Source organism: Apodemus sylvaticus, chromosome 8 (assembly GCF_947179515.1).
Source record: "Apodemus sylvaticus chromosome 8, mApoSyl1.1, whole genome shotgun sequence".
NCBI lineage: Eukaryota > Metazoa > Chordata > Mammalia > Rodentia > Muridae > Apodemus > Apodemus sylvaticus.
Window position 1 is genome coordinate 80,239,050 of NC_067479.1, and position 144,179 is coordinate 80,383,228.

The 144,179-nt window shown below is 41.9% G+C and overlaps 1 protein-coding gene across 24 annotated transcripts; it reads right to left on the minus strand.

Annotated features, from left to right (window-relative positions):
• Positions 1 to 24,449: 24,449 nt before the first annotated feature.
• Ktn1 (kinectin 1) lies at positions 24,450 to 110,036 on the minus strand. 24 transcript variants are annotated; one of them, XM_052191648.1, is made up of 43 exons: positions 109,946 to 110,036; positions 99,030 to 99,582; positions 95,471 to 95,608; positions 93,729 to 93,905; positions 90,699 to 90,829; positions 87,988 to 88,104; positions 86,077 to 86,217; positions 80,812 to 80,918; positions 79,464 to 79,596; positions 78,161 to 78,248; positions 73,710 to 73,876; positions 72,463 to 72,531; positions 71,266 to 71,303; positions 70,172 to 70,262; positions 69,714 to 69,782; positions 69,189 to 69,226; positions 68,978 to 69,059; positions 68,038 to 68,106; positions 61,434 to 61,468; positions 60,737 to 60,827; positions 60,147 to 60,215; positions 58,878 to 58,915; positions 57,935 to 58,025; positions 57,730 to 57,798; positions 56,433 to 56,470; positions 55,739 to 55,829; positions 55,006 to 55,043; positions 53,221 to 53,311; positions 51,367 to 51,426; positions 49,684 to 49,718; positions 47,483 to 47,573; positions 44,981 to 45,067; positions 41,714 to 41,803; positions 37,671 to 37,751; positions 36,809 to 36,898; positions 36,586 to 36,678; positions 35,394 to 35,465; positions 35,099 to 35,182; positions 34,850 to 34,933; positions 31,231 to 31,314; positions 27,714 to 27,809; positions 26,756 to 26,871; positions 24,450 to 24,910 (listed from the first exon to the last, which is right to left on the minus strand). In XM_052191648.1, exons 2-42 carry the CDS (start codon positions 99,550 to 99,552, stop codon positions 26,767 to 26,769), a joined length of 3,981 nt encoding a protein of 1,326 aa, XP_052047608.1. In that variant the 5' UTR covers positions 99,553 to 99,582; positions 109,946 to 110,036; the 3' UTR covers positions 24,450 to 24,910; positions 26,756 to 26,766. The 24 variants fall into 24 exon arrangements, with proteins under 24 accessions (XP_052047608.1, XP_052047609.1, XP_052047607.1 ...); XM_052191649.1 differs by having other exon boundaries at positions 93,729 to 93,899; positions 109,896 to 110,033; XM_052191647.1 differs by having other exon boundaries at positions 109,896 to 110,032.
• Between the last annotated feature and the right edge of the window lie 34,143 nt (positions 110,037 to 144,179).

The following is a 144,179-nucleotide window of genomic DNA, read 5'->3' on the forward strand; positions in this document are numbered from 1 at the left end:
CCTAAGGTCAGATTCTTAACGTGATTAACAACCACTGTTCCAGGAGGCGTCTGAGAGTTGGAGGGAATCTACTTGTATCCAGTGTGCCCTAGGACAGAGAAGCAGCTGGTGGACAGAAACGTCTCGAGCATCCTTTGTGAAGGAATTTTCCTTCTCAGCACTGACCCTTAGTACTCCGTCAACACCCGGGCTCTCCTGGGCACCTTGGCAGACTAACAGAGCCCTTTTTCATTAACCTACCTGGAAAAAGAAGAGAAATATTGGAAATAAGCAAGGGAGAAAACAGAACATACAAGCTAGAACAACGTCAAGATTGGGAGACATAGAAGATGCTGTCTTGTTCCTTGCTTTCTGAGACTTACCCAGCCTCCTCTGAAGGGATGCCCTGGCCTGACTATTAAAAGTACATGAAGAGTGGAGCAAAGCTGGAGACAGGGCCTAAGGAGATGCTGTGTCTGCATTTAGAAGGCCTGTGGGGGCCATCAACCCATAGTCCTGCTGTCTACCAAGACGGAGAAGCCAGACCGGGCTGAGTAATCTGTAGTTAATTCTGGACGCAGCTCCCAACAAAACAGCAGGCAGACACCCTGGCACCAAAGATATGACCAAGAAAATGTTGAAGACATGTCTCTGTTTACAAGTCTGTGGTTCCCAAAGAACCCTTTAATAAAAAGTCTTCGATTCCATTGCATCAGTGTGCTTTAACCTTGGTTGTCCCTAGAAATAAAGATGTGGCTTTCTTATGTTCATCCATTATGCAAAGAAGTGGGACTCAAGATGGAGGAAGGAGATTCTCAACCCAAAAGAATCTAGACTCCGCATGGGACCATTCTGTCCACAAGGCTCCCAAATCTATCCTGCATCCTTTAGAGACCAGATAAGGGTATGTAGCCAAGCAACCCAGAGAGAGAAATTGGCATGAGAGTTGGCAGTAGCTGGAAAAAGAGACCCAGAGCTTGGGCAGTGGGGCCTTAGGCCTGAGCCTGATTCTGAGAAGCCTGTCCATGTGGAAACTGAGGTTTAAATCTCAAACATCCTGGGACTTCATCCCGTTTACCTCCTGTTGTTCTATTAAGTTCCTCTCAGACTAGGGCTCCTTTGGAGACACTACAGAGGTAATTGCTTCAGGAGATGCTCCAAGCTCTCTCAGTACAGAGGGCCTGGTTCCCACAGAACTCCCATGATCTCCAAGCTAACTGTTTGAGGTTTGTTTTGTTTTGTTTTTTTCAGGTGAATTGTGTACTGTGGGTCACTTTCTCTAATCAAAGATCTTTTGCATTTTTCTCTGATCATCGAAGACCTGTTCCAACCAAGCCTAAGGGACTAAAGTCATGGACTAATCCTCCTTCTTCCCCAAATCAAGCCACTTCTTTCATACAATTGCAAAGACCTGGAGTGCAGACTCCAGACCTTTGTTACAACGGCTCTTCTTCATGTTTTCACTACAACATCTGCAGAAGAACTTAGGGACATTTTCTAAACTCCAAAAGCATGCACTGGGTTTTCAAGATTCATGAGCTCATAAAATCTTAGGTTATGTCATTGTTGTTCACAAGCCAATTGAGCGGGATCCAAAGCATACACCTCTAGTAAGCCCATGGCTTTCACTATGAGACTTCTCCATAACCAAGGGTCAGTAGATGGCCAACTGACTAACTAAGGAAGGGGCAGTGTCATTACTCTTGGCGGTCCCCTAACCCAGTAGGTAGGCTCAAAGTTCTGATTTGTATTTCTGCCTGTTGACAAAAGTACTCAGCTGCCTGGAACTCATCTGTGAAGGATCTTGCAGGGATTTGGCAGTCACATCAGAGCAGAGGAACGCATTCAGAGTGATTAGAACGGAAAGTTTTGGCCATAACTGTCCAATACACCAATCCACAGCAGGGATTTGAGATCCTGGGGGACTGAGTCACCATTTAGCATATTAGGATGGAAAAACACAAAGCTCGCCCAAAGGGATTTGGATCTTGTTGACACAATGCCTTGTGAAGACTGAGGGCACGCCTTCCAGTGTGCAGACGAAGGAGGAAAAGTGAGGCTACCAAACCAGCACTGGGTAAGCAATGAACGAAAGATAGCCAGTTTTTTTTCTGGTTTTCTGCTGCTGGATTCTCCATCACACACAAACTTGCTGTGAAGATACTGATAATAAGAGCTAAGGGGACCCTGCTTCCTAGCCTGATCCAGGAACGAGCCATCTTCTCTTAAAGCTGAAAGGTATAGGGCAGAAGTCATGAGCGAGAACTCAGGTAAAACTTTACTCTGGATACTAAAGCCCATGCCAGGGACTCCTACTCTGGATTCCTCAATCACATCCAGGAACTAATGCTTAGGAGCATCCTAACACGCGAGGGAAAGAAAGGGAAGAAGACGGGTAGTCAGGAAAGGTAAGGAGTGAGTACATCTTGATGCCTCACTGTGCTGTCTGTTACCCAAAAAGTCACAAGCAGACAGATGCAGCCTTATTCTTGGTGAATACACTGGTTTAGTGACACAAGTCATCTCTGGCCAGACTGTGGAGAAGGAAAACTTATGTTAAGACTGCCCTCCAAGAGAAGACTCGAGAGAGGATTCATTTACCCATCTTCAGTCTCACTGGCCAATTTCTGAGTTGCATCAAATGTCCCATTACCCTATAGGAGCCAGGATGTAGCAGACTAATGACAGGGTCATTGACAGAAGGGAAACCATTTCCCCTCTGTCCCAGACAGCTTTTGCTAACATAGCGTCTTCAACTTTTAGCCTATCACTGGGATGGACAGTGTCTGGAGTAGGGAGCAAAATCTCCTGTGTGTGACTCTCTAAGTAAGTGATGGTTGCTTTCATGTTGCTGAGATAAACACCAGCTTAGAGGACAAGGGGATTTACTTCAGCTTCCAATCCCAAGCAATAGTCCATTACTGAGGGACACTGGACCCAGAGCTCATGGCGGGAACCTGGAGCAGAAACCACGGTCTTTGCCCTCAGATGATTATCTGTCAACTCAGACTCCTGGGCACAGAGGCTGGATCATGAGGTGAGAAAAAATGGAAAAAGGCCCACTGTAAACCTCTGTCCCTATCCCAGCAGAAATCCTGGCAAACAGGGTGAAAGTGAAGGGCGAGTCTCACAATCCTGAGAAAACAAACAATATAAGGTAAAGAGAGACAAGTACATTCGGGTGTCGTCTTCCTCAGGGACACAGTGCCTGCTCATTGGTTTAGGGCCAGACACCCAACAAAATACAGTGGCTATTCTAGGATTCCTCATTCGCAGCCTGAGGGGGTTTGAATAGGAATGGTCCCCACAGACTTGTGTGTTTGAATGCTTGGCCATAGAGAGTGGCACTATTCAGAGGTGTGGTCTTGTTGAAGAATTGTGTCACTGTGGGGCAGGGCTTTAGGGTCTAAGAAGCTTGAGTCTGGCCAGTTTGTCTCAGTCTCCTCCTCCTGCGGCCTGCAGATCATGATGCAGAATTCTCAGCTCCCTTTTTGGTGCCACGTCTGCCTGTATGCCACCACACACCCCATCCATGATGACAACAGACCAAACCTCTGAAACTGTAATCCAGACCCAGTTAACTACTTTCCTTTGTAACAGTTGCCATGGTCATGGGGTGTCTTCACAGCAATGAGACCCTAACTAAGGCACAGCCTCCGGCTCAGACTGCCAGATTGTGCTGTCCATACTTCACTCTTCGGAGTCTAAACCTCACCCAGGCTTGTCAAATGGGAACAAATGCAAGTGTACACACACACACACACACACACACACACGCATGCATGCGTGTGCGCCTTCCCCACCCTCACCACGGGCCTCACTCTGCCTTTCCGGGAAACAGGACCTTGAGGTATAACGTCTTTGCCCCAAGATGGATCCAAGGCTTTCCTGGAGTCTTCTGGCTTTCTCACAGTCACCCGTGACTCCATCACTCGAGGCCAGCCTGCTCTTGGGAAACTTGAAGGAGACTGTGGTCTCGGGGTGTGCTGTAGGGCATGAAAACACAGGTTCTCCCTCTTGGGGTTCACTCAGACTTATCTGCGTTTTCTATCAGTATCATCCAAACCTGGAACTTAGCTCTCTGACCCTGTGATCTTTCCTCTAAAATAGCTTCGACATCAAAGCACAAGTTTATACTTTATAGGAAAGATACATCTTATGTAATCATCCATTTTTTCTAATTCTGTTAGTAATGAAGTGAGCCTTCGACTCCTTCAGGGACATTGAGTGTGGGAACTCAAAGAATAATAGTGTGCACCTAGGCACCCTCCCTGTCCACACTGCGTTCATAGAACCTGCCTGTGCTAGATAAACTTCTGCAGTGGGTGGAAAGCTGGGAAGAGCAAAGAAAGGGAAGTCTGTGCTTTGTAAATTAGTAAGCTTTCAGACTCCTCAGGATGTTAAAAATGAGTCAACCCATACCAACTATAACAGAAGGCTGTCTCTCTGGGGAAGAGGGGTAACCTGAGACACCCTGCCCACAGCCAGTGCTCCAGTGCTCTCTCTCATTTCCTAGTGTTGCTTGCCCTAACACAGATGCAGATGAGGCTGCCCTTGGGTTACCAGTGCTACAATGAAATACCGTGACCAAAGCAAGGTGCTTACGAAAGAGTTCATTTGACTTTTACAACATTTCACACAGGAGTTCCTTATTAAAGGAAGTTGAGACAAGAACTCAAACGGGATTGAAACCTGGCAGTAGGAGCTGATGTAGAGGCAGTGGAGGGGTGCTGCTTACTAGCTTGCTTCCCATGGTTCACACAATCTTCTTTCTTATAGAACCCAGGACCAGCAGCCTAAGGATGGCACCACTCACAATGAGCTGGGCCCTCCCTGAATCAATCGCTAATTTCAAAAATGCCCCTGCTTCTCCCCAAACAACTGTTCTAGTTAGGCCTATTCATCTATTTTACAGAGTCTAAAGTCACCTAAGAGGAACATCTCTAGGTTTAAGTCCGTTTGACACAGCAGCATCTGAAAGGGGGGACCTCAGTTGAGAAAATACACCAGCTGCAGGGCATTTTTTAAAATTCTCTCTTTTTACCATATAAAGAGAAATAGACAGGGAAATTCATCTTCATGGATACAATAAGCAGGCCATCTACAAACAGGCTAGACTTAAGCATGCCTACCCAAGCCTCAGGCCTCTCATATTGCACAAGGTAGGAAACACATTCCTGGTGTGTCTGTCTGTCTACAGAATCGGGCTGACAGTGTTCTGATAGACCAGTGGAGGAAATGAACAGTGTTTTACCTGCAGGGGGACGGAGTACTCTGAAGCTATGATAAATCATGACTCAGAGCTAACTAGCCACTGACTGGTTAGTATCACTACCCTGGTTAGTAACATGTGGCCTGGCATTCTTTCCACCATGCAGAATGGAAGAAAACATGGAATTCTAGAATAATGGAAAGAGAAGGGGGCATCGAGATAGGAAGAAAAACGGGGGTGGGGTGTGTGTGTGTGTGTGTGTGTGTGTGTGTGTGTGTGTGAAATGACCTAGAAATACTCAGACTAGTACACAAAGTATCCAAACAGGCCAGCCTCCAGAGACCCAACCCCAACCCCCCATCCCTCCACACAATACCCTCATCCCCTGTGAGTCACCACATGGGAGTTGGCAACAATGTTGCAGGCTCAGATGGGAATGGAATGGGTGGGAGAGAGCTAGGCACCTCAGGGAAAACAGAAATGGCCACAGGGAGACAGTCCCATGGAGAAAGGGACAAGAAGTCAGAGAATAAAGAAAAAGGTTGTGCCAGGCGGTGGTGGCGCATGCCTTTAATCCTAGCACCTAGGAGGCAGAGGCAAGTGGATTTCTGAGTTCGAGGCCAGCCTGGTCTACAAAGTGAGTTCCAAGACAGCCGGGACTATAGAGAGAAACCCTGTCTCAAAAAGCAAAAACAAAAACAAAAACAAAAAAAAAAAGAAAGAAAGAAAGAAAGAAAAAGGTTTCTTGTTGATTAAGTGACAGAGGAAGGTGTGTGTGTGTGTGTGTGTGTGTGTGTGTGTGTGTGTCCCCAAAGCTCAAACGTTAATAAAGAGGACTGCTAGCCCTGAAAACAAGCCTCTACTTACCTATGTTAAATTCTCAAGCATCCTTTTAAGAGAAATATAGCCCTTCCTTTCAAGTTTGCTTATATGAACTGTTACCTCCCCCTAGTGACAGAACTGGTGAATGTGTGAGAAGAGTTGGACGTTAAAGGACCGGGTGATGGATGGCATGGTGATGGAGAGGATGGGACGCTGATCATGACTGTGGTGGTGGTGGTGGGAAGACTTCCTTTTGCTTCTGTGGTGCGGGCTCTCTGTGGTGCGGGGGGGTCCCTCAGAGTGCTTTTGCAGGTAACCTCGTGCACTGGACAGCTCTGGGGAGCAGCGTCTCCCCGTCGCTTCTCTCATCTGGCACTGCTTTAGGCTCAGGCTTCTTCAGCCTTTTGCTATTAAAAGCCAGCATTATCATCTAGAAATTTATACCTGAGAACTGTGTGATCGGGTTACAAGAAAAGAAAATCACAAACATGGAGCTGGAGGGACAATTCAAACACTAAGAGGACATTCTGCCTTACAGAGAGCCCAGTTTGGTTCCTACCACCCACATCAAATGGCTGCTCCAATTCCAAGGGATCTGTGCCCTCTTCTGACCTCCAAGGACTATGGTATACATACATACATTCAGACACACACACACACACAATTGTTTTTCATTTTAAATTGCAAGCAAAACTTTACAATGTTTGTTCATATGTGTTGGTTTGTGTGCTGTGTGTTCTGGCTACTTTTAGTGTGTGTGGGTGCGGGTGGGTGCATGTGGGAGTCAGAGGTGGACATCAGATATCTGTCCCTTCTTAGTCAATCTCCACCTTCTTTTGTTTGTGTGACTGTTGTTATTTTATATGCATGGGTGCTTTACCTGTATGTGTATCTGCAACTTGTGAAGTTCTGGTGTCTTTGAAAGACAGAAAAAAACAGTTACAGATAGTTGTGGGTGCTGGGAATTGAACCCCAATCCTCTGAAAGAGTAGCCAGTGCTCTGAACCAGAGCCAGCTCTCCAGCTCCTCCCCCTTTATTTTTCTTTTTTTTTAATATTTTTATTTTCTATATTCTTTGTTTATATTCCAAATGATTTCCCCTTTCCTGGATCCCGCCTCCCCATATGTCCCATAAACCTTCTTCTCTCCATCCCTTCTCCAATCACCTCCCTCCTTTTTCTCTGTCCCTATATTCCCTTCCCATGCTAGATCAATCCTGTCCAGGATCAGGACCCTCTCCATACTTCTTCATGGGAGTCATTTGTTATGCGATTTGTGCCTTGGGTATTCAGGGCTTCTGGGCTAATTAATATCCACTTATCAGAGATTGCATTCCATGTGTATTCTTTTGTGACTGGGTTACCTCACTTAGGATGATATTTTCCAGATCAAACCATTTGCCTAAAAATTGTGTGAATTCATTGTTTCTAATTGCTGAGTAGTATTCCATTGTGTAAATATACCACATTTTCTGTATCCATTCCTCCTTTGAGGGGCATCTGGGTTCTTTCCAGCTTCTGGCTATTATAAATAAGGCTGCTATGAACATAATGGAGCATGTGTCTTTATTGCATGCTAGGGAATCCTTTGGGTATATGCCCAGGAGAGGTATAGCAGGGTCCTCTTGAAGTCTCATGTCCAGTTTTCTGAGGAACCTCCAGACTGATTTCCACAGTGGTGGAAATCTTACAGCCCCACCAGCAATGGAGGAGTGTTTCTCTTTCTCCACATCCTCGCCAACACCTGCTGTCTCCTGAGTTTTTTACCTTAGCCATTCTGACTGGTGTAAGGTGAAATCTCAGGGTTGTTTTGATCTGCATTTCCCTAATGACTAATGGTGTTGAGCACTTCTTAAGGTGCCTCTCAGCCATCCGAATTTCTTCAGGTGAAAATTCTTTGTTAAGATCTGTACCCCATTTTTAATAGGGTTATTTGGTTCCCTGGGGTCTAACTTCATGAGTTCTTTGTATATACTGGATATTAGCCCTCTATCAGATGTGGGGTTGGTGAATATCCTTTCCCAATTTAATGGTTGCCATTTTGTCCTTTTAACAGTGTCCTTTGCCTTACAGAAACTTTGTAATTTTATGAGGTCCCATTTGTCAATTCTTGATCTTAAAGCATAAGCTATTGGTGATCTGTTAAGGAACTTTTCCCCTGTGCCCATGTCTTCAAGGGTCTTCCCCAGTTTCTTTTCTATTAATTTCAGTGTGTCTGGTTTTACATGGAGGTCCTTGATCCACTTGGAGTGAAGTTTAGTACATGGAGATAAGAATGGATCAATTCGCATTCTTCTGCATGCTGACCTCCAATTGGTACAGTACCATTTGTTGAAAAGGCTATCTTTTTTCCACTGGATGTTTTTGGTTCCTTTGTCGAAGATCAAGTGACCATAGGTGTGTGGATTCATTTCTGATCTTCAGTTCTATTCCATTGGTCCACTTCTCTGTCACTGTGCCAATACCATGCAGTTTTTAACACTATTGCTCTGTAGTATTGCTTGAAGTCAGGGATACTGATTCCCCCAGAATTTCTTTTGTTGTTGAGAATAGTTTTAGCTATCCTGGGTTTCTTGTTATTCCAGATGAATTTGAGAATTGCTTTTTCTAACTCTGTGAAGAACTGAGTTGGGATTTTGATGGGGATTGCATTGAATCTGTAGATCGCTTTTGGCAAGATGGCCATTTTAACTACATTAATCCTGCCAATCCACAAGCATGGCAGATTTTTCCATTTTCTGAGGTCTTCTTCAATTTCCTTCTTCAGAGACCTGAAGTTCTTGTCATATAGATCTTTCACTTGTTTGGTTAGAGTCACACCAAGATACTTTATATTGTTTGTGGCTATTTTGAAGGGTGTCATTTCCCTAACTTCTTTCTCAGCCTGCTTATCCTTTGAGTATAGGAAGGCAACTGATTTGCTTGAGTTGATTTTATAACCAGCCACTTTGCTGAAGTTGTTTATCAGCTGTAGGAGTTCTCTGGTGGAGGTTTTCGGGTCACTTAAGTAGACTATCATGTCATCTGCAAATAGTGATAATTTGAGTTCTTCCTTGCCAATTTGTATCCCCTTGACCTCCTTATGTTGTCTAATTGCTCTAGCTAGAACTTCAAGTACTATATTGAAGAGATATGGAGAGAGAGATCAGCCTTGTCTAGTCTCTGATTTTAGTGGGATTGCTTCAAGTTTCTCTCCATTTAATTTGATGTTGGCTACTGGTTTGCTGTATATTGCTTTAACAATGTTTAGGTATGGGCCTTGAATTCCTGTTCTTTCCAATACTTTTAGCATGAAAGGATGCTGGATTTTGTCAAATGCTTTTTCTGCATCTAATGAGATGATCATATGGTTTTTTTCTTTGAGTTTGTTTATGTAGTGGATAGCATTGATGGATTTCCTTATATTGAACCATCCCTGCATTCCTGCGATGAAGCCTACTTGATCATGGTGGATGATCGTTTTGATGTGTTCTTGGATTCGGTTGGCAAGAATTTTATTGAGTATTTTTGCATCAATATTCATAAGAGAAATTGGCCTGAAGTTCTCTTTCTTTGTTGGATCTTTGTGTGGTTTTGGCATCAGCGTAATTGTGGCTTCATAGAACGAGTTGGGTAGAGTTCCTTCTGTTTCTATTTTGTGGAATAGTTTGAGAGTATTGGTGTTAGGTCTTCTATGAAGGTCTGATAGAACTCTGCACTGAAGCCATCTGGTCCCGTGATTTTTTTGGTTGGGAGACTTTCTATGACCCTTTTTATTTCTTCAGTTGTTATGGGACTGTTTAGTTGATCTATTTGATCCTGATTTAGTTTTGGTGTTGGATATCTGTCTAGGAAACTGTCCATTTCCTCCAGATTCTCCAGTTGTGTGGAGTATAGGCTTTTGTAGTAGGATCTAATGGTTTTTTTGAATTTCCTCAGTTTCTGTTGTTATATCTCCCTTTTCATTTCTAAGTTTGTTAATCTGGATACTGTCTCTGTGCCCTTTGGTTAGTCTGGCTAAGGGTTTATCTATCTTGTTGATTTTCTCAAAGAACTAGCTCCTGGTTTTGTTGATTCTTTGTATGGTTCTCTTTGTTTCTACTTGATTGATTTCAGCCCTGAGTTTGATGATTTCCTGTCTTCTACTCCTCTTGGCTGAAATAGCTTCTTTTTGTTCCAGGGCTTTCAGGTGTGTCATTAAGCTGGTAGTATATGCTCTCTCCATTTTCTTTTTGGAGGCACTCAGGGCTATGAGTTTTCCTCTTAGCACTGCTTTCATTGTGTCCCATAGATTTGGGTATGTTGTGTCTTCATTTTCATTGTGTTCTAAAAAGTCTTTAATTTCTTTCTTTATTTCTTCCTTGACCAAGGTATCATTGAGTAGAATACTGTTCAGTTTCCACGTATATGTGGGTTTTCTGTTGTTTTTGTTGCTATTGAAGACAACTTTTCCTCCATAGTGATCTGATAGGAGGCATGGGCTTAGTTCAATCTTCTTATATTTGTTGAGGTCTCTCTTGTGACCAATTATATGGTCGATTTTGGAGAAGGTACCATGAGGTGCTGAGAAAAGGGTATATTCTTTTGCTTTAGGATAGAATGTTCTATATATATCTGTTAAATCTAATTGGTCCAAAGCTTCAATTAGTTTCATTGTGTCCCTGTTTAGTTTCTGTTTTCCTGATCGGTCCATTGAGGAAAGTGCAGTGTTGAAGTCACCCACAATTATTGTGTTAGGTGCAATGTGTGCTTTGAGCTTTAATAAAGTTTCTTTTACGAAAGAGGGTGCCCTTGCATTTGGAGCATAGATGTTCAGGGTTGAGAGTTCTTCTTGTTGTATTTTTCCTTTGACCAGCAAGAAGTGTCCCTCAGAGTCTCTTTTGATGACTTTGGGTTGAAAGTCAATTTTATCTGATTTATTTTTCAAAACAGATCCTCTCGCTGAATCTGAATCTGAATCTTATCACTTCACCTAGGCTGGCTGGTGAGTTGTATGGATGAGAATGAGAATGGCTTCATGGGCTTATGTATTTGAATACTTGGTACTCGGTTGGTAGAACTATTTGGAAAGCAGTTTGGAAAGAACTGCTTGTTAGGAGGTGTGGCCTTGTTGAAGGTGAGCCACTGGGGGGGCAGCCTTTAAGAAATGAGAGCTCTCTCTCCCCCCCTTTCTTTCTCTCCTTCTTCCCCCCACCTCTCCCTCTCTCTCTGCCTTGTGCTTGTCAATTAAGATGTGAGCCCTCGCTACAACTCTGCCCTGCCTACCTGCCTACTGCCATGTTTCTCCACAGTGATGTTTATGAACCTTCTGCAATAGTGGGATCCAGACTAATGCTTTCTTTTATAAGTTTCTTTGGTCATGATATCTTATCACAGCAAGAGAGAAGTAATTAAGACAGAAGTTGGTACCAGGGAGTGGGCTATTGCCTCGAGAGGCCCAACCATACTGTTTTGGAGAGAAATGTAGAAGACTTAGGACAAAGAAAGCAGCAGAATGCTATAAACTGGTTTTACTGGTCATCCTAGAAGGAGCTTATATAAAAGTGCTAAAAGCAATGTGGACCACAGAGACCAGCTCAGGAGGTCTCAGAGGGAACCAATAGCAGCAGTTGTGATGGAAACCATTCTTGGGATATTTTCCCAAAGACCTAGCTGCTTTTTGCCCTTGTCCTATGAATCTGCCTGAGATTAAATTTTGTAGAAGTAGAAGTTTTGGATTAATGTCACTGGCAGAAGAGACTTCAAGGAAGCCTGACTTTGCCCATATCACATGGTCATTATCATAACAATAGCAAAGTAAGAAAGACAGCCAGGTATCAGATGAGTGTCGAGGATTTGTCCCTCCTCATCCCCCAGCACTAGAGTTAGAGGAATGTACTAAATTGCCTAGAAGTTTTTACAGGAATGCTTGGGATTCAAACTCAGGTCCTCATCCTGCATGGCAGACACTAAGTTATACCCCAGTCCTCCCAGAATGTTTTAAGTGTGTTTATAATTTTGTCTTGGACTAATTTCATATCTGCTTCAGCTGTATTTAGCCTATAAGCCCACAAGTTAGATATGCTAGCTACACCCTACCAGTCAAAATGGGAGAAGGGAAACCACCCTAGAGTTTGAAAACCCATCTGGTTCCTGAAGCCCGGAGCTTCTGTAAGAATGTGAGTCCATCTCCATCCATACAAAATGGGATTGAGATGGCACATCATAGAGATGACTGGAACTAGCAGCAGTCTGAGGGACATTGTGAGGGAAGAACACTAAGATGCAATGGTGGCCGCAGCACTGATCACTTCCTTCCTTGGAGGCCTGTCAACGGCTTCTGAACCTACTGGGAAGCAACTCTTTCCAGACAGACAGAAAAACTGTCACCAGAACCACTAATGCCCCTCCCTTCTTGTCATTCCCTTACTTTCCTGTTATTTTTGCCTCTTTAGCCTGCTTTCTGGTGGTGCACTTCTGAAGGAGAGCCTTGGCATTCCAGGAAGTTGAAAGTGGATGCCTCTTCCTGGTGCTCTCCTGGAACCTAAAAGTTTGTCTACTCATCCAGGAAACCCAGAGAGCCAGACACAAGCAGAGGGGATTTTTAACCAGACTGTGTTTGGGACAGCAGTGCTCATTTAGATAACGGTGAAAATATGGTTTTAAGCGTGATGTACTAGGCTCAGGGTTCCCAAGTGGCCCTGGCACCTGAGGTGAGGTCTGCAGAGATGATCTTGGTGTTCTTCAGTTCTGTTTACCTTGGGTTGGGCTCCCGGGGCAGGCTGGAAGCACTGCTGGATCTGGGACTCAGAAGTGGACTTAAGGAAGGGGGCACTTGACTCTTCAATCAGCCTTCCAATCACTAAGCAAGCTTTTGCGACCCATGCTTCATGAACCAGAGCACACATGCATACACAGAGGCAGGGCCAGGGCAGGGGGAGATTTCAGAGCAACTGCAGGCGTGTGAGAACTGCCTGGGAATGGTGGGAAGTAATTTCTAGAGTTAGCCTCCAAAAATAGCTCCAGCCCTGGGACTAAACAGACATGAGAATGAAGCACAGGTAAGTCCTTCCTGAGCGAAGGCCTTTAACCCAGCCAGCAGCCTCTGAAGCAGGTACTGACCTATCTCTGCTTTCTGGCGGCAGCAGCAGCCCTATCTCTTTGAGGTCTCACAAGATAACAAAAAGGGAAAGCAGAAAGGACAATGAGTAACAGGAGCCACTCTACAACCTCACATCCCCTTACTGAAGAAAGCCTAGCCTTTGCTGCCTCTGTGAAAACTTGACTTCTTTTAACAGCACACTAGGAAGGTCCTTTCCATGTTAGCATAGGATGGAAACAGAAGCCGTGTGTAAGGCAGCTGTATGCAGCTTGCCGGGGATCCCATTTTTACCTAAGAGGCAAACAGCAGACTAAACCTGGGGTCTCAGATCTCCTTGGTCAATCTAGACACTCAACCCTGGATCTGCAGTTATAAACTGAGGGTAACCCCACTCAGGAAGGAACCTGAGGGGTGAACTTGATAGAACCAGAACCTGGTGACAATAGCACCTTTCCTACCATGGGATGGAGCTGAGGACACGTGGGTGCCCTGCTGCCCAGCTTAACTGCTTGGCTTGTCATGTAGTGATCTTGGGGGAAGTCATGAATCTCTCTTAAGCCTGTGGCTTTTCATTTGTACAGTGGGATAGAAAGGGGATCCACTTCCTTAGTGTTGACGGTAAAATGAGATGACGGAGCCAACACAGCAGTTGGAACATAGCAGCCATTCAATGAACATTCACTACCATGGCTAGTATTTGCTCAATGACAGCTATCTGACGTGGAAACCTAAGAGTTCTTTGGAGAATCAGATCTGCCAAATGGCTTTTGCTGGGGCAAACATGAAGGAGTGTTTTCTTGAAGTGGACACAGGTGAAAGGATGTTCTGTTAACGCAGACCCATGAAGGAACTTCTCAATGAAGCACATTCGGGTGAAAGGTCGTGTGACTAAAACACATGAAAGGAGACATGATGAGGGTTCTCTGCTAACCACATGCAAACATTGGTCCACCTGCATTGCACAGCTGAGCTCTGTTTGTGGTGACTCTGTAAAGAGTAACGTCAAAAAACTGCTGGTGGTGTGCTGGTGGCTTCTTGCTGCTTCCACAGACTTGGGCTGATTGACACAGTGATATCAGCTGATACAAACTCAAAGTTTTACTGAAACAGACTCACGTGCTGAGGCGAGGCCCATATAGGACATAGGATGTTTAAAGGGGGTATAAAGAGAACTCAACAGTCTGTGACAGGGGCTAGCTTGTACAGCCAGCTTTACAACGCTTCTTGGTCTGCGCTGATCTCCAGATAGTCGAGCAAGGCACGGCAAAGAACTTCTCCTGGCATCCCTGGTGGTACTGGTCCCTCCTGCTGACTCGCGCCAACTCAGCTGAGGCCTGGCTTTCTCTGCTAGGTCATGCCCACCGCTGCTGCTATCCCAACACGACAAAGTGGACTGCTGCTATATCTGTGAAGTGGATCAAGCTGCCACTGCTGACCTGTAAACTAAACTGCTGATTTCCTGACACTGCAGATAGGATTTGATCCAAAGAACAATTTCTGAACAGATCCACTTCCCCCGTATCCTAATAACCTTTCTTTTCCACTACCTCTGGTGGGCAGTGGGCTAGAAGGAAAGTTAAAACATTTAAGAACAGTTATTTAAAATGGAGTTTAAAAGAATTAAAGTTACAGCTACATGCTTTGTAATGGGGTTGACTGTCCTTGCTATGACCCGAGACGAGCTTTGATGTCACCCTTCACCTTTGCGTCATGCAGCTTCTGTCCTGTACAAGGTGTCTCCCCTTCTCCTTCTTCACCCCTGAGCTGAGAAGGAAAAGCAACCAGACTGATCACCAGTCACCAGTGTAGTGGATGATGCATCGCAGGGGCTCTGAGGGAAGTCTGGCTCTGGCGACTTTACACTCTATATACAGGAATGTGCACTCCCCTGTTCACCAAAGCATGGCCACTTTGACTTATCCTTTGCTCGAATCATTGGGTCCATAGTGCAAGGAATACACAATGTGTGTCTGCATTCTGAAGAACACAGCTCTTGCCTGCTTTACCGCAGCTATTTATGTGTATGCCGTATTCGGCAGGGCATATTATACATTCTATTCCATATGCACATGTCTATATGAATTGGCTGATAGATCCTAAGTCCTGTGGGGCAAGGCAGCAACCAATGCTTCAATTTCAAGAAGGCAGGAAAATGGCCAGTGTCCTCATCTGCCACCAGGTGGTGGGAGTCCCGACTCAGGAAGCCATCCATTCCAGTTTTCTACTGAATGTTGAACCACTCTCACTAGAGTAGGATGTTAGTGAAAAGCGCTTACGGACTTGCCTTACCTGGACACATCCTCAGCGGCACCCAGAAGACTATGTGGACACCAAATATTTTCTCCTCACCTGCAGCAGGCTTTGCTGCTCTCTCCCCTTCCGCTCAGGACAGCCCTGAGGATCTGCTCCCTCTGATGAGCAGGACACTTCTAGACTGACTCTAAGCTAAGAAAGTCCTTCCATAAGGCTCAAGCACACACTGCCCAGAGGGACGTCTGTGCAGGAAGTGGCCACTGCGGTCATGCACATGGGATCCTGCTCCGACCTCCTCCTGGCTGGTATACCCTGGCATCAATCATCCTTAGAAAGGAGCAGCATAATCTGTCCTCCCCTCAAAGGAGAAACCAAGGCTGAGGTAAACACTTGACCCTCTGAGGACCTGAGTAAAGGGGAGTTTTGTCACTGTTCCCAGGACCACTGTAAATGGACGCTGATGTCAGTATCTAAGAGTGGCCTCCCCTCTACTGTGCCACCCACCTGGCCCTGCAGCACCCTCTGCTATCCTGTGGCTAGTGGCCCTCCATCACAACTCTTGCTACCCAGCTGTTGGGCTTCATTAATTGTGGAAATGTACTAGGCACAACCCTCTTGAGACATCTACTGTGCCCCCTGAATAGTGTGCAATTGTTCATATTAAAAATGAATGAACCTGAGTCTTCTTTTCCTACCCCAAGCCTCCTGGGACACATTGAAAACTATAATCAGAGCAGTCTAAGCAGTTGGCACAAGCCCTGACTAAAGGCAGGCTGCCTCTAATCCTGTTTCTCTTAAGCATATTAAAAGACCTCCAGTCTCACTTTAAATCATTTTCTTTCTGTCCAGGTATGGAGAGGGATATTGAATATCCTCTGGCCCATTCCATCCAACTGGACTTCCCTTCTGAGAATTTTCATCCTCTTCTCCACAACCTCCACACTTCCTGTGTGTGTGTGTGTGTGTGTGTGGTGGGAGACCTGCTACCCCACACTGAACCCCTGCTCATTCTAGGCAGGCACACGATAAGCCTTCTCTACAGAGCACTCTCCCGCTGTTCACTTCTGCAGAGGAGACAGAGGAACTCCCACTGCTCAAGAGCCTGCCTGTGGCATAAATTAGCAGATGCCTAACCCTACCTCATTTTGAGGATCTGCCAGCTTTCTCTAGCTTCTCTCCTCTATCTGCCTCATCCACCTCTTGCTTCTCGCACCAGAGGCTGGTTCCCTGAATTCTCAATTGCTCCTGCCTTCTAGATGACTCCTCACGGCGCCTTCTCCTCACTCCCCCTACATCACCATAGTCACTCACTAACAGCATTACCAGGTTGCTAGCATGTTCTTACATCCCAGCACAGTAGTGGACTTTGTGGGTTATCGAAATGAGTTGATCGCCCTTGAAAGGTGCTTACAGAACTAGGAAAGTTTGATGGGCAAACAAAAGCAATAGCACTGGTGCAAGGCTGTGTACACTGAGAGATGGACTGGAAGAACTTTTTAGTGTGCACACAGGGTTGAAGGGAGCTGGAAATCACTGGTGGTTTAAACAAAATCAATGGTGTTTCATTTGATTTTTAAATCTTTTGTTTGTATACCGTAATGTCTGGAAGGGAGAAGTTCCTAAGATGGAACATTTTCAATAGCTGCAAAGCTTATTCCTCCTACCGACTTTGGCCCTGTTTTTCATGGGCACGCGACAGCTGCTGCATCTCCAGTGGCCCTTCTTTCTTCAAAGCCCTCACACTGGCACGTCCTGCTGTCACTTTTTTTTTTTTAAGTTTAGTTTTTCGAGACAGGGTTTCTCTGTGTAGTCCTGGCTCTCACTCTGTAGACCAGGCTGGCGTCGAACTCAGAAATCCGCCTGCCTCTGCCTTCCAAGTGCTGGGATTACAGGCGTGCGCCACCACACCCGGCTTGCTATCACTTTTTTTAACTAGCTCTGACCCCTGCTTCCTACATTTAAAGCATTCTTTGTGATTTCATTGCTCACCCCCGGAGAATCCAGAATAATCTATCAGTCATCTTAGTCCTGACTACAACTTTACCTCCTCCTCAACGTTTCATGGGTTTCAGGGATTAGAAGATGCACATTTCTGGGGCCATTATTCCATCTGCTATACGGAAAAGCAGGAAACACACTCCTACCTCTGGGCTGGCCAGGTTAGGTGAGGAAGTTTACCAGCAGGCTCCCACCAACCCCTGGAGTATCTTCCTGGGGCTGGGAGCTGAGACTCAGCCCTGGTGAGCAGCAGAGTCTGCACCCACACATGCTGCTGACTGCTGTCCCCCAGGAGCAAGTAGGTGCTCCACCAGAGAAGGTGCTCCCAGGCCACATCCCTCCTACACATCCGGCTGACACAGAGTGGTGCTGCAGCCTTGGAGAAAGCTTTAGATGACCCCGCCCTACCTTTGAGCAAACAATGGAAAGCAAGCTAACATGTTTAAGGCATGTGGGGCCCAGCTCCCAGACAGAGGCATAAGAACTGGTAAAGGTGAGTGAGCTTAGACCCTGGATATCTCAAGAGACTTGAAAACAACAGGAGTCAATTAATTTCCTGTCTGCCTCTGTACCTGCTCTGTATCACATAGCCACCACACCCAACGGAGAGGACCACTAGGCACCCAGTCCCATAGCATAACACCTGGTAGGCTCCCCATGCTAATACGGTATTTCAGCACCCCAAGCCTTCAGCCAATGACTTCCTGAGTATTCCTTCCCAACAAGAGGTCTATAATCCCTGGCCCACCCCAAATAAAGCGTATGCATTTACACCTACCACCAACTAAAGCAATGTAAACAAGCATGGATAGCCTAAAACTTCTGAAAAAGGCTTTCTCTCAACCTCCTCTAGTACTGGGCCCTCACTCCCAATCAGACTAGATCCTGGCTCCCAAATGCCCTCAGGGTTCCTGACTCCTCCTCCCAGAGGTACACTGGCTACACCCAGGTACCCAGGGAGAAGACCAGTAACCACAGCATTTGTCCCAGACAGTAGTACTGTTTCCTGTTCTGGTCCAGCATCTGATGCCCCAGTGGGAGGCACAGGCTGTATAGACTCTCCATTCTGGATTTTGCCCGCCCTTCTCCTAGCGGTGTGCTGGCATGGTCTAGGCACCCACGGCCCCCCAGCAGAGAGGGACACCACAGCACAACAAACATGCAACAAAACTAGCACCGAAGGGCCTGGCATTTGGGGAGCAAGCACAGATGCTACATGAGGCTGCTGAGCTCGCTGCTCTGAATTCTCAAAACAATTCTGGAGTAGTCACTCCAGAGCTGGAGGCGTTAACAGTGTGCAGCTGATGGAGCCGCCATGTGTGGATGTGCCATCTGCTGTTCTAAGACTCCAAGCCATACCCAACCAGGCCTGAAAACTCCGAGCACTGGGGATTGGGTTCTAGGGAGCACAGAGGCCACACTTGTGAATAGCACCTAATTCACCAAGGACTTTGAGACACCTTCCCCTAGCATTTAAAGAGTCTAAGGCAGTGGTTCTCAACCTTCCTGATGATGTTATCCTTTAATAAAGTTTCTCATGTTATAGTGACCCCCGACCATAAAATTAATTTCATTGCTATTTCACAACTGTATTTTTGCTACTGTTATGAATCGTAATGTAAAAATTACGATTTTTACCATGCAAACCTTGTGGACAGGTTGTGTGAGGGGTTGCGACCCACAGGTCGAGAACCACTGGCTAAGGCATCAAATTACACTTGATCTCACTCATCCTAGACCCTATTCCACGTGCACCCACTTAGGCCAACCACTAATTTACGATCACAGGGAAGGAAATGCATTCATTTTATTCTGGTGCATGACAGTCTGAACCTCAAACCCTGACGCTCACCTTACAAACCAGCCCAGGTTCCCCCGAATGCCTTGGCCTTCAGTCCTTTGACCAGCGCCACACAGATGGAAACAGATAAACATGATCCCTGGCAGCTGAGTTAATCAAGTGTCTTGGCTGCATACTCAGCATCTGGCAAACGGTCAGGCTCAAAGGTACTGAAAACCTGGGACAGTCAGCTCTACCATGGGGCTGGTTTCCGTTGTGGGCAAGGAGGTGATGTTGGAATCTGAAGTAGAGAAAGGTCCTCAGGAAAGGGGGCAGGAAAGGCATGGACTTAGGAGGCAAGAATACCTGGGGAAATCCTAGTGGTCCAGGATAGAACCTAAGGTACAGACGCCATCTTTCACAACAATGCACTAAAAGACCTGGGGCGCCACAAAAACGCAGTTGCATCTGAGCCCCTCTCCAAACAAAGCGATCAGGCCACTCCAAGCTCTATCTCCCTAGAAACCTTTAACTCTCCTTTTGTGGTCCAACAAAGCCTGCAGTATTCTGAAACTAGAGGTTATGATGTAAAGCAGCAGTGGGCCCATGCACTGCTGTCTTACAGCATCATACCCACCCTAGGTCCTTGCTTTGCTCCGCCCACTGCTGTCTTACAGCATCATACCCACCCTAGGTCCTTGCTTTGCTCCGCCCACTGCTGTCTTACATCATAGCCACCCTAGGTCCTTGCTTTGCTCCGCCCACTGCTCTCTTACAGCATCATACCCACCCTAGGTCCTTGCTTTGCTCTGCCCACTGCTCTCTTACAGCATCACTCCCACCCTAGGTCCTTGCTTTGCTCCGCCCACTGCTCTTACCTGCCCTAGACCCTTGCCTAGCCCCTTTGCTACTTGCATGTACTTCAATTCTATCAATGAAACATTTAGAATCTGGAAACTGGTCTAGACAGAGACCCGGAGTAACATTACTAACTTCACTCCCGACTCAGAATCCTGCTCAGCCAACCCCATCCCCACCCCCTGGCCCCCAGCAAGATAAAGATTCTTATCTTTTACCCAGAGTTTACAAAGGCACTAGAACACAATTGAAACGCCCTGAAGAGCAACTCTGCTGGTCCATTAGACCCTAGTGCTGGGGTTGTACATACTTAATCAGACACAAGTCACATATCAATGTTCTAGCTTTCTCTGTAATAACCCAGCCTGGGAGGAGAGAAGCTCAACTGAGGAAACACGTTTGTCCAGATTGTCCAGTGAGCAAGTCCGTGGCATGTCTTCTCAACTATTAACAGATGTGGGGGCCCAGTCCACCGCGGCCAGTGCCTCCTCTGGGCAGGCAGTCACTCCTGTAGGGAGTGTTTATCCACGGATCCTGCCTCTGCTCCTGTTGAGTTCACACCCTGAACACCCTCGCTGATGGGCTGTGCTTAAGGTATGTAGTCAAATCCACACACAGAGGCTGTGATAGGGTGTGGAGCCTCTACACTCCACAAGTTGCCTTTGGTAATGGTGGTTATCACAGCAACAGAAAGCAAATTCAAATGTTCATCCCCAGAGTGGGTAAGCCAATTAAAATATATAGAATACACAGAAATGTAAGAACTATTTTTTATTACTGGGTCAAAGAAGCCAGACAGAAATACCTGCTATATGACTGCATTTACTTAAAATTGAGAACGTTCAAAGTGACCTGAGAGAAAGCACATCAAGAGCTGCCAGGGAATGCAGAAGAAGGGGACACAGGAACCTTTGTGGGTAAAGGTTTTGCTCTTTACCTCGGCTGTAGTGGTTTCAGAGGTACACAAAAAAATGTACCCAGCCGTGTACACATAATACAGACAGCTGTTTAACAATAAACGCTCAGGTCTCCAGTGTACTCCCACTACACTGAGGAGCCATCCAAATACAGTATGTGATGGTGCGAAACAGGGGCTTCCTGTTACTTTCTGTGGAGCATGAAAGAACTACACAGATCATCCAACGGTCCCTAACAGGACTGGGCATGCACACTCTCTACAAGGGCTAGTTCCATCCCGAGGCGTTTATCCACTGCCAAATAAAGTAGATGGCAAAGTAACTTACACACATTCTCAAAGCACACCACACACACTGCTAAGAGGATGTGCATAGTTATCTGCTTAGGGGACAACATGGAAGTGATGTTCAACTTCCCTCTCAGGTGGCGGCATTAAGCCAGGCAAACATGTTAATAACTAATGACAACAGAAAGCTGTGTTGCCTCTCATTTCCTAAAGGCTTGAACTATTGTTTTAATATACTGAAAGACAACAAATTTCTACATGTCTAAGTTTGTAACAAAGTAATCCACAGGAAAACCTACAGTCTAAAATGAATTTATTAAAAACAAATTTTATACAAATATTATCAAAGAACAATTAAAATTATAAAAATATAAAACAAGATGCATATTTTTAAAAGTGTGGATAGTTGCCAGGTGTCATTAAAACTAATGGAAAGAAACATTGTGCAAAAACAGGAACTCTCTAATTTTGGTCTCAGAATTCCTTTAGCTCTAAAAGATTTTATTATTTCTATCAATATTCAATGTACAAAATTAAAACCAAGAAAAGACTGCATTGAAACTTCTTTCATACAAGATTATGCTTTCCCTTCCCGGACCCTCCCCATCTCAACCCCAGCCCAAGTCCAAGGCCTCTAAAACAAACAAACTAAACCAAAATACAGTCAAACGGACTCAAACAAAGCAAAGTAAGACAGAAATTCTGTAAACTACCTTGGGTTCACCTCACACTGGTCAACTTCTCCTGGGCACGGAGCCTGCGGTGGCTTAGACACCCAGAGAGGCGCCATTGGAGAAAGGTTTCCTTTGCCTGCGGTTTTCAAGTGCAGGTAGCTTCTGGGTAAGGGGTAAGAGTGGGTGTCACTTCTCCCTAGCAGTGCCAGGGCCCCACCTGACTTGAACTTGTGGTGCTGCCAGTCCCTGATGTGTCTGTTGTATGTCCCTGGAGCCACACAGATGACAACACAGTAAACCGGCAGATGGTATCTTATGAAAGTAGTTCCAACCTTCAGCATCTCTAGAAATCAAGGGTCAGGAGGATGCCGTGTGGGCTGTGTGTCATACACATCTAGTCACCAGAGGCAGACGGCCCCTGAGAAATACCAAGAGAAAGAAAGACAAAGTAATAACAGCAACAAATACCTTTTCTATTAACCATCTATTTTTCTCTAGCTACAGCTTCATACACATAATTACAGAAACATACGTGTAGATATGTATATGTTCACAAGTCAGTCCCAAGCCAGATGGTTCAGGCTCAGGAGTAGAATACTGGCTCTCCCGAGTTGCCAAGACTAGATTTAGTCTCCGTGCCTCAGTTTCTACAATGAAAAGGATGATAGAAGTATATTCCTTTCCTACATCAATCTAGTGAATAATAAAATATCCAATTCAGGTAAATGCTTTTAAGATATTTAGCATATGATAAATTGTACACATGCCAGTGCTATATTATAGAACTCTACCAATGAACATGAAATGGTTTATTTTTCTAAGGAAATATGAAAAAGTCTGCTGCCAATCTGTCAACAGCCTGAACTTAAGTCTTCTTTCCAGTCATGGTATCAGTTTTGCTTTGTGGCACTTCCCTCACATGGTATACAAACCCTCATCAGACCCCACGGCCTCAGTTTAGTAGCGCAGTCAGCACCGAGGTCAGGCACTAGTGGTATAGTCTGTGACTGTGTCCTTTTCATTTCTCCACTTGGAGTCTGTGTGAGAGCATGACTGGCAGCCTTCTGGTGGCCTCTCCTCCCCTACACCTTCTATTGGTGGACCTGAGCAAATCCATTTAAAGAAGGACTTATTTTGGACTATGGTTTCAGTCCATTATTGGCTGCCTTCACTGCTTGGGGCCTGAAAAAATATCATGGTGATGTCAATGTGTGATAGAGAGGTCAGAACCTTTATGACACAATCACCTACCAGGAGCGTCACCTGGGGACCAGATCTTCATCACACAGACCTAGGGAGACGGAGTTGTGTGTCACATCACAGCATCCAGGCACTAGCCGTGGCTTCAGTTCTGTGGGCAGCACAGCTACTGCCCTCTCTTGTGGAACAGCAAAGACAGCTGACACCTAGTCTCCTACCAAGTCTGTTCCCAAATATAAGACAGTAGAAAGACAAACACTCGGACCAGAAGGCAAACAACTAGTAAGACCTTTCGCCATTCACACAACTGAGCTCTAGGGATATTTAACCTAAGGGCAGAAACTGAGCACAGCGCTACAGCTGCCCAACTGAACCATCACTGAACGGGAACACGGTTATCTTCACCTATACTACTCCAGGGTGGAGAAGCTGGCTAGACTGATAGAAGGGACAAACTTCTAACAGGATTTCGTATAGGAAATCATTAAAAATTACTCATGTCCCACATGTGGATGAGCAGTGCTGTGTATGATGCATGATGAGTGTGTGTGGTTTGACACTGAGGTCATGTGTGCTCTGTGATTGAGTCTTGCTTTGCAGCCCAGGCTATCTTCTAGCTCGTGGTTCTCTTGCCTCTACTTACCAACTGTACATCTGACAGGTGTATCCACTAGGCCTGCTTCAAAATCAAACAGCTCTCAACAGAAGGAATACAGAGTGCAAAGCCTTGTGGTGAAACATGACTGCTTTGTCCAAGAAATATCAACAGCGGCTGGCAAGATACCACAGTAGTTAAAAGAACTTACTGGTCTTGTAGGAGACCTGGGTTGGAGTCCCAACATCCACCTAGCAGCTCACAGGTCTGCCAACTCCTCTTCTAGGAGATTCAATACCATCTTCTCGCCTCCATGGACATTATAAGCATGCAGCACACATACAAACATGCGAGCAAATCATGCATGCACTTAAAATAAAAATAATATTTTAAAATAGCAATACTAAAAGCTACTTTTATTTGTCACCTAAAGAAAATGGTGTTCTCAGCACCCCCCCCCACACACACACATACACCCTTCCAACAGAAAAGAGAATACATGAAACCTATGCTACACAGTCTCTGAAGAGGAAACTTAACAATTGCTATTTGAAACAATAGTTAATAATAGCAAAACTGAAGCAGAGTCCCCTCCATGGTGAATGGGGCTCAAAGGCCTGCACAATGCTGTCACCCACGCCGTGGGCTTGGCACAGTCCTGACCCATGAAGACACAAAGGTCTAGTCAGGAAGTTACAGAAGCAACAAGACTTGTCTTGCTTAGTGGCTGCAATTAGAAACCGAATCCTAAATGACAATGACCCAAAGCACCAGTGAGATCTGTTGAAACTCAACGACAATCAGAGGGAGTCGCATTGAATAATAAGTGTCCCTTTATTTGCTGATTATAATAGCAACAAAAAATGTTTCCTTGAGTTGATGTCACAGGCGGCTTCTTCCCAAATGTTAAGTAAAGCAGTGTACAACAACAGTACTAAAATGTTAAATTTCACATTGTCTATACCACTTTGATCTTCTGAACAATTTAATTACGCAAAATAAGGTAAAAGATTACATTTATTTTATCTTTAGGAATGTAAAGGTCTAATTATTCAAACAGTTTTATTATAAAACTAAACTCTGAAGGTGTCTACAGAGTTGGCTTTTTAAAGTGTTTTCTCTTTAAGTCAGTAGTCTAACAAGGATTAGAAAAGACAAAACTGTTCAGTGTCTGACAAAGTAGAAAGGGTAAAACATAAATAAGGCTTTAATTTGGCAAAATATAATACAACGACTTCTGTTAACTTCTAACGAATAATTTCCCAATTACTTCACTCTGTAAAAGATAAGAAAGCAATCTATTTAGAACACAGTAAAAAAACAACCCAAGTACATGTGTCCCCCACACATTCACCAGATCCAGCCTGGCACCTTCAGTGGCACCTGGAGCCCCTCACACTGACGACGGTCACCTCAGAGACCTCAGAACTCAGAAGCCTTTAGGTAAGGATTTTGAAGTGACAACCCCGAGAAGCCGTTTTTATTAGGTCTTGTTCAGTATAATGCAAACCCAAGGTGCCGCGTGGAACAGGCTGAAACTTATAAACCCCACCCCTAGTAAGATGAGCTCGGCCTACGGCAGGAGGCAGTCTGCACTCAACTCACTGTGTTTAAAGCTCTCTAAGAATTTCACAGCACCAAGTTAGCAGACTTGGTGTATTTTGTCCAATCTTTCGATGACTATGCTACTGATGCAAAGAAAAGCTTCAGCAACTCATTAATGATGTTGGCAAAATGGCTTTAGCTAGAAGTTATTCTAGAGTAGACAGAGAAATTACACAAGGGAAGAAATAAACATGAGAAAATAAGTGAAATAAAAACTGACAACATGAAGGAAAACAAGAGTAAGGAAGGATCTGAAAAAGGAATAGTCAGGCTGAAGGCATGGGAAGAGGAGAAGAATTTCTCTGCAAAAGAGAAATCAGAGTCATCTGCCAATTTGGGGAAGAAAAGTGCCAGAAACATGACTTCCAGAAAATAGAAAACTGAGCTTACAAAACCCAGGCTGAGCTGAGAGCGTCTGTCCTAACAGTAAAGACAGAAAAGGGTTTACCGCGCTGTCTTCTGAGGGGAAGTCAGCACTGTTCAGGGCATGGGCTTGGGTGGGCTAAAGGGTGGCTCTCCTGACAAGAAAGCCTTCACAGTTCGTACCTGCCACATCACAAGATAAGTCCGCCTAAACTACCCCTGGGCTTCTGACTGGCTATCAGTCAGAGGACCTTTGGTATAAGTTCCAAATGACAGTTTGCCTTGTCCCTTTGTGCCTACAGGGTATCACAATAATTTTGGAGCAAGGAGCCTCAGAAGAAAAATATCAGAAATATTCTTTGTATACTTAAACATTCTCCACTTAGCAGTGTGATTTATGTCATACACAGCATTCTTAACTGCTGCTAAACTCGGGCTTCCCTGCAGTCAGGTAAGAACAAGAGCTCATGACATGATCTAACGATGAACTTATTATTTCTCCTAGACTAAATCCCTCACATCAAGCATGAAGAAGTAAATTTCTTAGTTTATCTACAAAAGGAAACTCAAAACACCAACTTGGTGTAGTGCCACCATGATTCCAGCACATTTGAGGTCAGGCCCAACAGTGCCTGAGCATGTTGCCTCAAAACAAAACAAAACCACCGCCCAGTCAGCTCAGTCAGCAGAAATTACGGAAGCCTACTACTCCTATCTTTAGGCATACAATAAATATTGTAGGTTCTTTTCATGTTACAAAGTTAGGATGGCTTTAGTTTCAGTCCAATATTGATAAAACAAAGCCAAAAGCACAACCAGTCATAAAAAGAAGGGAAATGCCCATAGACACTCGCCCTGAAGTAGGATCAAAATCAACTAAAGGGCAATTGCGGGCATCACTAAGAGGACAACCCAGCTAGGCATGTCACAAGCTAACCTGCCAGGAGACTCCAGTAACTGCACTATGTGTCCTTCCCTCTAAACCAAAAGACTTCAAATGTGTGCACAAAAGGAACAAAACAAGAAAGTCAAAGCTGCCATCTAGAAACTGTGAGAGGGAACATTCCTTGAGTGACATGAAGATGACTTCACATGAGTGAGGTTATCTGTACTGCATTACTGATAAGGAAGCAGCAGTCCTTAGTGTCCGTACCCCACAACTTGTTACTTCTCCTTTGTGAGTTGTTGATTTACTTCCTGAAGCAATTGCTGTAACTGTGTCACAGTCTGATTGAGACTTACAGACATCGTCTCTTTCTCAGGAGACTCCTGAAAAGAAGGTGGAAGGGATAATAACTTCAAAAGCCTCCAAACACAAAGACAACAATGTGCAACCAAAAGGGGAAATGGCCTAAACATTTATAAAATCAAAATTAGCAACAGTAAAAATCACATACAAAAATATTTGCTGGTTAGTGGCACAAACTAGCTGGCACCAAAGAAAACTATATTGCATAAAATGCTGGCCACAAAAAAAAAAAAAATAGTCTGTGAACGTTGCAAATAATGTAATTTTTCCTTTTGGAAAACAAAGCAAGTATGTTTTAAAAAAACAAAACAAACAACTTGTCCAGCAAGGGAGAGCATGCCTCCAACAGCCCCAAGCACAGGGGCCGCCCAGGCTCACTGGGGACCAGAGCTACCCTCTACTCAAGGTCTCCATGGTATTCAGCTATTCCTTCCGATAACCCTACAGGACAGGTGGCATTGCAGTACCCTTCACTGAAGCACAGTGACAGCCACAAATGAAGTTAGTGAGCAGCAGGGCAGAGTCAACCATCCAAACTCTAATTCCAAAGCACTAACGGACACACGTCTCCATAAAACCACTACAGTCAATTCAGGATCTCACAAGGGTAAAGTGAAGCTACCAATGACAAGAATGCAGCGGCACTCTGGTGAGAAGAGAGCTTTTGGGTACGAAGACTATGAATGGAGCAGGGTGAGCATAATGAGGCAGAGCTTGTGTAATATGTACAAGGCCATCCATCCCCATGTCTGCTCCCTCCCCCCAAACATGGAAGCACAGTTTAAAGCCAAAGATCATGCTTGGTCTTCAACAAGTTTATAAGGCAGCTAGTCTAGAAATCTGAGCTTAGAGGAATACCCACCATTTCTGGAGAAATATCATTATTCTCAATAACAACAGTGTCTCCAGCAGCTTTTAGTGAAATTTTTGAGTGGATAAAGTTCAGTGACTGTTGAGCCTGTAACAAAAGCACGAGGAGAAGATCTATCAAAACACACAGGAAATAACATGTACTATGCACAAAACTTAAAGCTTGTCTCAATGTATGATATCAAACTTTTGTCACTGAAAACAGCAACATCTCCCAACAACTTATAACAACATGCATGCACATTTTCAGCAGTTCAAACATGGGAACTGAATAAGGAAATTAAAACTAGAAATAACCACACTGATAAATTTTAAGTTTTAGCCTAGACTACAAGTCTGCCAACTCCAACCCACAATCTGTTTTTTTTACAGCTAAGAATGAGTTGTTTGATGGTCTTTGGGGGTGTTTGTTTGTTTAAAGATTTATTTCATGTGCGTGAGTACACACTGTCACTGTCTTCAGACACACCAGAAGAGGGCATCTCTATTATGGTTGTGATCCACCATGTGGTTGCTGGGAATTGAACTCAGGACCTCTGGAAGAGCAGTCAGTGCTCTTAACCTCTGAGCCATCTCTCCAGGCCCAGCTTTTGTTTTTTTATTTCATTTTAATTTTATGTGTATTAGCGTTTTGCTTTCATGTATGTCTGTGGAGGGGGTGTTGAATCCCCTGAAATTGGAATTACAGCTGCCATATGGGTGCTAGGAATTGAACCCAGGTCCTTTGGAGGAGCAGTCAATGTTCTTAACCACTGAGCTCTCTCCAGAGTTTCGTGTGTTTAATTTTGTTTTTGTTTTTTTGTTTTTGTTTTTTTGTTTTGTTTTGGGTTTTTTTTGGTTTTTTTGGATTTGGTTTTTTGAGACAGGGTTTCCCTGTGTAGCCCTGGCTGTTCTGGAACTCACTCTATAGACCAGGCTGGCCTCGAACTCACAGATCCGTCTGCCTCTGCCTTCCAGAGTGCTGGGATTACAGGCGTGTGCCACCACCGCTTGGCTAATTTTGGTATTTTTGAAACAACCTGATACTCATCCTAGACTTGAACGCATTATGTAGACAAGGCTCATATTGAACTAATGATCTTCTAGCTCCTGCTGCCCAAGTACTTGGATTACAGTAGGCACCACCAATACTTGGCCTCTCATGTTTTTGCTTTTGAATGAAACACCTAAATCTATCATGTGTGGACCACTAATCCCAAACCAGTCTGGGTTTGCCGACTCCTGATCTGGAAACTTTCATGAACACAAAGCATGCTTAGAGAAGATTAGATGAAAACATTTTATGGATGGGCTCCAACATTATGTTTTATCTTGTTTTTAAAGATTTTTTTTTTTTAATGTATGAGTGCTCTATCTGTATGTACACCTGCATGCCAGAAGAGGGCATCAGATCACATTATAGAAGGTTGTGAGCCACCCTGTGTTGGCTGGGAATTGAACTCGGGACCTCTGGAAGAGCAGTCAGTGCTCTTAACCACTGAGCCATCTCTCCAGCCCCATACTTTATGTTTTATAAACTGGTTTGTTATCTCTGGTTCTTTCCATGTCTTAGTTGGATGTCCCTGAAATGGACACAGGCTGTGCCATTGTGCCAGAAACATTGTGTTATCTTTTATGCTGTTGTTGCTGTTAAATTATGCCATGTGATCCTTTTTTATTATTATTATTTTGTTTGAATGCTTTAAAAAGATCTTTTAAGTCTGTGGATCTGCTGATATACAGTGCCTTTGCTGCTATGGATCAAAATCAAGTGCTATGTAGATACACTTTATTGTATAAGTAGAAAAATCACTTAATTTCATACTAGAAATGGATGGATGCTGCAAGTTGAAATGGACTGTCATTGACGTTCTTTGTGTGGTGGCAAAAAAAATGGTGTCTTAAGTGCTTAGTGTTTGATGTCATTAACAGCTTCATAAAACTCTACAGTGTAGAAAGATTTTAATACTAAACTGTGCATTGTACATATTTCTAACACATTGTATTTATTGGCCACGAGTACTTCTATGATGGTAGATTGTACATTCAGACTTTTAAGCATTAAACATAAATAATTTCTAAAAAAAAAAAAACAAACAAACAAAGTGGTTTGTTAACTTGGTAAAACACACTTATGTGCACTGTAATTACAGTTGAGCTTTCCTACTTCCTGCAGGCAGGAGAGTGCAACCTACCACTGCCACTTCAGCCAGACATACACCTGCAAGCATCGGTACTGCCCGAGAAGCTGCACTGCCAGCCTAACGCTCCATCTTATAGTGGCACACGCCTAATCCCTGCTCCAGAGACAGCTCCACAAGTGGGAGCCCAGCTGGTCTACAGAGCATTCCAGGCCAAGTGAGTAATGATACCCTAGCTCAAGACAAAAGCAAAAGGAGCCGGTGCTCTATCACAGACTTTCTGAATTCACATTTGACATTTAGTGTTTTTAAATAATCTGAAATTGTTCAAGCATTTCTCAACTCTTAGTTTTTTATTAATAACAATCATAAGCTCTAAGTGTGCACGACAAACAAAAATACTTTTCATGTATGTGATATTTATACATGCCATGACATTTAAATAAGAAACTTAAAAGATTTTTTATATTAATATTTAAATGCTTACAGTAATTGATATAGGTATCAAAATCTAAGCTGTGCAAATTCTTGATTATGCAATTCCAAGACAGGGATATATGTAACTTTTCTGATAAATAAAATCTCCCACAAATACTAGCCTAACTCCACATTAAAGCATATAAGTACTAAAAAACACTGCACATCAGAACTACACATAGCCTGTTAACCAAATGAAAATCAGAAATACATCCTAAAGCAATCAACAATTTGAATAAGAGAATGAAAAAAACATCTGTGCTTGGCATGGTAGCACACAGCTGCAGTCCAGCAGTCAGGCTACAGTACTGAGTTCAAGGTCAGTCTGGGCTACACAGAAGAAAGGGAGGAAGAGGAGGAGAGGAGAGGAGAAGAAACATTTATCGGTACAAAACACTGACTGAAAGGAACAAACTTCTGAAATTATAGATATTCATGTTTTTCATGAATTCAAATGCACACCACTGTGCACCCTCCTTGATGATAAATGAACCTCTGAACCTGGAGCCTGAACCCAGTTAAATATCCTTTATAAGAGTTGCCTCGGTCATGGTGTCTGCTTACAGCAATAGAAACCCTAACTAAGACAGTGACAATGGCAAATCTTACTTGAAAACATTAGAGGGTAGCTCAGCAGTGAAGACCATTCACTTACGTCAACCCGGTGAATAAGACCTGAATTCAGTTTTGAGCACCCACATGGAGCTCACAACCATGTGCAACTCCAATCACAGGAGATCCAAAGTCCTCTAGAGGTACCCAGTACCCATGTGCCAAAAGGTGATGCCGCAATCAGCAGCCTACACAGCTAAGGACCCAGAAGGCCAGGAGCAGTTCTACAGCGTCTGCTTAAGATGCATGCAGGACATGGATTGGGGAGACTCATTGTCTCCTGGTCAAACAGTGTCTTACCTTATACAAATCATCAGCTACTTTCTTTCTCTCTGTTTGTTCGTTTTGAAGTTTTGAGTGTGTTTCATTTAACTGTGTCTTGAGCTGTAGAAATAAAGGAATAGAACGATGGAGTTATTTGCTTATGAAAAATGACTATGACAGAATGGACTCTTAGGAGCCATGATGGACATGACGCACAGTGGATTAGCTAGCAGCTGACTAGAGGTACAGAAAAGCCGGCAGCAGAGGTCCTGCAGAGCTGAACCTAAGAGATGCAAGAGAATGAACTAGAGTTTAGTGTAGAAAACTTTTAACGCCACACCACATCCAGACACTCAGAGCCTTTAATAGTTAATGTTCATAGTTACTGAGACTATTCCAAATTAAAAGGAAAACAGAAAACTTTCTAATCATCTTTAAAACACGCCCTTAACCTAGAGTTCTTTTTACAAGTCCACTGGGGGATGAGGGAGGCTGAGGCTTAGCCTGGCATTTCAGAGGACTTGCTCCTGGAGAGGGAGGACCTTGGTTTGATGCTCAGTACCCAAATACAGCTGTCTTTTACTCAGGTCCCATGGGAGTCAATAACTTCTGGCTTCCGTAGGTACCAAGACATGAACATGGTGCAAAGACATACATGCAGACAAAACACCCATACACATAAAATAATAAATATAAACTTTTAAAAAGTTATTACTTTAAGCCAGTGAAAAGTTTAAGAGTCCAACAAAATAACTTTGAAAATGTAAGGTCATTCCAGCCTAAACTGCACCAGTAAGAAATGTCAAGGGGCTACATTGCTGCTCTTCCAGAGGACCGTGGTTCAATTCCAAAGGCTCAATTCCCAGCACCCACACAGCTCATTTACTTATAACTCCAATCTCAGAAGATCCAAAGTTCTCTTCTGGCATTGGTGGGCACTAGATACAACATGCATATAAACACTCATACTCATAAAATATTTGTTTTAAAAAATATTGAGAAAGAATTCTCAGCAGCCAAACTGTCAAAACCAGGCTGTATATGACTCCAGTGTCCGCACACAATACCTCTTTCTCACAATTGTTCCAATTAAATAGAAAGGAAATTATTCACAAAAAGGTGGCACACACCTTTGATTCTAGCATTTGGGAGGCAGGGGCAGGCAGATCGCCAGTTCAAGGCCAGTAGGGTCTACAGAGTTCCAGGACAGCCAAGGCTACACAGAGAAACCTGTTTTGAAAAAGTGTGTGTGTGTACATGTTACTGATTTTGCCTCCCAACCACGGGCATGACTTTCCTCCCAGCCACAGGCATGACTTTCCAAAAACTTTTGGAATGTTGAGAAGGTAACAAGTAAGTGAATAAGTAAATAAAACAAATAAATATACTAAAATTTCTCTCTGATGGAGAAAACCATCTTTTGACACAAGAACACAATAATGTGCCTATATGGCCAGGCAAATTCATTTTATTTTAAAATAAAGCAACTATTACAATTACAGGACAGGAAAGAAAACCAGAAACTGCCACTTAAAACTGTCTCCTGATAGCAGGAAGGTAATTAACACAGAGACTAACCAACAAAACAGACGTGCAGCCACCGGCCTACAGATCTGGCACCAACCTGTGACTGCTGAGCCAGCACCTAGACACCAAAACTAACAAGAAACTGGTTAAAAATCAATCTGTTAGCTGCTGAGAAGTCTTCAACTCAGCATTCAGGAGGAAGAGGCAAGCTAGTCACTTTAAATTTGAGGCCAGCCTGGTCTACAGAGGTCTACAGAGTTAGTTCTAGAAAAGCCAAGGCATGACTTGTTTTGAAACTCTGTCTCAAAACAAAACAAAATTTAAATAAAACAAAACAAAAAGAAAGCCAGGAATGGTGGCAAACACCTTAAATCCCAGTCAGCCCTCGGGAGGCAGAGGCAGGTGGGTCTCTCACTTTGAGTTCAGCCTGTTCTACAACCAGGACAGCCAGGGTTAAATGGAGAAACGATGTCTCGAAAAAACAAAGATTCTTCTAAAACATTCTATAGGCTTACAACTGTGGAGTATCATAGACCTAATCAGAGTGATATATACCAAATACATGCAGAAAACTAGTCTTACATTCACTGGAAATGGGTACAGTTAAAACAAAGCATTGGTAAATGCAACAAGAATTGAAATAGGGGCCTGTACGTGCACACAACACTCTTCATCTTACAGCTCTAGAGACTAATCCTCAATCATCACTGTCATACGGGCTTCACGATGCACACCTGTAAATCTCAATACTCTGTGAGCTGAAGCAGGAAGGCTGCTGCCAGCCCAAAGCTAGCCGTGATTATCCCGCCTCCAAATACCCCAATGAGGAAGAAGGGGGGGGGGGGGAAGAGAAGCAGAGGTGGGTGTGGAGGAGGGAATGCTCAAGGTACAAATACGAAGATGCTATAATGACACTCAGTACTATATGCTAACCTAAAGTTTTTAAACAGTAAAATAAACAAGTAATAGATATAACTTCTGTAACAAAGAGTGATCAGGAATGAGAAAAAAATATGCTACGTAAGCTCTCCGTGCACGTGTGTAGTGCTAAATGAAACAACTCTCACCTACCAGCGTTAATGTGAAATCGGGAGAAACTTAACTATTTTTCCAGGATGCTCAGATTTTTTTTTTTAAAGTTAATGTTATAAAGTGTTTTAGATCCCAGGAGGATATAATTAGTGTATAAAACAGAACAGGATAACTCTATCTACCTAACAGGTCAGCATGTCAGCAATCAGTACAAATCCCTAAAAATTATAAGAACAGGAATGCAAAGAACTTCATGTCTTAAATTTAGCTGAGACTAAGGCCTGGGGCCACGGACCTAGACTTGGGAGGCCGGGCAGCCTGGGTTACAAACTCAAAGCTACCTTAGGCAATTTAGCAAAACCTTATATCAAAAGTCAAAGGAAAAGGAAGGGCTGAGGATGTAATTTAGACAGGCAACTTGCCTGTGATGCATGAGGTGCTAGGTTTCATTCCTAGAACCACACAGAAGGAAGGGAGAGGAAGGGAGAGGGAGTTGATTCAGTCACTGTGAGCTAGGGTTACTAAGTGTTAGATTCCATACTGATAATGAACACTGGCTCACATCTATGATCCTAGCTGAAAGACTAAGAATTACTGTGAGTCTGAGATCAGCCTACATTAGAGACCCTGTCTCAAAAGAACAAACAGAACAAAAAATACTTTTAAAAGTTCTGAAATTTACTTTTAGAAAGACTAGTTAGCCTTGGTTGGGGTTATTTCTTGAATGAAGAACGTGCATCTGTCAGCTACAAAACTAGCAATCCTAGTTAACTGTGACAGTTCAAGAAGACAATCTTTACAACTCCTCCAATCAAATTTTGTTTCTTTATCCACCAAAAGTTACAGGGTTCAAGAAATTAGGTTGTATAAAAAGCAGAAAACTTGAAAATAGAGTTGGAAGCCAAACATGCCATTATTAGGAGCTAAGAAAAGAAGAAGCATCTTCGGAGGCATCAGAAGAGGAAGATCATCTCTAACCCGAGCAAAGTGCCAAGCTAAGGGGGCTTAGCCAGGAAGAGAAGTCTGGTGGAGTCTGCGCACCAGCACACGTGTCTCCAGAGCCTACTAGACACTCAGTGGAGGACAAGCTTCTTACCAAGTTAAGCTCTTCATTCTGTCTGACTGCTTCAGAATATGAATCATCAAGTTTTTTCTGCAACTCAGTCAACAGATCTTTCAGCTGCAATGAAGTTTAAAGTTTAAGATTGATCTCCAGGATAACCCATACTTTGCAGCTACTCGGAAGCTCTTCTACAAACAACTTACACAGGATTACTTTAACGCTCTATCTCAACTGAACTGAACTGAACTGAACTGAAAAGCAAGGTGAAGAATGTCTAAGTACCTCTCTGACTTCCATCACGTAAGTCGATCGTTCCATCTCAGCCTTCTCTAGCTCCATTTCCAAATGTTCTCTTTCTCTTCTCAGCTGTCAACACAACAAAGGGAAATTAAGTCATTTACATTTTCCTTCCATGGTTTTTCCCATAATAGAATGTTAGGATACTTGTGAATTTAAAGCTGTGATCAACTCAAACTACTCAAGATAAAAACATGAGACATAAAAGAAACTTTAAAGCACAGAAGTTTGAGCTAAAGCTAAGTTCACATGCTGCAAGTCTAAGTATCAGATCACATACATTCTCCATATCTTTGTTTTCTTGTCTGAGTCGCTCTAGCTCTTGCTCTGAGGCTGTGAAGGAGGACTGCATCTGAAACAGGAGACAACATTAAGAGAACCACTGAGGGTGCACTGGAGACGGGAACTGCAAAGCCATGCAGATACAATGAGTACCTATCTTCTGAGTTGAGACATGGCACGGTGACAAATGTTTGGGCCATATTCATCTCTGTACTGGGCAATGGACAGGATATGGAGATTTTTATTTTTGCTTTTTAAATTTTTACTTATTTTGTTTTGGAGAATGGGAAATACAAGCCCTGGTTCATCTAAAGTCAGAGGACAATTTACAGGGGTCAGTTCTCTCCTTCCACCATGGATAGAATCAGGTTGTCAGGTTGTAGCAAGTGCCTTTGCCAATCCCACTTAGAGGTTTCAAATGTAGCCCATACCGAATTGTCAATTAAAGCTCTTAAAAATGAAAGTCTCACATGTGACTTCATTTTAATAAAGCACAGAACCAAGCTGGGCGGTGGTGGCGCACGCCTTTAATCCCAGCACTTGGAGGCAGAGGCAGGTGGATTTCTGAGTTCGAGGCCAGCCTGGTCTACAGAGTGAGTTCCAGGACAGCCGGGGCTACACAGAGAAACCCTGTCTTGAAAAGCCAAAAAAACAAAAACAAACAAACAAAATAATGCTCAGAACCTACCCACTTGTACTAATTGTGGAAACAATAGCTAATCATTGTATTTACTCTCCAAAGGTATCCACACAGAGCAAGACCAGCAACGTGAGCCTGCCTGCACACATTGAGGCAGAAGACCCAGGACTTTAACAACATCTGGGAAAACTGCACAGAAATAAAGACCCAGTAGCACATGAGTCACATGAACAGAAGTATAACTGAACTTTTCCTTGGCTGCAATATGATATGGGCAGCTTGTTTGGAACCTGGGGTTCTTGATCTTGTTATAACATGAAGTGCAATCAGTCACAAAGCACTCTGCCTGCTACACCACCCTCTGGTCACTCAGATGAGTGACTTTCAAGTGGGTCAACATCAAGATCACCTTGGGCTCTAGATCCGCTGCCCTGCTGGCCACATGTAGGACACAGGAGGCCTAGGATGTATCTATCTATACTGTGTTCCGGGTGACACTGGTGGGAACCGGAAAGCTCAGTACAGCTGCTGTAAGCTCTTCCTTAAATACCTGCTTAATAGTCCTTCGAGAGTCTTCAGCTTTAATTTTCCATTTATTTTCTTCTTGCTCTACACTCCGCTGAAGCTTTTGCAAGATCCCTTCCTGTGGACAAAGTCAGAATTGTTCTGAAAATTTTATGACTTTCAATTATTCTGTTTTCAAGATAAATCACACAGGCCATGAAGTCAATAATTTTAAAATAAAATCAAATGTAATTCAAGCCATATCCTACTGTTTCTGCAAGGACCGATTTGTATTTTTCACACTCCAGCTGTAGCAGCATGTGCATTTCATTAGCTTCTTTCAATCTGTGCTCCAAAACCTGCAAAGAATGAGATAAAAATGACAAGAGGGTTGTACTTCACATTACTTTCACTATCTGATGGCATAATAAATGGATTCAATCATTTTTTTAAAGATTTATTTATTATATGTAAGTACACTGTAGCTGTCTTCAGACCCTCCAGAAGAGGGCATCAGATCTCATTACAGATAGTTGTGAGCCACAATGTGGTTGCTGGGATTTGAACTCAGGACCTTTGGCAGAGCAGTCAGTGCTCTTAACCACGAGCAATCTCTGCAGCCCCGGATTCAATGATTCTTAACAGAATGTTACATTCCTAAGCACCAATGCAGTCTGATGGCCTTTTGGTCACTTTTGAGTCTCTTTAAGTCTTCACTAAGAAACGCCAACACACGGTTACATTTACTCTACACAGGTGGCAACATGTGAGGAGACCCATAAGGAAACGTTACAGTGCTTATGACAATACACATGAGGAAGGAGACTTTACTTCTGCCATGTAGGATTCAAACCAATCAGGGACCTGCACTTGGTGGCCAAGGACAAGAGGGAAGCCAGTTTGTGAGTGCTGCTGAGGTTATCTGGGGGTGAGACTGGCTACAGATCTTAGCTTGGTTTACATTGAAAACTTAAACTAAAGGGGGATGAGAGTAATTAAACATTTGGTTTAGAAATGAAGGCACCATATTCTTTTCACCACCCAACTAATAAAGCATCATTCCATTACCCCAGCGTTCGGAGAACAGCCTCTGGTGTGCTCCAATAAAGACAATTCATTTCCTCAACTAACCTTGACCGCTTCTGCGTCCGAAGTTCCAGCTATGCATGCTTTTGCCTTCTTTTCAAAGCCACGTAACCATTCACTATAATTCTGTAGGGGGAAAAAGGTCAAAGTTACTGGTTTCCATAAAAGTCTGACTTTAAAAAAAAAAAAAATCAAACATTTAAGAGCACCAAATCAGATGATTATAAAAGAAACCTACATACACTGTCATCATACTTAGAATTTCATAAGCAGATATAACGTTCACAGACTGAACATAAGACAGTTTTAAAAAACAAACAAATAAAAAACCACTAAAACCCAAATGATGCTGCATGCCTGTAGCTCCACAGTCTCAGAAGGTGAACAGAAAAACAACTAGTTCCATACCAGCTTTAGTTACATAGTGAGTTTCAGGTCATCCTAGGCTATACGGGAAGACTATCGTAGGGGGAAAAGAAGACCAAACAATTCTTTTTGACACAAGCCTGGAAGTGCTAGACTAAAGACAAATGCTACTATAGCCAGCAATAGATAAGTAAATAGTTTAATGTACAAAGAAATTAAATACATTAGCATCAAGACAAAGTGCTTTTTATCCATACCAAAATATTTGCAGCTGATTTTGATCTCAAAGGCAGCAGACCGAAGCTCAAAACTCCCACTCAAAAGCTCAAAACTGCCATGAGAAGTGCTCATGGGAATCAGGCTAAGAAGCTCAATTTGTAAAAAATTCAAGATCTAGAATAAGGAGCTTTCAAAACCTTTCCAGGTAAAATAGTTCTAAACACGAAGTACTTAGAATTTAAAAATTCTAACTAGAGGCATTCTGCTCAGAAGATTTAAAATTCTTTGAAAATACTTCCAATATTCCTGAAAATACTTCTTCATTCAAAAAAGTACTTTCTAAGCATATTATAAATCTTAATGGAAAGGTGGTGAGAAGCACACATTTATTTAGCTCCAACACAAAACTGGTTTATGTTTACAGGTTAAGTGAAGAAAACAATACATATATTGTTTAAGCCATTATCTGAAACTTTAGAATAAATCATTATAAATTTTTGAAGCATCTTAACTAAACTTGAAACTATTAACAAGTATCTAATATTTTTAAACCAAGTTTCTTCTTGATTTTTGGTTTGATTAATAAAGAAAACAAACTGTTTACTGACTCTGTGATGTAACGTGTTCTGCTTCTGTATCTGAATGGATATTCTCCAAGCATCACACGAGAAGGGGGTAGATCACCCACACTGCACTGCTTTCAGGGTCATGCTGGTTTAAAGCCTTCTCACAATACAAATTCAAACTAGGGCAATGGACACTAACAAACTACTTAAAGCTTCAAATACTGGGAGCCAACACAAACTAAACCCAGATGAAATCATCCTCATCTGCATCTGCCTTACACATTGGCACGAGCAAGCAATAAAAACTAATAGAAACCCCTGTATATGTATATTTAATATTTATGTTAATTTATCTTAATGAGGCTTAAGTTAATTTTGATTTTTCTCTTGTATATGGTCCTACTAGCCTGATATATAGATCAGGATGGCCTACCTCTGCCTCCCTTGTGCTGGGATTAAAGGTGAGTTCCACCATGCCTGGGTATATTAAGTAATTCTTTTAAAAATCTAGACTACTAATCTCTAAGTAGCACATGAAAAGCTTAGTATTTTAAAACACATGAATCAACTTTAAAACAGGTATATGAACAAAATGCATAGAATATTTTCCATGTCTTACATGATTTACAAATTGTTACAGAGCCATGAATATTTAGCTATTGAAGGTAAGTAATAATGCCACTAAGAATGAATTTAACCAGGCATGGTGGCACACACCTGTACTCAGGAATTCAAGGCCAGGTTAAGCTACAACAGGGCAAGACCATATCCCAAAACAAGCAAGCAAGTAATAACAAAACAAACAAAAAAGAATGAATTTGTTACATTAAAAGAAACCTGACTGCTGGCCATTTTTGAAGAGAAACTACACCTCTTCAGTGTTCTTGGTTCATGAAATATTGTCAAATAAGTAAATCAATGAATAAAAAACACAGAAGAAACAAAATCAGATAATGGCCACAAAAGAAAAAGACAGGAAATAAATTACCAGCCCCCTTCCCCCACATCATCTCTCTGTCTAAAACAAGACACTTCTCCAGTTCAGGTAATAGTGGTCATCTGCTACTCAAGACTATGTAGCCTCTCACAGCTCCAAGGGAAAGAGAAGAGCCCTTCCTCTTTATTTGAATTAACAGTAGGGCACATGTACTCGCAAGCAGCTAACCTCCTACTACTCACACAAAACACCCGTTAAGTACTCACTCGCCCCTGCACCCACCCACACCTAGAGGAAGCAGAGCTCCTTGGAGAAAGGAGTCCTTCCATGCTTGGAGCTTTAACTGTATCTTCACTTGGACATCTTCACAAGGCACAAGAGCTCCCAAAGGACATCACAGCCAGCCTAAAGCAGATCACTGCACTCAACAAGGCAGGCAGGTATCACTGAGCTCTCGAAAACAGTAGACAGCAGTACCCACCACTACCTTGAGATACTAACCCTGGATCAGATAAGCCTGGGTGCCTGTGTATGATTTATACAAAGGACAGAGGAATGCAGTCAGCTAAACCCAACTCTCCGAGACTGCAACAGGACACTTACAGGCTTTGAAGCAGGGAGGGAAGGGGTAGGACGCAGCATGCTTGCAGGACTTAGCAGACACCAGTCATATGCTGGTCTTAGTTTGGGTTCTGGTTATAAAATAAACTACCTTGTTATTATTAATTAGCATGAGGACTATATATGAAAACTAGGGTAATGATTAAATTTGTCTAATTACAGGTATTTTTTTTTTAAAATAAAAGATTATCTCTTGATCTCTTGTATTGAAAATTTACAGATAAATGCTCTGGTGCTTAAGTTCCTTCAGGATGAGCTGACGCACAGGCTCTCAGCCTGCAGGTTGCAATTCCTTTGGCAAACTTATCTCCAACGGTACTCATGTTACAATTCCTAATGTAATAAAAATCACAGTTACGAAGTAGAAATGAAAAGTGTTATAGCTGGGGGTCACCACATGAGAACTGTACTAAAGGGCCACAGCACTGGGAAGGATGGGAATGGTTAGAAAGGTGTTTATGTATTAACAAAAGCATAAGTGGGGATTCACGAGGTGGGTCCTCAGATCATTATTCCATTATCTACCTGTGAATATATATACACATGATTTTATTAAAAATTTAAGAAGCCCTATCTCATCATGTGAAGAAATTCAGGCACATTCCCTGATCCTTTGCCCTGGAATACTGGCTGCTGCCCTGAACCAATCACTTGTCTATCCTACCTGAACCATGTTCAACCTCAAGCCAGCTTCAGTATTTGGAGTGAAGAATAGATGAAAATTATGAGGGGGGGAGTGTCTCCCCCCCCACGCCTTTAATCCCAGTACTTGGGAGGCAGAGGCAGGCGGATTTCTGAGTCCGACGCCAGCCTGGTCTACAGAGTGAGTTCCAGGACAGCCAGGGCTACACAGAGAAACCCTGTCTTGAAAAAAACAAAAAACAAAAAACAAAAAAAAAAAAACAAAAACAGGCAAACAAGCAAAAACAAAAACAAAAAATTAAAAATTAAAAAAAATTAAAAAAAAAACCAACCCCCCCAAAAGAAAATCATGATTTAAAAATGTAAAATAACTTAATTTATAGCATCAAATACATTGAAGGACAATTGTTAAAACTAAGAAGTAATCACTTAAATCAATTATTATTGGTTTTATTACCCATTTAAAAAAAAAAAACCTCTTTTCCAAATACATTTACAAGTCATTCAGTGTTAGAATACAACAGAAGTTTCGGGTTCAGGGCAAAGGGGTTTTGAACTAAGTCACGTCTGTCTGACTACTCAGAAGCACATTAGTTATGGAGACACTGAGAAGTCTCCATATAATGAATAACCATTCTGGTTTCTGGTTTCTGAATAAACCAAATTCAGAAACCAGATGCTGCTACCAACAACTTCCTATATAACTTCAGGTTAAATGTCAAAAAGGTTCATCTTACCAAATTAGAGGGAACGGACACCGTTGGAAATAATCTCCTGAGAAGGTCTTTGGACTCTAACTCAATAGCTTCCACTTGTTGCCGTCTTTCCTAAAGCAAACAACAGATGAGATCAAACTTACAACATTAGACAATGTTCAAAGTGGGAAATAAAGTATGACCTTTTAAGTTCTAAAGGAGGGAAAAGTCAATTTCAAAACTTATTTTAACATTGAAAAGTATCAAATTTTCTCACATTAAGGCATTAAAACACACTTCCTTAAAGACAAAAATCTGCAAATCTCTAAGGCATAAATAGCAAATAATATCTTAGCAAATCAAGCCAGAGTAGTATCTGACAATATGAGTTTTCATTGGCATTAGAAATAAAGGGATCTGCCGTTCCAGTAACATTTCAAACACAAACATTCCTTCCATCAGTCAAACCTCACAGAGGACCTTACTACTAAGAAGTCCTGAGACTTTCCTATTCTGCTCTTCAAGGTCAGAACAACCTATTTCTGTTAGACAATGCAGAAAGTACCAACTGTGATGGGAAGCAGACATGGGCAGGATGGCAGAGACATGTCACTTTGATAATTCAGTTTCTGTGTGCTCAATAAGATGACTTCTGATACAGTGAGCTGTAAATTCCAACTATTACTAATGTTCAGTCTAAATATGGCAATTTTAAACTCCAACTCCAACTGTAAGGTTAGAAGTATGTTTGTCAGAATGAGGTACACAATTTGATGACATGCACATATCCCCTCAAATCTAATGCTAAAATTATTTCTACAAGATGTTTTTTAAAGACACCTATAAAAATATACACCAAAACCAAAGCAACACAACCACCGGGTTCCTACCAAGAAGGAAGAGGCAGCAAGCACCCACTCAGCACTCCCATGTGCTCTTTGAAATCTGTTACTGATTTAAGACACCTACGCTTCAATTTAAGGGAATTTTAATCACATGAAAATCTAAATTCACACAACAGAAAACAAAATTTCATATTCTATGCACACTAAAAGCTAATATTATTAAATATTAGTAGCAATATTTTAGAATAGCTGTTTTACTGAGGTATTTTCAATAATTTAGTAAAGCCCACAAAATAGTAGGCATATACCTAATTGCACAAAGTATGGAATATTCACTGGAAGGCCGCTGCTATTTCAGAGGTAATCGAGTCACTGTATCACTTGACTATGATAGATACTCATCATTTGATATGCAGAGAAATGATAAAAAGAATCTGTGGATTAGAGGCATCCTGGGAGCACAGAAGAAGACTCAATTGTAATCAACAGCCACTCAGAAAGCTACTTCATTGTACAGGAAATGTTTTAGCTATAGCATTTTCATCTGACATAAATTTGGTTGTAAACAGTGATTTCTATTCAATACCTAAAAAAAGATCTAATTTTAGAAACTTGATTATATCTTTAGTAGTACCATTGATGGGTTGTTTCCTTAGTACTACCATTAATTAGAATATGTAAAATATCTTTTATGTAAGTCTATCATTACAGTTTCTAACAAATATTTAGTGTTTTAAAATTAACTCCGGGCTAGGTTTGATGGCTCATGCCTTTACCCAACAGGGGTGCAGGTAGGCTGGCAGAATTTGAAGCTCTCCTGTTCTAATTAGCTAGTTCTAGGCTATCCAAGTCTACTACATAGTGAGACCCTTTCTGAGAAGAAAAGAATAAAATAAATTTTTTAGAAGCTGGTATGATGGTGGGGGTATGCTTGTAACCCCTGGACTTGGGCAGCTGAAGCAGGAGATCCTCAAATGGACTATATACTGAGACACTTACAATCACACACACACACACACACACACACACACACACACACACACACACACACAGGAGAGGGGGAGGGGGAGAAGGACCTCATTAATAAAAACTAACCATCTAAAGCCAGTATGCTCCCAGTTTAACTATTTCTAACACCTAAAACACTAACAGCACTTTATGCAGTCACATCACAATTTGTGGCACTTGGTAAATAAGTATCATTTTAATCTCATGTTAGGAAAGGATTCTCAGTTCTGCTGATAGAAAACTGGGGTCTATTTCCTGTAGCTCATTAGCTTTGCAAGTCAACAATGCACATACTGGAGCTTGCTTTGCATTAGAGGGTGCAACGATGCCTTGTACAGGAAAGCCCCGAACAGTGAAGGCCCACGCTAGAACGCCCCTTACTGACAGATGACTGTACAACAGGAACCCTTCACAATGAAACAAGACCTGTGCCTCACAGTCTCTGGCATAAATCCCTCTGGCAGTAATAGCTGTCAACTCTCTCAACTTAAAGCATAATGAAAATTTAAGTATGAATCTATTGTATTAAAAGAAATATAACTATACATATAAAACTGGCAAATCATAAAATTGCATTCTACTAAGCAACTGTTTCAAATATCCTTAACACTTTTGTAAGTAAAATGTAACAGATTATCTTGGCACGCAAACACTTTCAGAATGTGGAAATTAATCATCTGGGGCATGCACAAACCTGGCTTAAAACCCTAATATTCATGCTGCACACACACTCAGCTGTCTAACCTTGTATCTCTCCTCCACTGTGACCCTGCTCCCCAGTGCATGTAAGTACAAGAAGGACGTCCTCCTTCGTTGTCTAAGATAAGGGGCATACGCATTAGAAGCATCACAGTCTCATCATCCATTCATACTAACACTCGGCATGGTACCGACATGGGTGCAATTATTGTCCTGCAACTTCAAAATACAAAGCTTGAGGCTCTGTCTCCCGAGGCATCACCCCCAGAAGCACACTGTGAACGGACCCTTTTTCTGTAATGTTTTAAGGTTTTGCTGTTTCCCTCCCTTGTCTGAGTCTCTGGTATGCTCTGGAAACCCCACTTTACTGTGCATCCAAGCACATGCTATGTTTTTAATCCGTTCCATTAATTCACTGATTTCTCTGATTTGGGAACCTCACCAAGTTCTCTTAAGCACATCAAGTGGCACGGCTGTGACACGGAAGGATCTGCACACACAGCATGGAGTCTTCTGAGATCTTTCCCCTAAAACTGTGTGCCCAAAAACAGCAACAGCAGGGTCATCCCAGCAAAGAGTGCCCAACTCAAGACTCAGGGAGAAGACGAAGGAAAGGCAGAGGGTGCGGACAGTAAATGTGGGTGACCAGGAGCTGCTGTATTTAAATGGTTTGGACTGAAGCCAAGGGGAGCCAGTCTGTCAGTCTGGTCTGGACAGGCTGTAGGCGCTGCAGGCAGGCCTGGGAGGTGATTACAACCTTGGAAGTCTTGTTCACTCTGTCCTGCAGCAGTTTTTCAGTTGATGCCAATGCTTCCATTGCTTCCCAGTTTTTCTCCCGAAGGTCCTAATCATTTTTAGAAACAATGATTTCAGTTTACCCATTATTAAAAGATTTCCCCTAACCTGCTATCTTTGCTTTCTTTCCTGTAGCTGTAATAAAATGCCTGACAAAACTAACTTAAGATAGGAAAGGTTTATTTTAGCTCACAATCTCATGTTAACATCCTTCATAGCAGAAACATTACAAGTGCATGGACCTGACAGCACTGTTCACATATTTAACCTCCTCAATATTTTGCACTGCACTTAAATGCTGGTTATTGCAGAATTATTTCAATAGAAAAATGTGTATTAGCAAAATAATAATAATAATAATAATAATAATAATAATGCTTAGAAGTTTGAATGAGAAAATAAGGGCGTCCACTTCTCATGCTTTAGTATGCACACCAAATATGCCAGCTTTAAAAAACAATTAACTGGGCACATGTGACAAAGAAGTAAGCATTCGAAGGTAAACACACCAACCAGAACTACAATTATGACTTCAAGGTCAAGCATTGCAGCTAAGGACAGAGCAAATACACAGTACTGCAAAATGTTTCCCACAGAATGGTAAAACAATGCCAATATCACCCTCACAGGACTTTACTAACATTTTTTCCCTGTAACTCTTTATTTAAGATAAAACTGGCTATTTCTAATCTTCTAGGGAGATTAGGACCTAACCCTCTACACGGATGCCACAAGCAATCAGACACAACTAAACTCCGCAGCTAACTGAAGCAACTGAGGCAGAGAAAATATAACACATATTCTCGTTAGGAAAAAACCGGAGTCATTTAAAAGTGAAAGAAAGCATTTCCTTAGCAAATACAAATAAAAACAAGATGCTGTAATTCATCTTCACAATTAAGAATCTTAACATAAAAATTAAAAGCCAATAATTACCATTTATTGCCAATTTAGATGCCAAATAGTGCATTTAGCACTACACAAATTCTCATTAGTCCTTACAACAATTTGTGAGATTTTTATTCCCACTTTATTGATGGGAAACCACAGCTGAGAGTTGAGAAATCTGGTCAAAGGCTGGAGAGATGACTCAGCAGTTAAGAGCACTGACTGCTCTTCTGAAGGTCCTGAGTTCAAATCCCAGCAACCACATGGTGGCTCACAACCATCTGTAATGAGACCTGATGCTCTCTTCTGGTGTGTGTGAAGACAGCTACAGTGTACTTACATATAACAATAAACAAATCTTAAAAAAAAAAAAAAGAAAGAAAGAAATCTGGTCAAATATATGTGTGGTTTGAAGCTGACCCTGCCGGCCTCCAATGTCCCAGCTCTTTACACAGCCTTGAAAAGAAGACCCAGAGTGCCGCCGCCATTGCTGCCACTGCCACCGCCACTGTGCTGAGTTAAACTGTATTGCTGTGAGTTAAACTGTATTAAACTGTATTGCTGTGCCCTCCTTACCTCAGAATCCCAGCAAAAACAGTTAGTTACAATGTTAGAACTATATTGGAACATTCATACCAAATTTTGTGGCTAAATAATGCTGTTAGTAATTAATATTGCATGACACACAAAAAGCAAGTCACATACCAAATTTTCACAAATTCAGGGTGCAGGAAAATGCCAACAATGTTAGTTAGCAATTTAAACAAACTTTGAAAGATTTAAATTACATTGAAAAATGCACATTTATTTATTATCAATATTCTATCATTAAATAACATTTTGATTTATTCACAAGACAAGCATATATTTATGTGAAAAACACTTCCCTAGCAAGAATACTTGGACTCTTCTAATTACTAACTTTTGGTAAGAGAGAACTTTTGAAATCTAGCTGCCATTTACTCTTTGTCTGCTTGGTAAGTTCTTAAACAGTCAGCCATTCCCACCTTAGCATAAATCTATTCAAGTGCTAAGAGAACTAGCAGACAAAATTACCAATATGTGTATTGCCTCTCACTTTAAAAAAGGGTAGGTTACAGAAAGCTTTGCAAGATTGATTAAAGACTGAAAAACTCTCTCTCTCTCTCTCTCTCTCTCTCTCTCTCTCTCTCTCTCTCTCTCTCACACACACACACACACACACACACACACTAGCCCTGTTTAAGAAAAAAAGAAATGCCTTTGTTTTTAAAATAACAATATTGGAAGACTTATTTTTCTAAACAAGTTTTAACATGAAGTCAACCATATTTCTTTTATTTTAGAAAACTTTTAAAAGCTCCATTCTGCTACTTTTCATTATAGAATTTATCTTTTTACTATTAAAACTACATTATAATAAAATGATTTACTCTAGGAATGTCCCCAGACACAAATAAAACAAAAGTGCGCTCACACCGATCAGGAGATCTAAAGTAAAAGTGGACCTGAAGAAGACCCCACTCGCCCGTCTCTCAACACTGCTTCTCTACAATGGAAGCCTGGTGCCCGTGCTCATCAATACTGTTTTGCTTACATTGTTTTTCTTCCTCTGGTGTTCAACAGCATTCTTCAAAGACTCTAACTCATTGCAGAGATCAGTTATTTCTTTCTCTTTTTCTGAAATTCTAAATCAGAATGTGAATATATTTTAGGTAAACAGCATCTAAAATAAACAATAATATAACTTACATATTAGGTAATATTCAGATACCTACATATCAATATTTTTAAAACAAAATGACAACAGCAGGTGATAGTTTTAAAATGTAAGTATTGACCAGCTGTTTGGCAAACAAGAGCCCATCTTATGAAATTCTTAATTTCAAAGGCAATCTCTCAAGCTAGGTGTAGCTCCCAGTTGGTAGAGTGCCTGCCTGGCGTGCCCATGATCTGCCTCCATGCCCCGCGCATGCCCACACAAGGCTCCTAGAATACCAGCACTTGGGCAGCGGAGGTGGAGGCAGACTGCAAGTTCACGGTTATCCTCACCATAGGGACCTCAAGGCAAGCCTGGGTTATAGAAATGTCTAAAAAAGGACTGGGGCTGAGTTCAATACAAAGACAGTCTTTACAAGCATTTATTTTAAGGCAACTAAATTAGTTATGACTATTTCATTCACTGAACCAACAGCATCATACTAAAGCGACCTGGTATTCACTTGTTTTCATCCAATCTTAGGATCTGAGGCTTTGTTTCTTTCCTTGTCCTTTTTAATGCCTTAGTTATTTCCCAGAAATGCAGAAAAAAAAGGCAAAATTTCAAATTTTATTTTGTTATACTTAAGCAGAATGTCCAATCACAAAGAGCTTTCTTAAGACTGCGTATGAAGGATTGCCCAACAACCAACCTGGTCCTTGAGCTTAAAAGCTACCTGTTATATTTTAGAAACGAAGTGCTTCTTCACAGTGCCTTGTTGATGGTGGTGGTGCTGCTATTTTGAAATTGGTCTGATAGATCCATATGGAAAATGTGATTACTAGCAGAGGAGCACTGAGGTATCTTATTCCCAGCTCAGATCCTCCCCGGTGGGTGTCCTAATAGCCTCTTCTCCCTGTTACAGCCCAGTCAGTAAGGCTAAGGACAATGGACTGCCAAGCACCGCGTCACAGTAATGAGTATGATTAACATAGTAATACTACAGTTTAAAATTAAAATTGGTGCTAGAGTGGCATCTCAGTGCTGAAGAGTACCTGCTGTTCTAGCAGATGACACAACATGAGTCCCCAGCACCCAGGTCAGGCCAAGCACAACCCCTTTGACTCACTCCACTTTCAGGGAATACGATATCTGTCCGCTTCTGACCCCAAAGGCGCTAGATGCACATGGTGTGCATACAGACAAGCAGGCGAACACACATCCATATAAACAAAAACAGAGTAACAAGACGAAACCCTCATGGCCTCTGAAGCCACCGTGAGCTTCTTGCAGCAACTGTTTGCACTCTTACTTCTACAGTCAGACTCAAGACTCAGCTACCGCAACAACCAGCTCAGGCCTACCAAACAGCCAGGCAAGAGGCAAGAACATTAGACTTCTGTCATCTGTTGACAGTTGCATTTAGTTGGCATTTAGTATTTTGAAACAAACTATAAGCAGAAATGACTTTTAATTAGTAGCCTCTTCGAGAAATAAGAGGCCAACAAGGAAAAACAATATTTCAGTTTCTTAAAAATATAAAAACTCCAGCCAGGCGGTGGTGGCGCACGCCTGTAATCCCAGCACTGTGGGAGGCAGAGGCAGGCGAATTTCTGAGTGCAAGTCTATACAGAGAAACCTTATCTCGGAAAAAACAAACAAACAAACAAACAAAAACAAAAAAAAACAAAAAAAAAACAAAAAATATATATAAACTCTCTAAAAGAGACCATAACACCAAGTTTTCACAGAAGTGCAGCATCGGGGGAAAGAGCGAGCACAGGCTGGGCTATGCTGCCCTGAGCTTCCCCGAGCTGCCCCACATCAGCTCCATCCCCTCAGTTTCTCAGTGTCTCCGGAAGACAAGAGGAGGAAAGCAAGCCCCAACTGCCCCTCAGTGAAAGCCTGGGAGAGCAGCACACCTCCAGTGGTCACTAGCGAACATAAGCCAGCTCCCCACACGGCCTGCAGCCCAGAGCACACAGACACACCTGCGGTGTTTACAGCAGCACTGTGGCCACATGAAAGTACTTGTCTGAAGGTAACTCAGTATTTAACTCTTTCTAACACAGCAAACTCCGAATCAATGAATTACTTACACTGTTTGTAATTCTTCCTGGGAGGGAAAAGATGCCTATTAAAAGAGTCAAATGTTAGTTCACAGTAAAGATTTCTAGAATGTTAAAAAAAAATTAAATTCTTCTTGGAAATAAGTCAACAAAGTTAAAAAGATATACTCCACTATGTCATCATGTCTGACTTTAATCAAGTACTTTTAATAAAAATATATACAAATTTATAATGTGTAATGAGTAGTAAATCCAATCTTTACCGTCCCTCTATAAAATCTTTACTTAGTAAGAACTTACAAATTCCATACTGTTGAGCATCAAGGTACTTTTCATATTGACTTCTAAAACTATCTAAATAAAATCAACAAATAAATTAAAAGCTGACTTTCTCACATCCAACCAAAAAATGATTTTTTTTATAATATGCAAAGGTATACAGCTTTCACATATAGAATACATAGTACGGTGACTTAGTCAAACTCAATTACCAGGACCTGCTTGCCAACAGGGAGTCTGGATTATTTCTCAAAACCCACTCTGGTCTATCTACCTATCCATGTTCATAAATACGAAGGGTGGGGCTCGGGCATTGCCCAGTGATAGTACACCTGCCTAACATGCACAAGGTCCCTGGGTTCATCCCCAAAATGCAAAAACACATGTATGTCATAGATATATATATCTTCTTAAGCATCATATTTTTGTTTTTAACAAGCAGAAATACCTAATAAAGGGCATATTAATGTTAGTTCATTACTTATAGTACTTATCCTTCCTGTGCATTAGTTTCTTTCCAATTACTGGTGTTTAAAGACATAAGAAAGGCTGTTGAGTTAGATTTAAATAGACCTCTACAAGACATTAGCTGACTTTCTAAGAAAAGCATTCTATAAGATAGGAGAAGCATATGCAAGCATACAAGTGTGTGTGTAACAGAGCTGGAACACTGACCAGGGTACACACTCCCATGTGTATAACAGAGTTGGAACACTAATCAAAGTACCCATGCACATACATGTATATTATAACAGAGCTGGAGTGCTGAGAGAGTACACACACACACACACACACACATGTGCATTATAATGGAGCTGGAACACCTACTGGAATATACAAGCACCCACATTGTAAGAGAGCTGAAACATTGATCAGGGCACATGAGTGCATAATGAAGCTGGAACACAGATCAGAGCAGACACATGTATATCAGCATGTGTGTATGTGTGTATATATTAGAGTTATAACTGTAACTGATCAGAGTATACATGCACACACATGTATATAATAGAGATGGAACCTTAATCAGAAAACTACACCAATGTGTATATAATAAAACCAGAACACTGATCAGAACACATATACACATAGATATGTGTATATAATAAAGCTAGAACATTGATCAGAGCACACATATACACATGATTATTATAACAGAGCTGGAGAACTGATCAGAGCCCACATATGTACATGTACACACACAGTAGAGTTGGAATATTAATCAGAGCACACACATGTATATAAGCAAGCTGGAACATTACTTGCACATATTTTATAAATTATACATTGTTTTATCTTACACATTGCATAATAAATTGCTTTTACCAGAAATTTGCTAAATAAAAGAGCCACTAGTTTACTCTCGGGAACATGCAAATGTGACATGGAAGTGTAAATAGGAAAAGGTAACAGACACACAGAATAGTTACCTACCTGTTGGTGGTTCTGATGACTGAGTTGGGACTTAAATAATTTATTTTCATCTTGTACCTCCTATTTGAACAAAAATTAAACATGAATACCTGGACAGAAGCTATGATTTTTTTCATATAAGTTTTTAAATGTCATACAGTCTAATAATATTCCAAAATAGTAAGCATTATAAAGGCTTGATTAAGCCACATGAAAACATAAATGATAGTAGCTGCATTTAGTTCTAATCCTGACGGGGTATGTGCTGGGACGCCCATGTCTAGCGCAGGTGGCAGGCATCTAACAGGAAAGGTCTCTCAGGCTTTACACTGCAGGGTCTGTGATCAGCTCTTCTGTCGTCTAGTACTATAAACAGCTCCAGAGAGGAGCAGCAACACTCCAGACATCCGCTCCCATTAGTAAATACACACACCCCCTCAGGGCAGAGCCAGTACAGTACTGAAAGACAGCTCATTAACAGGACCTTCCTGGCCTAAGGCTAGAATGATACTCTCAACTCTGCGAGGTAAATTACACGTGAGCCAAAAATATATAAGTAAAAACTGTACTTAAAAAGAAAACAAAAATGTTTTATGATCACAAACTGAGCGTTCTTTATTCCTAAGACATTACAACAGGACCCTGCTTATATCTGAGCAGATAAACAGACTCGGTGTTTTGAAGAGGGGACGGGAAGCAAGGGCAGTCAAACTTCACACAATTACATAAAATAGTGTTAGAAATTAGGTTTTTAAAAAGTTATCACAGAAGAAAAACCGTGGAAGAAAATTAGAAGCGCAGTTAATGTACAAAGGACTTAACATACTAGGAACCCTCTTCCCACAGCCTAAAGCAACAGAAAACAAGCCTTCTCCTTGGGGGATGACATCACGTGAGCACCTTTAGCCAATGTTGGTCAAGAAGGGAAAACAGGATTGTTGGCAAGAATATAAATAAGAAAGAACACACTCAAGGAGCCACTCGGTAGGATCTAACAAGGCTAACTGTAAACGCACTTAAGGGAAAGAGGGAGTGAGGTACAACTACTGCTCGCCCTAGAGCACAAAGACGGCCAGGCTGCATATAGCTACACAGTCGCTGCCCAACCCTTCGGGTCACCATCCTGGGAGTACTTTGAATAGTAACTACATGAAAGGTATGATCTGAGCTTCTCTTTCAACTATTAATAGCTCAGAACACAAAGCAAACTTGTTTAAACCATTAACAAAAAATTTTACTCCTAGGAAAGTAGAAGACAAAAAATATTCAAAATGCATATGTAAAGACAGCCACTAAGAGTATATTTTTTAACTGCAGAACAAACCTAAATACACTAGGTAACTTTATCAGCTGGAATTACTTATATAATACAATAAAGACCATTAAAGGTAGCTGGGCGTGGTGACTCACACCTTTAATTCCATCATTCAAGCTCAGAAGCAGGAGAACCACAAACTTGAGGTTAGTCTGGGTTCAAGGCCAGGCTGAGATAACATAACTAGATACTGTCTCACAAAAACCTCAAAACCATAAGCTACTACTGTAGGTAAAGGACAGAGCATTGTTTGGAGGACATAGGCCTTGGATTTTGTGGATTTGATAAGCACAAAACAAAACTTAGAGAGCAGAGAAAGACTTATGTAAAAAGTGCTAACACTGCAACTTACTGAGCGCCTCTCAGAGGACAGAGGCCACCCGACGCCTGACGCCCACTGCCCACCCCGCAGTGCCTTCACTAAAGGACTATCGCAGCCTAAGGAAAGGCCCATGCTGCACTGATCCCATGCTGCACTGATTCCTTTTACGGAGTTAAGATAGTTCCAATGCAATCAAAAACAGCAACTCCTGCACTAAAGAATTTTAGTAGTCACTTACCTTTAACAGCTCTGATTTCTTAGAAAGATCATTCTCTGTTTCCTTTAATTTAGCTTCTATTCTCTTAATTTCATTGTCCTTTTCTTTCAACCTAGGATTTTAACACAGACCTTACTTTACTAATGTACATGGAAAAGAAAAAACATACTCTGATACGACTCCTAATAAAAAGACAGCACACACACACAAAAAAAAAGCCTATCCACCATTTCTTTCTGTATTCTATCAACTTATAATTTATTTTAAAAAACAGAATTTCTCACGGGGTGATGGTGGAGCATGCCTTTAATCCCAAACCAGCCAAGGCTACGCAGTGAGACCCTGTCTTTAGCTCTTAACTGCTGAGCCATCTCTCTCCAGTCCAAAAGAGCAGTTCTTAAAACAATTATCAACCAATGCTGACGGGCATCCCGGCAAGAAAACCTTCCCTTGAGCCTGTGACACAGCTCATCAGGCAGGCAAGCAGCACTTACTACCAAGCCAGACAACCTCAACTCAAGCCACAGGCCAGCACGGGGGAGAAAACTGATGCCCACAAATCATCCTGTACACAAACACTATGCCTCAAACACTCAACACATACATATACAGAAAATATTAGCCAGGCAGTGGTGGCGCACATCCTTAATCCCAGCACTCAGGAGGCAGAGGCAGGCGGATTTCTGAGTTTGAGGCCAGCCTGGTCTACAGAGTGAGTTCCAGGACAACCAGAGCTACACAGAGGAAAAACAAAAAAACAAAAAAACAACAAAAAAAAAAAGTTCAAAGTAATTCTCAAAAGACTTTTTCCATCTTTACTTTGTGTAGTTTAAGAAAAAAATCAATGTTTTCTGACTATGGTGGTTTGAATATGTTCCACCCAAGAAGTCACACTATTAGTTGTGGCCTTGTTGGAGTGGGTGTGTCACTGGGGGGGTGGGGGGGGAGGGCTTCCTATTCCCCCTCCTCCTAGCTGCCTGGAAAACAGACAGACCTCTCCTAGAGGCCTTCAGATGTAGAACTCTGAGCGCTTCCTCCAACGCCATGTCTGCCTGGAAGCTGCCATGCTCCTGTCATGAGGTCAATGGACTAGACCTCTGAGCTGTAAGCCAGTCCCAGTCAAATGTCTTCCCTTATAGGAGCTGCCTTGGTCACGGTGTCACCTCTCAGCAACACAAACTCTAAATAGACACTGATCATGGTGGCTTGTACCTGTACTCCCAGTAGCTGGAAGGAGGGGGAATAGGTTGAGGGTTAGTGTGAGGCCAACCTGATCTAACTAGTAAGGTGTAAACCAGCCTGGGCAACAAAATGAGACTCTGTTTTACAAAATAACTTTTGCAGAATTAACAACACAGTGTTGTAGTATGAATGCCTGAGGAAACAGATCTCTATGATACTAACTAGCGGTGATACTTTTATTATGCAGCACAGAACTAACTTGAGAAGATCCATATTTCCTATAAGCAAGTATAATTATGATATGTCCATGATTTGTTATGGCTATGATTATCCCTGATTGTATGGAAGTCAATTAATTTCCTATTTATAAAAATTGCATAATTTGGAAAAAAAAAAAGTCTGTACTTGCAGAAAAATCCTGGCAGAAATGGGCAAGTCTTTATGCATTCTAAAGCACTACAGGGGTCTCTGCTTCATCATAAACCATCAGAAACTCTCCTTATCTGTCTCTTGACTATAACTAATACTTAACCATGAAATCAATGGCCTTTTAGAAACACAAAAAATGCATTTAAAGCACATTCCAGTACACTTCATCAAAATGCTAGCTAAAAACATACTTACACACTTTCAAGTTCTTCAACTTGTGGTGTCGAACACACCTAAGAAACAGATTCACCTTTTTAATGTTAACATCAAAACAAATCAGGTGTTACAATACACGTGCAGAACACCCAACCATAAAATAAAAACACAGTTATGTGGCAAATTTAAGATTAAGTTGTTTACTAAAGAATGCAATGCTTTCCTTTCTTCTTTGTCCAGTTTTTTGAAACAGGAGGCCTCAAGCCAAGTGATCCTTCTACTTCAGCATCCCAAAAGAGGAAGTCACAGATGTGAGCCATCACCTGTGGTGAATGAGTTTTCCTTATCAAATGTAACTATTGGCATCTTCCTCTAAAGGACCACAGATTACTATACCAAATAAACAGTTAGGCATAAGCCTGGAGTGCATTTGACAAAGGAAGGAAAAAGAAATGTGTTTATTATTAGCTTGACAAATCTGGCCAGTAAAAATGGTTTGACAGTAATAAAAGTTTACTTACTTAATAGCAATAACTAAACTATGGCACAACAGAATAGCTGAGAACATGTACCGTCTGACTTTCTAGATCATTACACGGAAGGGCAACTGCGTAAGAGGCGCACTGCCGTCCATATATACTGTACCACTGGCCAATTAGGCTGTGCTCCCTCCTGAACACAAGCCTTTACAGATTCACTTTCTTCCTGAACATCCTTAAAGATGTGAACTGATACCCAGGTATCGGGGCAAGGGTTGTTTTGAGCATCCCACCTGTGTGCACCTCTCTCTCTCTGCCAAGTCTCTGTCCCTGTCTTCTAAAGCAGCCTTCATGCTGTTCACCTGCTCTTCCTTGCCTCTTAATCTGACAAGAAAGAAAGAAAACTTTTACATGTTATAAAAAGCAAAAGTACTGAAGACTGTAAAATATCTCAAGTGTTCTTATAGTTCAAGTCCATTTAACTATTGTAAAAATAAGTATTTCAACAAACATTTCAATATAAAGGAATACAGGATTTGAGACACCAGTTAAAGAAAGCCACCTATAAGTGAACAGAGTGGCTAGATTAGTACAGCTCTACCCTTCCCAAGGTCATCCCACTTAGAACATCAGTAAATTCACACAGCTTAGGAAACCGGTTTAGGTGTCAAATGCATAACAGGTTTCAAATGACCATTAAAATAAGCAAGAAGCAACATCTCCTATTATAAAGTATACTCAGAAATGAATCAAAATAAGCATTCTCACACCATCTCCTTCCTACGAAAAAAAACAAAAACAAAAAAAACTAGTAGTTGCTAAAATATAATAAGAACCAAAAGGACTTTTTAAAAATCTAAAATCTTTTGAAACAATTTAGTATTTTCCAGAACACTAAAATCAAATATAAAAAAAAGCCGTAATTTTCACTCAATTTAACTTGTAGGGAAGAGCTATTTCTAGGAAAATAAGACAAATGTTACTTACAGGTTCTGTAGCTCCTGGACTTGAGACGTGACAGACAGCTGAAACACAAACGACAGAGAACACGGTTCACAAGCCTTTCCTCAGCTGTATCAAGCCTCATGTAAATCTTTATAACGTGTACATTTCAAAAGATGAAAGCCCAAGCTAACTGCTCATGCCAAAACAAGATGTATCTGCATTTCCCCTCCTTTTTCCATTGACAGTAAAAGTAACGAGAAGGGGTCAAGGTGAGGAAAATGATTATAAATGGTCTGCACAGGGTGGTATTTCTCCAGGAGAGACCAGGGATCTTCATTCAGTAACTCTCCACACACTCCATGGAGTACCAGGATGCTCTAGCCCAGTCTTCAAGAACATCTGCACTACAGTGGTCTAGTGTCTTCCTTAATTTCCTGTTTATATTTACTTATGATTTTGTATGTCTTAAATGTGTATGTGTGTGCATGTGAATACACACATAAATGTGAAAGGCCAGAAGTCATCACTGTGATTCTAGATGCTTCTGCTATTCCTCACCTTATACTTTGGGACAAAGCCTCTCCTTGAACCTGAAGCTCTCTGATCAGGTTAGCCGGGCTGGCCCATGAGAGAGGCCCTAAGACCACCCCGCATCTACCTCCCTGCTCAGGCCCCCAGCTGCGTGCTGCCATCCTGGCCTTACACAGGAGCTGAACATCTGGACTCTAGCCCTCATGCTGGCACAGTGAGCACTTTCCCTGCTGAGCCATCTCCTCAGCCCTTAGTAAGTCAGAGGCAATCTAGCGTTCCTCCCGCCTCCTCCGTCTGCTCTTTGGGAGGAGCCTCTTCTGAAGAATAAGTCACTAAGCACACTAGCTCCAACCCTGTATAGGGCTTTGATGAGCTGCTGTAATCTTAATCCAATAGATGAACAAATCATCTCTCCTGTACAATCTTGCCATTATAATGAAGACTTGTCAGATTAAATCTCAGTAAAAACCCATCTACCAAATAAAAATGTCTGCTTCTAAGATCTTCAGGAAAACCTTTTTTCTACAGTCAGGGGATGAATACACTCTTTAACAACACATCCTGATCCATGCAGTTTGTGTTCTGTATTTTGCAATTTTTAAACTGATTAAAATAAAACATTAATACAGAAAACTTTTTCTAGAAAAGGGCATAGTAAAAGGTTTAAAAACAAATATTAACAAATATACTTGTAGCAAACTACTAAAGAATTATTTTCTAAGTAACAAGGGAAACAGAAATGTAAAGTAGCTCACAAATAACATACACACCAACTCATCTGGCATGCTGTGGCTCTGGGATTTTTTACCTGGTGAGCCTTTTCAAGCTGGGCATTTCCTATTTCTTCTTTTAGAACCTCTATTTCCTGTTTCAAAGCCTTGACAATGATAAAACAGACAAGATTGGACAATGGAAAACACACTGGGTTGACAAAGAATGTAACATACAAACACATGAAATCAAATGGTTTAACTCAAGTTAACAGCAAGGCCAGACACTGTTCTCGCCTATACCTGAACAGTTTTCTCCTTATTAGCAACTTTGAGAAGTTCAACTTCTAGAAGCTCTTCCACAGACTTGATCTGTCCATCTTTCTCATGGATCCTTAAACAAACAAATCAAGTATTAACCTACTAGAATCACTGAGATCCGCCAACCAGGCATAAAGACAGCAGCACAGGAGAAGCCTCTCCAGCCAAGTCCTGCATTTAAAGTGAGACAGCAGCTCAACTTCACAGACAGTTCAATAAGAATGTAATCAACAACTGCTAAAATCTATGCATACAGGAAGCTGGTGGTATGCTTCAAGAATACACAGAAAGACTACTATTTGAACCATAAAGTTCCACTCAATAACATTGGATTACAGAATTTTAAGCTTACTACACTATGTCATCAAAGCTGACAGGTACTTCAAAGGGGGATATACATGCATGAAACTTATGCCTCTGTGCAACATAAACTCATCTGTAATAGCTTCTACTAAACACAGAAAAGTAACAATTTGATTTCACATAAAAATAGAATCAATTATGAAAATGGATTTTCAAAAAAGAAAAAGATAAAAAATCTTTGAATTTGGGAAGCACAGCTAATCTCCTTTAGTCCACTGATGAGGAATTCTAGAATGAAAGTCAAACTAATCCGAGTGTGGTCTACACTAATATCTTAGCACTCAGGAAGGGGAGGATGGAGTGTCAGGAGGTGAGATGCTAGTCCCAGGTACTCAGGAAAACCCCGGCCTCACTGCACTGGAAGGGAGGGAGGGAGAGAAGGAAGAGGGGGAGGAAGTAGAGAGAGGTAATGTGAGTAGAGAGAGGTAATGTGTCAATGATTGATAGATAGATAGATAGATAGAGTGTATGTTATCTCTCCCAAATAAATGGTAAACTCCATCTACTGTACTAAGAAAACAAGTCAAAATAAAAACCTAATTTATAACAATGTTGCACTTACACTTTCTTAAGATCTTCTATTAGAGACACAAAAGAAACCTAGAAACACACAAAAAATGCATTATTTAGTACTTTTTAAAATTGTGAGACAGAAATACATAATCCCTAAAACTGTTAGGATACAAATCAAAAATGAAAAAGTAAACCGAGAAATTCTTACTTAAGTTTTTTAATGTCATAATGGTGAAAAGGAGTAACATTTTGGAAATAAGCAGATGAGACTACCTATAAGTACAGCCCAAAAGAATAATTATTAGACAAATGCTCAAGTTACTTAGTTATTAATTCTAACCAGGGGAGAAATTACATCTAAGAAATTGCCTCATTTCACGTAGCCTTTTTTGCCATTGAGACTTAATGTGTATGTGTAGTCAAAACCTTTCATTACTGTATTTTTTAAAAAGAAAATGGCCAGCAAGATGTTATGCAAGGTGATACCTGACTGAGTCAATCCAACATCAATGTGGAAGTAGGAGGAAGAGTCACTCGGAAGACGTCCTGTGACATCCACAGGACGATTCATGGCACATGTGTGCCTTCACACATCATACATGCAGCAGCAACAACAGTAATACATTTTTAGAAATTTAAAAAATTGGTTCGTGCCCACCCAGGAACATCTTAGCCTGGGGCTGGAGAGATGGCTTGGTGGTGAAGAGCACTCGCCGTTCTTCCAAAGGACTCAGGTTCAGTTCCCAGCACCTACATGGTAGCTCACAACTAACTGCAACGTTAGTTCCAGGGGACTTGACAGCCTCACACCATCATATATGAAAGCAAAACACTAATGTACATACACGTACATACATAAACAAAAACAAATTAAAAAGAGTATACTCTTGGGCTAGAGAGATGGCTCAGCAGTTAAGAGCACTGATGCTTTTTCAGAGGACTTAGGTTCAGTATCCAGCACCCACATAACAACTCACAACCATCTTAAAATCCAGAGCCAGGGAATTTGATGCTCAATTCTGGCTTCTGTGGGTACTGTATGTATAAATGATGCACAGCATATATGCAGGCAAAACACTCATATATAAAAAATATAAATAAACTTAAGTAGATAAGAAAAACAAAAAGAAAGAAATTTTATTTGGAGTAGTTCACAGAAGGCTTATCTAGCATGCATATAGTTTTGAATAAATTGCAGCTACTCAAGCCAGTAATCATTCACTGGTTAAAAGTTTAATTGAAAGTTCAGCCTTGGTAAATGAATGGCTTGGGGGCCTCTGCCTCCTGTGGGACGTGTGTGGGACCAGCAGTACGCTACCTGATCGCTCTGCTTAGCCTTCAGCTCCTGGACCTCTCTCGTCAGGGTGGAGTTCTCTGATCTTATGGCCTTTTTTCAAAAAACACAGAAACACATGTTTTACTCCTGAAGCACTAGCCAGTTCCAATGAAGCTAGCCCACTCTCCCTCCTCTGCCCTTTTCCCTATAACCTTTATAACTAGTCAACCATTTTGTAATTCAATTATCACTATACATTTCAACTGAAATGCCGACACCGTCAAAGACACTGTCATTCCTCAGTTAAGCCACAAGTTATAAATTCAATTACAACTCTTCATTCACTTCGCAAAGGTCCACGTTCTCTTAGTGAAGGCGAGCAATGAGGCCACTGCTTACAGTCTGAGCATGGCTCCAGGAAGAGCGCACAGACTACAAACTGCAGACGGCATCTACCTGACCGGGGGCAGTGACACTAACATCCTCCTCACAGAGCCTTTCCAATGAACACCATTTAAGTTAAATGAAAACGCTTTAACTTAGAACGCCAGCCCCCAGCTGTGGAAACAATCCCATGAAGCCTTTCCAGGCTGACGGAGTGAGCACAAGGAGACAAGGAGAAAACGCCTTACAGTCAGTTCCTCCTCTCTGGTGGCCACCTGAATGAGGCCCGTCTCCAGCAATTCTTCAACAGTCCTTAACTTCTCATCTTTTTCTTGAATGCTGTAATTATAATTATAAAGTGTACATATGAATGACTCCGTCAAGGTAAATATCATTCCTAAGCATTTTACATGAGTCAACCCCTCTGTCCCTCATTCATTATGAAACTTTAATTCTGGAAAAATTTCTCGGGATCTCAATCATGGTGTTAAGGTGAACTCCTCAGCAGTAAGTAAATTTTGTACAGGGAATGTATGGACCGGCAGCAGCCTTGAACAAGTAAGTCACTATCAAATGACACCCACAAATATAATATAAAGTAACACTGGCTAATCCACAGCCCAGAAGTCTCTTGTCTATCAAGGACCAACAGTACTTTAAGGACCCAGATTATGCCGGGCAGTGGTGGCGCATGCCTGTAATCCCAGCACTCTGGGAGGCAGAGGCAGAGGCAGGTGGATTTTTGAGTTCGAGGCCAGCCTGGTCTACGGAGTGAGCTCCAGGACAGCCAGGGCTATACAGAGAAACCCTGTCTCGAAAAAACCAAAAAAAAAAAAAAAAAAGAACCCAGATTATTACTGTTACCAGTTCTGTTACCACACACTTGAGAGGAAAATATAAAAATATAAAATATTTTCACCAAAATATAAAAAATTTAACTCTTACCATTTTTCCATTTGTTCTACAACATCTTTATTAGGCTAAAAAGAAAAACATCAAGAAATGTTTAATTCTACCAAGTTTGCATAAGTTAAAAATTAGTTTAGAAAAAGAACTCTGTGGAAATAGTTTAGGATTCTAAATAGTTCCAAAATTTAGTCCTTACTTGAGAACTGCTTGCAGGCTTAATTTTTTTATTCAAAGAGGAGCAAAAAAGATCATGGACATACAGGCTACAAGAGGAAAATGGCACTAGCAAAATGGGCTTGCCCTCACCCCAATTCTTAACTTAAGGATAGCTGTAGTCGCCTAGAAGAAAGACAAGGAAGATTTCTTCAAATATACAAATTTTAAAACTTTAAGGCATGAAGTCACAAGAGGCTCTATCCTTTTTTCAATTGATTTTCTCCTACACTGAAGTCTAATATAAACACAATTGCATAAATCTTATTTATAGTCCAATGGATTTTGAACATGTAGACACCATAAGTCAGACCCAAGCAGAGACTATATTAAAAGTGCTAGTGTGCCGGGCGGTGGTGGTGCAAGTCTTTAATCCCAGCACTTGGGAGGCAGAGGCAGGCAGATTTCTGAGTTCAAGGCCAAACTGGTCTACAGAGTGAGTTCCAGGACAGTCAGGGCTACACAGAGAAACCCTGTCTCAAAAAAACAAAAAATAAAAAAATAAAAAAAAGTACTAGTGCACTGCAGAAGCAGCACGAATACAGCTCCTAATAAAACTGTAAAACACAACATGATAACTGACTCCATGCCCTTGACTTTTGGTCCTAAAAATCACCTAACCTGTGTTCACATACAAGAATCACCAGGGTTACTGTGCACTGGAAGCAAAGATTTCACTCTCAGCATTCTCAGACCTTTAGACAACTCAGTATTCTAGGTGTGGGGTCTTCTGGCCACACCTCATGAACCAATTTCCTATTCCTGTTCTTTTCTGATTTTTTTCTTACCCTATCTCATTATAATCATTTTTCAAAAATAAAACTAAATGCTCCCATTGCCAAATCTGAGTCTTAGGAGTCCACCTCCTCTACGTGTCGGAATCAGTCCTTCCTTCGCTTCAACGTGTACAACCAGCCCTCCGTTTCACTCATCTCACACATCATAGTGCTCTAAACTCTCTGTCTGTAGATCATAAGGACTGCTCTGTGCATTGCGCAGAAGAGTACCCCGAGGATAGAGGAAAACTATCCCATCATAAAAAAGGAGAGAAGAAATTCTCAAAATGTATTTCTTCAATCTGGTAGTATACAAACAACTCATATAGAACTTGCTGTTTATAAACTTAAAACTCTCATGGAGTCAGTTTTTAATCAGTATGTGCTTCAATGAATCCCATCTCAAGAGACACTATGAAGTCCAGCTTGCTAGTACCATAATTACTTAGTTGTCCTGAGCTCTCCACTTGATTCTATCTGCTTCTCTGACTCCTAAATTCTGTTGCATCGCTGTTACCACTGTGACTTTTCTCAAATGTAAAGTTTTGTCCACTCTTACAATCCTCCTTAGTGTTAGATCATCACAAGCTTTATACAACATACAAAAGCTTCCTAGTCAGACCCCAGTAAATCTTTCACTAGTCCCTACTCCCTATTCTTTGCACTTACACAATATCTTAAAATGTTGAGAATGTCAATTCTGTGGCACACCACCAAGCAACAAGTTTTTCCTCTCAGCCTGGACTGCCCTTCACTATTTGGCAAATTGTTGGGCAAGTTGTCCTCTGTGTCACCTTTCTAACTCTTCAAACAAAATCTACCTGTAAATGTACACACAGTTCAGAAATTTAAATCATCACACTTTTCTGTCTGTCCCACATAAATCAAGTCTCATTTACCTTCAGAGCCTCAGCAAAGAAGTAAATGCCTAATGTATACTCAACAAACACCCTGACTCAATTTCCTTTGCTGGTCATGTTTAGTTAAGTACTCTGGTTCTTCGACTCAAATACTAACCAACGTTTTCACTTTACTATATTTTACCAACATAACCCAATCCTATTACTTCTTCCAGGATGATGAACCTAAATTGTCCTAAGTCACTATGATCAGGAAGAGGTATTAGGCAAAGAGAAGCCATTTCCCCACAGTTTTGATTGAGTAGCCCTGATGATAGACTCTTCAAAGTCTACTGGAGCAAAGAGAAAGGCATCCTGCAGCTCGGCTGCCGGCAGCCACGGCCAGCTGCCATGTGGTTTACGCTGATAAGCCTACTAGTCTTACTAAGGGCACTATCTAGTGAGCATCACACCTGCACACACACGGTCGTGTTCCCTTTACCTGGTGTCTAAGGGCAGTCTCATATCTGAGGACTCAGGCCTTTCTTGGTACACCTGAACAAACAACAACATGGCAACATTACCAGTCTCGGCTTCAGTAAGTTCAACCTTTTCCTCCTTAATAAAACCATCTGGCAAGAGAGCTGAAATTTTTACATCACAAACCTCTTGTCTCTCTAACTGTCATTTGGAATTCTAACTGCTATATAGGGAAAAGAAGGTTAAAGAAAGTTGGAAATAAAAAGCTTAGGTATACTGACTTATTTCTTATTTCACTATCAATAACAATAAAAAGTAACTACGGAACAAGCAAATGTCTCGAAAAACCAAAAAAAGAAAAAAAGAAAAAAAAAGACAAGAAAGTTGAGTAACAAAGACAAAAAGAATTTTTTCAAAAATGATTCTTTCCACAAGTGTGATTGGAAATCTTATGTAAACTAATAGAGAAGCACATCTTAAAGCACCACGGGCTCTCGCAGGAAAACATTAGGCTGGTGGTTTAACAGCTACATAAGCTGTTGAAAAACTTCAGTTTGGCAGAAAACAAGTTTATGAAGTTGTTTCCATTTATTTTATATTGACACACACACACACACACAAATGCATATACAAACACATACACACTTATTAAAATGTTAAATATATTTGACAAATATAAGCAAAAACATTTCATTTTTTTCCTTATTTATATTTTATTTGAAGACTCTGTAAGCTAAAAGGGGGTTTTAAAGATTCAAAATTTTGGGTTGGAGAGATGGCTCACTGGCCAAGAGCACTGGCTGCTCTTCCAGAGGTCCTGAGTTCAATTCTCAGCAACCACATGGTAGGTCACAAGCATCTGTAATGGGATCTGATGCCCTCTTCTGGTGTGTCTGAAGACAGTTACAGTGTACTCATAAATAAGAAAATCTTTAAAAAAATAAGATTCAAAATTTTTAGTCATTAAGATGACTCAGTGGGTAAAGGTGCTACTACGCCTGACGACCTGAGTTTAGACCACAGAAACAACATAGTGAAAGGAGGGAACCCATACCAACACACAGACACAGAGACCCAACACACAGACACAGAGACCCAACACACAGACACACACACACACACACACACACACACACACACGCGCACGCATGCACGCGCCCAGACATGCACACACAGAGACACAAACACATAGATACACATACACACAGACATACACACAGAGACACAAACACACATGCATGTGTCCCCCCTCTCATAGACACACACACAAACTCATACACAATATCTCTCTCACACACTCACCCCTATGTAAATTAATAATTTTTTTTTATAAAATAGAATGAAATATTCAGATTTTCTTTTCAAATACAAGCATCTCCAAAGCTTAAAAACAGTTAAAACATTTTTCTTCTTTAGAGGACCCTTACTTTTTTTGTTGTTGTTGTTTTCTCTGTGTAGCCCTGGCTGTCCTGGAACTCTGTAGACCAGGCTGGCCTCGAACTCAGAAATCTGCCTGCCTCTGCCTCCCAAGTGCTGAGATTATAGGCATGCACCACCACTGCTCGGCAGACCCTTACATTTTTAGAGATCTGTTTTATGTATATAGGGCTAACATTAAAATTTATTTTAAAGTCTATATATTGAAATCTTTGATAATTAATACATAAAAATTGTATGCTATTTCTCCAGGGAAGGATAAATAGACACAGAAAAAACTATCACACTTATTCTAATCTAACCTAACCCACCAGGGTATGTGTCTAGAGTAACATCATTTTTTAACAGTAAAAATTAACGGTGGACTGGAAAGATTGCTCAGCAGTTAAGAGCACTGACCACTCACTCTTCCAGAGGTCCTGAGTTCAATTCCCAGCAACCACATTGTAATGGGATCCAATGCCACCTACTGGTGTGTCTAAAGACAGCGACAGAGTACTCATATACATAAATAAATAAATCTTAAAAAAATAAATAAATAAAAACACTGCCAGCGAAACTACAGCTGAAGACTACAACAGACACACACTGAAGACTACAACAGACACTCACTGAAGACTACAACAGACACACACTGAAGACTACAACAGACACTCACTGAAGACTACAACAGACACTCACTGAAGACTACAACAGACACACACTGAAGACTACAACAGACACACACTGAAGACTACAACAGACACTCACTGAAGACTACAATAGACACTCACTGAAGACTACAACAGACACTCACTGAAGACTACAACAGACACTCACTGAAGACTACAACAGACACTCACTGAAGACTACAACAGACACTCACTGAAGACTACAACAGACACTCACTGAAGACTACAACAGACACTCACTGAAGACTACAACAGACGCTCACTGAAGACTACAACAGACACTCACTGAAGACTACAACAGACACTCACTGAAGACTACAACAGACACACACTGAAGACTACAACAGACACACACTGAAGACTACAACAGACGCACACTGAAGACTACAACAGACACTCACTGAAGACTACAACAGACACTCACTGAAGACTACAACAGACACTCACTGAAGACTACAACAGACACTCACTGAAGACTACAACAGACACTCACTGAAGACTACAACAGACACTCACTGAAGACTACAACAGACACTCACTGAAGACTACAACAGACGCTCACTGAAGACTACAACAGACGCTCACTGAAGACTACAACAGACACTCACTGAAGACTACAACAGACACTCACTGAAGACTACAACAGACACTCACTGAAGACTACAACAGACGCTCACTGAAGACTACAACAGATACACACTGAAGACTACAACAGACACACACTGAAGACTACAACAGACACACACTGAAGACTACAACAGACACTCACTGAAGACTACAACAGACACACACTGAAGACTACAACAGACACACACTGAAGACTACAACAGACACACACTGAAGACTACAACAGACACACACTGAAGACTACAACAGACACACACTGAAGACTACAACAGACACTCACTGAAGACTACAACAGACACTCACTGAAGACTACAACAGACACTCACTGAAGACTACAACAGACGCACACTGAAGACTACAACAGACACACACTGAAGACTACAACAGACACTCAGGCTTCAAACACAGTCATTGCTTGGTTCCAATAATTTCTGGAGTACTTTATCATTCATAATCTATAATATAACAAATGAGAATATTTATAGTTTTCAATGCTACTTTACACATATACAAAGTAATAAAAATTATACACAACATTGCATTTCAGAGAAGGGAAGGAAAATGTGATTTGACAAACTGATGTTAACAAATACTTACACCAATAATATACTTCCTTAATTGTAAAAGTATCTCTAAAGGATGTGCTATAATTTCCAATAAATTTTCCAAAACCTTACTACAAGGGAAACATGCAAAGCATGTTTATATTCTACTGGAACATGCAATAGCAAGTGTTTCTAGAGTACTTTGTTTTAAACATTCTTCCATTTATTTACTTATTCATTGAGAGAGCTTGTGTGATTACGCACATGCGAGTGCACATGGATATCAGAAAACAGGTGTGGGGTGTTCCTCTCCTTCCATTATGTGGTTCTAGGGATTGGTGGAAATAACCTTACTGGAGCCATCTGGCCAGCGCCTAGAGCTCTTTCTAACAGTGGGACTTGAAGGGTTTATGTGAGAAAATGTGAAGGCAACAATGGAAGCTACAGACAGAAGATGCAACTAACACTGCTTATGAAGACGTGCCATTCAAGGCTGCTACAGTTTTACTGGTGTGTATCTGTATATGTGTATATATGCGATATGTTCATTATCGCATATATGTGATATATATATATATACACACACACACATAATCATTATATGATACACACAATTAGAATATACATATATATTCTTTAAAAGAAACTATTTCTATGTAATCTATGTGCAAAGCACAATATACTCAAATTTTGCCATTCAAATCTAGAAATCCTTACATACAACCCTGGTGTGAGAGACTGAGCAGGAGGGGGAGACCAGTGCTGAGGGACTCCTAAGTTTCAAACCCAGTCTTCTTAAAATCCCTGTAAGGGTAAGGCTCCAAGAACAGAATATTTTTTCCTTTCCTTCTTTTCTACAAAATGCTTATGAAAAGATTAACATGTCTTTCTTCGCAGAGTCCCAAAATGTTAATTTTGAAAGAAAACTCTGAAGCATAAACTGAACAGGGCAGTCAAAAGGCGCCCCACTGTAAGTACACTCTCAGTCAGCCGGGTTCTGCCCAGGCCATCCCACACTCGGGGCTGTGTCCACACTACCCACGGAACCTCACCTGCTGAGAAACAACAGTCTGCAGCTTCTGAACTTCCAATTGTAATGCTTTATTCTGGTCATTCAGAATCTGGAAGAAAAAAGCCCAATTTACTATTTTTTCAGAAGGAAAAAGGCAATAATGCAATCATTTGAATTGATTTTTGAACAAAGTAAACCCACACTGTCGCTTCAGGTGTTGATAAGAGACTGAACATACAGACCTAGAAGTTCCTTCCATATGGGCATAGAAATTCAGAGTTCAATGGACAGTGATTAATTAACACTGCAGCAACAGTGAAGACAGCAAAAATAGTCACAAATGTAAAAAACTCATTTAAAAAAAGGCCAAGGAACCAGGCATGGTGGCACACGCCTATAATCCCAGCACTTGGGAGGCAGAGGTAGGCAGATTTCTGAGTTTGAGGCCAGCCTGGTCTACAGAGTGAGTTCCAGGACAGTCAGGGCTACACAGAAAAACCCGGTCTCAAAAAAACCAAACCCAAAAAAAAAAAAAACAAAAACAAAAACAAAGCCAAGGAATGCTTGGGGGAAAATCAATTTCAAACATTTAATTTAAGATCAGATAAAGTACATTTAGGCAAAAAAATCTAGTAAAAATTCACTATTCACATAAGACATCAAATAAACTAGGGAAATAATACAAATGATTATATTAAAAACAGCAACAACAACAACAACAACAACAACAACAAAAAAAAAAGCAGGGCTGGAGAGATGGCTCAGCAGTTAAGAGCACTGACTGCTCTTCCAGAGATCCTGAATTCAATTCCCAGCAACAACATGGTGGCTCACAACCATCTGTAATGGGATCTGACCCCCTCTTCTGGAGGGTCTGAAGACAGCTACAGTGTAAGCACATTAAGCATCATGGTAATTAACCATAATTAACCGTAGTGAAGCTGTTGTGGAAGGCGGCGCTCCTGCGCTTACTCACACACCCTGAATTCTTCCATTTTGCTGGTGATTTCATGCTGCAGCTGCTCTTCAAGCAGTCTTATTCTATCATCCTTTAGGTGAATGCTGCAAGAAGAGGACCAGTTAAAACCAGTTCATTCAGTCAAGGTTTTCAGAGCTATCTGCACAAGCCTCAGCTGGGAGCATCACTGCACATAAACATACATGCACTGTCTGCACAAGTACATTACTTACCTCTTCTGCATCTTCTCCACCTCATGTGCAGCGGCAGCCTGTATTCAGAATAAAATAAGAATTGTATCATCTTAGGAAACCATCTATTCACTTACTCATATAAAAACTTGTATTTCCATACATCTGGATTAAAACTATAACAAACTGTGGTATTCTGTGTTTTATTGTCCATTATTTAAATATTTTACATATTACATTACATATTATATTTTACAATTTTTTACATATTAAATGTAAAAATCCAAAATGGGTTAATACACTGTGACTGTTTTAACAATCTCCTCTATCTCAGAAATGATTGAGTCACTGTACCATACATTAATTCCAGTATGGATCAGTGACATCTAAGTGGTCTGTGTATATACTCTCAGTTACAACACACAGCCAAACATAAGTAACCAGTATAGACACAGTATTTACAAACAGAAAACTGGGGTTCACAGACTCAAAAAAAAAAAAAAAAAAAACCAAGACAAGGCACATCAAACTTCTTCACAGATAAGTAAGCAAAAGTAACTTAGTTACCTGCTCATTAGCCAGGGCCTGCAATTTCTGCACTTCAGCTTTTAATAAGAAATTCATATTCTGTACATCCTAGAGAAAGAAAAAAAGTAAACAGGATTAAAAATATTTCATAAAATTCAAATTGAACTTGGGGCAAGGTATCTGTTCTGCTTAAAGAGTTAAGTAAAGGACTCAAATATAAATTTCCTAAATCAAAAAAAAAATCAATTTCTCTTATTTGACAAATTTCTGAAATTGTTATGGAATGCATTATGAGAGTTGAACTCTTCTGGGTTTTCCTTTTAGAGCATAAGAAGTGTCCTTCTTTATACTTTACAAAAGAGAAAGCGCTTTCCACAAGTTCTAGAGTGTTTTCCATCCTTCATACAAATATATGTGACTCTAATCTTCAGGGTACTCCAACCTCCTGTAACCACTGCAGTCCTGTAACCACCGTAGCACGTGGGGGAGCACTGTACCTTCAGCTCCTCCTCCTTGCTTGCCAAGTGATCCTGTTCACTTGCTAAGGAATCTTCAGTCTGCTTTAGCTGTTTGTCTTTTTCTGCAATCCTTCAAGAAAATACATTTGTGTTTTTAGTAAGCATTTACAAACAACAGAATTTAAAAGTCTTACATGGAAAGGACTTAACTTTCCATGTAAGTTAAATCTTAACTAAACAACTTTCTCATATAACCCATACTTTCTCTTTCTAGAGTCATTATTTTAGTATACTAGTATACTAGTAAGTATTCTAAGTCATGATACTAGTAAGTATCATAAGTTATGATGCCCCCAGAGAGAGAGAGAGAGAGAGAGAGAGAGAGAAAACTTGCAAGTTTGCACCCTCCTTCCTGCCTGAGAGACCAGGGGATAGTACTTAAGTCAATCAGGCATGACAATGAGAGCCTTTCTTTCCTACTAAAGCATTTCTCCACCCCAAAATATCCCCTACTTTATTGCAGGATGGTGGCTCACACCTGTACTCAGGAGGCAAAGGCAGAAGCTCACTACAAATTCAAGGCCAGTCTAGGCTACAGAATGAGGCCTCAAATCATAGATATACAGAAGGAAAGACAGACAGACAGGCAGACAAAGAGACAGACAGGCAGATCCATTATTTAAAACTTAAGTCAAAGAAGTTAATTTACATTGAAAAGTCTGGTATCAAAACCAGATTATCAGTCGTCTGCACACAACTGACGCACATCTGTCTAATATGTAACTGCAAATTTACTTTGAGTGTAAGGCCTACTACGACAGGGCTAGACACAGAAGAGCCATAAGCACAAAGAGGCGCTAATTTCCTTCCACTACTCTGAAAACACAATTGCCTCTTCTACATAATTACCAATATCCCAAGTGAAGGAAAGTTAGGCAGCTCTATCATAACAACAACGAAAAACGAAGTATAAAGTTTGAGGACTAAACAGACACAGGTTAGAAGAAAAGATCAAAATAGAGTTTAGGGTAATTTTCCAAACAGGTAAAGAATGAAACTAATTTTGTATTTTATCAACCAGGTATCTGTTAGTGGTTATCAATTATAAGAGAAGTGTGGAATGGCAAGCTTACACTTTATGTAATTCTTCTGCTAGAACTGAAGCGGAGGTCTGAGAAAGAAAAACATTATCAACATAAGAGCATTTGAGAAAAAGCTTAAAAGCTGTACAATAATCACAACAGAGTTTATAAAGAGAGAGAAATTAACATATAAAGTTGTTACAGACATATCTGGCCTATGGTGTAGCTATCATTCTGAAAGCATGTCTGATCACCAACAGCCACTATTAAGGAATTACACATCACATCACAGAATAATGACAATCGACAGGTACATATGGGGCAGGGCCAACCACAAAGGCCATCTCTACCCCTGTGCATCTCTTCCTCAGCAAAGTTATCTGACAGGACGCCCTTCACGATCAAACAGTTGAGGAGAAAGCCAGTGCTGTCTTTCCACTCTACGGTTCTCAGGGCGCCCAGGTCAGGCACTCTGGCAGGCTGGAACACTACTCAGCTGACAGAGATCCCAAGCCAAGTGGGGTTGGGAACTCACGAACATACAGCTCCATTCTGCTAAACTAGATGGTTCTTCCCCAGCTAATTTTAAAGAATCATCTCTACAAAAAAGCAATTAGGAAAAACCATTTATGTGCACAAAGCTTTGAATGTTTGAACTGTAAAATTCACTTTTAATGTTAAAATCACTTTTTCCTTAAAAGCCAAACTCTTTCTTTTTTAAAAATTTTTTGTTTGGAATATGTTTAAGCATTGGGGGACATGAGCATGTTGACATGACTGCAGTGACGGAGGAGGCCATTAGATTCCCTGGAGTGGTGTGACAGGCAGTTGTGAATCACCTGGCACAGGTGCTAGGACCAGCAGCAGGCACATGCAACTGCTGAGTCAGCTCAGCAGTCCAAGAGTTAAATTTCTAATACTTGTTGCTACAAATAATATTTATAATTTTAACATTCAACAGAAATTGAAATTTATAGTATATGTATTTGTGGAAACTTTCACATTTTTCTGAATGTTCTATTGTTTATATTCCAAAGCCTATCAATAATCAGTCAATCAATCAATCAAAGGGCAATGATATCAATGTTTGCCATTAACTTCAAATTGAGTCTTCTGCAAATACTATGCATGTGTGGGATTCCTGAGCAAAGCAGTGCTGCGTGCAGTGCATCAATCACTACATCAGCCCTAGTCTACACACAGCTGGAAAGCTATGACTAATAGTAACCAATTAAAAAGCACCATTACCTGAGCTGCTATCTGGGAATGGAACTGTTGAATCTGAGCTTTCAAAGCCTCATTTTGTTCCAAAATATCCTTTCATCAACAGCAAACGAAAAGAGAGGACAAAGGTATCATTAATAAATATCCAAGTATACATGAACAAAGATTTACATATTCTTGATATCTTTAAAGTACCTTTATTTAAAGCAGTTAAGCATTCTATTTTGAGCTCATTTACAAGGCAGACATCGAGGCTGTTTTACTGTCCTGATCCTATCACAAAAAGTGCTAAGGAAGTGGAGGAGTTCATCTTTAACACATGCTCAAATATTAAATGTTAATTACTTATCACCATTACAAATTAGGACATAAAGGCTGGAGAGATGGCTCAGTGGTTAAAAGCACTAACTGCTCTTCCAGAGGTCCTGAGTTCAAGTCCCAGCAACCACATGGTAGCTCACAACCAACTGTAATGGGATCTGATGCCTTTTTCTGGTGCATCTGAAGACAGCTACTCATATAAATAAAATAAATAAATCCAAGAAAAAGAAAGAAAGCGAGAGAGAGAGAGAGAGAGAGAGAGAGAGAGAGAGAGAGAGAGAGAAAGAGAAAGGAAGGAAGGAAGGAAAAGAAAGAAAAGAAAGACAGAAAGACAGAAAGAAAGAGAAAAGAAAAGAAAAGAAAAGAAAAGAAAAGGGAAAGGCAAAGGGAGAGGGAAAAGAGGGAAAAGAGGGAAAAGAGGGAAAAGAGGGAAAAGAGGGAAAAGAGGGAAAAGAGGGAAAAGAGGGAAAAGAGGGAAAAGAGGGAAAAGAGGGAAAAGAGGGAAAAGAGGGAAAAGAGGGAAAAGAGGGAAAAGAGGGAAAAGAGGGAAAAGAGGGAAAAGAGGGAAAAGAGGGAAAAGAGGGAAAAGAGGGAAAAGGGAAAAGAGGGAAAAGAGGGAAAAGAGGGAAAAGAGGGAAAAGAGGGAAAAGAGGGAAAAAGGGAAAGGGAAAGGAAAGGAAAGAAGAGAGAAAAGAAAAGAATGAAAGAATGAATTAGGACACACCACACTTTACTTATCCTATTTTCTTTTTCTTAATGATTTGAACACTTTGGATCAGTTTTGAATTTTTCTTTAGTTATAATTTCTGAATTAAATTATAATTAGACCATTCCCCCAACCTCTCCAATGGCTCATCTCCCTCCGTCTCAAACGCATGACTTAATTACTTTGTAGGGCATGTAATCACATAGATAGAATCCCTTATTCTTAAAGAAAGGAAAGCAGGCACCTGCACTTGGCCTTGCAGTGACTCCTCCTTGCTCGCCCTCTTCTGCTCTGACTCCAGTAACTGCATCAGCCTTTGCTCCAGCTGCTGCTTCGATACCAGCGTGTCTGTGAGCTTACTGTGGAGACTCTGCACTTCATTTTCTTTGGCCACAAATTTACTCTGTAAGTCTGGATGACACAAAAATACTACAGCTTACAACATGGCTCTTCTTCCGCCCGACTGTCTCTCAGTGTACGCACGGCCCTCTCTGGAACACTTGCACAGACCTGCTGTCCCCTTCGGCATCCTCAGCGGCTCACCCTCTGGGCAGCGCCCACCACTTGTGTAATTCCAGAGTGACCTCTTCTGCATCAGAGTCGGTGCTGTCTCTATACCCAGAGCAGTGCCCGAGGCTGGGCGCACTACTGCATACTCAACAAGCATTTACCAAATGGGAGATAAGAGTCTTTAAATGGTTCTACCATTTCCTGAAAGCACTCTTTATTTCCTTAAAGATTCCTTAATAATTATGTTAACAAATTCCATGAAAATTCCTTGAACTCTGCTACACATAGAGATGCCAAGTAAATCTATTTCTAAAAGCTGACATTTAAAGTATTAAGTAATTTGAAATGAAGAATAACTTTTTTTGTTTCCTTTCTTCTTTCCTATACAGGTAACCCCCACATACACACACATACACACACCAAAAAGAAAAATCAGAAAAAGTATATATATATATATATATATATATATATAAACTCAAAATCGCAATAAATGAAGACAATGTGAATTTAATGATAACCACTAATTTGGTAGAAAAGAGAAAGGGAAACCTAAATCAAAAGGCTAATGACAGAACATCACTGGCAACATGAGAATCACCACCCTGTCCCATACAATGAACATACATAGATCAGAACCCATTACCACAGTCAGAAATATGTAGCTGTGCAAGTGTCTTAATATGTCCTGAAGAAAGTAAGTTCTCACATTCATAAAACAATACAACTCAGAAAAAAATACTGAAAATCGAGCATGTTATAATGGACAATCTGGGATTAGAACTCACAGAAGCGAAGTATCTATTACCAACAGTTAAAACTAAAACACTAAGCTCATGATATCAAATTCTTCAGATGAAATCATTGCTGGTGTATAGCTCAATCCCCAGACAAACCGATCTTCCATGATAAAAATATTTTCAGATTACGGAAGGCCTCCACAAATGCACTTCTAGGCATACTCATGTGCAGCTAGAGAAAAGGACAAAGTTTTAGCCAGTGTAGGAGAACGTGGCAGTGACAAAGGCAGGCAGAGTGGCAGAGAGGAAGTGGGTCTTGGGCCTAGGAGGTAAGCATTAGAGCACTAGAACAAGCATGACGACGACTCCTCCAGGAGAGGCCATGAAGAAAGGCTAGCGTTTAAGATGTTCAAGGGCGGTGGATCAAGAAATGTTCAACACTGGACAAAAATTTTTAAATAAAACAGCATCAAGTAAGGGCAAAATCCAGTAGTAATAAACTTCAGGAACTAAACAGTACAAATGAACAGATCAGTTAAACACGTATCCTGGTCACGAGTTCAGAACATGAACACTGATGGAATGGAAGTGCATTTCAGAACACTGAGCTACGGGAGAGAAAGCAGATTAGCATCTTACTTTCTAAAACACAAAGTCAGTTTCCACCAAAAAGAGGCAACCCTTGACTTCTGATAGACTCACTAGACACAATCAGAATCAGCCCAATGTCTACCAACAGGCAGATAATGAAATGTGGTACCTGTAAGAGTGAGTGTGTGCACACGTGTGTGTGTGTGTGTGTGTGTGTGTGTGTGTGTGTGTGTGTGTGTGTGTGTGTGTGTGTGTGTGTAATGGAATACTGTCCAGCTCTAAAGAAAAATGTAATCACAAAATATTCAGGAAAATAGATTTAGGGCTGGGCAGCAGCAGTGTAAACCTTTAATCCCAGCACTCAAGAGGTAGAGGCAGGGGGATCTCTATGAGTCCGAGGATACCCTGATCTACACAGTGAGTTCAGGACAGCCAAAGCTACACAGAGAAATAAAATATTTCTTGTCTAGAAAAATAAAAACAAAAACGGGAGAGAGGGAGGGAGGGAAAGAAAGGAGAAGGAAAGGGAAACTGAAAAAAAATAATTTAGTGAGGTCAAAACTTCACAAAGAAAGAAACCCTGTATTATTCTCTTACAGACTCTAGCCAATACCACATGCATATATATATATAAACGAATGTGCGTGCGGGTGGACACAGCATAACACAAGGAAAAGAGCAAAAGCTAACCACTAGGGGTGGGCACAAGGAAGGACCAGATGCCAGCGATAGACACGAGTTACGAAAAGTGAGACACAACTAGCTGCTTTTCTAGTTAAAACTCTGCATGGATTTCCCATTTTTTTGGTGGCAACTAATACATAAAAACATTTCCATGAACGAGTAAAACCCAATGTGAAGCTGCGTAGCTTTGGAATAGCTACTCTGTGTGGTTCACTGAGATTATAAAACTGGGTCTGGATGATTTACAAGTCTGTTTTTTTATATAATAAAGTTTATCTTTTAAGAATATTCACTTTAGGCCGGGTGTGGTGGCACACCCCTTATACCCCAGCACTTGGGAGGCAGAGGCAGGCGGATTTCTGAGTCGAGGCCAGTCTGGTCTACAAAGTGAGTTCCAGGACAGCCAGGACTATACAGAGAAACCCTGTTTCAAAAAAACAAAAAAACAAAAAAACAAAAACAAAAAACAACAAAAAAAAAGAATATTCACTTTAGCTGGATGGTGGCTCATGCCTTTAATCCTAGTACACAGAAGGTAAAGGCAAGTGCATCTTTGAGTTCAAGGCCCACTTGGTATACATAATGAGATACAGGGCTATGCAGAGAAGCTGCCAAAATCAAAACAAACCAAAAAACAACCTCACTTCTTTAAGTACCAGTATTAAATTTGCTTAGAAATATAGAGTAAAATACTGAGGTCTGAAAGGCATGATCAGTTAGAGCACAACATGAGGTAGCCCACTGAGAGAAAGGGAAAGGGTACAGTGAGAGAGAGGGTGGAGGGACGGCTTGGCAGTTAGAGCAGAGGAAGACTCAGGTTTGGTTCTGAGCACCCACATGGAAGGCCACAACCATCTGTAACTCCAGCCCCAGGGGATCCCATACCTTCTTCTGAACTCTTGGGGCACCAGGCACACATACACACCATGGACACACACACGTGCATACAAAGCACTCACATACATAAGATGAAATAAATAAAACAGCAGTTACATAAAGAATGCTGTTTTACTACTCTCTATAGTTGTTTGGTTTATATTGATAGTCTTACTGATAGCAGCAAGATTCCTGCTTTTCACTCATAACACAAATAACGCTACATATGTAAATAAGTTAAAGTATCTTAATATAAATACCATCTTTATATAAAAGCAGAAGTCTTAGCCGGGTGGTGGTGGTGCACACCTGTAATCCCAGCACTCTGGGAGGCAGAGGCAGGCGGATTTCTGAGTTCGAGGCCAGCCTGGTCTACAGAGTGAGTTCCAGGACAGCCAGGACTATACAGAGAAACCCTGTCTTGAAAAAAGCAAATCCAAAAAACAAAAGACAACAACAACAAAAAAAAGCAGAAGTCTTATTAAAGTATCCTGTGTTTATTTTGCTGTATTCATTTTGGTGTTGACCAAAAGCGATACTCAGAGGAAACCAAAGAGCTAACAAGTCAAAACTCTTATTTATCCTATGTGGAGGCACATTCAAGTGTAAAAAGACGTTCTAGCTAGTGTTTATGTCAATTTGACACATCTAAGAAAAAGAAATCAAGCAACTGTTCCAGATGACTGGCCTGCAGACAGGCTGGCAGGGCATTCCCTGACTGTTTTATGTGGGAGGCCCCAGGGCAGAGCTTTAAGAAAGCAGACTGAACAAGGCATAGGAAGAAAGTTAGTAAGCAGCACTCCAGCATGGCCTCTGCTCTAGTTCCTGCCTCCAGATCCCTCCCTCTTTCCTGCTCTGACTTCTCATCAAGCTCTAAGATGAAATAAATCATTTCCTGGCCAGGTTGACTTTGGTCACAGTGCTTGTCACCTCAATAGAAACCCTGAGACAGAAGGGAACAGCGGAGATGGAAGCAGCGTAACAAATGCCCCGTCACACGGGCAAATGAGTAGGCAAAGGTCATGCGGATAAAGGCAGGCAGATCCACGGAAGCAACTCTCTTCCTAAGGCTACGAGGACAGGGGAAAACAGGGTCACGCCCTGCTCTCACCAGCCCATAAGATGCTAATTCTCACTGCAGGCAAAGCCACCAGGTTGCTTATTTTACACCTAATAAATGTTGAAGAAATAAGATAATCTGAAAGGACAAAAATCTATTTTTATATATGCCAAATAATCTTTCTCTCCTGACAGCAGAGAGGAAGGGTCCCCGCCCACACCCATGCCACTCCTTTACCTTGCTGTGCCGCCTCATGCTCTGCCGTCCTCTTCCTGATGTAGCTTTGAACTTCTTCCCACCGCCTCTCAGCTTCTTGTAGTTGAACCTTGATATAGAAAGAAAAAGGGAAAAAATGAAAATCAACTCTGACAAGATTCAACTGTAAAAAAGAGAGCCATTTCTTTACCGGCCACACCCATCATCTTCTCCAACACCCCAGGAACTCAGTTCCAAGGACATTAGATCATGACAGACAGCTGCTCCTACAAACTTATCTAACCCACTGAGCTAGAAACCACTTTTCATCATCAACCATTCCTAAGTCCTTAAGCTATTAAGAGGCAAGACAGTATCTATTGCCAAATCTCAGTGAGTACCTAAAATTTTACATATTTTGAAATATACATATTGTAATCACTAAGACTATTAACTATGATGCCCTTATCATACTCCTTCATCCATGTCAACAAAAAAATCCCCCAGAATCTCCAGTGTTAAAGGAACGACACTGACATCACTTTAACAAAGTATTGAACAAAACTCAAGAAGGAAAAGATAAAGAAAATAACAAGTTATAAATCTTCTATAGGTAATAAGAAAACTGTGTGGAACTGGCATCAAGGTGTACTATATATCAGTATGGGTGGGGGTTCATAGTAAGCACATAACCTCTACAAATTGAACTATATATTTATAGAAAATCTTCTTCCTCAGAAAAAGGAGGAACAGGTAGCTACCATGTCTTAAACATGTAAGCTTCCGAGCTCCTGTGACATGAAAGGGCGACTCTGCTCCTCCTCAAGCAGCCTGACAACTCCACATCTCCTGACAGCATAAGCATATTAGCACACACCTGTCACTCTGGGTCTGAAAACAGAACAGCAAGGTTTTGTGCACGAAGGGCTCGGGTGGAGCCACTGGAGTGGCTCTAGGGGAGACCCAGCACCAATGCTGAGGTCTAACTTAAGTTAGAGATGATAAAAGTAATGCTAAAGGTTTCTAAAATTATTTTTGCCTTACACATGTAGCCATGTAGGCATATATAAAATAACACACACACAATAATTCAACCCTTATTTATCACTGGGCTTCATTTTTCTTATCTCAGTTTATAGCTTCAAACCCAGCCCTATGATCAATTATTACCAAGACATAACTTTGAAAAGGCAGAGCCCTTAGAATGTGAGTCTAATTAAACGTCATGCTAATTTCTCAAACCTATACACACAATAGGTCACGGGTGGCAGCGGCACCATGCCCTTTAGGAGCTGGTGGAGGGCGGGGCGGGGCGGGGCGGGGCGGGGCGGGGCGGGGCGGTCACCTTCAGCTGGGCGGCGGCCTGCTCAGCGCTCTTCTTCTGGACCCCCTCTTGCTGCAGCTTCCCTGTCTTCTCGTTCAGCTCGTTCACCAGCCGCCCACAATCTTGGCGCAGTTTAGTTAGCTCTGCAGACTGCCTGCAACAGTGACTTGACTGGGGCTGCATTGTTACATACATGAAGAACTCACAAGCACAACATAGCCTGTGGTAATTATGCTGAACTAGCAACCCCACTAACAGGCACACAGAAAGGAACATGACTGAGTAGCAGTACCATTCCGAGTGTAGTCTTAAACAATTCAAATGAGGGCAAGCTCTAAAAACCACTACAGTGGGGAAAGGTTGCCTAAGAGAGTAAGAACTATTCAAGCTCAAAAACCTTTGTGCCACCCCAAATTCCACAGAGGCTGGAGAGAGCTGACTCCCAAAGCTGCTGTGTCCTCCACATACACTGCACAGAGCAAAACAGGACACACAAGCCATGGCATACACACCTTAATAACAAAATAAAATAATTTTAAATTTGAAAATCACCATAAAATATCAAGAAAAAGTGGATAACCAAATACTCAGCAGCATGAACAGATACATGACAGGTGCTGCTACCATTAAACTGATCTAAAACCTCCTAATATGGACACTAGACAGAAAGTTCAGCTGCTAGCTAAGAGCATGTGTTGCTTTTGCAATGGGCCCATGTTTGGTCCTATTACCCACACGTGACTCATAGCCATCCTTAATTCTAGTTCTAAAAAATCTGACACCTTCTTCTGTACACAGACATGCAGGCAAAATACTCATGACACAGAATGTAAAACTTTCCAAAAACAACAATCTCCTAATACCAATACCACTGTAACAGGACTTCCTGTTGTCCAGAGGAAGCGAACATTTCCAATTCTAACGAGGAAGTTTTTACTTCATATTGCAAATGATAACCAGTGCTTACTTTGTGCAAGACTACTAGCATCTCTAAGCGCCCCATGAACCACCTGGGCCCCTGGATCACAAGCTTTACAGGGTAAGGAAGATTGGCAGGTGCTACTAAGAATAATGACATCTAAGAAGTGCTAGGCTAGAGGAGGGCAGCTTCAGTGTAGCTTCAGTGTAGCTTCAGTGTATGCGTGCTACTTCACGGGCAATACTGATGCTCAAGGGGCGGGGCAGTCTGCACTACTCAGAGAGCCAGAGAGCCAGGTCTTCACACACAGAAAACAGTGGTTCCTGAAAAGTAACTCAAGATTAGAAGCAAATGGAGGAAGCGATCATTGAGCCAATCACTCTCCGACACCTCCTTATGACAGGTGAACAGCCTGTCACTCAGCTGAGGAGGAGGCATCTGCAGACATACTTGCTTTCCAGCTGGTTTGTAGTGTTACTGACAGCGTCTCTCAGGATACCATTTTCCTGCTTCAAATGAGCTATCTCAGCTTCCATTTGTTCCCGAACTTGCTGAAACTAATTTAAAAATATAAAAGATTTATTAGGAAACAGATCAGCAAAGAAACTGCACTATAATAAAAGAGTAAAAAGCCTAAAGAAAATGAAATACAAACCATCTTCTTCAGGTCAATATAAAGTGACTTAAAAAACTGCTTAGTAATAAATGTGAAGAACAAACTGTCCAGTTCAGACCCTAACAAGATCATCAGCTGAATTATATCTGAGGTAAAATGCCAAACATGCCTCATTTTTTAACTAAAATATGATTTGGGACTTAACATACCCAACACAGAAGTACTGTTCTGACCCCAGAATATGTCAATATTATATTAACAATATTTAAAGTTTTAAGTTGGATCAAATGGCACATGTCTTTAATCCCAGCAAGTGAGAGGCAGAAACAGGTAGAGCTCTGTGAATTTTAAGGCTGACCTGCTCTACATAGCAAGTTATAGACCACCCAGGACAACAAATGGAGAAACCATCCTCCCAAAAATTTTAGCTATCCAATGTTTAAACATTATAAGTATGCACAAACATTTATAAAGTTATAAATTAAGCATAACTAAGAGACACCATAAAATCTACTTGAAAAACATTCATGATGCTGGGTTTTTTTTACTGTGCTAAGTAAAATAATTTTATATCATAAGTGACATAAAATGTACCACTGAGCCCCTATCTTCTTTACTCACATCTGTGTTGTGTGCTATGTGTGCTGTGTGAGCACATGCACATGTGCATGTGCTCAGAGGAAACAGTATGGAATTAGTTCGCTCTCTACCACCTGAGTCCCAGGAATTGAACTCAAGGCGTCAGGCTTGGCAAGAGGCTCACAGAGCCACACGCTGGCACCACCACAGTCATGTGTATAAAGGCCAATGGCGTTAAGCATACCCATCTGCTACATGACCATCATTACATCCATACACATGATTCCTAAGTAACTCATACTCATTCCTCAACCACTACAATCACTGCTGTAACATTTCTTTGGCTTCTAATTTTTTTAATTTCAGAATTATAAAATAAAGAACACTAATTCTTAAGGTCACATAACAACTTGTCTTCCTTTACTAAATAAATTGTTCCATTAAGAGAAATGAATACCTGTTGATAATCTTACTAACAATTCAGCTAACAAAAGAAAGTCTGTATTTCTAGTTTTCAGAGGATTCTATGAACTCCATATATAGATTTATACATCCTGACCTCTACAAGCCATCAAGCAGAAGCAGAGTAGTGAACCTGAGAGGCGGCTCTAACATGTCTCCAGTGTGCTGGAGTGACAGTCCACTGGTTAAGAGCACGTGTTGCTCTAATAGAGGACCCAAGTCAATCCTCAGCACTACAGGCAGTCCGCAAGCATTTGCAATTCCAGAGACTCAGACACATAACATAAATGTTTTTTAAAAATAGTAAAAAAGAACATGTTCTAAAAAAACTGAAGTCAGGTGAAAATCAGTTCTTGAATATCTCACATTACTTAGGAACAAGAAGACAGAAGAAAACAAACCCTAGAAACAGTGGACAGTAAGAACCTAATGATGCCACTCATTTGTTATTGGCAATATTTCTGTGAGAAACACTGAACTTTGTTAGGTATGAAGAATAATTTTTTCATTTAAAAAAAATCTGGAACTAATTACAAGTTAAAATACAAAAAAATTATAGTAGTAAGGACTGTAATTATTCTATATGTAATTCTATACATAACTAAGCTAAGAGCTGAATGCAGGGATAACTATATTATCAGGCTTACTTGTGGGGAGCTCTTGGTGCAGCCACTTCAAGGATATTGGCAAGAATATTTACATTGGGCTAGGGCATGGGAGTGGGCTCAAAATGGACACAAATGAGGAATGTGTTCTTTGTATCTTGATTGTCTTGTTAAGTCCCTGAATACAGTAATCCGGGTCCTTTGTTTATGCCTTGACTTTGTCTTTAACCTAGAATTGACTCTATTCTTTGCATATATATTGCATATATTTGCAGTCTATATCTACAATTGTATAAAAGCAGACTGAAAAAAAATAAATTCGCTTCAGCACTTGCTGGGGTCATGTTAAAATGTCTTTAAATTGTCTCTTTTTTCTTTAATCCTCACTCCCTCCCTTGAGACCCTGGTGACTGGCTGAGCTGACTTGGTCAGTTACTGTCTGAACTAAGTGTTTCCAGGTTCTTGGAAACCTTAAACACCTTAATATCAAAACACTGACAGATTGCAAACTGGCAAGGAAACTACTGAAAAATAAAACTAAACCACAGTAACACTTCAAGTGTGCTTCTTGAGCTAGACCCTGGCTATTGTCTGGGGCCCTTGTCTAGGAGTCTAGGAGAATGAGTTGGTTGCTACAGGCAAATATCAGCAGTTCTGTTTTGTTGGGCAGGCCTGATTATGCAAGCCTTTGTTTGATATACCTGTCCCTTCCTATGATGCATCTGATTTTAATCTATGCAAGCCAACTAAGGGTTCTTTGGAAATTAGTTGTGTCAGCAGATGATGTTTTGCTGGGGCAAACACTGGAAGGAGTGTTTCTTGAAGGTAAAAAGTCACGGCCGGGTGGTGGTGGCGCATGCCTGTAATCCCAGCACTCTGGGAGGCAGAGGCAGGCGGATTTCTGAGTTCGAGGCCAGCCTGGTCTACAGAGTAAGTTCCAGGACAGCCAGGGCTATACAGAGAAACCCTGTCTCGAAAAAAACAAATCCAAAAAACCAAAAAAAAAAAAAAAAAAAAAAAAAGTCACACTCATGAAGGAACAAACAGTTCACTGAAGCAGACACAAATGAGAGGATATTTTGCTAGAGCAAGCATGTGAAAAGACGCATGTATGTATTGGTCCACCCTACATTGCATAGCAAAGGCCTCGTCTGCTTCTGCAAACTTGGGCGGATTAGTAAAGTGATGTCAGCTGAAAAAGACTCAGACTCATGAGCTGAGGCAAGACGAGTGGTAAGGCCAGACTCATGGAGGACTTGTTTCGAGGGAGTATAAACAGGACTCAACAGACAGTGGTGGAGGATGGGCTTACTAGTTTGCATAGCTAGCTTTCTTGGGTCTCACATCTTCGCTGATCTTTACTTCCTTGAGAAAGGCATGACAAGGAATTTCTCCTGGTGTTCCTACTGGTCTTAATCCCTCCAGATTTATGCAGACTCAGCTGAGGCCTGGCTGTTCCTGCTAGGTCATACCACTGCTACCGATCTGGGTTTGCTATCTGGACTCTACCAAAGTAGACTGCTGGTGTATCAGTGAAGTTTTTGGGAGTGGATCAAGGTGCCACTGCTGACCTATGAACTGAACTGCTAATTTCCTCACAGAGCAGGTAAAATTTGCTCCTCAGACCCATTTCTAAACAGGTCCGCTTCCCCACCCCACTCCCCTCCCCCTCATCCCCGCCATATCCTAACCTTTCTTATCTACTACCTCTATTGGCAGTGGGCTAGACAGGAGGTTGTTAAAATGTTTAAGACCTATCATTAAAAGTAGGCTTTGAAAAAATTAAAGCTACAGTAGGTAAATAGGTTTTTTCCTCTATTTACTCAGAGGACACAGTCTGTCTGACCACTTATACATCCAAAGCTAGGTCAGACAGGATGGGCCTACTGCCTCCGGTACCTGGACAAGTCCCAAAATATGTTTACCAGAAATTAACCACGAGAAGAATGTTAGAGAAAGAGTAATTTACTCCACTGTTGGAGGTGAGTGGGCAAACATGCAGCTCAACGGAGGTAAGGGTCCTCGGTTGCTAGATGCATTCTTATGAAGGGGGTATGAGCACAGCCTAAACCAAGTAGAGTCCCAGGCTACTAAGGTATCCTTATATTTGCCTGCCTCAAATTTTATATAAAATATCTCTAAGATATAGACCAGTAAAGATAAAATTCAAAGGATTCAACATAAAGAAAATAACTTAAACTATTAGAAAATTTAAAAAAAAAAAACTTGATCAGTAAGAACTTGACATTAATAATGTTAAATTTCAGATCTGTACTTTCCTTTAGAACTAAAGCATCAGCCAGCAAATAAAAGTAACAATTTAGAAGAAGTGCGTTATGGGAAATATTAAAATCTCAACTGGCAAATCCAAGCTTTGTTCATCAAGGGAACGGAAGAAAAGGAGGTGGCACAGTCCTAACTAAAATCCTTAAAGTGAATGATCCATAGGAAAGATCACAAGAACACAATGTCTGAAACATTCAGAGACTGGAGGAAAGTATAGAGATGCCATGAGTGACCACCCAGGGGTCGCTGTCACCGGTCTCCACTCGGACGCCAGGACACCAGACCCCATGTAGCTCCTGGGGACTGGCTGGTCCACCTCTTCTCATTATCAGGATCTAGGTATCTTTGGCTGCTCGAACTTGAGTTCCTGCAAACGTAACGTTACCCCTATTCCCTCTCACACTTGCTGCCACAGTGACCTCCGAAAACGAAAACAGATCACTCTGCTGACTTCCCTATATTCATTCAAAGGCTGACCAGTTCAGGCATCTGAGACACTCTAGTGGGTCCATACTTATTTCTACATCTTTTCTTCACCTTGGCTCTCAATTCTCACAACTTGCATTTCTCACAAAATTCTGTGTTCCCAAAATATAGACAGTGACCCTACTATCTACGAGATGGGAATAAAGAAGTACACCAAGTAATAAGTCTTACAACCAGGCCCTGGCACTTCAGTTTCACTTGACAATGTTGATTCCGAAGGTCCAACATAGCATAAACACAGCATGTCCAACAATCTTTTATCTACTATCAGTTCCTTCCCACCTTTCCCAACTCCACCACTTCAATGCACACATGCTCACCTCCACAGGCCTGGTGTACTGCCCTATCAGCTTCAGCTTCCTATCTTATCCCCACAGAATATCTATGTACTTCAGAATAAGGAGAAATAAGTTTAGCTAGCCACTATTTGTCAATGGCTCACCCCGTGCAAAGCACTTAAAAGTTATACAAGCAGAGCAGTGGTTGGGCACACCATCCCAGCACTTGGGAAGCAGAGAAACGCAGATTTCTGAGTTCGAGGCCAGCATGATCTACAGAGTGAGTTCCAGAACAGTCAGGGCAACACAGAGAAACCCTGTCTCGAGGAAAAAAAAAAAAGGAAGGAAGGAAAGTTATACAAATACACATAATTCATCTTACTTTCCAAGACTCCAAACATACCTTCATCTGCATCTGCTGATTTTCTTGGTAACTGACATGCATTTTGTTTTGGAATATATTATGTTCCTTTTCTAGTGTTCCAATCCGATCTTTCATCCTTGCTATAACAACACTGCTTCTTTCTTTCTCTGTGATCATTTCCTAGAACAGTAAACCAGAAAAGAAGAGTATGAAAAACTTGTTACAGCACTGAAGCAAGACAATGTTCTACCGGTAACATATTGTTAATGCTCGCCCCACCAGGGCTTGTGTATGAAGCAAAGTCAAAGGTTAAAAACAAAGGAACCGAGATTCTTCTTTCTGCAGTCCCTACTCCCCACACAATGCCTGTTTACAAACACTTCCCAGATTGTTTCTATTTACAATGCACTTTTTGATTCAATCATTATAAAGGCTGTGAGCCTACACACTAATGTGATTATAAGAAAAAATATTTTAAGGCAAAACAGTGATGATTTCTTACTCTCCTTTAGAGTTCAGTGAAAGACTGAGGTGTTGGAATAGGAACCAAAGACAGGAAGAGAGACAGGATGTCTGTAGCAGAAAATAAGTTTAAAGGCGGCTGTTAGGAAACATAGCCTTGTTGTCTTCCTAATTCAAACCTTAAAACGTGTAAACTCCTAGAACAAATACTACCCACACAAGTGAAAACAAACAATTTCAGTTATCTGAAGGTATGAATACATCCCTGCTTTAAGAAACTGTAACAAAACCAAGGCTTTTATGTAATTTATGAAGTGATTTATATACTTACATTTCATATTTTAGATTTATATTTGAAAGCTGCTATACTGACATACAATACACTTATCAGTTTATTTTTAAGGAATTATACTCAATGTATTTTTACAGAAGTGCCATACTAAAGCCAGTGATGTTGGCAATCATCCAAAATCCCAGCATTTGGAGGTGCAGTAAGGGGGTCAGGAGTACAAGGTCATTCTCAGCTCTACAGCCATCTGTAGGCCAGCCTGGAATACCTAAGACTGTTCCAAAACTATGGGGGGTGGGGGGGAGCACTGCACATTAACTCCATATAAAATATGGTTAAAAAAGAATTTTATTTAAGATAGGTAAGTCAGATTTCTTTTCTAGGCAGCTATTTAACAGTTACCAAGTACACACCCGCAGTACACAGGACGATAGCACTTGGGTTGAAGCCATAAACAGCTCACAACAAAACATCAAAAAGGAACAGCCTATTTCTTTAAACTTCAAAAAGCAGTATTAAATGATGGTCACATCAAAATATGTTAAAGTTAATTATAAGGAACAGGCTTATAGCATTTCTGTGCTTGCACTGACTTTTCTTACTAGTCAAGCTCACAGAAAGATTTACACTGAGAGCCGTTCATTCCTGTGGGGTGGTGCTGAGATCGCACACTGGCCTGTCTACACTACTCTAGCTAATGGAGGAAACATATTCTCTCCAGAGTTCCACTTCTGTTCTCTCAGTCGACACAGCTATTTTTAAAAAAGGTTTGTTTGGGGTTAGATTTTTACCCATCAGACTAAAAAGGCTTAAGTTCTAAAGAAGCAGAATTTAAGAGCATGACTATTTATCACTAGACTCTCCGAACCTAACAAAGCTTCGAGTGAACCACGTAACCGGACACCAGGCTCCTCAGAAAAGCAGGCCCATTCACATCATTGAAGACAAATGCTTGTGTTCTGAGCACAACGGTTTTGCTATTCTGGTTAGACTAATACATATTTTTACTTTATTGTTTTATCATGAATGAACAAGTCTTCCATATGAAAATCCTAAAGCAAATTGCTTTTATTGTATATAAATTTATTCTACATAAATTACATAAAAATTAAATTAGGGCATTAGGACGCATGGTGCTTCTCAAGTCTCTCACTGCCTCCCGCTCAGGAAACACATCCCTGAACCTGAGGATGCTTCACCTGCGTCAACTGCTTACAGCGCTCCTTTGCAGCGGCGGCATCTCCCGTCACAGCAGTGAGCAGCCTCTCCTTCTCCTGAAGCTGATGCAGAAGACCACTCACTTCTCCTTTATTCGACTGTAATAGAGAAATCAGGATGGAATGAGTAAGTTAAAACGACCCAACGAAACTGTAAGCATGAAATAGCTACTCTAAAGAGCCCATGGGCCCAGGGGACATGCATCTAAAAAAAGATGACTGCCACTCACTAGTCAAATAAAATCAGATGAGTCACTCCGACAGTAAATATTCTAAAATTAGTAGGGTACAAAGCAGCATACTTTAACAAAGAAGTATTGAACTAACACTTACAGGCCCAAAAGTCCAAACAAGTAATTTCCCTCCTTACTTTTCCAAAGGATTAAGAGACTATGAAATCGCCCGAAATCGCCCTGTGTGATCTCAAAGCACAGTATAGGAAAGAGCAACGGAGCAGTGACAATGGAACACCATGCTCAACAACTGTCACCACATGCCAAGATGCCACCAGTGCCAGTGCTCTGAGGTCAGCAAGTACCATTCCCAAATGAAAACACAAAACAAAACCACAATGCCCCATTTGATTGGAGAAACAAATGCAGTTTTAGGCAAGAACTTTCTTGGAAGACAGTCTTAAAAGCTCTATGAAGGAAAAGAGAAAATGAAGAAATTGCACCAGCTTTACTAAGAATACAGCAAGCAGGGGTGGGTGGGTGGGGGGGGAGGGACAATATGGGAGACCCAAATGGAACAAAAGTCTCACTGCCTGACCAGCCCTGAAGACGACATTGGACAATTCACCGCTCCCCACCCAGCACAAAGACAGCACGAGTGAGGAGGCGGCACAGAAGCAGGAAGCCCCACACCAGGTCATCAGGACAGCTGCCTCCTCCTCCTCCTTCCTCTGCAGCCTCTGCTCACAGCAGCATTTCCCTCTAACTCGTGCCTGCCTCACTCTTAGTGGTGGCTCTGTGGGCACACGGTGGCCCAGGCCTCACACTCTTAGCGGTGGCTCTGTGGGCACACGGTGGCCCAGGCCTCACACTCTTAGCGGTGGCTCTGCGGGCACACGGTGGCCCAAGCCTCACACTCTTAGTGGTGGCTCTGTGGGCACACGGTGGCCCAGGCCTTGGCTGTGCCACCATCCTTCTTTAAATTTGCTGGCCACAGTCTGTTTCTTGAGTTTTCACGAAAACTCTACCTCCAAAGCTTTGTCAGATTAAAATCCTGATTTGTTGACTTTGGACTTGATAGTTTAGCAAGGTTAACATTACTCCCTTTCCTTCAATTATTTGTTTCCTATTCTCCACATAAACAAAACCTGAACTTCACATTCTTGCCATACAGTTTCATCACACTGCTCTCACAGTGTTTACAATCCACGCTTTCTCCTGCAGCCTGCACTGACAGGGATGAGGGGTGGGGTCAGAGGGAATGCCCAACTCTAGCACACTGCAGCTCTACTGTGCCATGCACACAGCACACCTCCTTGTCACTGTTTTCAAGTGAATGACTACATTTTCTATAGTGTCCCTGCCAGGCCTGAAATCACTGTGTCAGGCAAAAGTTATTTATTTTACAGGTTTTTACTTTTGTTGTTTTTTGGGTTTGGGTGGGTTTTTTTAATTTTTGTCAGACATTGGGGAGGGGAGTTATCCATAAAGAGCGGTGGGGTGGGGCCAGGGATGGTCAACCTAAGATATTATTTCTCAGGATAGCATCAACCTTGGTTTTTTATTTTGAGGCAGGGTTTCTCTTTGTTCTGGGGCTCATTCATTCAGCTGGGCTGACTAGCTAACAAATTATTGAGCACCACAAAACCTCCCCAGGGCTCTTCCTGCCTCTGTCTCCCCAGCACTGAGACAAGAGGCACATGCCACCACACCCAGTGTTTTACATAAGCCCTAGAGATCAGAAACAATAGTACTAACCACTAGATGATGGATGGTGGCAGGCCAGTGGCCGGCCCAAGGATCAAACTCAGACTCTCAGGTTTGTGTATCAAGAACTTTATGGACTAAGTTATCTCCCAGCCCAAAACCATGTATCCTTGCAAAGAAACATTACACACAGAAAAAAATTCTAACACCAAACAAAAGGTTCTAGGTCTTTCCAATGGACAATCTTCAATTACAAAGTATTTACTATCTGTTTTATATCTAGAAATCACCTGGTGTTACTTCATCAAGACCTCTAGCTAAAGCAAAGCATGATCCAACTTAGTTAAAAGTCAAATGACTGGGCTGGGGAGATGGCTCAGTGGTTAAGGGCACTGACTGCTCCTCCAGAGGTCCTAAGTTCAATTCCCAGCACCCACATGGTAGCTCACAACCATCTGTAATGGAAATCTAATGCCCTCTTCTGGTGTGCCTGAAGACGACAACAGTGTACTCATGTACATAAAACAAATAAATCTTAAAAAAAAAAAGAGCCAAATGACTGTAGAGCCATAAAAATCATTTTGCCTATTTTGAACAATTAGCTTTTATCAGAGCAGCAGATGACTCAAAGAATGGTTGTCTAAACAAGTTCGTAAATTAGCATGAATATATAAGAAATAACTTCTAAGCATTCCAGAACATGTAGATGTGGACATGAGGGCATTAAGAACAGGAAGTACATAACTACTACGCATGCCTCACTGGCTGAACTTTTAGACACTGTCCCCCACTGTGCTGGTCAGAATTGCTTACCTTCTTTAAAGCATCTTTGATCACACCAGACTTTTCCTTTAGCAGGTCTACAACACAATGAGCCTCATCTTCAGAAAACATCATAGTTTTCAAGGACAGAAGGAAGTCTTTGAATTTCACTTCAGCATTTTCTTAATTATGAACAAAAGGAGGGCAAAGTTAGCACTAGAAACACAGCAATAATTTGAACAAATATAAACATAAAAAAAAATCCCAGACCCATAAAGTCAATGACCACAAGAAAACAGACTCTGGGTCAAGTAACAATAGCTACTTTAGTCAAGAGAAAAAAATAATGCTTAGCGTCTATACCAAGAAAAATTATAGTCACTAAAAGTTTTCCCAGATGCAGGATACTGAACTACCAATATGCTCTTACATTTTATTCCATTTGTTTGTTTGTTTGTTGGGGAGCAGAGCACACGTCAGATGACAGCTTGTCTGAGATGGTTCGTCCTGCCATGAGTCCCGAGGCTTGAACCCGGTCACCGGGCTTGGCGGCAAGCTCCTTTCCCTCTTAGAGCATCTCACTAGTCCTGCCCTTACTCTTAACACCATTTAAGCATTTAGTAGATACTAGTACCCGCACCAGGTGCAGTCACAATATCCTCATTTAATTATTAATCCTGACTGAGTAAACCAAACTTCCCAGATGAGAAATAAGTCTAGGATAATTATAACAATGCAATCTGCTTCTAAAAAGATCAAATATAAAGCAGTTGTGACATTAAAATACTGTATGCATAAAACATCTCTTAGCTTCACCTATTCTAATCCTCTAGGGCTCCCTGGAGAAACTCCCTTTCTTCAAGGAACTTCTCCCCAGACCCAAGGCAGCCAGCCTAAGCCTTTTTTACATGTCAGCTGCACTACATTTTAAAAGATGTGGCACATGTGGAATGAAGGGGTAAATGAAAACTCTGCCTTTTCTACTCAATTTTTAAAAATAATTTATTTTATGTTCATTAGTGTTTTGCCTGTGTGATGGTAGCAGAAGCCTTGGAGCTAGAGTTATGAACAGGTATAAGCTGCCATGTGGTTGCTGGGAATTGAACCTGGGTCCTGGAAAAGAACAGTCAGTGCTCTTTAACAAACCAGTCATCTCTATAACCCTCTTCACTCAATTTTATATGAACCTAACATTGCTCTTAAGTATACATTGAGACAAAGCCTCTGTATATAACCTCAGTTAGTACTGAACTTGGAATCCTCTTTCTCACTCTCCAGAGTATTAGAAGTATCAGAATGTGTCCAGCTAAAACAGCCTACTCAGAGGGGCTAGAGATGACTCAGTACTTAAAAGAACTGGCTACTCTTCCAAAAAACCAAGGTTCAATTTCCAACATCCACATGCAGGCTCAAAGTCATCTGTGACTCCAGTTATTGGAGATCACATACCTTTTTCTGGCATTTACAAACTTCTGCATCACAGACTATCACTGAAAGATGTCAGGAGGAAGGTTGCTTACTGACTTTTTCCCTCTGCCTCGTTCTGCCTTACTGCCTTACATACCCACAGAAGGCTGGGCCTACCCGCAGCCATCATACTCCACAGACTCCCTACATACAGGACAGTCTGATGGAGGATGTGTCTTCTCAACTGAGCGCCCCTCTTCCCTATGATGCTAGCTTATGTCCAACTAACAAAAAAAGAAAACAAAACAGTACAGTGTCTGAAACGAACTGCAGTGTTTTTACAGGACATATAAACCCCGCTGCTCTTTCAGAAACAACAGTTTATGACAGAAAATGTCAGATAGCTCTTTCCTATCATCACTCCGCAGCAAGTAAGCATCAAAACAGTTTATCTCGGGATTGTGCTGTTAGAGCATCTGATTTTTTTAAAATGCTGTTTCAGTTGTCTAGGTTTCAGGGGGTTTTGGTTTTGTTTTTTTAATGTTAAATGAATTCTGGTTTAAGATAAGAATTTCCAATCATTTCTGAAATGACCCTTAGTGTACTTCAATCATTTTGTACTACACGTTTTTATGAAACATTTTCAGCACAAAAGATTTTAAAAATCAAAATATCAACCAACTCAGAAAAAGATGTTCTGCAATACCAAATACTTAACATTTAATTCTTTATGTAAAAATAAATGAGCCGGGCGGGTGGTGGTGGCACACGCCTGTAATCCCAGTACTCTGGAAGGCAGAGGCAGGCAGATTTCTGAGTTCCAGGCCAGCCTGGTCTACAGAGTGAGTTCCAGGACAGCCAGGGCTATACAGAAAAACCCTGTCTCGAAAAAAAACCAAATCCAAAAAACAAAACAAAACAAAAAACAAAACAAAAATAAATAAATAAAACACACAAGTCTGGGCTGGAGAGGTGGTTCAGCAACTAAGAGCACTGGCTCCTCTTGTAGAGGGTCAGGGTTCAGTCCCCGGTCACAAGGGAGCAGCTCACAACTGCCTGTGACTCCAATGGGTCCGAAACCCTCACTCAGACAAACAGGCAGGCAAAACATCAAAGCACATAATATTAAAAACAAAGAAACCATAAAAAAGGTTTAAAAAATAAACAAGTCCATTCATCTCATTAGAATACAAAATTCCTTATAACTTTAACAAATGGTAAAAAAAAAAAAAAAAAGAACTGTTTTGAAACCAATTCCTTTGATTTATTAACAATAAATGTTTTCTTGTCATACCAATTTTATATACCTAGGATTGCATAAAAGTTTCTCAAGCGCAGGGAGGTGATGGCGCATGCCTGTAATCCCAGCATTCTGGTAGGCAAAGGCAGGCAGATTTCTAAGTTTGAGGCCAGCCTGGTCTACAGAATGAGTTCGAGGACAGGCAGGGCTAGACAGAGAAACCCTGTCTCAAAAAAACCAAATCCCAAACACCAAAAAAAAAAAAAAAAACCTCAAGCAAAAGATGATCAAGTATTTACAAGTTAGGGAGCCCTGGACTGAAGAACTGCAGTAAGTCTTTTGCCTCAAGGGTACTTGTTGATCTATTCTAATACATTGATCTTATGAGAATACCTACACTGGGCGAGACACTGATCACAGCATTTGCATACTACCTTTGTCAGTTTCAATCTTCAGCTTTTTTGTTCCAGATTTCTGGATTCCTTCTACATGATCAGGTTTAATCATATCAATAATTTCTCTCTTATCCATCATGAGATTTGAGTTAACATTATCCATCACAGGAATGTGAGTAGTCGCGTGAATAAGGGGCTCATCCACCGAAACTGCAACTTAAGTAAGAACATCATCGTTACTGAGTTGTTAAAATGAAGTAATTAAAAAATATACAGGCACACTTAAATTTAATTACAAATGAAGTGACCCTAAAATCTTATTAGCTCTATTAAGTTTCAAATTCTCACTTCATATTTAACATGATTTCTAAAGTATCAGTTTAATATTCTGAAAGCATCCAAGTCATCTTAAATGGGTAGTGTATCTTCTCTAATACTGCTGAGAACTTTTTCAATCTATCCTTTGGCTACTTGACTCTTGCTTAACCTTTCTGAGATTGTCCTCTGTTCTGAGATGAAATGTCACTGTGCATCCCAGGATAACCCTGAACACAGGATCGTCACGCCTCAGGCTTCTGGAAGATGAAATTATAGATGTGCTACAACACCAAGCTATGTCTCTGAACAGAAGATAACTATTTTATAACATTAGCACTGTTAGAAAGTCCATTTTTACTTATGAGGATACTGAATTACCCCATAAGTGGCACTGAACTCATATACAACCCTCTACCCTTCTGATTACCCAGGCCAGCACTCAGCTCCGTGTCAAGTTTCAGTACACTAGGGATTAAGCCACAGCTTTCCGTACACTTTCCAGCCCACGCGTTATCATTTTAAATTCAGTTTCTTTCCTATGCTAGGTACAAATCCAGTCCTTTTTGCTTGCAATAGTTCCTCACTCCAATAGGCATGCCTATAATTTCTATAGCACACCATACTATGCTTATCAAGAACACAGGAAGAGCTGGATATGGTGGCACATGCCATTAATACCAGCACTCCAGAGGCAGAGACAGATGGATCTCTGAGTTTGAAGCCAGCCTGGTCTACATACCGAGTTCCAGGAAAACCAAGGTTACACAGTCCTTATCCTCAAGAAAGGAAAAGAAATCAGGGGAGCCTGTACAGAGGTGTCATGCCACTTGGTAGGAACTTGACATTGGCCAAGGACAAGGGCTTCAGGGCAGGAATCTGATGTTAGGGGAAAATAGGGAAGTAGGTTACAGCAGGAATTTTTATCCTAGGGTGGAGTGCTCAGAGTGAAGGTGAAATTCATTGTTCCTCCAGGTTACAAATTCCAGAATTAAGCAGGTGACCCACTCAGCTGCCTGAGCAGTGGAGCCAAGGATGCCAGACGACTTCCCTGGAACTCAGCCATGAACTCAGTTCATGCCAGACATGGTGAGTTAGAAACCAGCTGAACATCATGAGACAAAACACCAAAATAGATAACAAAAAAATTGTTAGTGTGTCCAATTAACAGGTTAGTAATTATAATAAAAAATAAGATATTTAGAAAAAATTAAGTGCAAATATTTTTCAAACCTATGAATATTTACAAATATTCTGCCCTTTTAAAATTATAGATTTAAACACAAGCACTCTTAGCACATCTTAGCAATGCAACTACAAAATTACAGAGCATTTTAGACTTGAATTAGTGCCATCTCAATGGTCGCAGTGCACACAGGGAGAAATTAAAGAGCGTGTGGGGGTCTCCAGAGCCACCCCACACTGCTCTATAATTAGCATTCATAAATCACATCTACACATCTCACCGTTTTCTGTCTTTTGCTTCTTTGACAAGCCTTTCTTCTTTCCTGGTCCACCTTCTTGTTTGGTGTCTTGATTGAAAAGTAATACTTCTTGCTTTTTGGAAGGTGCCATCTGCATTTCCACCTTTTTATCTTGCTCGTCTATATTAAATATAAGTGGGGAAAAAATCATCACAGCAAATGATGAACACACCAGAAAAGAAGAAATTAATCATTTCTAGAATGCTTTACTACAAAAAGTTTAGTCTTACATTTAGTCCGTCGCTACAAACAAACATCTCATCCCGGCTTTCTTACTCTACAACATCAAATCTTTATCTACATGGCACTTTACTTTCATTTCAGAGCCATTCCCAGCCCACAGTATGGTCACGTTTTCAAGATAAAACCCTTCCCTTACTGGTACAACTCCCACATTACATATCCATTCCTTTCTATATAGACAAAAAATATAGCCAGGACTTTCTTTTCTACAGACCACTAATTCACTAATTGCTGCCTAATTTTTATCTTGCCCACTCCAATAAAGGATTATCTTAAATCTGTCCCAAATTTTACTACTATTAAAAAAAATTTTCCCGGACTGGAGAGATGGCTCAGAGGTCCTGAGTTCAATTCCCAGCAAGCCCATGGTTGCATAACCATCTATAATGAGATGTGGCACCCTCTTCTGGACTGCAGGCATACGTGCAGGCAGAACACTAAACAAATTTAAAAAAAAAAAATTTTTTTTTCCAGCTGGGCATGATGGCACTTGGAGGCAGGGGCAGCCGGATCTCTGAATCCAAGGCCATCCTGGCACAAGGGAGTTCCAGGCCAGTCGGGGCTCCACAGGGAACCTGTCTCAACAGGAGCACTGGGCTTCCATACTTTGTTCCATTCCTTTTGACTTTCCTTTGTGGGCTGCTTTTATCCTTCACAGTAACTGCATTCCACCCGGCCTCACACAGCGCAGCCTCGCAGCTGCTGTCTATGAGTGGCACCTGCAACCGACAGCACTTCTCTTCTCCAACATCTCCTTCCCTCAGAGCTGACAAGCGTGTCCTAATTACTGCTTGGAAAATTGGAAAATGTCTGCTGAGGAGCAGGGGACAAGAGCTTTAGCCTCAACGGGCCACTGCACGTTCTGTCACAGCCATAAACACTCACTACGAACCACCGTGAAAGCTACTCACATAGGTCATTTAGAAGTGCCTGAGCTCCTAACTGTATGGCCACTGAATCCAGTCGATAATTTCTACATTTCTCCAAGTATTATTATTTTTTGATTCTTCCCCAATTATTCTGTAAAGTCTATTCTTAGCAACACAAGTCAGGATGAGTTAGCTCAGACTGCAGTTTGCCAAACCTAACCTAACTCAATCCCTGTCCCCTTTGTTCTGACCTTCCTTACCCCCAACACTGCTATGAAGTTGGTCTTGTCATTCTCAAGTTGTATGCCTCTCTACCTTCTACCACAGTCTGGCCTGACCAACTCTAGGACACCGTCTGAACAGTCTTTCTGCCTACATGAAAATGCTCTGTGGAATCTGTTCTCATAAATTCTTCCCAAGAACTCGTTTTAAGATAAAAAAAAAATCTAATCAGAGGCTGGAGAGATGGCTCAGTAGGTCTAAGCACTTTTTGCTCTTGCAGAGAACCCGAGTTCTGTTCCCAGGACCCACATGATGGCTCACAATCATTTGTAACTCCAGTTCCAGGAAATCTGACACCCTCTTCTAGCTTCTGAGGCACCAGGAATGCATGCAAGTGGTATACAGACAGACATGTAGCCAAATATTCATATTCATAGTCACATAAAGCTAAATCCTTAATATAATTTTAAATATATATATATATGTATATATATATATACATATACATACACACACCCATTATACATAAAAATCAAATGCAAACATCGTTTAAGTCACCATTCCTCTAAAGTACACTCAATAGACAGACCGACCAACCGATGAACCTGATTGTAATAACATGACTGAAATCTCCAATAGTAACTAGCCTAAGGCCCATTTCCTAAGGTGGTTTTCTAGAACCATCATGGCCTTTTCAGCTGTGTTCACTACACTAATACTCTGGAGTCACATATCTCCCTGTTACATATCTACACTGTTCTAATATCTCCCCTGAGCCCTAACAAGTAGCTTTCTGTCCACGTAGGGTGAGACCCAGTATTCACCTGGTAAAGTGACTCAGCCCTAAAGACAGCTTAGGCACGACCTCCTCTCTAAGCCCTTTATCCACGAACCCCATGAATTACTGTTGCTTTGGCTTCTGCATTTATATTATTTCTTCCATACATCTACATAAATCACATTTCATCACTGGCCTACACATTCTCCTTCCTAAGGCATGCAGCGTTCACTATTATTTCTCTGGTAGCATATGTGGTCATAGCTGCAAGCAAGCCTTAAGTCCACTGTAAGCATTACCACTGTGAATAAGCACACACACAGATTTCAGTCCCTTCATACAGCGCCAACTCTCTGCAGCTCTACACATCACTTGTCATTTCTCAGAAACTTTCCACTGTGCACTTGTCCTGACATCCATGAGGGTATCCAACAGTTCTAGAGTGCACTGCCAAGCCCAAAGCCTGAGTGTGCTCAGCTCCCTTACAGAGAATGACACTGTATTTCAGTATAAACCACATACTTCTCCTGTATACTTTAAATGCCTCTACATTACTTATACAAAGTTGATGCTATGTAAATAGTTGTACTGTACTGTCTACAAAATGACAACTTAACTGTCCATACTAAAAACATTCCTTCATATACTTTCACCAACACAATCATTTTTTAAAGTATTTTCAATCCAATACTTATTTATATATACATATATGTATATGTACCTATATACATGAGTGCATACGTATATGTATATATATTTTTTATTTTATTTTAAAAAACAAACAAATGAAAATGCACAACTAGCTAGCACTTTACCAAGCTTTAAAATTAATGCCTGGCTCTGCACACTCCAAGTGACCTTTGAAGTCCTGAGACCCAGATCTCATGACTTGCTATGCTAGTTTCTACAGCTGCTATGTGACTCATCTCTGAAGGCCCTGCGCTTACAGATGTGCAAATGTTTAATAACTGAATCAAGCCGGGTGGTGGTGGCACTCGCCTTTAGTCCCAGCGCTTGGGAGGCAAAGGCAGGCAGATTTCTGAGTTCGAGGCCAGCCTGATCTACCAGGACAACCAGGGCTACACAGAGAAACCCTGTCTCAAAAGAAAAACAAACAAACAAACAAACAAACAAACAAAAAACAACTGAATCAAAAGTGAGAAACAATGTTTCACCTTTTCAGCTCCTATCATACTGATTACAAAGTGTTCACTAATATGTCCCTGTCAATAATTAAAAGCCCTTAAGCCACCAACCTCGGGTTTATAAATTTCCAGTGAATCTTTTAGATAGTTATAGATGAAATATAAATTGTTTATCCCTGGTAATTTTTATCAGCAATTCATGCTAACAAAAGCAAACTGTAAGGTGACCGATCTGTTTCCGAGTCACTACACACAATCATGCAATGAGTTAAAAGGTTATGTACCGCTTCCGTTTTTAGACTTCTTCTGCCCTGCTTTCTTCTTCAAGGCAGCTGCTTCCGGGGGTGGGGCCGGCTGTTTTGTAACTAGGACAGGTTCTACTTTTTTGCCTGGAATCTTTGATGCATCACTTTCTTTGATGATCTGCTCTTCAAGTGAGGGTTTTTGTTTCTTCTCCTTCTTCTTTCTTTCCCTAACACTACTGGAAGTTTCTGCCACACTCAATGGAGCAGGGACAAACTGCTCATCCTCCACGGCCGAGGCATCGGATAGTTTAAAGTCCCGTGGTACGTGCTCAGAATCAGACTCGTGAAGGGTCCCATTCTGGATTTCTTTCTTTTTATTCTTCTTCTTTTCTGCCTTCTTTTTATCTGTTTTTGTAGAAATCAGCTTTTGTTCTCTTCTTTGTTTGGCAAGAACTTCATCATATAATGTTTCTTTCATGAAAAGCCAGAAGAAAAGGAAAATGACGGTAATAACTACTGATGGGATAAGGACAACGAAATACGTTGACTCATACAGCTCCATGGTCTTCTCTTAACATGAACTATGCAGAATCTAAACAAGGGAGGCAAAAAAGAGAAAACAGTCAATTATATAAATAAGTAAACTTCTAGCACCCTGCCCTAACAGTTAGCACTTCCGATTTAATCCGATCTTACTCATAACACAAGTTAGCTGTTTAAACTATAAACGGGAAATGGTGACAAGTGTGGCAGATCCTTCCCTTCTCACACCATGTGACAAGACACTAAAAGCAGAGAGGGGCAGGGGAGGGCAGGTCTTCTGCACTGTCCTCCCTCTTTTTGGAAGGGTAAGAGGTGACACAGTCATGACAAGTACTGCTAGGAGTTGACCTCAATGTGGTCTACCATAGACTATACCTAAGACTCAATTTCGGTGCTTGTTTTAATACTTAGTTCCCCTTCAAGTATATAATGCTAATATATAGTACTTACAAAACGTGAAAATAAAGATGTATTAGCAATTACCAACATACTTCTGTCATTAAAAGTTGTAAACTTTTAGACCCAGCACTAGGGAGGCAGAGCTAGATGGATCTCTGAATTTAAGGTTAGCCTGGTCTACACTGTAAATTCCAAGACAGCCAGGGCTACACAGAGAAACCTCAGGGCTCAGGAGAGAAAAAAATGTACCATACTTTTAAAAGAACGGAAAGATAGAGGTGGTTAACACAAGGGCTAGCAGCTTTATTCCTCTAATAAGCAGCCTGAAAAAAAAATGTAATGGGATACAGCAAGAATATGGAAACAAGTTAAAAAAAAAACAAACAAACAATGATTTGATACAGCATTTGGCATTACAACACAACAGATGCTTTCCATAAATCCTCTGATCTTCATGCATGAAGCAATTTAGCTTTGTCCATTGAATAGAATGTTTACGGGCTCACTCACAAACATGTGCATCTCTTAAAGGTATATTCATTTAGTTTTTCCATTCCATTGTTTTATAGTAAAGGAATTTAAGGTTCTTAGATTGAAAATTACCTGAATTTGGATATATAGCTTTTTGTATGTTCCAGTTTGCCTGTGTTGTTTGGTAAATATACAAGAATCCTCGAGGGTAAGACCACTTTCAGTTTGTTTAGTCTTGCATTTTGATAATTTTTCCCACAGTTGTTCTTTTGGTTTTTCATTTTGGTTTTTCAAGACAGGGTTTCTCTGTGTAGCTCTGGCTGTCCTAGAACTCATTCTGTAGACCAGGCCAGCCTTGAACTCGAGATTCATCTGCCTCCTGCCCTGCTATTAAAGGTATTCATCGTGAGCTGGAGACAAGGTTCAATGATTAGAAGCACTGACTGCTCTTTCCAGAGGTCCTGAATTCAGTTCCCAGAACCCACATGGTGGCTCACAATCATTTGTAATGGGATCTGATGCCCTCGTTTGGTGTGCATGAAAACAGTAATCCTATACATTAAAAAAGAAAAGAAGCCGGGTGGTGGTGGCGCACGCCTGTAATCCCAGCACTCTAGGAGACAGAGGCAGGCGGATTTCTGAGTTCGAGGCCAGCCTGGTCTTCTACAGAGTGAGTTCCAGGACAACCAGGGCTACACAGAGAAACCCTGTCTCCAAAAAACCAAAAAAAAAAAAAAAAGAAAAGAAAAGAAAAAGGCATTCGTCACAACTGCCTGGCTTCCAGCTGTTCTTTTTTTCTTTTTTTAAGATTTATTATATATGTATATGAGTATACTGCAGCTGTCTTCATGGTTGTGAGCCACCATTATTTATAATAATATAATTTTATATCATAAATTATAATATTATAAATTCTATATATTTTAATATATTATAAATTTTTATATTATAAATTCATAATTATTTACTTATTAAAAAAGAAAGAGGCCGGGCAGTGGTGGTGCACGCCTGTAATCCTAGCACTCTGGGAGGCAGAGGCAGGCGGATTTCTGAGTTTGAGGCCAGCCTGGTCTACAGAGTGAGTTCCAGGACAGCCAGGGCTACACAGAGAAACCCTGTCTCCAAAAACCAAATCCAAAAAAAAAAAGAAAGAAAGAAAGAACAAATGAACAAACAAACACGGTGGAGCCAGTTTAAGGCGTCAGAACCACCCGAGCATCCACAGCGAATGGTCGGCAATGGTGCACACAGACTGGAGAAAGGCAGCCTTCTTCTACGTTAGGAAAACCAGACAGCCAATCACTCTATCTGAAAATCCACTTGAAACAAGCCAAGGACCTGTAACTCTGAAACTGCTAACAGAGAACACATCAACACACACACACAGGCACAGGCTGACCATTACATTCTATCAACTGCTCAAGGAGAACTAGTAAGTGACAAATGAGATTGTGTCAAATAAAATGCTCTATACAACAAGGGAACAGTGGAAAAGACAGCTAAAAAACAAAGAAATCTCTACAGACTACTCATTGAACAGAGGATTAACATCCAGAACTTAGTCAATAACCTAAAACAAAATAAAACAAAACAAAAAAACCCAAAAGCTCCTGCCGGGTGCTGGGGAAAGGCGCACTATATATTGTTAGTGGAGACATGGCGGAGCCACTTTGGAAATCTGTATATGAGACCCTAAAAAGCTAAAAATACAGAACTAGCATATCCTTAAGTAAATATTAAAGGAATTGAAAGCAGCACAGTAAGGATGATTATATATCAATATGCTCACTGCACCAATATCGATAACAGCCAAGTTTATGGAATCAACTCAGGTGCCCACCAACTGATAAAGAAAACATGGTAAATATCAGCAGGGAATTCATTCAGCAATAAAGAAGAAAATCACCTCATCTGGAGGACATAGATGGAACTAGAGACAACCATGTTAAGTGGAATAAACCAGACACATCAAGTATCAAGTATTTTCTCCTTTGTAGAATACAGGAAGAAAAACAGGAAAATAAGAAGGGCAACACAGGGAGGGACAGAGGGGCATGAGGTAACAGGAGCATGCATATGATCAAAGATGCCATATCTGTGCATGGAAATGTCACATTCATGAACAGTATGCAGGATAGTTTTATGTCAAATTTGAGAGATCCAAGAGCCATTTTGCAAAAAGAAACCTCAACTGAGAAAATATCCACACCAGATAGCCCTGTAGACAAACCCATTCCTGGGCTACTGATCATGTGTGCTATTAAGAAGGCAGGCTGGAGGCCAGACGGTGGTGGCACACACACCTGTAATCCCAGCACTCTAGGAGGCAGAGGCAGGCGGATTTCTGAGTTTGAGGCCAGCCTGGTCTACAAAGTGAGTTCCAGGACAGCCAGGGCTATACAGAGAAACCCTGTCTCCAAAAAATAAAATAAAATAAAAAAAGAAGAAGAAGGCAGGCTGGTGGCTGGTGAGATGGCTCAGCGGTTAAGAGCACCAAACATTCTTCCGAAGGTCATGAGTTCAAATCCCAGCAACCAAATGGTGGCTCACAAGCATGCTGGAACAAGCAGGGTCTGGACTGAGCCGGCCCCGAAAAATAAGGAGAATGGGAAGGGGCAAGGGAATAAATAAATAAATAAGACAACAGGCTGAGCAAGCCTTGGGGAGCAGGCAGTACGCAGCACCCTCCACGACCTCTGCATCAGCTCCTGCTGCCAGGTTCCTGCTGAATTTCTGCACCGACTTCCTTGACAGCTGAAACTGTTAGGTCTCACTCACTCAGTACCTGTGGCTCCTCCAAGCACTTCCTTACCCTGATGGCCATGTTCAGCCTGAACTCTTCCAGATGCCTCTAGATGCTTTCTCCCTCTAGTCTACAATAAAAACCTCCTCAACCAAACCTAGAAAAAGTCATATCTTCATTTACATTCAAAAATAAACCCTTTCCTCCCCTCTGAGTTTGATCATGGTATTTTACAACAGTAGTAGAAACCCTTACTAAGACACACACTAAAGAAAAGCAGTTAATATAAAAAAGTGACTTAATAAATATGAATTAGGATTTCCACAAAATAAAAACAAAAAGTACAGTGGTGGTGGTGGCTCCCTAGCACTCAGGAGGCAGAGGCAGAGGGATCTCTGTGAATTTGTAGCCAGTCTGATCTACAGAGCAAAGTCTAGGACAACCAGGGCTACACAGAAAACCCAGTTGAAGGAAAGACGAAAGGAAGGGAAGGAGGAGGGAGGGAGGGAGGGAAGGAAGGAAATAATGAAAAGCAATCCAAATTTCAAAACTAATAAGTGGTTGAAACAGGCTCAAGAGCATGGGTATGAAGGCGCATGCCTATACCACCACCACCACTGGAGGGTGTACAGGGAGTTGGAGGCAGGCCTGGTACAGAAAATGAGTTCCTGTATATGTCAAAGGACATCCTTGCCTTCCAAGCAAACCAATATATATACAAGTACTAGAGAGCAACCACTGACAAGGTAATTTTGTAAATAAAAAGGAGCCCAAAATAATAACTATGTTTCTATTTTGCAATATTCCATAAATTAAAAAAAAATCACTACATACACACACACACAGAGAGAGAGAGAGAGAGAGAGAGAGAGAGAGAGAGAGAATATTTTTCTTTACTTTAAAAAAAACTAGCCAGACGGTGGTGGCTCACGCCTATAATCCCAGCACTCTGGGAGGCAAAGGCAGGCGGATTTCTGAGTTCGAGGCCAGCCTGGTCTAGAGTGAGTTCCAGGACAGCCAGGGCTACACAGAGAAACCCTGTCTCGAAAAACCAAAACCAAACCAAAAAAAAAAAAAAAAAAAAAAAAAGAAAAGAAAAGAAAAAGAAAAAGAAAGAAGAAGAGGAGGAGGAGGAAGAGGAAGAAGAAGAAGAAGAAGAAAAGAAGAAGAGAAGAAGAAGAGAAGAAGAAGAAAAGAAGAAGGAGGAGGAGGAGAAGAAGAGGAGGAGGAGGGAGGAGTGCAGTTCAGGAACAGGACAGAGAACTTTCATAACTCTCAGTGTTAACACCAAGGCCTAAAGCCTGCAGGTCTCCTTCAGCACCCAGAGAATCACTGCTTCCACGGCCACCCGCCTGGTACCTGGGTAAGAGTAAAGAACTGCTCCACATTTCCCAGTGAACATGTAGCATATGAATGTGTGTCCTGAGAGACAATGTTCTCACTGAATCTCAGAAAACTACTAAAGTCACACATCTCCTGAGATCAAAACAGAGAAATGTGCTGGGGCTGTAGCTTAGTAGTAGCTTGCAGTCACTGGATTCAAACACCAGTACCCCCTCTGAAAAGAAAGAAAACAGTTAAAAAATAAAATAGAAAGAAAAGAAAGGAAAGGAAAAAGAAAGGAAAAAGAAAAGAAAAAGAAAAAGAAAAAAGGAAGGAAATGTGGACAAGTAGCCTCCTTCTCCTTAGCAGTGAAGACCTAGGCCTACTATCAATTCTACTGAAGATGGTGCTACCTCACAATGGCGCTACCTCATGATGGCGCTACCTTGACCAACTCCTGAATGCACTGGCATTTCCCTCTTCTGAAAAAGATATGACTAATATCTGACAAAAGCTAAATGTAGGAAAATAAAACCAAGACCTTTTGAAGGACTGGAAAACACCAGGATTTTGAGTGTCCAACATTTTCATTCTACTTTAAAGAAACCAGTATTAGAAGCCATAGCAAATGCTTTTAGAATACAATCTCTGGAAGGAAAATCAAGAAATCCCTATTTTAAGAAAACTCATTAGTCTAAATAAAAAAGATACAAGTATGGATTAATGTTAAATGCCTTAAATACAAATACTGAATGTGTATGTTTTGTCTTGGTGCAGTCTGGGTTTTGGCTTTTTTTTTAATGACTTATTTATTATATATAAGTACACTGTAGCTGTCTTCAGACACAAAAGAAGAGGGCATCAGATCTCATTACAGATGGTTATGAGCCACCATGTGGTTGCTGGGATTTGAACTCAGCACCTCTGAAAGAGCAGTCAGTGCTCTTAACCACTGAGCCACCTTTCTCGGCAGCCCGGGTTTTGACTTTTTTGAGATAAAATCTCACTATGTAGCTCTGGCTGTCCTGGAACTCACTATGTAGACTACTAGGCTAACCTCAAACTCAGATCTACCTGCCTCTTCTCTTCATCCAGATCCCTATAAATTGCTGGGATTAAAGGCAGATGCCATTACACCTAACTAAGATACATATGTTTTGGGTTTTTTTGGTTTTTTTTTTTTTTTTTTTTTTTTTTTTTTGGTTTTTTTGTATTTGTTTTTTTCGAGACAGGGTTTCTCTGTATAGCCCTGGCTGTCCTGGAACTCACTCTGTAAACCAGGCTGGCCTCGAACTCAGAAATCCGCCTGCCTCTGCCTCCCAGAGTGCTGGGATTACAGGCATGCACCACCACCACCCAGCGATACATATGTTTTTTAAGTCCTTGTTTTAAGTAACTTTTTAATTAACCAATGGTCTTAATTATATGGAGTGAGTAACTCAGTCTCCACCACAGTATAACATCATTCCCTCTACCAAAAGGTTTCCAGAGGCTCCCTGGCACTCTCTTGGGTTCTCTGAAAATGCCTAGGAAAGGAACAAACTATTCCGTATCCAGAATGCAGCATCCACCAATGGAAAGGAACTGCAAGATACAGGCTGAATTCATTTGACAGCTTCTTAGCACCTATTATAAGCCAGACACTGCCTTAAACATGCAGGTTAAAAGAAAAATCAGTTGTCATGGCATATATATATAATCCCATACTGGGAAGAAGGGAGGGAGGTTGCAAAATCAGGCCAGCCTGGGCTACATTTGGGGCAGGGAGTCAAGTCTCAATGTTGGGGGTTGGGTAAATGATATGTATAGTAGTAGAGCATGACTTTTTAGAGTTGAGCATTATATATACATTTCCTGGGAATGTTACATTTCCAATCAGAATCTCTACCAAAATTACTCTTTTTAAATAAAAGTTTGAATACAAAAGCAATTAAAAGCCCATAGGAGTCAGGTATACTGCTCAAGAGGCAGTGGCAGAAACACACAGGTCAGAGCTATTCAGTCAGCCCCTTTCTTTGTAGTTCCAAAGGGTTTATTAATTTATTTTATCAACTTTTAACATGTTTTAAAAATTTTCAAATAAAGATATCAAATGCCGAAATTAACCTGAGCCAAAGTCTATATAACTTGATGAACTTCTATAGTTAGTATTGACATTTTGAAATGGAAGTTGTGAAGTTTACTTTAAATTTTACAGTTTCAGTATCAAATATATTTTATGCACGTATCCACCATCAAAAACAAAACAAAAATATCCATGACAGAATTAGAACAAGAAAAGCAATTGGCCTTATAACCTCAATCATGTCTTATAAGCACCAAACTCACCTAACACCTGCACTCAGCCCTTCCTCGTCCTTAGATTTAGCCTTTCTTCTTCTCTTTTCCTCATGTTTACCATGCCTGCATATACATTAGCCTACATTTCCACAGATACAATTGTTTGGACTCCACTTATAGGAGAGAGCATTCAGTTCATTCCTGAGATTGTGGGGCCTTGAATACTAGCATACATTCCAAGTCTGTCCATTTTCCTACAAATTTCTTTACATCATTTATCTTTAGAGCTGAATAGTACTGTCTTTTATAGAGAGACCTAATTTTCATTATGCACTCATCCAGTAGCGGACAACTAGGTCGATTCCAATTCTTTGATATAGTGAGTGAATATAGGGATGCAAATAATCTCTATGATAGAGACTAGACCCTCGGAAAGGGGTGAAGGGGAGATAGTTTAAAGGCTAAAGCTCACAACCCTTCTTATTTTTATTTCGGTCTTACTGTCAGAGATCTACCCGCCTCTGCCTCAGGAGTGATTGAAGACACCATCATGACCAACAGCACTTTTTTTTAACTGAAAAGACTTAAAAGCAATTTAAGCTGTCAGCACCAATTCATCCACTTGACATACACTTGTAAATTAATACTTTCCTCTTCTAGACATCAGTGATGGCATAGTTAATTCAAACCCTTTGGTTCATGGCACCTTAAATTTCCCAAGTTTCTATTTATAAGAAAGATAGTTCATAGTCTTAAACCCATTTCCCCAGCTGCTTACACATACACTGTATCTTTTTCATCAGTACACCCTAGAGTTCCTTAGAACTGCAGCAGCAAAGACATGGGATGCAGTCCACTTCTACAGGAGCATCATTGTGACTTTTGGACAGGTACTTCTGGTCTCTAGGGATACTCTGGATTTGCCTTCAAGGGACTTTGAAACCACACACCTAAGAGGTTACTCTCAAACCCCTGAAAAGCACCCCCCTACCCCCAACCTCCTGCAATTCCTTATTACACCTGAGGTCAGATTCCTACAACAAACTCTCCTGGAACCAATGAATTTATTCATTTTTTACAAAATTTTGAAAATCTTTTTAATTAAAAATTTGCCATCAAAAAAAGCACAGTAGGCATGCAGGTAAAAATGTATTCAAGGGCTAGAGGTGTCAAAAGTATATATGGCATTCTCAAGCTTCTTGGCTTGTCCCAGTGTGTCCCCTCTGGAAAAACAATACATCCTCCAAAGGGTTCAAGTAAAAGTCCCGCTAAAAATTGACCAGCAGTATCTTAACATGGGTCCTTTAGAAGTCAAGCCTCATAAAATACACCTTTACTTGCTAGGTCCTTTTTGGTTTTGTTTTTTGTTTTGTTTGTTTGTTTTTTTCGTGACAGGGTTTCTCTGTGTAGCCCTGGCTGTCCAGGAACTCACTATATAGACTAGGCTGGCCTCAAACTCAGAAATCCGCCTGCCTCTGCCTCCCAAGTGCTGGGACTACAGGCGTGCACCACCACACCAGGCTCTACTTGCTAGGTCTTTATAAAAAACTAACAAAAGAGATTAAAACCTACAAACTAGCAAAACTGTAAACTGCTCAGCGTTGAGGGTTTTGTGTGGATTTTGCTTTTATGTATTAGATTTTGTTTGTTTAGGGGAAACTATCAGAGAAAGAGGTTGCTAACACTTAGGGAGGTCACAGAAATATACCAATGCAATAAAACAAACCAATGGCTTTTCATAATGCTGACAATGAATCAAGAAAGGGTTATATACTGGGTATACCTTAAGATATTAAAGTGTTTAATACACTTGAAGAATTTTCCTGATATATTTGAGTGTATGTCTCTGTAATGTAGAACACCTTATTCTCTAATGCACCTGATAATTAAGACATTTATGTCTACTGAGGGCTACAAAATTGAGAGACATTTCTAACTCAGGGTTAGCATGGGAAAAGAACCTACATAATTAAGCCCAGCTATTCCGTGTAAGGTCTCTAAAAGAAAGATGGAATGGGGAAGAGGCTTATTTATCAAGCAATACATCAGATATGAAAGGCTGCCGTGGACCATACAGAATACAGGTCAGCCGGAGTGCTCCAGAGCAGGTCATGGAAAGATTATCTAAGGTCTCATCACCAAATGCTTTTACCCACACTGGAGCTACTGTTGCTATTGCTTGCAGGTGAGGGGAGAAAAAAAGTGCAACCTAATCCAGGCAAAAAGTTAAATCACCCCTAAGTCACCTGCTACACAACTCAATGTCTAGTTCACCTTTGGGGTGTTCCTCTTTACCTGGGTGTGGATGTGTAAATTTCTCAAAACACTCCAAAACTCTGAACTGTTCAGCTGCAGCTTTTGAAGGTATGCTTATTCACATTGCTGCTAAGGAATCCACGTCTAGCAGCGAGCACCCCCCCCCCCCTTAGAATCCCGGTTTCCGCCTCCTCGCAGAACGACCCGAAGACACTAACAGCACACTTTTTAACCTAAACCGAGAGGCAGCGGGACAAAAGAGGACGCTGCTCCCCACGCCCGGTCTCGGATGGCCGGACTCTGCTTCCTAACCCCGAACGCGGCCAGATCCGGGACGCCCCAAATTCCATTGTTGGGCACCGAAGCGGACACGCCCCTGGGAGAGAGGGAGAACTTCGCAGGGTTTCCCCGAACCCCAAGAACCGGGTGGTGGGAGGGGCCGCGCTCCGGGACAAGCGAGGGGAGAGCCGCTCCAGCATGGCGCACGCGTGGCCCAGCCCGGGCCCAGGGCGCCCGAGGAGAGGCGCTCCCTCCGGTCACCCTCATCAGAGCCTTAATCCGCCAGCCCGCCCCGGGGCCTGCGAGCCCAGCTAAAAATAGGCTCCTCGGTCACCCCGCGGCCCGGCCCGAGCGGGCCGACCTCACCCTCGGAGGAGATGGCCCGGGAGCTCGGGCCACTCGCGGAGCAGGGGTCGGACCTGGGGGCCGCGGGGAAATCGCCGAACCCGAACCCTGGATCCGGAACCCGCAGGCGGATCCTCAGAGCGGGCCAGCGGCGGCGCGGCCTGGGCGGCCACTGCACGCTGCGACCCCCGTGCCGAGGCCTACCCCGCGAGCGCGCCCCCTGCCCCGCGCCCGAGCGCACGGGAGTCCCGGGCCCTGCTCCTCACCCTGCGCAGCCGGGAACCAGGCCGTGACGACAGGGCGGCGCGAGCTCTACCTCCGGGTCCGCGCGCTCCGAGGCCCCGCCGCAGTAGCTCAGGAGCCGTCGCGCCGCCCCGCAGGAAACGGCGGCTTCGGGGCGGGGCGGCTCCGCACGTCCGGGCGTCGCGGCCAGCGGGGCCGGGAGACCGGCCCCTTAAAGGGACAGCTCCGCGCAGCCCGCGGCCTCGAGATGCCCCACGCTGTTCTGCAGAGACGTCACCCCTCAGCCTGGAAGTCCCTGCGGAATCCCTTCATCCACTCAACGCTACTCTGCCTCCCTCAAGTGGCCTTGGTCTCACGTGACCCTCGCACAAAAGTACCATTTGGCCCACGACACGCACACACAACACACAACACACACACATACACACACTCACTCACACGGTTGGATTTCTCCTCCGAAATCCGCAAAACGAGTGATTATTAGAGACCGACCTAAATAAGTAGTGTGCAAATATTTTAAGGTTGCAGTGCTCGCTGGCTGCTGCCCATTCCTTGAGCAAGGGTAAATAACTAGAAACGGCAGTGCTAAGAGGGATTGAGCAGAATCCCGGCGTCTCTGCTCTTCGCTGCGAGGATGGAAGCTTTTCTCCGGTGTTGCTTTTCAGTGTTTTATTACTCTCTCAGACAATGCCACTCACTACCCAGAACATACTCTAAGCTCTCCTCAAAAGTTACCAAATGCTTGGCACGCTTCTGGAGTGTGGGGTAGAGATATAGAATCAGACGCACAATTACCCAGGGGCAGTCCTTAAGGATTTGAGCATCAGATAAGTCTCAACATTAACAGAATGTCTTCATTATAGGCTGGCTACAAGAATGCTGCGCATCTATCTGTGTTCGAATGATTTCTGCCCGAGCTTTTCAGAGCTCTTTAAAGCAGAAATGAAAACTGAAGCATCTGTAGCAGCAGCCCGATGAGGTGTTGAGAATTCCACCAGTGTCCAGTCACCACTTTTCTCTAAGGCTACATTCTATCAGATTTTAACCCAAGGAGCTTGCTCTTTTTCTTTCTCATATTACTCAGCACTCAGCGGCTCCAAGACCAGGAAAAACAAAAACAAAATAATAATAATAATAATAATAAAACATTATTTCTGAGCTGCTGTCTCCTGAGCCTGTGAGTGGGAGATTTGGCTTTGTTGGGAAGTGAGGCCCATTAGTGGCTTAATACAAAATGGAACTATATCATTTCTGTGATGGAATTTAAAGTTTCTTGACTAGCTTACAAACAACTCTGCAGTTGCTCCCCCTACTGATTCTATATCCCCCTAATGTTTCCAGTTAGAATTATTTTTTGTCTATCAGACTTTAGGAAAAGGACTCCATTATTTACATATAAATGATACTTAGGTTTGGTTGTAAGTTACACAGTAACATGGTCTTTAAGGAAACAGTTCTCCAAATGTCTTTCTGCTTAAAGTCAATGCAGAAGTATAAAAGCACCAACCACGTCTATTCTGGATGAACTTTTGACTTTTCAAAGGGGAGCAGCTGGATGCTTCATTCTTTGTAAGCTTTCTAATTGCTCACATCAAAACAAGAAGATTTACTAGATATGTTACACATGGCAAGCCCTATTGGGATTTAAACCAAGCCTCTAAGTTTTGAAGTATAGTAAAATGTAACATAATTAACTATAGTTAACACATATAATTAACCTAAGTTATAATTAACTGTGACTGCTGCTCACTACCCAACCATGTCGCCTGAAACCCACAACTAACTTGCTAAAAGGGATAGCACTCAGCATCTGAGTTATCTCTTAAAACAATCAAAAATTAAACCTTATTGAAAACTCTAAGGTATAATGTAGCTAGCTCCCTAAAGACCGTTTCTCCCCTCCCCCCACATTTGACAAAAGCACAGTTTACTGCTTTTAGCATGTAGCAATTTCCTTCTTAATGGAGTTTGGAAAAGATTTAAAGACGTGCAATACATCGAGAGATGAAGAGAGGCCTGCCTATTCCTATTTTGACCTTGTAGGCTTCCCAGAATTGGGGAGTTCTATAGAGATCGGAGGAGCATCTGAGTAAGAGATCGTACCTGCCTCAGCCAGCTCAGGGAAGGCAGGGATAGGCAGAGAAGTAACGCAGCTCACAGGACTGGAAGGGAGGGCGTCAGGCCTGCCTTCTTCTCAATAAAAGAGTAAGAAGGTTCTCAGAAACTTCAGCTGCAGATCGCCAGCTCTTATCCTGAGGGGCTGGTGCATCAGCGACAACGACGACGCGTTGCCCTTTCTTAGGTAATCCTCTCAAGAATGTGGAATGCAGGAAAGGGACTGGGAGGAAAAAGGAATGTGGAATGCAAAGGCTTGTATAACAAAGAGGGTCACACAGTCTTTTACCACTCCTATGTCCCTATTGAATCTAGGAGGGCTCTCTCGGAGGTGACAGAATTAACATTATGCCAAGTTTTGGTAGGGACTGAGGGATGCTGAGAGAACTTGGAGGCCAGGTCTGCTCTGATATGTAAAATATGCACCTCAGTCCCTTGTCCGAAACTAATACCCACTAAATACCCACTACCTAGCGGATACCCGTCCTATCGTTGCTTCTATACCCACAGCGGGATTCTGCAGCACTCCTTAGCAAAGTGAACAGTGACGTTCCTGGCCACAAAGCATCTTGGAGTTCATTTGGTAGAACCTCTCCCGTCATGTGACACCACTGATCGGTTCTTGAAAAGCTCCTCTTGCTTTGACTTCAATCACGTGACTTTTCTGAAATACAAGACAGCTTGGCGATCTGAGATGGGAACCCACTTCCCAGCAGAAAGACTCATGCTACAGCTAAGGCCCGAAGTATTTACCAGAAGTAGCTAACGCGGTGGAGTGATGGGAAATGGCTGTTAAAGACCCATTTCCAGGGATGTGCAGGGGAGATGGTGGCTTGCAGCACTGGGATCTTGCTCTACAAGGGGCAAGATAGGGTCCAAAGAGCTGCCAATTGCAGATAGAGCACACAAGAGCTCAGGCCCCTGAAGAGCAGAAGCAGAAGCAGAAACGAAAGAGTGGCGGGGTATGTGCGCATGCGCGCACAGGCACACAGCCACACAATGCTTTTGTTTGTTTGTTTGTTTGTTTGTTTGTCTGTTTGAGACAGGGTTTCTCTGTGTAGCCCTAGCTGTCCTGGAACTCACTCTGGAGACCAGGCTGGCCTCGAACTCAGAAATCCACCTGCCTCTGCCTCCCAAGCACTGGGATTAAAGGTGTGCGCCACCACCACCCCGCTACAATGCTTCTGATATTTGTAGATTTCGAGGTCTCCATTCCAATGAAAGGAGGTCATCTACCAGGAGACATCTACTTACTTGCACAGAAACCTACAGCCTCCATCTTGTCCTTTTTTTTTTTTTCTAAAACCATCAAACAATACAAGAGGAGTATGCTCTTCTGATTTGGGGGTCATAAATCTCTGTTAGTAACACCTAACCCCTGATCAATTCTCTCATAACTGGGTTATGAGACAATCGCCCACCCATGTGAGCTTGTGTCTGAGACTTTATTGGTTTTTTCATGGAATCATATCCCAGGGAATCCCTCAATCCTAGAGGGGAAAAACGGGTCAGTTGACCAACTCATTTTCGCAAACTCTGAGAATATGCAGTACATTTGCTGTAGAATGGATCTTATTATCCATGTCGGGTAGAATCCATCCCTACATTTCAAAGTACATCCTTGATGACACTCAAACCTCCTTTGAACCCCAGGGAGAAAATGTTTGAAGATAAAATAGGGTTGCCCCTTCACTCTCTTTTTGTTCCCATTCAAGTCAGTGGCTTGAATACATTTAATGACAGCAATGCTTCCTTGGAGGCAACTTGATGGGAAAGTGCTGGAGGTTACACTGCAGCTCATTTCATCTCTGTATTGCCCTGCTCCCCACCCCCAGAGCCTATTCCCTTGACTCGGGTTTTTTTGTTTTTGTTTTTTGTTTTTTGTTTTTTTGGATTTGGTTTTTTCTCGAGACAGGGTTTCTCTGTATAGCCCTGGCTGTCCTGGAGCTCACTCTATAGACCAGGCTGGCCTCGAACTCAGAAATCCACCTGCCTCTGCCTCCCAGAGTGCTGGGATTACAGGCATGCGCCACCACCGCCCGGCAGCTCTGGTTTTTTTGAAACAGGGTCTCTGTGTGTAACCCTGGCTGTCCTGGAAATCTTGGTAGACCAGGCTAAACTTGAACTCACAGAGATCCACCTGCCTCTGCCTCTGCCTCTGCCTCCTGAGGATTGAAGATATGCACCGCTACCACCTGGCTTTTATCCCTCTTTTCTGCTCTCTCTCTCTCTCTCTCTCTATATATATATATATAGATATATATATAGATATATATATCTATATATATATATATATATATAGAGAGAGAGAGAGAGATAATACACATATATTATCTCTATCAATGTTTCTTTCTCTATATATATATCTTTCTTCTATCTCTGTCTCTGTTTCCTCTCTCTCTCTCTCTCTCTCTCTCTCTCTCATGTGTGTGTGTGTGTGTGTGTGTGTGTGTATGTGTGTGACTAGAGAAGGACTTCAGGATTCCTTCTTCAATCATGTCTCCACCTTGTTATTTGAGACAGGGTCTTTCCTTGAACCTGGAGCTTAACATTTTGGCTGGATTGGCTACCCAAGAAACCCAGAATCCACCACACTAGGGTCAGAGGTATGTATACCACACCCAGATTTATGTGAGTACTAGATCTAAACTCAGTTCCTCATGCTTGTGTTGTAAACACAAAGACTAGAGTGGTTAAAAGTATGGACTCACAATCATCTGTAACTCCAATTCAGGGAAGTTTTTTGCCTTTGCTGGCACCAGGCATGTATTTGGTACACAGGCATGAATGTAATCAAATTATCTATCCATAAAATTAATAAGTTATGGAAGTCTAGAGAGATGGAGAGATGGCCCATCCTATAAAGTCTGTATCCATAAAACTACATAAAAACGTTGGGTGTTAGCTATGTGTGGTAGCAAAGAACTCTGTGATTTCAGGGTCAGCCTAGTCTTCATAGTGAGTTCTAAGACAGCCAAGGCTATTTAGATAGACATCTCAAAAAACAAAACCAACACTGGATATAGTGTTGCGCAAAAGCACAGGCTGTTAAACATGCTTCTTGTATCCTCTCTCCTTAAGCAATGGTATGTATATAAGAATTATAATGTCTCTAGCAACATTACAAAGAGTCCAAGATAGATAAAAGCTTATTCCAATGAGATCTGTGGCCTGTATAGTAGATTACTAGTTGATGCTTGCCCAGGCAGGCTACAGTCCTAGGGCAGAGGTAGTGACTATGACTGCCAACATTTCTCAAGGTATTTCATGGCTTATTTGGGCATTTCTACAAATTAGCTTTTTTTTTCTTTTTGGAAAATGGGGTTCACTAAATAACCCAGGTTGCAATCCAGAGTGTTGGCTCCAGAGTACTGGTGTTACAAATTTGTACCACACTTTTTAAATAACAATAGTAAGCCTGGCAGTTGTGGCCTTTAATCCCAGCACTTGGGAGGCAGAGGCAGGCAGATTTCTGAGTTCAAAGCCAGCCTGGTCTACAGATTGAGTTCCAGGAGGACAGCCAAGGCTATACAGAGAAACCCTGTCTTGAAAAAACAAAAATTTTTAAAAATTAAAAAGAATATTAATACAGATTTATAAATTTCATATTGAAGCTTAATAGTCACCTCAGACAGAGCTACTTATTATATTATTCTATGTACACTGGCTTCTGTTCTCCCAGTCCAGAGTACCACTTACAGATGTGCACTGGCTTCTGTTCTCCCAGTCGGGAGTACCACTTACAGATGTGCACTGGCTTCTGTTCTCCCAGTCGGGAGTACCACTTACAGATGTGCACTGGCTTCTGTTCTCCCAGTCGGGAGTACCACTTACAGATGTGCACTGGCTTCTGTTCTCTCTGGAGTACCACTTACAGATGTGCACTGGCTTCTGTTCTCCCAGTCGGGAGTACCACTTACAGATGTGCACTGGCTTCTGTTCTCTCTGGAGTACCACTTACAGATGTGCACTGACTTCTGTTCTCCCAGTCGGGAGTACCACTTACAGATGTGCACTGGCTTCTGTTCTCCCAGTCGGGAGTACCACTTACAGATGTGCACTGGCTTCTGTTCTCCCAGTCGGGAGTACCACTTACAGATGTGCACTGGCTTCTGTTCTTCCAGTCGGGAGTACCACTGCTGTTTGCTCCCTCACAGAATTGCCACTGTTTAACTTTCATGCTTCTGTTCTTCAGAAAATAATGGTAGATAAATTGGACAAAGACAACATACTGCCCATCCTGCATCCCAAAAGCACAAAAACATTAAATACTTAAAATGAAGCATAAAACTATGCCATTAGGGAAAAAATAAGAAAGTATATTCAAAAAAACTTTTTTTTTCTTAGACAGGATTTTTCAAACAGGATTTCTTCGTGTAGCCCTGGCTGTCCTAGAACTCACTCTACAGACCAGGCTGGTCTTAAACTCAGAAATCTGCCTACCTCTGCCTTCCAGGCTCTAGGATTAAAGGTGCATACCACCACCACTTGTACATTCAAAATCTTATAGTGAACAAACATTTAGCCAGTAAGAGACAAAATAATATAAGTACAACTTAAAATATTAAAAGTCACACTTCACTAAAGTTAAGAATTTCTTCTTTTTCCTCAGCAATGGAGACAAAAACTGTCTAACCAGGACAGGAAAAGTAACTCCGGTGATAGATGATATCAGATAGTATGTAGAATTCCCATCACCACTGGGTCACAAAGCTGTGAGGAATGACACATGGATTAGAGTCAACAGACTTATAGGAAGGACACAAGTGTCAATACACAAAAATCACTGTTTCTGTATACCAGCTATAAACAACCCAAAACAGAGATATTTTATTTGTAATAACATAAAAATAAAATATTTAGAAATAGATTTAAGAGACTTTGCACAGAATAATACAAAACACTACTTTAAAAAATTAACTTTCATTTTGTTTTTTGAGGTAGGGTCTGACTATTTCAACCAGGCTAGTTTTGTTTTGTTTTGTTTTGTTCGTTTTTTTCAAGACAGGGTTTCTCTGTGTAGCCCTGGCTGTCCTGGAACTCACTCTATAGACCAGGCTGGCCTTGAACTCAGAATTCGGCCTGCCTCTGCCTCCGCCTCCAAAGTGCTGAGATCAAAGGCGTGCGCCACCACCACCAGGCTCAACCAGGCTAGTTTTGAACTCAGAGATTTGTGTCTGAGTGCCAGAATTAAACTTATATATCACTCACTACTACTGTGGACCCTAGAAAGAAATCTTTTATTCATCTCTGCATCCTACTTGGTCCTGGAATGCTGACCAGGGGCAGTCAGGGAATAAAGGACAGACACACAGACACAGTTAAGGAAAGCTGGGATCAGGTAGTACATCTGATGGAGCCACCCTGTCTAATGTCTACTTTTCCCCTACCTAGCCTGTATGTTAAGTACTGCACAGCCACAGGGGATGGAGAGGTGCTTGTCTCAGCAGGAGGTCCCTGCCGGCCAGCTGGCTCAGACTGTGAGCTTCTTGGAAGAAGCTGTCTTTGCTAGGTTTTTTTAATTCCCTTTTGATTGGATCTTGGACCTCAGTCGAAAGCCTTGCCATCCCTCAGGGCCTCACCTGGGGAACGGTATGGGAAGGGCTGGCCACTCCTATAGGGCCGAGACCTGGTCCTTGTGGTGTCTGAGTCTGTGTCAATAATACATACTCAGTCAGTACTCTGCCCCATCAGGGCTCCCTCTGCTCTGTACATTGTGACATAGCTCAGCAATACATACTTGCCTCACATTCGCAAGACCCTTAGGTCAACTGTTGATCAGTGGGTAGTATTGAAAGTCCATCTATGGGGCTGGTAAGATGGCTCAGCAGTTAAGAGCACCAACTGTTCTTCCGAAGGTCCTGAGTTCAAATCCCAGCAACCACATGGTGGCTCACAACTATCTGTAACGAAATCTGACCCCTCTTCTGGAGTGTCTGAAGACAGCTACAGTGTACTTAGATATAATAAATATATAAATCTTTAACAAAAGAAAGAAAGAAAGTCCATCTATAGTTTAACCTATGTCAATGGGGAGAGATGTGTCTCTTCAGTAAAAAATACTGGAATAACTAGATACCCACACCACATACAAGAAAATAGATTCTGACCTTTACCTATACTGCTGTCATATGTATCTATACATACACTGCTATTACAAAATGTCCAGGAGGTGGTGGCGCACGCCTGTAATCCCAGCACTCTGGGAGGAAGAGGCAGGCGGATTTCTGAGTTTGAGGCCAGCCTGGTCTACAGAGTGAGTTCCAGGACAGCCAGGGCTATACAGAGAAACCCTGTCTCGAAAAAAACAAATTCTAAAAACAAAAACAAAAAACAACAACAACAAAATGCCTAAGCCTGGGTAATTCACAATGAAAAAAAAATGCCTCATAGTTCTAGGATCTAGGATCAAGTTTGAGAGGTGAGGTTATTTAGGATTTCCATTGCTGTGAAGAAACGCCATGCCCATGTAACTCTTTTTTTTTTTTTTTTTTTTTTTGGTTTTTTGGATTTGGTTTTTTCGAGACAGGGTTTCTCTGTATAGCCCTGGCTGTCCTGGAACTCACTCTGTAGACCAGGCTGGCCTTGAACTCAGAAATCTGCCTGCCTCTGCCTCCCAGAGTGCTGGGATTACAAGCGTGCGCCACCACTGCCCGGCTGCCCATGTAACTCTTATAAAAGGAAGACATTTCATTGAGGCTGGCATACAGTTTAGAGGTTTAGTCCATTGACAGCAACCCCCACCCAAGAGTTAACTCAAAATAAACCAAAGACCTGAGTATAACAGGCCAAGCTTGTTGTAGGGAATTTTTAATACCACTCCAGGGTTTCTACCCCACTTTTGACCATTTAGTTCCCAAATAAAAGACACATACAACCTTTATATTTATAATAAGCCTGATCAACACAATAGCTGGGCAGATCTATCCTCTATGCTATTATGTCTATTTCCCAGCCAATAATTCCATTATATAGCCTCCCATGTTTTGTCTAATCTGTTCTTAACTCCAATTAGCCAGCCTACATGGCCATTAGATTAAGAGTCTTACCCCATAGTGGCTTTCTCCTCTCTCTGCCTTATTTTCCTTTGTCCTCATGGTTCTCCTCTGACCCCAGGCCCAGGAACCCTAAGCCCTACCTATGTCTCTTCTACCCAACTATTAGCTGTCGGCATCTTTATTCACTTGGAGGGTAAAATCACATAGACCTCCCCGATCTGCATGCAGTCTCTAGGAGCAACAAGTATTTAGCATAGCAAAAGACCAAACCTCAATACAAGTTATCCAGTTCTTGAAGAACATAAGGGTCAGGCAGTGGTGACGCACGCCTTCAATCCCAGCACTTGGGAGGCAGAGGCAGGCAGATTTCTGAGTTCAAGGCCAGCCTGGTCTACAGAGTGAGTTCCAGGACAGCCAGGGCTATACAGAACCGCCCCCCCCCCCAAAAAAAAAAATAGAAGAAGAAGAAGAAGAAGAAGAAGAAGAAGAACAACAACAACAACAACAACAACAACAACAACAACAAATAACAACATAGGGAACATAGGGGCTAGTTTCTATAATCTCATATTTGGCAGTGATTCCTTAGATATGAGACCAAAATACAAGCAACCCACCCACAGAGGAAGGAGAGACCAGAGTTCCAAATGTTGTCCTCTGACCTCCACTCACAGGCCATTGCACATTGAGTATCTACTTTTGAGCTCTCTCTGCCCCATCTCTATCTCTCTGTAGCTTTTCTTTTTCTGTCCCTCTGTCTTTCTCTCTCTCTGTCTGCCTCTCTCTATATCTCTTCTTTCTCTGTCTCTCTCTGTCTCTGTCTCCTGCTGTATCTCTCTCTCTCTCTCTCTCTCTCTCTCTCTCTCACACACACACACACACACACACATACACACACACACACACAAATATATTTATTTATATATTCATTAGTGTTTTGCCTACATGTGTATCCATGTGAGGGTGTTAGCTCCCCTGAAACAGAAGCTGTAGACAGCTGTAAGCTGTCACATGGATCCTCTGGAAGAGGAGCTTATGCTCTTAGCCACTGAGCAATCTTTCCAGCCCCACAAAACAGTATTTTTTTAAAAACTGTTCAAGATCATACTTGGTTACACAGTGAGTTCAAGATTGGCCTGAGCTACAAAAGATGCTGTCTGGAGAAAGGAAAGAGATGGAGAAGTAAGGAAAGGGAGGAAAAAAGGAAAGAAGAGAGGAAGGAAGGAAGAGAGGGAAGGATGGAAGGAGGGAGGGAAGGAATGAAGGAGGGAAAGAAGGAAGATAGGTTAGGGTAATTGAACTCCACCAAAACAAAGCCACTCTTCCTAGTAACTCCACTCCCTGTGGGCCTATTCGGGCCATTCTCATTCAAACCATCACAAGTGGTTTACTGATTAAGTCAGTTTATTAAAATAAATGACTTAGGCATCTGCAAAAGTGACTTAAACCTTCACTCCTGGCTCAGTACTGACAGATGCAATTTTCTTCATGGTCTCAGGACTGGTCAGTCTGAATTTTAAAGATTACATACTGGTGATTCACAGAATTCAAATTACCCTTACCAGAAGCAATGGGAAGTCCCCAGAGAAGGAGTGTGCTGACTTGATCAGAGGCAAAGGAAAAGAATCTAAAAGTGAAAGGATGAGTTGACAGACCTACCAGGACACCAAGAATTACAAGGAAAGCACCTTGTGGTGTTTCTAGATGAGAGTCCACCAATAACTGATTGACTGACCAATCCTGAGATCATGAAGCAGATTGCTTCCATCAGTACTGAGCCAAGCATGGAGGCCCGAGTTACTGTTGCTGATGCCTAAGTCAGTTATTTTAACCAACTGACTTAATCAATAAAAACAAAAACCTAAACTTATACTGTGCATGAAGATCCACTATCAAGCAGTGGAAACAGTCTTGAAATGGGACAATATGAAATATGAAAATCAAAACCTCAGTGAGTTACCACTTCATATCTATTAAGATAGCTTTCATTCAAAAGAAAAAATACAGGCAACATCCACAAGTATGTAAAGAATTTGGAGTGCTTCTGCATTTCTTATGGAATGTAAACTGATAACAGCCACCATGAAAAGTAGTGCAGAGATTATACAAGAGATAAACATAGGCTAGTGTGTAATCTAGCCATTTTGCTTCTTAGGCTGAAAAGAATTGAAAGCTAAGACTGGAAAGAAATTGTACAGCAATGTTCACAGCAGCATTATTTGTAATAAATGAGAGATAGAGGTAGACCAGATGTCTCCTTTCCTGATGGACTCAAATACAGTGTATCTACTAACTGGAAGGGTATTTAGCTATAAACAAGACTGGAATTTTGAATCAAGTTGTAGCATAGAGAAACCTTAAATACTTTGATTGCAAAGCCAGACACAAAAACTGACATGCTGTATAACAGCACTTATGTGGAATGTTCACAATTGACAGATCCACAGAGACAAAAGCAGGTATGCAGGTTATTGCTGGGCCTTCTGAGGGAGGCCAGGAAGCCTGAGTGGTAGCAAAAATGAAGTGCAGAGAAGCTTCTCCATAGGTATGATTTCTACTCAGGTTGGAAGTTCTGGAATAGTAGAGATGGCTCTACAGTACTGTGAATAAACTGAATTGTGTACCTTAAAGGGTCAGAATGGCAAGTGTTGTATATATTTGTCTACAATTTTAAAAAAATGGGCTGGGCAGTGGTGGCACATGCCTTTAATCCCATGTTTTAATGTAGTGTAAACTATACACTGCTTTTGAACTTTGTGTGACACTACAGGGGAATCCCAGGAACCAATATGAATCCTACGAGGAAGGGGGAGTCCAAAGCCTTCATGTGGCTTTGTGGTCTTAAAAATCAACCTCAAGAATCACATTCCTCTTTCCAGTAAAAGTAAAACAAAATATAAGGCATCTGAAAAACTGCTAGGATGGGCTGAAATCTCTCGTTGAGGGAAAAGTGGAACAGAATGAGCCAGGCAAAGCCTGTTACCCCACCTTCCCAAGGGCAGAACGGCACTAAGAGTGCTGTCTGTCATGGCCAGGAAGAGAGGGAAAATGCCCCCTCTCTGGCTGAGGCTTTGAATTCTTTAGATGGAGGGTTTTTAGATGAGTCGTTTATGCCCTTCTTCCTAAACTGAAGAATTTTACTGGGTCATCGCTGATATTTCTTCTGTCCACAATTCTAGGATTCTATAAAATTTAAGACCCATGGTAAATCATCTAAGAGCCAATAGTATCTAATGGAGAAAAGAAAGGAAAACTCTTTTGCACCTAGCTCTAAAACTGCTTTTGCCAATGAGAGGATGTTGTAACCTGAATTACAATGTTGTTTTGGGAGTTGACTTTATGAAAATCCTCAGAAACGTTGAAATTTTCATACTATTCTTTCCCTTGATTTTTGAACATCCATTCGAAGTTCTGCTTACAACCTGGAATTAACAGTGTCTAGCCATGAAGTAAGTGCCCTCCACTTGTGATTTGGGGAATCAGATTCATACCCAGACTACATGGAAACAGATATCCTCCTGACCATTAAGGATCCAGAATTCTATGTCCACTGGCTTTTCTCCTGACTCTATGAGCCCAGAGCTCTGATAAGAGTCAGTTACCTGGGCTGGAGAGATGGCTCAGCAGTTAAGAACACTGACTGCTCTCCCAGAGGTCCTGGGTTAAAACCTCAGCAACCACATGGTGGCTCACAACCCTCTGTAATCAGATCTGAAGAGAGCTACAGTGTACTTTTATATATATATATATATATATATATATAGATATAGATATAGATATAGATATAGATATAGATATATAGATATAGATATATAGATATAGATATAGATATAGATATAGATATATATAGATATAGAGATAGAGATAGAGATAGAGATAGAGATATAGAGAGAGAGCCAGTTTCATGCACTTGACTTTGAGGTATGTCACAGGGGGAAGTCCATAACACTCCGTGTGCTCACAAGCACCTCAGGACCCTCGAGAACTGCCACATCAAGGCCAGGCAGTGGTAGTACACGCCTGGAATCCCAGCACTTGGGAGGCAGAGGCAGGCAGATTTCTGAGTTTGAGGCCAGCCTGGTCTACAGAGTGAGTTCCAGGACAGCCAGGGCTATACAGAGAAACTCTGTCTCAAAAAAACAAAAACAAAAACAAAAAGAAAGAAAGAAAGAAAGAAAGAAAGAAAGAAAGAAAGAAAGAAAGAAAGAAAGAAAGAAAGAAAGAAAGAAAGAAAAATTCAACAAGAGCCAGGCTGTGGGGGCACATGCCTTTAATCCCAGCACTTGGGAGGCAGAGGCAGATGGATTTCTGAGTTGGAGGCCAGCCTGGTCTACAGAGTGAGTTCCAGGACAGCCAGGACTACACAGAGAAACCCTGTTTTGGGAAAGAAAAAAAAAAGAAGAAAGAAAGAAAAGAAAAAAAAAGAAAGAAATTCAACAAGAGGTGATGGAGAGATGGCTCAGCGGTTAAGAGCACTGGCTGCTCTTCCAGAGGCCCTGAGTTCAACTCCCATCTGCAATGAAATCTGGTGCCCTCTTCTGGTGTGTCTGAAGACAGCTACAGTGTACTCATATACATAAAATAAATAAATAATTCTTTAAAAAAAAAGAAATTCAACAGAGACGTTTGTTCACAGAGTACCTCATGTGGCCCTTAGGTCCCAGCTTTCTCAGCTCACAGCTTCTTCTGCCATTTCCCAGTTTATACCAGAAGTCTCTCACAGCCTGACCCTGGGCTTTCTGCCGTAGAGCATTGTGCTCTATTATATTGAAAAATGCAGTCACCTTGCTGCCGCCATGTTCCCAGGAGTTTGAGTGTGGTTAGAAAGATTAAAGAACAGTTTGTGTTGGGGTTTGTGGCTTTGGTCATAGTGTGCCACCTTTCTGCCTCTCAGACTGCCCGCTTCAATTAAAATTAATCAGCACCTCCCAGGCTGTCCATGCCAGCATGTAGGAAGAGTGGCTGCCTTCTGCCCATCACTGTTTGGCTTATCCAGTTCCAAGTCAGTATTTCCTGATTACCTTCCTTGGCCCCAGCATGCTGCAGCTGTTGCTTCTGGCCATTCCTCACACAACAATTTTTGCTGTTAGCTATCTTCCTCACATGACTAATCTTGCAAAGTGTGCCAGAGAGGAATCCTACTGGGGCTGCCTGCATGCCAGGCTGCTGCCCAGGGCTCATAAGCGACCTTAAGTGTCGTGGGTGAAGGCTGTTGGTAAAAATATTCTGTGCTGAAGTTATACACAGTACTCAAGCAGGCTCTTTTCTCTGGGAAGTAGGAGGCATCCTTGATTCCTATTGGGAGCTGTGGCATGACAACCCTGAGTCACAGGGCAGGAGCTGCTGCAGACCTGAGAAATTACTGTAGCTTCGTTCAGTTATAAATCTGTAAATCATTGAGGACTGAACGAGTTAAAAAGTCAAGCAATTAGAATGAATGACTGCTATTTCTCTTCTCTCTCTCTCTCTCTCTCTCTCTCTCTTTCTCTCTCTCTGTGTGTGTGTGTGTGTGTGTGTGTGTGTGTGTTTACTATACTTGGACTGAACCCTCTAGTCATTTATTTATTCTCCAATCAATATTTACTGAGTGTTCCAGGCACTGTAGACAGGGATCTATTTTCTTTACAGTAAGTCTTGCCATGGTCATCTAGAAACTCCTTTGCCCTCGGGGCTGGGTTGCTATGGAAACCCTGTTTGGCGAGAGAGAGAGAGAGAGAGAGAGAGAGAGAGAGAGAGAGAGAGAGAGAGAGAGAGAGAGAGAGAGAGAGAGAGAGAGAGAGAGAGACCTCGGAAAAGGCCCCTAGACAGCCTTTTGACATCTTTCTCCCAGGGTGGCGTAGAAAAGAAAGGCGATGTGGGCGATGCCCTGTCACGTGACCAGAGGTTTGCTATCCTCGATCCTTTCTCCCAGAAGCTTAGTTTTAAGTACTCCAGAGGGTTAGAAGGAGGAGGGAAAGGAAGACTGAAAGAGAAGTACAGCGACCTGGTTAGGGCTGAGCTTCTCTTTCTAGCAAATGTGGCAAAATAAAGGTTCAAAATGGAATTGAATTGACTTAGAGAAAAATGACTAGGGTAAGGCAGGTAAAATTGCTGATTGTTTGATAGTTTTTGACTGGTAAATATATGCACTTCCCGATTCAACCTACGAACCATACGATGTTCCTTGAACCACTATCCCAGCTCAAAAAAAAAAAAAAAAAAGAAAGAAAGAAAGAGAAAAGAAAGAAATCAACATGTGTCATACTTTCCTTAAATGTCTTAGAAAAGATCACTCAAGACATCATCAAAGAAAAGCAATATCTTCAACAAGAGAATCTAACTTTTAAACTAAAATGTGAAAAATAGGGCTGGAGAGATGGCTCAGCGGTTAGGAGCACTGACTGCTCCTCTGAAGGTCCTGAGTTCAAATCCCAGCAACCACATGGTGTGTCACAACCATCTGTAATGGGATCTGAAGCCCTCTTCTAGTGTGTCTGAAGACAGCTACAGTGTACTTACATATAATAATAAGTAAACCTTTGGACTCAGATGTAGCAGGGCCAGAAGGAGCAGATGTCCTGAACTCAATTCCAGCAACCATACAACCATCTGTACAACTACAGTGTACTCATATACATCAAATAAATAAATAAATCTTAAAAAATTAAAAAAATAAAATGTGAAAAATATAGCCATATGAGGGGATTTGTTTGGTAAGAGGGTGTTCAGAGGGAGGAAGAAATTATAAATGTAACAAAGCTGGGAGGGGTGGAGCCTGCCTTTAATCCCAGCATTTAGGAGGCAGAGGCTGGAGGATCTCTGTTAAGTTCAAGGCCTGCTGGTCTACATTGTGAGTTCCAGGACAGGTAGGGCAACACAGAGAAACCCCTTCTCACAAAAACAAAACTCAGTAACAACAAAAGAAAGAAAAAAAGAGATGTAACAAGGGGGAATATGAAAGTTATATATATTTTAAAAAGTGAAAATGGGGCTGGAGAGAGCAGTTAAGAGCACTGACTGCTCTTCTGAAGGTCGTGAGTTCAAATCCCAGCAACCACATGGTGGCTCACAACCATGTAATGAGATCTGATGCCCTCTTCAGGGTGTCTGAAGATGGCTACAGCGAGCAAGTGGGGCCGAAGCAAGAAGAAAAAGTGTCTGAAGACAGCTACAGTGTACTTACATATAATAAATAAATAAATCTTAAAAGAAAGAAAATGAACCCTGGCTACTTCTTTAAGGCATGATTGATGTGTCAGAGCCCGGATCTGGAAGGCTACTTTATTATATAAGCTCATCAGCCAATTAAGATGCATTGCTTTTGTCCACTTTCTACGTAGATCTTCCTAATACTCCTTCACAAAATACATTTGTTTAAAGCCACACAGATACTTGAGGTCTTGTTTCAGGGGTCAAAGTGAACAGCAGATGCTACACTTCACTATGTTCTTCTTTTTGTAGATTTTTGGCATATTTTCATCTAGTTGGCTCCAGTGTGTAGATTACAGTAGCCCCCACCCCCACCAACACTATCCCACTCCCACCCCACCCCCACCCCCACCCCCGGACAGGATTTCTCTGTTTGGCCCCAGCTCTCTTAGAACTCACTCTGTAGACAAGGCTGGCTTCAAACTCAAAAATCTGCCTCCCAAGTGCTGGGATTAAAGACCTGTGCTACTATGCCCAGTTTTACTCATGTTACATATATATATATGTAACATGTGTGTGTGTGTGTGTGTGTGTGTGTGTGTGTGTTGTTTGCATGTGGGTCTATTCACCATATACATGCCTGGCATCCCCAGAGGCCAGCAGAGGGCATGGAATCCCCTGGGACTGAAGTTCATGGTTGTGACCACCTTCTGGGTGCTCAGACTCCAATGTAAAGGATTCAAGGCGTATGAGTCTAGTGAGATGTTATGCAGCCATTGCAAACACTGAGGCAGGAAAGCTCACAAAATCTGCATGAATCCATTTATTTCCCTGTCTTTTAAAAAGCATCTATGCATAGATATGCAGTCTACATACAGAGAGCAGGGGGTGGGGGGGTGAGGGGTGGGAATGGGGGGGTGGGGGAGTGGGAGGGGTGGGGGTTGGGGGAGTGGGAGGGGTGGGGGGAGGGAACAGACACACAGAATATATAAATGCAATATTTTAAAAAAATATAAAATACTTTAAAAATTATAAAAATAAACAACAAAAATCAAAGAGCTATTAAGTAAAAAGAACTCTGAGGAATTTTCAGAGTGGCAGCTAGAAGGCCACGGGCTCCTCAAGTCTAACAAAGAAGAACTAAGGAAGGATATTGCAGGATATTTGATCACCCTGGGAACCTAGTGCAGAACTGCTGAAGAGGGTGGCGCACCCGGACCTCCCACTGCACGGTTGTGGGAATGTGCCTTCGGGGTGCTGTGGAGGACCCGCTGGAGTCAGTGTGCTTAGGGAGCCAGTGGAGCCTGACTGACTTGTGTGTGGAGGGGGGGGAAGCAGCTGATTGCAGGAAACACTGCTCCTGCCTGTTATATTCTGTAGCTGCCTGCAGCTACTACAAACTGGCTTCCTGGAACAGAAGCTGAGGGATGGATGGGGAAGGGGTAAAAAGAAGGAGACCAGGACAGTAGTTTACCGATCGAGGCCTCCAACTTTAAAGGCGGTCAGACCATTTAACAGTTTGGGCAAGCCCCTCCCCCCAGACTCCAGGCTGAGTTCTGGGGAAGTCGTCTAGCTGTACTTGGCTCCACTGCTCAGGCAGCTGGGTGGCTCACCTGCTTAATTCAGATATCTGTAGACCTGGAGGAACAATGAACTTCACCTTCACTCTGAGCACTCCACCCTAGGTGGAGCAGGATCCTGACTAGCACGGGGATTCCCTGCTCAAGAAAGGCTGGGAGAAGTTCACCTTGACCAATGTCAAGTATACTCTGAGCACTCCACTCTAGGATAAAAATTCCTGCTGTAACCTACTTCCCTATTATGCCTTAACTTTAGATTCCTGCCCTTGTCCTTGGCCAATGTCAAGTTTCTACCAAGTGGCATGACACCCCAATATGGCTCTGTACACTACCAGTGTCATGCCAAATCCCTGGACTGACAAGAAAAACGCCAGGGCCCAGCTGACAGCAGGAAAGGACACAAGCCATTAAGCTCCAGTTTGAAGAGGTAGAAATGAAACTGGGTAATGAATTATTGATAAGTGATCAATATCTAATATCTTGATCATGGCATAGGAATATGTGCAAATGTGTGTATGGCTTTATAAACTGGCATTTTCTTACTATTGCATTAATTGCAGCATAACTAGTATATTAAGATTTTTACATGATTAAAAACCAGTATATGTTAATATTTTTATTGTCAGACATTATATATGCAACTTATTATACTTGGCTAATTACTTATTTTTTCTATTAAAATCTATCTCTTTTTACCATTATGAACAATGTTGCATCGAATGTCTCTAAATAATTTTCTTTCTTTCCTTCCTTCCTTCTTCCTTCTTTCCTTCCTTCCTTCCTTCCTTCCTTCCTTCCTTCCTTCCTTCCTTTCTTTCTTTCTTTCTTTCTTTCTTTCTTTCTTTCTTTCTTTCTTTCTTTCTTTCTTTCTTTCTTTCTTTCTTTTTTTCAGACCAGGCTGGCCTTGAACTCAAGTGCTGGGATTACCAAGCCTATCTTAAATAATTATTTTTTCAGACTAAATTACAGGATGTTGAATTGTTGGATCAATGGTTCTGTTAAATTGTTAAGGGTAGATGCTTTATGCATTATTTGGTAGCTTTATTCTCATAAGAAAAACATTTGACACACTCTTATACTGTCACCTCCACACAAACATGTACAAGCAGGAGCACACATACACACATACACACATACACACACATACACACACATACACACACATACACACACACACACACATACACACACATACACACACATACACACACACACATACACACACATACACACATACACACACACACATACACACACATACACACACACACACACACACAAGTATTCTTGTTTTGTGCACTTTCAACAATGCATGAAAAGTCAACAATGCGTGTACTCTGAGCTATGCATACTATGGTGTCCAAGTCAGACAAGGTCAGGTATCCTAATGCTTCCAGGGAACGTTTCTCTGAAAGGCAGGTGGCTGGGCAAGGAAACGGCCACAAAAGATTCTGCTATCTGTCTACAGCAGCTTTTCTCTAAAACGGCATATGGGATGTGGGGATTAGTGAACTTTATTTTCAGAACCCTTTCAGGCTTACAGAAAGTCCAGACTTTCCATGCTCTTCCTGTCCCCACATTTACAATCTTCCTCCCTAGCATTGATCCGGTGTTGGGACACACACTGCCTAAGTGAGCAGCCTCGCTATTGTGCCAGCGCCTTTGTTAAAGCTAGGGGGCCTTCATGTAGCAGCTCCATTACCTGGCTTTGGATTCTACACTGTTTAAAAAAGAGAAAGCAGGGCTGGAGAGATGGCTCAGCAGGTAAAAGCACCGACTGTTCTTCCAAAGGTCATGAGTTCAAATCCCAGCACCCACATGGTGGCTCACAACCATCCGTAAAGAGATCTGATGTCTAAAGACAGCTACAGTGTACTTGCATATAATAAATAAATTAAAAAAAAAGAGAGAAATCAGGGGTGGGGGTAGTGTAGTGAGGGGCATGGGGCTGGAGCGAAGGCTCAGTGGAGGTCGTGAGTTCAAATCCCAGCAACCACATGGAGTCTCACAACCATCTGTAATGAGAACGAACACCTTCTTATGGTGTCTGAAGTCAGCTACAATGCACTTAAATATAATAAGTAAATAAAGCTTAAAAATAAATTGAAAAGAGGAAGTGACCTGAAGGCAGGTAACAGTGGATGTGTCTATTCCCCGGCTCCCGCCTGGGAGGTGAGCAGCTGCTTCAACTTCCTCTTGTCTTGACTTCCTGCAATGATGGGCCTTAACCTGCAATCGGACATCAGAATAAACCTTTTCTCTTCCAAGTTGTTTTTGTCAGGGCATTTTTACCACAGCAACAGCAAATAAAATTGAGAATAAAATTCTTTGCTGAGAGCCGGGCAGTGGTGGCGCACGCCTGTAATCCCAGCACTCTGGGAGGCAGAGGCAGGCAGATTTCTGAGTTTGAGGCCAGCCTGGTCTACAGAGTGAGTTTCAGGACAGTCAGGGATATACAGAGAAACCCTGGCTTGAAAAAACCAAATCCAAAAAACAAACAAACAAAAAAAAAATTCTTTGCTGAGATTGCTAAAACCTAAGGTAAGAAACACCTACAAAGTTGAAAAGAAGAAACAAAGAAACTCTAGCTTTTTGGTTTTTTGGGGGGGTTTTTTTTGGTTGGTTGGTTGGTTTTTTGTTTTTGTTTTTGTTTTTGTTTTGTTTTGTTTTTTTGGTTTTTTGAGACAGTCTGGCTAGCTTTACCATCACAAACTACTCAAGTTGGAAACACCATGGGAGATCAGTGATTAGACCAGCCTAAAACTGCATCATAGGTGCATTTGTGCTGGGGAGAAGGCAGAGCATAGGACCTGATATTATCTGTGAATTCAAGTGCCCCTCGAAGGTCCTGAATTGCCTCCCCCTCTGCATTTATAAGCAAATACATTGTTGCTGCTATTATTTTGAAAAGACTTTTGTCTTTTCGATTGTTGTTACCAATTAAGACTAAGGAAAAGCAGGGCTAAGGAGCTAGCTCAGAGGACAAAGCACTCACTGCACAAGCAGGAAGACTAGAGCTCAGACTGGCTCTAGCACCTACATGGAGCCAAGCTCATATAGCAGCCTGCCAATAATGCCAGTGCTAGGGAAATGGAGGCGGGGATCCCTGAGGCAAGCTAGCTAACTAAGGCTTGCCAATTGGCAAGCTTCAGGTTCCGGAACAGACCTGTCCTCTGTAGATAAAATGCAGAGCAATTGAGGAAGACATTTATATTCATCATGGTTTTCTAGAGTAAAAGAACACATACACACTGCATACAATATTATATTTTATAAATAATGTATAATATATAATAAACATTGTATAGTTCTTCTTTCAACGTCCTTTATATAAGCCTGTCAGCAGAAGGTGCAGATCAGATAATAGAGCTCAAATGACCCTGAATGATTTTTTTTCTTTTTTTCTTTTTTTTTTCTTTTTTTTTCTTTTTTTTTTTTTGGTTTTTCAAGACAGGGTTTCTCTGTGTAGCCCTGGCTGTCCTGGAACTCACTCTGTAGACTAGGCTGGCCTCAAACTCAGAAATCCACGTGCCTCTGCCTCCCAAGTGCTGGGATTACAGGCCTGCGCCACCACTGCCTGCCCACATACACACATTTAAAGGAGAAGAGAAATAATATGGTATGTGCCTAGGCAAATGAATGAGACCCAGTCTATCAGAAAGAGAAAAATGGAGGAGGCCAGTGCATAGTTAAGCTGTGTAACCCAGGTGGAGGCTTTGGGTTTAATCTCTAGAACTACACAAAAAAAAAACCCAAAAAGGTACTTTACCTCGTGAAGTCCCCAGAACAAGAGCAGGATATTTGTGTTTGTTGTGAACCTCAAAACTGTAAACTGGAAAGACCTTTTCTTGTTGTGGTGTAGCTCAGCCCTAGCACTCGACTTTAACCGGAGAGCTTTCTGTAAAGAAGATTAAATAAAGTCAGCTCTAGATAGAGAGGCAGAGCAAGCAACCAGTTGAGAGGGAATGAACATAAGAAAGCCTAGAAAAACCCCCTTCACAATAGCCACAAACAGTATAAAGTATCTTGGGGTGACTCTTACCAAATATGTGAAAGATCTGTATGACAAGAACTTCAAGACTCTGAAGAAGGAAATGGAAGAAGACCTCAAAAAATGGGAAAACCTCCCATGCTCATGGATCGGTAGAATCAATATAGTTAAAATGGCCATTTTGCCAAAAGCAATATACAGATTCAATGCAATACCCATCAAAATCCCAACTCAATTGTTCATAGAGTTAGAAAGAGCAATCATCAAATTCATCTGGAACAACAAAAAACCCAGGATAGCTAAAACTATTCTCAGCAACAAAAGAAAATCTGGGGGAATCAGTATCCCTGACCTCAAGCAATACTACAGAGCAATAGTGTTAAAAACTGCATGGTATTGGTACAGTGACAGGCAGGAGGATCAATGGAACAGGATTGAAGATCCAGAAATGAACCCACACACCTATGGCCACTTGATCCTCAACAAAGAGGCTGAAAACATCCAATGGAAAAAAGATAGCCTTCTCAACAAATGGTGCTGGTTCAACTGGAGGTCAGCATGCAGAAGAATGCGAATTGATCCATCCTTGTCTCCTTGTACTAAGCTCAAATCCAAATGGATCAAGGACCTCCACATAAAGCCAGACACTCTGAAGCTAATAGAAAAGAAACTGGGGAAGACCCTTGAGGACATCGGTACAGGGAGAAAGTTTCTGAACAGAACACCAATAGCGTATGCTCTAAGAGCAAGAATTGACAAATGGGACCTCATAAGGTTACAGAGTTTCTGTAAGGCAAAGGACACCATCAAGAGGACAGATCGGCAACCAACAAATTGGGAAAAGATCTTCACCAATCCTACATCAGATAGAGGGCTAATATCCAATATATATAAAGAACTCAAGAAGTTAGACTCCAGAAAACTGAACAACCCTATTAAAAAATGGGGTACAGAGTTAAACAAAGAATTCTCACCTGAAGAACTTCGGATGGTGGAGAAGCATCTTAAAAAATGCTCAACTTCTTTAGTCATTAGGGAAATGCAAATCAAAACAACCCTAAGATTTCATCTTACACCAGTCAGAATGGCTAAGATTAAAAATTCAGGAGACAGCAGGTGTTGGAGAGGGTGTGGAGAAAGAGAAACACTCCTCCACTGCTGGTGGGGTTGCAAATTGGTACAACCACTCTGGAAAGCAGTCTGGCGGTTCCTCCGAAAACTGGGCACCTCACTTCCAGAAGATCCTGCTATACCACTCCTGGGCATATATCCAGAGGATTCCCCACCATGTAATAAGGATACATGCTCTACTATGTTCATAGCAGCCCTATTTATAATTGCCAGATGCTGGAAAGAACCCAGGTATCCCTCAACAGAAGAGTGGATGCAAAAAATGTGGTATATCTACACAATGGAGTACTATTCAGCCATTAGAAACAATGAATTCATGAAATTCTTAGGCAAATGGATGGAGCTAGAGAACATCATACTAAGTGAGGTAACCCAGACTCAAAAGGTGAATCATGGTATGCACTCACTAATAAGTGGTTATTAACCTAAAAAACTGGAATACCCAAAACATAATCCACACATCAAATGAGATACAAGAAGAAAGGAGGAGTGGCCCCTGGTTCTGGAAAGACTCAGTGAAACAGTATTGGGCAAAACCAGAACGGGGAAATGGGAAGGGGTGGGAGGGAGGACAGGGGAAGAGAAGGGGGTTACGGGACTTTCGGGGAGTGGGGGGGCTAGAAAAGGGGAAATAATTTGAAATGTAAATAAATTATATCAAATAAAAAATAAAATAAAATAAAAAAAGAAAGCCTAGAAAAGTGATAAGAGGGGTGTGAGTTGAAGGATGCTTAACACAGCATGGAGATGGAGAGGAACTTTTTCTTTTTTTTTTTTTTTTTTTTTATTGTTTATTTATTATATGGAGTAGCTGTCTTCAGACAGCACAGAAGAGGGTGGGTCAGATCTCTCTACAGATGGTTGTGAGCCACCATGTGGTTGCTGGTATTTGGACTCATAACCTCCAGAAGAACAGTCAGTGCTCTTACTTGCTGAGTCATCTCTCCAGCCCCAGGAGAGGAACTTTTTCTTTCTGGAACTTTGATGGAGTGAAAAGATCATTTGGGTGCTTCCTTTGCCTCTGTGAGCTAGCAAGCTTTTACCACAGCATCTGGCTACTGAGTCTTATTTGGTAAAATCAAATGGCTGGGCTCAGGCTGGAGAGATGGCTCAGTGGTTAAGAGCACTGACTGCTGTTCCAAAGGTCCAATGGTATACTCATACACATTAAATTTATCTATCTATATGTATATATCTATATATCTATCTATATATATATATATATCTTTAAAAAAAAGAAAGCAAACAAATGGGCAGGGTTTTTGTTTGTAAAACAACAATGCCCACATTAAACTGTTTACAAAGCCTTAGGAGAAAGTCAATGACTGAGGATGCTAGACTGCTGGGAGCCAAGTCATCTTGGGTAATCATTGGTTCCTTTCATAACCATTTGCTGTGCACCTCCATGTGGGAGCTAACACCCTTCTGCTTGATGTATTTTAAAGGTGCTTTGGCTTATGACCTTCTTGTTTTAGTAGTATGAAATCTCCAATCTCCACATTGGAGATAGTATTTAGGACAAACTAGATCTGTGCTCTTGGGGTCATAGTACTTGTTAGGGTACATTGCTTGAAGATGTGTCTCCATTGTTAATTCTGTACTGGCAGAGAGCTAAATGCTGGCAGGATCTTGGTACTATTATTTCTTTATGTTTTTTTAAATCATTTTTTAAAGATGTATTTATTATATTATGTGAGTACACTGTAGCTGTTCTTAGACATACCAGAAGAGGGCTTCAGATCCCATTACGGATGGTTGTGAGCCACCATGTCGTTGCTGGGATTTGAACTCAGGACCTTTGGAACAGCAGTCAGTGCTCTTAACTGCTGAGCCATCTCTCCAGGCCCAAGAATTGTTTATTTATTTTATGTATATGAGTACACTGTTGCTGTCTTCAGACACACCAGGAGAGGGCATCGGATCCCACTACAAATGGTTGTGAGCCATCATGTGGTTGCTGGGGATTGAATTTAGGACCTCTGGAAGCACAGTCAGTGCTCCTAACTGCTAAGCCATCTTTCCAGCCCCCTGTATTGTTATTTCTATGGGCCATCAGTCATCTCATATTTTATAAATATTTGTTCTTCCTCACTTGCCTAAGACAATCTAGAATTGTACCTGATTGGCCGTAATAAAGATCTGAGGGCCAATAGTTGGGCAGGAAGTGGAGGGTGGGTAGATCTTTGGGCAGTGAGAGGAATGCTAGGAGAAGAGGCCAATGTAGGAGATTTGTAAGGGACATGGAGGTGAACCAGCGGGAAGCAGAGAAGTAGAAGCAGAGAAGCACAGGTCCAGCCATGTGACAGGATGTCATGCCAGGAATAGTTGGGTTAAGTTTAGAGTAGTCAGAAGAATGTCCTGCAAAAGGCCTAAGCTTTAAAATATTAAAAGCCTCTGTGTCATTATTATTAATATTGCTGGCAGGTCCCAGAAAGTCCCATTATAGGTACTCTTTGGCTTCAGAGTAGACTACTTCTGACAGTCTTTGAGGGAAGAGCTAAACTCTTTGTCAGCAACTTTCAAGTATCTGGAGTGTGTCCTCTGTGGGTGCAGAACTAAGTCTATGACCCACCCTTCTCTCTGAGTCATTGTGTTTTAGTGTTTCTTACAAGGCGGTTCTCTGGCAGCAAACACCCTCAAGTTTTGCTTGTCCGAGTGTCACCTTCCACCCACCTTTTAAGACAGAAACTCATTATGTAGCTCTGACTGTCCTGAAACTTACTAAGTAGACCAGGCTGGCCTTGAACTCACAGAGATTTGCCTGCCCTTACCTCATGAGTGCAGGGATTGAGGCATGCACAATGACCCTTGGCACAAGGACCCTTGGACCCTGCCCTTCTTAGTGTCCTCTGAGCTTCTTAGATCTGTGGTTTGTGGTTTTGACATTAATTTGGAGTCACTACTACTATTAATCCTTCTTCCCCTCCTCATTCTGATAGTTCCATTGTGTCTGTTCTGTCTTCTGTAGTTGTCTCACAGTTGTTATTCTTCTCCCCTTTTTGAGTCTATTTTTCCTCTATATTCTTTCAGTTTTACAAGTTTGTGATTTGTGTCCAGTATGCATGGGCATGTGTGTGCGAAGGTACGTGTGTGCATATATGTGTTTGCAAGGGTATGTATGTATGTATGTATGTATGTATGTATGTAATGATGGTGTGTGGGTGGAGACCAGAGGTCCTTTTGGGGTACCACTCTCCACTTTATCCTTTGAGACAAGGTGTCTCACTGAGCTGGCCACTCCCTGCTGGCTAGACTGCTGACCAATGAGCTTCAGGCTCTACCGTCTCTGCCCTGGAGCACAAGGTTACAGGTAGGCACTGCTCCGAGGATGCTGGGAATTCAAATCCTCATGCTTGCACAGCAGACACATTCACTCACTGAGCCACCTCCCCAGCCTCAAGTTTACAAACTTATACTGTCTTAGTCTCAACCTCAGAAACTCTTCCTCTGCGTTTCCCACTAGGGAAACCAGTCAGCCCATAAGTGGTGGTTTTCACTTCTGTGACCACAGGTTTTTTTTTCCCCCTCTTTCATGGTCCTTTTTTATTCTCTTAGAGTTCCCATCTCTTTAAATACATTATTCATCTGTTCTTGCAAGATGTCTACATTTATCATTAAAGCCCTTAGCCTATTAATCATACTTTTAAAATGTTCTAGGTTCACAGTTCCAACATTCTTGCCATTCTCTGATCCTTGTTCAGACTTATTCTGCCTTTAAACTGTGCTCTTTTGGGTGTGGCTTATAAGCCTTTGTAGACAGGTGGGTGGACATGACCTGGCAAAGACCTGCTGAACACGGGCCATTAGTGAGGTAATGGAGAGATGGGGCGGGGACAGTAGTGCTCAATAGACCAAGAGGTCTTCTGTTAACCTGCGCCCTTAGACTGTGAAATTTACCTGTGCTTTCCAAGTTTTCCCCTTTTCATAGGGCAGGAGTACAGTTGGCTTGATTGCCCAGGAAAGGCAGCTCAAGGTTCTCCTGAAAGAGGCCGTGCTAAGAAGAAACGCTCCAGTGCACTCCACCCCACAGTTACCTGGCAACAGCCAGGTGTGCCTGACTCACTATAAAAGGGGCTTCTTGCCCCCTCCTTACTCTCTTCTCTTAGCCTCTCTCTCTCTCTCTCTCTCTCTCTCTCTCTCTCTCTCTCTTATTATTTATTTATTCTATGCATGTGAGTACAATGTTGCTGTCTTCAGACATACCAAAATAGGGTTTTGTGAGCCACCATGTGGTTGCTGGGAATTGAACTCAGGTCCTCTGGAAGAGCAGTCAGTGCTCTTAACCATTGAGCTATCTCTCCAGCCCCCTTCTCTTATCTGCTTGCTTCCTTACCCTCTTCCCCCTTCTCTCCCCATTCCCCTATCCCCTCTGAGGGGGTGCAGGGGGGGCAGAAGGGATGGCTCAGCATGGACCCACAGAGGCACCACCTTCCCCCACACCATACCGACTTTTAAAATTGTGCTTGTTACCTCCTGACTATAAGATAGCTGCTGCTGCCTCGAACATCACATCCACATCCATGTTCACGGCAGAAGGAGGAGAGGGAAGCAACTTCTGCTTGTTTTTTTTTTGTTAGGAAAACAGAAAGTCTCACTCAGGTCTGCTTGAGCTGGTCTGTGCTGGGCGTGTGTGCCTCTGCTGTTCTGAACTGAGAGGAACAAGCCTGTGCAAGAGAATGGGGTGGAGGAGAGGGGAGAGGAGGGGAGGGAGGAGCAAGCTACCAGCTTTGACAATCCAACATGACTTTGAGCTATTTGAAAAAAATGTTATTATTCTTCCTCTGGTTTCACCTAAGCCTGTGAGCTCAAGGCAACTCAAGTGTTGGCTCTTGAGCGGTCACTCAAAACCTGTACCTTGAGATGATCACTGGGCCCAAAACCGAGAAAGGTGTGTGTGTGTGTGCGCGCGCGCGCCTGTGCGTGTGTGTGTGTGTGTGTGGGGGGGGGGGAGTCCCCAGATCCTTTCCTCCTTTGGTTTAGCACAAGGTCTCCTGTTGGAACATTTCCAAGGAGGTAAGGCTCAATGACCCTCTAAGTGTCCTGAGTCTCCGCCCTCCCCGTGTCACCAGGGATGGTGATACAGGCATGTATGTTTGCCATGTATGGCTCTTTACATGGGTTCTGGGAGCCGGAGTGCTGAGAATCAGTCAATGTTATGTCCTCTGGAAGAGCAGCCCCCAAGAAAGACAATTTTTGTTTGTTTGTTTGGTTTGGTTTTTTTCCGAGACAGGGTTTCTCTGTAGCCCTGGCTGTCCTAGAACTCACTCTGTAGACCAGACTGGCCTCGAACTCAGAAATCCACCTGCCTCTACCTCCCAAGTGCTGGGATTAAAGGCGTGCACCACCACCGGCCGCCGCCCGGCATTAATCAGGATTATTTTAAGTCCTCGTCTCCAATATTTCCCCCTTGCAGGCCCTTTAATTGGCCCTGATTCTCCTATATGAACTCCATAGCCACCTACTGGTTTTTCTCGGGCAATGCTTCCTGGCCTCTAGAGTCTTCACTAAGTTCTCCTGGATCACTGTTCTTCCCTTACAGTAAGAGGTAAATAAACACTTTCTTTTTTTAAAATTAATTTATTTATTATACATATGAGTGCACTGTAGCTGTCTTCAGACACACCAGAAGAGGGCATCAGATCTCATTACGGATGGTTGTGAGCCACCATGTGGTTGCTGGGATTTGAACCCAGGACCTTTGAAAGAACAGTCAGTGCTCTTAACCGCTGAGCCATCTCACCAGCCCCAAACACTTTCTTTTAAGGTGGCTGGAGAGACATCCGTGGGTGCTGGGAACCGAACTCTTATATTTTATGGTTGTGAGCCTAGCCTTTAACGGCTAAGCCATCTCTCCAGCCCAACACTTTCTTTAATCAGTAATCAGATGGCAAAGTGAATTTCATCAAGGTCAAGGCCTTTGTCTGACCTGCCCAACACTGGCCTAGACTTTCACTTGATGTTCCTTCAATGACTAAACAAGTGTATACCCTTTCCAACCACCACCTCAACACTAGAAGACACATATTATACTATATTTATCACACCAGGGTACTTCAGGAAACTGAACCCAGTCAGAATTTTGAAAGCAGAGAGAACTTTATACAGCGAGTTGATGGAGACAGAAAGGCTATGAGAACTTCGTGACATCTTGGGCACTGGAAACACTGGGATCTTGGAAGCCTCAGTTTGGAGGAACTGTTGGCATCAGGAAGCAGCACAGCAGATCGGCTTTGAACCCAGTGACATCACACATAGGCAACAGGGATCCGCAAGTCGGTTACCATGGCAACCACTATACATTCCCAGAATCCCCTTGGCTCACCTCCCACCTTTACCTGCGTGAGGCTAACTCACAATCCAAATAAAAGACAGACCTCTCTGACCTCTCTCTCTCTCCCCTTGTCTTCATTGCCACCTTTGCCCCCTCCCCCACAATAAACCCCATGTGGAACTGCTTTGGCCTGGTGTGGTCTGTTCTGATGCAAGCCAAGATTCTTCTGTCCGGATTGGAGCCACGATTCTTACACAACAGGTGCAGTAAGACCCTATATTTGCATAGCCTCCAAGGCTACAAGACTGGTAAGGCCAAACTCAAGTCAGGAGGGTTCCATTGCTTTCTGGAAACTAGAAGAAGGAAACTGCTTTGAGCTCATGCAGCTGTTGACAGAATTCAGCCCCCAGGCAGGCTCCAGGTGAGGGCTCTGTCTTCTTGCTGAGTGTCCATCAAGAATGATTTGTCTAAGCCGGGTGGTGGTGGCGCACGCCTGTAATCCCAGCCCTTGGGAGGCTGAGACAGGTGGATTTCTGAGTTCGAGGCCAGCCTGGTCTACAGAGTGAGTTCCAGGACAGCGAGGGCTACACAGAGAAACCCTGTCTCCAAAAAACCAAATCCAAAACAAACAAACAAAAAAAGAATGATTTGTCTAGAGATTGCCTGTAGGGATTGCTTCACCAAACCAGCCAGAGTTTTTCATGCTTCTGATCTCTTGACCTTCCAGCCCAAGACAGTTCTCCACAGTTTTCCACTTAGAAGGCTCAAGAGATTACAGCGGCTCACCTGCATAGCCCAAGATCATGATCTAATCATCTCAAGGTCCCTGACATTAATTGAGTCTACAAAGTACAAAGTTGTTCTCACCTATGTACCCACATGTTACAGAGATGGTATTTACAAATGTTCTGTCTTAGAGAGAGATCTTAGAAACCATTTTCTACAATGTAGCCTGCATTCACCCAAGCAGCTCAACTTTAAACATTTGTTGATTTGTTTTTATGTCTGTGAGCACACTGTTGCTCTTTATAGACACACGAGAAGAGGGCATCTGACCCCATTACAGATGGATGTGAGCCACCATGTGGTTGCTGGGAATTGAACTCAGGACCTCTGGAAGAGCAGTCAATGCTCTTAACCATGGAGCCATCTCTCCAGCCCGCAATTGAACTTTAAAACTGATGAAGCAGAAAAGGAACTATTGAGGGACCTGGAGAGAAGAGTCAATGGTTAAGAGCACTTACTGCTCAAGCAGAGGACCCCATATCTGTTCCCAGCATCCACATCAGGTGCTTCACAGCCTCTTGTAATTCCTCTTGTAGTTCCAGGTGATCCATCACACCTGGTCTCTGTTTGCATCTAAAATAGATATACCTGCCTATACAAGACTCTCTCTCTCTCTCTCTCTCTCTCTCTCTCTCTCTCTCTCTCTCTCTCTCTCTCTCTCTCTTAAAATTTAAATATATATCCTCAGTCTGTGATTGCTTAAAACTTACCTCACAGGCAGTCTCTGAAGAAATGTACTCTCTCCAACATCCCAAACAAAGGCAAACTAATCCATCCAAGTGCTTCAGGTTCTTACTCTTGTTCTAATCTAGAAGCTTCTTTTCTCTCTAAATGCAAGGCATTTGTTTTCCTGCTCTCCTGTAACACTGTGTTGGGTCAACCTTGGTTGTTAGGTTGGTTGGATTAAATAATGCCTTGATGGTTGGTTAGTAAAGATCACTTCTGGATGTGCCAGTGAGGCGATTTCCAGGGATGGTTGAATCATGAGGCCCTGCTGTAAGGATTCATTCCTTGATAGACTCTTCATAGGAAGGCATTTTTGGGAAAGTGGTGAAAGGTAGGAACCAGGGTTGATGGAAATAGGTCACTAGGCCAATGTTCTTGGGGACTCCATAGGGTGGGCCCTGGCTCCTTCCTTATGCCCTTTTCTCTACTTAAAAAAAATCATTTATTTTTACTTTATGTACATTGGTGTTTTGCCTGCATGTATGTCTGTGTGAGGGTGTCAAGTCCCCTAGAACTGGAGTAATAAACATTTGTGAGCTACCGTGTAGGAGTTGGGAATTGAACCTGGTTCACTTTGGAAGAGCAGCTGGTGCTCTTAACTGCTGAGCCATCTCTCTAGCCCTTTTCTCTGCCTCTTGACCACAGTGATATGAATTGTTCTCCTGTACCACAGCCTACCTGCTACAAATGTAACAAATCAGCCCAAATAAACCTTTCCTTCCATTAAAGTGTTACAATCACAAGAAAAGAACAAATTACAAATGTAACCGTGAACCCAAATGAATCTTTCCTCCCATTAAAGTGTTTCTGTCAGGTATTTTGTTACAATCATAAGAAAAGAACAAATACAGACATGCTATGAGTTCCACTCTTGGTTTATGTATGTTGTCAGCCACCAAAGAGTTATCTTCTCCAAAAGAAATAGACAATTTCTGCCTGATGTCTGTGCACAAAATCAGTGCTTTTCAGAACAGGACTTGTTTTATACCAACTTTAAAGTTTAACAGGTCCATTACCATGCTATTAAATATTAAGATTTTTTTTTATTTTATTTTTAAATGCACACACAGGAAAAACGTGCCCTCTTTGATGTCCAGTTTTATTGCCTTGGACAGATGAAGTGTGTAAGCTACTATCATTGAGTATCAGTACGGTCTGCCATTGGTGACCAAGCCAGCGTCTGGCATCCACCAGGGTGTTTTCTAGCTCTATAGTTCTGCCTTCTTTGAAATGCCATAAAAGCCGGGCGTGGCACACACCTGTAATCCCAGCACTTGGGAGGCAGAGGCAGGTGGATTTCTGAGTTCGAGGCCAGCCTGGTCTACAGAGTGAGTTCCAGGACAGCCAGGACTCCACAGAGAAATCCTGTCTCAGAAAAAAACAAACAAACAAACAAACAAACAAAAAACCGAAATGCCTTATAAACCCAGGCACAGTGGTGCTTGCCTTTAACCCCAGCACTCAGGAGGTAGTGAAAGGCCAAACCTACTCCATCTTGGGGCTAGCCTCCATCTATTTTTTTTTTTTTTTGGTTTTTTTCGAGACAGGGTTTCTCTGTATAGCCCTGGCTGTCCTGGAACTCACTCTGTAGACCAGGCTAGCCTCGAACTCAGAAATCCGCCTGCCTCTGCCTCCCAGAGTGCTGGGATTACAGGCGTGCGCCACCACCGCCCATTTTTTTTTTTTTTTTTGGCAGCCTCCATCTTAAAGAAAAATAAAAAAGCCTGAGAAATTGACCCACAGCTGAACCCAAGCTGCACCCACGTACCAGGAAGGACCCCACAGCTTGTCCTTGGCCAAAGATACTCCCTAGCTACTTCCTAGCAACAGTTGATCAAAGATTAATCTGACTGCTTCAGATGTACTTTCAGATAGTTCATAACTGTATATGGTCTTGCTTCAGAGCACCCAGCTATCCCCCTATTGGCTTACAATATACATTCAGTAGATGCTTGCTAGGCTGGACCACACATACACACACACACACACACACACACACACTTCTATTTTCTGTTTTGTTTGTTTTTTTTTAATTTTATTTATTTATTTATTTATTTATTTGGCTTTTTTCGAGACAGGGTTTCTCTGTGTAGCCCTGGCTGTCCTGGAACTCACTCTGTAGACCAGGCTGGCCTCAAACTCAGAAATCCACCTGCCTCTGCCTCCCAGAGTGCTGGGATTACAGGCATGCGCCACCATCGCCCGGCTACACTTCTATTTTCTATAAAACCTTGTCCCAATAAGAGTTTGAGGCTGCTTCACCAAATCATTCTGTGGGTCGGTGGTAGGTAAGCCCAAACTTGAGTTTTTAATGAGACCCTAATGTGATTACATTGGAAATGGTTCCTTGGGACTCATGAATGCTTCCTTGCACAGCAGAAGAGGCAGGCAGATCTCTGAGTTTGAGGCCAGCCTGGTCTACACAGTGAGTTTCAGGACAGCCAGGGCTACACTGAGAAACCCTGTCTCAAAATACCAATCTACATAAATAAAATAAATAATTAAGTGCCATGTAAATGAAACTGAATAATATTTTATAAAGACACCCATGTGTGTGTCCCACTTCAGGACCCCTGATCATGTTGGCAGTCTATTTTTTTCCTTTTGTAATACGATAACACTCCTAGGTACCAGGTAATAGAACATAGCTGTCTGGGGCCATTATTCAGCCCTTAACTGGACATGCTACATGATTTTCAATGATCCATCAACCCTTTGAAATACTTTTTGATATTCTATTTTGGGATTCTTAAATTCAAACTGCTAGGGCTGGAGAGATGATTCAGTGGTTAAGAGCACTGACTGCTCTTCTGAAGGTCCTGAGTTCAAATCTCAGAAACAACATGGTGGCTCACAACCATCCATAAAGAGATCTGATGCCCTTTTCTGGTGTATCTGAAGACAGCTACAGTGTACTTATTTATAGTAATAAATACATCTTTAGGCCGGAGCAAGCAGAGGTCCTGAATTCAAATTCCCAGCAACCACATGATGGCTTATAACCATCAGTACAGCTATAGTGTACTCATATACATAAAATAAATAAATAAATCTATAAAAAACTTTTCCATGTGTAGAGCTCTCAGCTACCTCTCCAGCACCATGTCTGCCTGCACGCTACTATTCTTCCTGCCAAGATGAACCTCCAGCCCTAATTAAATGTTTTCCTTTATAAGAATTGCTGTGGGCATGGTGTCTGTTCACAGCAATAGAAACTCTAATACAGTGGCTCAGCAGCAGGTAAAGATGCCACTACTAGCATGCGTGCCTTTAATTCCAGCACTTGGGAGGCAGAGGCAGGCAGATTTCTGAGTTCGAAGCCAGCCTGGTCCACAGAGTGAGTTTCAGGACAGTCAGGGCTACACAGAGAAACCCTGTCTGGGGGAGGCACGAGGGGGGGGGGAGCAAAAAAGCAAAACGAAACAAAACAAAAGATGCCATCACTAAGTCAGAGGACCTGATTTTGGCCCCCAGTGAGCCAACATGAGAAGGAAAGAACGGACCCCTGCAAATTGTCCTCTGATTACCAAAAGTATACTGTGGTACACACAAATAAATGTGTGTGAGAGAGAGAGAGAGAG

Excerpts from the sequence above, each read along its gene's own strand:
- Ktn1 (XM_052191648.1), bottom strand. The coding sequence starts at position 99,552 with ATGGAGCTGTATGAGTCAACGTATTTCGTTGTCCTTATCCCATCAGTA. Across the intron at positions 55,830-56,432 it reads GTCCAGGAGCTACAGAACCT|ATTAAGAGGCAAGGAAGAGC; the intron begins GTAAGTAACATT and ends CTTTCTTGTCAG. Across the intron at positions 51,427-53,220 it reads AGAAATCAGAGCTGTTAAAG|GAGGTACAAGATGAAAATAA; the intron begins GTAAGTGACTAC and ends TTGTTCAAATAG.